The sequence below is a fragment of the Symphalangus syndactylus genome, chromosome 14, assembly GCF_028878055.3.
Source record: "Symphalangus syndactylus isolate Jambi chromosome 14, NHGRI_mSymSyn1-v2.1_pri, whole genome shotgun sequence".
NCBI classification, from domain to species: domain Eukaryota; kingdom Metazoa; phylum Chordata; class Mammalia; order Primates; family Hylobatidae; genus Symphalangus; species Symphalangus syndactylus.
Window position 1 is genome coordinate 65,627,291 of NC_072436.2, and position 142,119 is coordinate 65,769,409.

The 142,119-nt window shown below is 53.1% G+C and overlaps 1 protein-coding gene and 1 non-coding gene across 4 annotated transcripts; one reads left to right on the forward strand and one right to left on the reverse strand.

Moving 5' to 3' along the window:
* Positions 1–8,176: 8,176 nt before the first annotated feature.
* PEMT (phosphatidylethanolamine N-methyltransferase) lies at positions 8,177–94,020 on the reverse strand. Of its 3 annotated transcripts, XM_055241096.1 has the most exons (8): positions 93,448–93,627; positions 79,314–79,421; positions 24,922–25,037; positions 15,075–15,220; positions 12,066–12,177; positions 9,775–9,805; positions 8,835–8,909; positions 8,177–8,462 (listed from the first exon to the last, which is right to left on the reverse strand). In XM_055241096.1, the coding sequence occupies exons 1-8, from the start codon at positions 93,541–93,543 to the stop codon at positions 8,448–8,450; spliced, it is 699 nt and encodes a 232-aa protein (XP_055097071.1). In that variant the 5' UTR covers positions 93,544–93,627; the 3' UTR covers positions 8,177–8,447. The 3 variants fall into 3 exon arrangements, with proteins under 3 accessions (XP_055097071.1, XP_063473880.1, XP_055097070.1); XM_063617810.1 differs by lacking the exons at positions 9,775–9,805; positions 93,448–93,627 and adding an exon at positions 93,885–94,020; XM_055241095.2 differs by lacking the exon at positions 9,775–9,805 and having other exon boundaries at positions 93,448–93,631.
* Positions 81,009–81,117, forward strand: LOC129463400 (U6 spliceosomal RNA). Its single transcript, XR_008651169.1, has one exon. It is a non-coding gene; the product is annotated as a U6 spliceosomal RNA (small nuclear RNA).
* Positions 94,021–142,119: the final 48,099 nt, after the last annotated feature.

Consider the following 142,119-nt stretch of genomic DNA (forward strand, 5'->3'; position numbering starts at 1 on the left):
GACGTTCTCATTGTCTAGCTGAGAGAGCTGGAGCTCAAAGCCACAGCGAGCCCAGGAAGGCCCTGGGAGCACAGCACAGCCTCTTGCCTTCTCCTGGGCCTCAGTTTTCTCTTCTGGAAGATAGTGATTCTGGTTCTGTGATTAAGGATGAAAACATGCAAATGCTTTAGGAGGGCAGGGCCTGGTAATAGCAATAGCAACAATAACAGTAGTATTGACCCATGGGGCCTGGTGGGGGTACTGTCAAGAGCACACCAGGTTGATCAGTAACCAGGAGTGGGGTGATGTTGCTGAACATTGGCAACAAGCTATCTGGAGCCAGCTCCTCAGCCCTGAGCTCTTGAGGAAGTCACTGCTCCTCAAGGGAAGCTGTGTGCTCAGTGTTTTGCTTTGGCCACGTCTGACTTAGGAGAAACCTAGGAAGCCATTAGCTGGCACCACCGGCCCAGCTGTCAGGTGGTGGTGGTCTGTGGGCAGTGCTGTGGGTGCCATACCACCCACCCCGTGCCTACCCACCTCCCTCCTACACTGGCACTTGCTGTAGGGGCTGCTGCAGGACACCCCTAACTTGTTTCTCAGCCCAGCTTGGCCCCCATCCTCAGAGTCCCTGCATCTCTCCCAAGCCTCACTCTTACTGTCAGATATTTCAAATGCACGCATCACACAGTGAGCATCCAAGGGTTCATCAGTGGCCCTGGCCTGGCTCTGATTCCTGGTGTCACTTATGCAGCAGTTATCTGACAGGCCAGCTGGGGCTGGAGCCCCGCCATTCTTGGTTCCTGCCCCCATCTGAGGTATGTCTGCCAGAGTCTGGGAGAAGGGGAGAAGGAACTGAGCCCCAGCCCTGGATATAGGGCTGCAGTGGTGCAGGGTGTTCACTGCAGAAAGCAGCCAGTTGAGGGTACATGGGGGGGCTCAGTTAAGGTATAGACCTGAACCACCTTCAGACTGAGCACCGCCTTCCTGTGCCTCCCACAGCGGCACTGCATGGGCAGCCGGGCTCTAACTTGGGATGACTGATGGCCAGGGCTATAGTGAAGGTGGACCCCACGCAGCCATTGCCTCCTGGGGCTCTAGTCCCAAGAGGGTCCATTTGAGATGAGCAGAGGGCCCGAGGGTCAAGGATCACAGCCCAGCTCTCCCCTGGTCAGTGTCCAGGCTGGCCCTTTAAATCAGGAACATGACACCGGCAGGCACCGATCTAGCCTGTGTCCTCAGCCACAGTGATTCCTAGTACCATCTGTGAATGGCCGTCTGCCCTACGGGTGCTGGGTTGTGAAGACCCAGGCCCACCTGCCATTCCCATTCTGAATGCCCCAGAGCGCCTCCTGTTAAGGAGGTGGCCTCTGGGACTTTACTCTCTCAAGCAGCAAGCCAACTTCCTTGTTTCCACCCTCATGTTTTCTTTTAAAGAGGCATCTCTTTCCTTTTATTACAAAAGTAATAAATGCTCATGGTTTTTTAAAAATCCAAACTATTTCAGAAAGGACCAGAATGAAAGAAGCACTAGGATCAGGGCCTCTGTCGGCCACACCCAGGACAGCCTAGCCACCAATTCTGTGGGGTGGCATCTCCTGATGTCCCCACATGGCCAGACTCCCAACTGCATGAAGGAAGTCTTACCCCGATGCAGCCTCTGCCACCCAGCTGTTTGTTCATGCAGGTGCCCTTTTTCCTTCTTCTGGGGTTTGCCTGTGTGACTTTATACCAGGCCCTGCCCTAGGCTGGCTAATCAGAGTGGCCGGGGAGGACCGGGGGCTGGAAGACAAGCAGGAACAACTCACAACTCACAGAACCATCCGCCCCCTGGATCCCGGAGTCCCACAGAGAGGGAGCATGTGTACCGGGCTTCCCAGTACTCCCGCCGCCTGGGCCCTGTCAGCCATTGAGGCATTTGATGTCCAGGTTGATCACAGTCCCATGCTGTATGCAATAAATAATTCTGTTTTCTGTGTGTTTGGGGCATGAGACAACAAACAGCATGTATGAGGCTATAAGCCTGTCTGTAAATAGTATTCACCTGCAGTGCAGCAATTTTCCTGCTTAGAGGGGAGGGGAACTGTTTAAAATATTTGACTAAATGTCGGGGGTGATCTGGGGGTGGGCAGGTGGACCCACCCGCTCCCCACCAGCCCCAGGCAGGAAATGCCAGCCACACAGCCTCATCTGAGGGCAAAGAGCAATTAGAAGGTTCTTGAGAGCTGGGCCGGAGGAGAATGCTGGGCACCCCATCAGAGCTTTGCCTGTTGTGTCCTGAGACAGAGTCCACACAAGGGCCAGAAGTGGCCACTTCAGGTGACAGGAACCCAGAGCACCCTCGGGCCTGGGCACTGCCGTGCTGGCCTGTAAGGCCAGAGCCCATCTCTACCAGCGCCTTGCACAGAGGAGGCCCTGAGGCGCACTTCTGTCCTGTGTGACCCTGGTATGCCACCTCCTGAAGAGGAGGAAAGGGGCAAATAGAGCTGGCTTTGCGTTCCCTCTGACAGGCTCCCCTTATCAAGCTGAGATTTTAACTGGTAGATTCCTCATCAGTGATGAGCTCTATACCCGGCAGAGCAGACCCTTACAGCAGAAGCCAGCTCAGCCCAAGGCTCCCGGCTCTGCCCCAGGAACCAAGGATCAGGATGCATGGAGCTTTGCTGCCCGGCTCAGGCCATCCATCAGCAGTACGTCCTCAAAGGTTGTGTGTGCAGAGGTGCTGGCAGAGGGAGTGAGCACCTGTGCAAGCAGGAGCAGGACTGAAGCACTGGATATGGTCAGACCGGATGCCTCTCATGCCCCTCAAGACCTGAGACAGATTCTGGATTCTAGAAAGCAAAGAGAAAGCCATGAGGAGCTCCATGGGTGATGAGGGAGGCACTGCCTGAGCACCTGCTTTATACACAAGGCAGTCATGACTATGATGACCATTTTACACATGAGGGGCCGCGGGGTCAGTGTGTGCAGTGTCCATCTGGCCCAGCCCCACGCCATGCCTTTCCTTCCCAGCTGTGGGCTCAAGTATTGTGAGTGGAATTTGAAGAAGTGAAACCCTCTCTCTGCCCCTCAACCCCAGCACAGCACATTCCCACAGCCTGGCCCTTGCCAGCCTTCAGGGGCCCCTCAGAGGCCGAAAGAAGTTGGAACGTCAGGCCGGGCATGGTGGCTCACGCCTGAAATCCCAGCACTTTGGGAGGCCAAGGCAGGCCGATCACATGAGGTCAAGAGTTCCAGACCAGCCTGACCAACCTGATGAAACCCTCTCTCTACTAAAAATACAAAAATTAGCCAGGCATGGTGGCATGCACCAGCACTTCTGGCTACTCTGGAGGCTGAGGCAGGAGAATCACTTGAACCCAGGAGGCGGAGGTTGTAGTGAGCCAAGATCACACCACTGCACTCCAGCCTGGGTGATAGAGCAAGACTCCGTCTCAAAAAATAAATTTAAAAAAAATTTTAAAAATAAGGCGGAACGTCAGGCACATGGCCAGGTGGCAGGGAGGCATGTCCACGCTTTCTGACAACCCTCGGATCACCCCACAAGAGTGACTCTGCCTCCAGGGGTGGCTGACCCCGCTGGCCCTGGTGGCGTGGGGTTTGGAACAACATGAGAGTCCAGGCCCAGCTTCCTGCGAACACACTGGAGCCTGGCTGGATAATACTGCTTTTCTAAGTTAGAAATGGTCACATGCAGTATTGGCAACTTTATATGGTCCAACTTGATTAGACTTGGCTATAGTAGGGTGCACAGATGGAAAGTTTACAGCTTGAAGGTTCCCCTATGTGCACACCTGTGACAGCACCACATCTAAGCACAGGGCACCTTCAGTTTTGAAAGGCTCCCTCGTGCCCTCACCTGGCTAAGCCCCTGCCGACTACACTGGCTTCTACCACCGTAGATCTGTTTTGCCTTTTGTGTCTGGTTTCAATGCATCATAGGTCCATGATATCCTTCCACAGGTACCGGCCACTCATTCCTTTCCTTGCTGCAGGGGAGACCATTGCGTGACTAAGCCACGATGTGTGTGTCCACTGTCCTGCTGGCGAATGCTGCAGGTTTCAGGAGACAGGATGCAGTGGGGATGGGTGTTGCTTGGTGCTCCCAGGCACTTGTGTCTGTGGGGAGACCCAGGATGGAACTGCTGCATCATAAGTGGCCCCCCACCTATGGAAATGCACCATTTCTCCCCAAGGAAACAGTCCAGCCAATCCCAAATGGCAGGACTGCATGAGAGGTGGCCATGCAGGGGGTCCAGAATACACTGACAATTAAAAAAAAAATGATCGGGGCTGGGCGCGGTGGCTCACGCCTGTAATCCCAGCACTTTGGGAGGCCAAGGCGGTCAGATCACCTGAGGTCAGGAGTTCGAGAGCAGCCTGGCCAACATGATGAAATCCCATCTCTACTAAAAATACAAAAAATTAGCCGGGCGTGATGGCAGACACCTGTAATCCCAGCTACTCAGGAGCCTGAGGCAAGAGAATCACTTGAAGCTGGGAGGTGGGGGTTGCAGTGAGCCAAGATTACGCCACTGCACTCCAGCCTGGGCAACAAGAGCAAAACTCCATCTCAAATATAAATAAATAAAAATAAAAATAAAAAATTGTCATCAAGGTGGGCATGTAAGAAGATGCAGGTGCTGTGAAAAACAGGCTAGAAGTTCCTCAGTGGGTCCAACGTGTGAGTGACCATATGACCTAACAATTCCACACCTAGGTATTTGCCCAAAAGCAATGAAAACGTGTCTACACAAAAACTGTCCACAAGTGTTTATGGCAGCATTCTTCACAATAGCCCGAAGGTGGGAGCAACCCAAGTGTCCATTGCCTGATGGATAAACACAGTGTCTCCATCCACACAGTGGAACACTGTTCAGCCGTAAAAATGAAGAGTGCTGAGGCATGGCACTATGCAGCTGAACCTCAAAAACACAGTGCCGAGTGAGAGAAGCCGGACAGCAATGGACAAATACCGTGATTTCATTTATAGGAAGTGTCTGGGAGAGGCAAATCCATAGAGACAGAGAGCGGCTCGGTGGCGATTAATGCTGGAGAGGAGTCGGGGGTGACAGCTCAGGGGTACAGGGGTCTCTCTGGGGAGTGACAAAAATGTTTTAATGATTGTGGTGATGCTTGCACAACTCTGGATAAACAAAAACTCACAGAATTGTGTATATGGCTTGTGAATTGTATGTATGGTTTGTGAATTATATCTCAGTAAAGATGTTAAAATTATAATAGAAATGAAACCATAAAATTGGCCAAGTGGCAGGACTGTGCGCTCCAGGTTGAGAAGCGTGGATCTCGCCCCCTGATGAAGAGGTACTGGTTCCAGCCCAGCTCTCCCGGCACCTGGCAGCCACCTGCCTGTTGCAGAGGGACTCAGGATCTCTCCAGCTCCCCTGGACCCGCCCACCATGGGAGCTACACCCTTTTGTTCCCACATTCATCCCCAAATCCTGGACATTCTCCCCCTTACGCATCTCTCACGTTCCCTCTTCCCACCTCATGGCCCTGTCCAGGGCCCAGCACCATCACCACTGCCCAGAACAACTCTGTAGGGGCCTCCCCACTCTGGGGGCCTCCTCACAGTAGGAGACCCTGTTTCCACCCTGCAGCCAGGGGGAACCTGTCACTTTCCTGCCATACTCCATTTGTTTCTTGGAACCTGAGCCCCTCACCAGGCCTGCCTGTTGCAAGGGACACTCGGGGGTCCTGGACCCTCTCCTGGGTCGGCCCACTGCAGCCGTGGCATATGCTGTTCCCTCGGGTGGGAAGGCTCCTCACCCACCCCACTGCCTCACCTCCTGACACCTGCCCACACCCAGATCTGACTTCAAAACTCACCTCACCAGCGAGAATGATTCCGCAGAGCCTGAGGACACAGATCGATCATGGCAGCGATGAGATGAAAACATCCCGCCCTGTCCCCATCCTTCAGTGGCTTGTCCCAAAGGGTGGCGTGCCCCTGAGGGCAGGGCATGAAAACCATGCTATAGCTGAGTGAGTCCCCTGCCCGTGTCATAGAAGGACTAACTCAATATTGTTGGATGGATGGATGGACGGATGGACGGATAGATGGATGGATGAATGTAAGGGGAGGGGTGTCCAGGTGGAGGGAATGGCGAGGGTAGACGCAGGAATAAGCGGAGGTGATCTGAGACCTGAAGACATCACAGAAGCCCAGATGGAGGGAAGGAGGCCGCGGTGGGACAGGCTCTGGGGAGAGAATAAGTCCTGGGCCCCAGGGTTAATGGGCCAAGACTTCCTTCTGAGGACAACAGGGGGTTGAGGGGGTGTCCTGACCCCATTTGCATTTGGCAGGGGTTGGTGGTGTGAGCGTGAAGCGCAGGGGTAAGTGGCGAGTGGGCAGGAGGTGCCAGCCCTGAGGGGAGGGGCCCACCAGGCTGAGCCAGGCCGGTTGCCAGGGAACCAGGCTTCCTCCGGCTGCACACACAGCTGGATGCTGAGTAAGTGGTACCTAAAAATAAAGCCCCCCAGCGGGGGCTGGGACTGATGGGGAGTGGAGGTGGGGAGCAGGGAACTGCCCAGGAACATGAGCAGTGCTCAGGCTGAGCCTTTCTGGCACCTCCCACCCATGGCCCGGATCCCAGGCCGAGCATCCTGGCTGGGGAGACAGGGAAGGAGGCCCAGAGAGAGAAGGAGCCAGCACAGCTGAGGGATGGAGGGGCTCTGTGGCCCGGACCCTGAGGGCCACCCGCCTGGGCTGCGGGGCCTGGTCAACTGGGCACCTGGGATAGTGAAGACACAGGTGAGGGTCAGCCTTGCCCAGCAGCCCTGGCACCATCATCCATCTACTTCCATATGCAGAGTGGGAAGTTGGGGAACCTACTCAAGGCCAGGGGTGAGGGGGCTGGGGCTGGGGCAAGAGGAGTTCAGGGCTGGCAGCTTTGCCTCCACCGTGTGCCCTGGGGGCCAAGGAAGTGGGACAAGAGGCCGTGTGATGAAAGGGTCAGGTTCACTCCTCGGAAGCCCTGTGGCTTCTGACAGCTCTGGCCTGGGGACTCCTGTGCTGGGGGGTGAGTCTCCTTGCACCCGCCTCCAGCCCTCTGAGGAGAGGGCCAGGCTTGCCAGGAAGGCTCAGGAATGTGGCCCGGGAGCCCATCTTGGTGGTGTGGGCATGAAGATCCTGGATTGAGGGCGCTTTGTAAATGTCCATTCAGGCCATGGCTTTGCAGCCCTGAGTGAAAGTAACGGGATGTCAAGGGAAAGCTGGCCCTCGGCCACTGTCCCTGAGCTTGACTGAGGACCCCTGGAGCTGGAGGAGGGCAGTGATCTGCCTGAGGTCACAGGTGGAAGAGGAGAGGGGCTGGAACAGGTGGAGGCCTCTTCCCACAGAACCTGATCCCCACATGGCCTCCGGGAGCCCTTGACTGGCCTTTGGGGCTCACAGAGAGACCCTGAGGGATAATGTTGACCAAAGCTGAAGGCCTGAGGGCCTCTGGCACCCCCAGGAGAATCACCCCAAAGCCCACCAAGCATAGAAGTCCTCGACCTGCCCCAGTCAGGCGCCTGGCGTCCTGGGGGCTGAGGGGTGACCCTGCCACCAGCAGCAGAACTGGGATGAAAACAGGAAGTGGCGGAATGGGCACCAGGAGGAGAGGGGAAGTGTGTTCCCTCTGTCCACCTCGGGAGTCCCAGTGGCAATGCCTGAGCCTACACTCCTGGTCACTGTGCCCTGCCTCCCCCAGATGAGGCTTACCCTTGCAGGGCCCACCCTCACCCCCATACAGACACATAGGATGCCCAGCACGTGTCCAGCTGCTGGTCAGCACAAGGCCATTCATTTAGGAACGACAGTGTCATCTGCCCAGCTAGACTGGGGTGGCCAAGGACAACATGCCCACACCTCTCCACCCTCATGCTGACGGACACAGGGCTGGATCCTCCAAGGGAAGTGGCAGCAGAGGGGCTGTCTTGGGTGTGCTGGGGTGGGGGTGGGAGCAGGTGACACAAGACACCAAGTCTCCTGGGGAGGAAACCATGGCCACGGCCAGGTGAGCCCCTGATGCCTCCTAAGTACCTTATTGGGAAGCCTGGAGAAAGGTGCCCACCCCTCAACTCTGAGATTTCAAGACAGAAAGGCTGGAGCCAGCCTGGCCTGGGAGCTATTGGACCTGATGTTCGTGCCCCAGGCCTGCTCTTTCGCGCAGACAGACAGAAGCTGGAGCAGATGTTGGCGTCAGGGTGCCTTTATTGGTGAATGGGAATGTGTGGGTTGGAGCTCAATGGCCATATGTTGGCACGACCAGGGTCCCCAAGGCAGCAGGTTCCAAGGCACTGGAGCAGCCCACGCTAGGGGCGAGCCCTGAGCAGCAGGCACCATTCTTGCCCTGCACAGAGCCTGGCACTTGGGGCAGGCCAGAAGGCTGGCCAGGCCTTCAGCAAAGCTGTTGCAGCTCAGTCAGCTCCTCTTGCGGGGCCCGGAGGCTTTCTGCCGGTAGATCTCAGCGGTGAAGGGCCTGCCGGGCAGCGGGGAGAGGCTTCAGTCAGCAGGTCCTGGGGGTGACCCACTGCCCGCACCAGAGCTCTGCCTCCATCAGCTTGAGGGTGTCCAGATGGGACCGGGATCCCCTTCATCCCCCCAGAGCCGCTGGGGCAACACTGACTTGGAGCCTTCAGAGAGCAGGAGGGAGGGGAGAGGGGCCGGCTGCCTGCTGGGTCCCGCAGGCCGCACTGTAAGCTACCATGGCCGCTCTGACCTGGGAGCCCTGGAGTGGGCCTGGCTGACTACAGCCTGTCCTGAGCCTGCCCTGACCACAAGGAAAGGTTCTAGAGGGAGAGACAGGGCCAGTCGGGCAGCCACGCCCCCACCCACCGCAGCCCCTACTCACTCTTCGTATAGGAGGGCCACCATGTAGGTGAGGGCCACCAGCACCGTCAGGAGCAGGCCCGTGGGGCTGGCGTGCCTGCAAGGACAGAGGCATGTCAGGCCTGGCTGGAGCCAGGTCTCTCAGGGCCACTGCCCACCTGCCCAGGCTGGCCCTTCCTGCCATGACCCAGGCCCTCCAGCCGACACTGGGCCACTTGGGCCAACCAAGCCCAGGCAGCACTGCCCCTTCCTGAGTCTGGCTTTTGTGCCAGGACCAGGGTCCCCATGTTCTCGGTCCTGATCCATTTATCATCATTGCCTGTCTGGCCTGGCTGGGTTCCCTCAGGGCGGGGCCTGCTCACTCTTTCCGGGTCTCCAGCCGCCAGCCCAGAGCTGGGGATGCAGCCCCAGGCAGAAGAGTCCCAGTGGCTAGGGCTGTTCATTCCCACACAGGAGGAGGTTCTGGGGCAAAGTGCTCCCCTGTCCCCCAGAAACCATGCTCTGAGGAACAAAGGCTGTTTTCTAGAAATGGGTCCAGGGTCCCCCAAAGCCACTTTGGTCCACCCTGAGTCCCCAGCCCCCGGCCACAGGTGCAGCCCCATGGCCACGCCCTGGGAGGATCTGGCTGTGGGGAAGGGGGCTTAGGAGCTGCCGCCCCACCCAGACCTCAATACCTAGCGCAGCTTGGGCTCTCCCAGGTGGTGGGACAGCAGCCCCACGCCCAGGAGCCCCCTGGTCACCCCGGCCCAGAGGACGGGAGGCCCTAGGCAGAGCATGCAGCAGGCCCAAGGCTGGATGGAGCATCGCCAGGGGCTCTCTGCTGGTGACCAGCTCCTGACCCCGCCACACCAGTGAGCAGCGGCAGCTCGTTAGTGACGGCACCAAAGAGCCCGGGCGCAGCTGCTTTGGGTTTCCAGAAATAGCTGCCGTCAAGCTGTCCCCCAATCTATTTCTATAGTTACCTCTGATCCCACAGCTCCCGCAGGCGCTGGGCTGCTGCCGGGGAGGAGGGAGGGAGGGAGGAAGAGAGGGAGGGGAGGGAGGAAAGGAGCTGCCTGGTGGGCACAGAGGGCGCATGGGCAGGCCTGGGCCAGGGGCTATGCCCTCCTTGGCTGCCCCTGTGCCAAGCTGCCCCCTCCCCAGCCAAACCATCACAAGAACCCCAGGCAGGGCTGGATCAAGGTGAGGGCTGGAGAACACCTGTGGCCCCTGCCGGGACCCTCTGCCCTGCCCACTGCCTTCCACCCCTGGACCTCACACTGGTCTGCCTGTCTGGGAGCTGCAGGGGCCAGGGCAGACGTAAGGACAGCAAAAATCCAAGCCCAGGCTCCAACCCCAGGCCTGGCAACCAGCAGCAACCCCATTGTGGGCACCGAGGGGGACAGGAACCCCCACTTGCACAACATGAAGCAGGAGGCCCACCTGTCCCTCACAGCCAGGCCACCACCTCTGCCATCTGTCCCCTGGCATCGGGCTCACTGCCACACGGCCTGCCAGGGTCCTACATGCCGGGGAGCTCAGACACCTGGAAGGCCCATCTCTGGGGCCCTGGCAGGTGACAGACAGATGGGCCATGGGAGGCCTGTGGGGGTCCCCGCTGTGTCAGCGTCTGGCCAGGTAATGGCTCATCTCTAATGAGCTCCTGGACTATTGAATATTGAAGGCCATCTCTCAGCACACTGCGTGGCTGATGTCCTCTGGAGGTGGCTTATGCGTCCCCCAGAGCCCTGGCCTGGCGGCCCCGAGCCCAAGGGTGACTCTCACTCCAGGGCACAAGGCACTGCGGGGACACTAAGCCACTGGGGAGGCACCGAAGGTGGGGGGGCTAGGGAGGGATTCCTGCAGGAGGGGACACCTCACACTGGGTTTGGAAGGACTGACAAGGGGCACAAGTGGGAGGGTTCTAGGTGAGGGAACAGTGTGTAAGTGCATACATGCACGTGTTTGTGCACACAGAGGAGAGAGGGGGCCAGGTGTGTTGGGAACCCTAAGCCTGCAGGGATGACCTGGTTGGGGGGGATTGTTTGAGTTTGGGCTCATTCTGTGGCCCCAGTGGGGGTGCTCCATGGCCGGTGAGCCTGGGAGCACACAGTCTGGGCCTCAGGAACGCACTGCCCAAGTCCGGGCAGAGGGACCAGGCTAGAAGGCAGGTAGGACGTGTCCCTGGGGGCTGCCTGGCCTGGACGTGGGGTGGGGGTAGGGTGGATCCCAGCCAGATCCACAGCCCCCCTTCTAGCTTCTGCTGTCTCCAACCCCAGCTGCTACGGTCCCAGCTGCTGAAGGTGGGGAGCCAGGAGGCAACATCTTGCGCTTGACATTCACCGTTTACGATTCACTCCTTTGGGATCCTCAGGTCTTGGGGAGAACCTGTAAATTCTAGGCCAGTGGTTTTCAAGTGGTAAACAAAAGCAGTGGAACACTGTCTGCCAAAAATCCTTCTATGGAAGAAAATGGCTAAACTAGAACTGCCGGGGTGGGGGCTGGGTGTGAAGCCGAGGGCAGCTCCCACTGTGCCATCCTTGACTGCAGGTCCTCTGACCCCCCTGGGGGAGCACATCTCCACACCTTGTCAGTACCTGTACCTGGCTGAGGCTGATAGCAGTTCTAGGCTTCCCTTATGGCACGGGGCCCCCTCTGTGGGAAGGGGTATCTGCCACATGGGCAGAGGCTTTGGGGGGCACAGGGAGTTCTGTCAGCTGCGGGTGAGCTGGGCCCTAACGGCTCTGGCCGCCCCCTCCTGCGGGGAAGATGGCTCAGGTGGTCCCAGCCCTGATGTCCCAGCACAGGGGTCCGCAAACTACGGCCTACGGGCCAAGAACGCCTGTTACATTTTTAAACAGTTAAAAGCAAAAGGATCAAAAGAATGTTTCATGACACATGAAAAGGATCTGAAATTTAGGCTTCAGTGTCTGTAAGTGGAGCTGTGCTGGCACCCAGCATGTGCATCCGTTTTCCTGCGTCTGCAGCTGTTTTGTGTGGCAGGACCAGGACTGAGCAGCTGTGACCTGCCTGCAGCCTTTGAGCCTCCACACTCCAGCCCTCTTGGAGAAGCTGGCCACCCTGTTCTGGGATGTTGCTTCTGTTACCATAGATAAGACGCTTCTGAGAAAGGGAGAACCAGGGCGCCTAGGCCCCCACAAATGACATGTTCTTCCTCTCTCTCCAGGGGCCCTGGCCCCCACGTCCTGAGCTGCACCAGCTCCTCTCCGGGAGGTGGCCAGCAGGGCAGAGGGGCGGCAAGTCTGGTACTCACATGATGGCCCAGCCCAGGTAGTTGGCTGTGCTTCCCCAGTACATGGGGTTGTCCAGGATGTTGAAGGGGAACATGGTCACTCTTGCCTCCTTGAGGATCCCAAAGTAATCACCTGTGGATGAAGCAAGACAGGGTCCCTCGGCTATTCATCAACCCTGGCCACACCATCACTGAGGGAGGCCCCAGAGCGGGCTGTGGCGAGACCTGCAGGTGACACAAGGCCCTGCCCTCCAGGAGGCCCCAGGGAGTTCAACAATGAGCAGAGTCAGAGGGACCCAACAGGCACACAGACAGCAGAGGGCGTGGGTCCCAAGGACTGAGGTGCTGAGCACCGCCCCTGTCCCACTGCTCCTCTTCTCATGCACTCTGACCCAGCCACGCTGGCCTTCCTCTTCTTGCTGGCTCTGCACACGCTGTTCCCTCCCCTGCGATGCCTTTCCCTGCTCTCTGTACAGAGAGCGCCTTAACTCCTCAGGCCCTTCACCCTCTGCTCATGGTGCCTCTTTATGCAGACCCTTCCTCTTCCTGTCCTACCTCCCGCTCTTCCTCGCTCTGGTGAGTTCTTCTCCCTCTAGGGGCCTCAGCTGATTGCTAAGGGCTGCTCTGCTCCATGCCCCAGACTGTGTGGCTCTGGCACCGGGGCCTGGCCACAGCACGCCTCTCGTCGCTCTGGGAGGTCAGCCCTAGTATTAGTTTTCTCACTCAGCTGCCCAGAGGAGCTAGACCCAGTGGAGAAAGGGTGACTATTGAACAGCCTGTTCCAGACAGGCCAGCCATGCACCCGTCAGCCGCACAGCCACAAGGCGTCCCCCGGCAGGGCTGCTCTGAGCCGTAGGGAGTGGCCGGGGTCACAGTCACAGTGTCTGTCCCAGGCCCACAGAGGACCGTCCCACTGGACACAGAGTAACCGCTCCATAAAGGGTGTGGCTTCGTTCCTCCCAGCCTTCTGTCCCCAGAAACCCTTCATTTGTCTCTCCTCCCAGAGCACAATGGAGCTTCACCCGAGGCGGAAAGTAGGGCAGCTGCCCAACAATGGGCAGCATGGGCAGGGGGGGTCCGGGAGCTTCATCACCATCTGGGGACACGGGGCAGGGCCCAGGACCACTGGAAAGTTCTTTCTTCCCAGGAAGCAGGAAGTAGGGCAGCGGGCTGTGCGTAGATGGCCCAGAAACCCAATTCGGGCTGAGTCACAGCAGGAAATGACCACCTTTTCTACATCCCACGCTGCTGGTCCTCGGCGTTTCTAAGCCATGTCTGCTGGCAGGGCCACTGGGAGGCTGTGGCCACTGGTGTTTGTGGGTTCCTTCCCTCCCTCTGAATGTCCAGGGCCCCCCAGCTTGTTCTTCCACTGCCAAGGGGCTCCACCCACCATCCCGGCTCTCCTTACACTGCCTGCAGCCCTCCCTGTCCAGATCCACCAGAGCCCTGGCCACTGGAGGGCCCCTGCCACTGGTCTCCCACAGGACCTGACTGCACAGCCTGGAGCCCCCCTTCCCGTGTGGCCCTCACCGCCCTCACATCCTGGAAGGGCCCCTCCACAGCTCCTCCTGAGCCCCACCTCTGATCCCGGCTCCATCAGTCCAACCTCTTCCTTGCTGGGACCCCCTCTATGGCTCCCACCTCTCTGGGGATGGAGCCTCAGCCCCTTGCATGGCCCTCGAGGCCTTGGCTCATCCTCCAGCCCTGTCCCAACCGACAGCACCTGTGTGGCCAGTCCGGCTGCACCCCGCCTCCAGCCACCCGCTACTCTGCCCTCAACCTCCCTCTCCTTGCACCAAGGCTTTTTCCTCTTTCCTACCTGCCCGCACCTGCCCCTACCTGGCAGATCCAGACATTCCTGGCTGCCGCCCCCGTTCCTGGACAAAACTCCCCACAGCGCCTGCCTGAGCAGGAAGCACTGAACTGCCTGTGGGTGCCCCCCACAGTCCCAGAGAGGCCTGGCCATGGGCGATCCAGAATGCTGCACCCACAGATGCCACTTCCTCCCTCAGGGGGACCCCCTACTGCTGAGCACAGTCTCCTTGAGAACTTGGAGTGCCCTGTGACAGCCCACAGTGCCCTGGGGGCTGGGCCCAAGAAGCTGCAGCCGGCATCTAAGGATGGGGATGGCAGGCAGGCCCGGGAGCTCCTCAGGACACCGTTGGTCCTGAGGAAGACATGGGCCTTCTCATCCATGACAGAGAGCGGGCAATGTGGCCAGCTGGACCAACTCCCTGCTCACTGGGAGGGGCTCCCCTTGGACAGGGGCTGCCTCCTTCTCTCCTTCCAGGTTCCTAAGGCCCCCTCTTGTCCCCGACCCCTGCTGCCATCTCCCCTCCCATCCCGACCCCTACTGCCTTTAGCATGACTGCTTTTCTTTCCCAGTTTCCAAGGAGCTGGAAGTTGCTGCCATCATGAGGGTCATTGGTGGGCGTCTAGCCAGGCCAGCACTGGGCTCACAGCCTGAAAGCACCTCAGCCACAGGCAGAGGGAAATGGAGAAGGGATAAGGTGCCTCCACCCCTCACCCCTCCCCAGACCTACACCAGCCCTGCTTGCAGTCAAACACAGCACAAACCACAATCCTGCCTGGCCTGAGAGCCACGCGTGCGGGGAGCTGCTAGGGAGGTGGCTGACTCACCACCACCTCAGGCTTCTGCGCAACAGGGCCTGAGAGTCTTCTGCAAGGGGGAGCTAGTGCTGGAGCTGGACTCAAGGAGTCCTGCACCCGGCCTGGGCCGCAGAACGGGTGTTGAGTGCATCTTCATTAGCTGGAGAGAAGCAGCAGGAGCTGTCTTCACTCCCCAGGAGGCAGCCACTCAGCATGCTGGGGTAAGAGGAGCTGTTGGAGCCCAGCCTCCCGTTCTAACCGTGGACAAGCCAGGCCTGGAGGAGGGAAGACGCCCCGATGGAGGGGGCCCCCAGCACTCCCACCAATGTCATGGATAGCAGGGAGGCAGCCACCTGGCCCTGCACCTCCCTGGGGCTCCAGTGGGCCTGCTCAGGGTCACCCCAGCCCTCAGGGTCTTACCTAGGAAAGTTCCAGTGAACCCCAGTGCAAAGAAGCTGGAGAGCACGAGCATGACGCCCAGTCCCAGGAGTGCGAGGCCCAGGCTGTAGGCCGAGGGGGTGTCCAGGCTCTCCATCCTGGGCTGGCTCAGCATGGCCTGCGTGAAGCTGTGGGCAGGGGATGGAGACGGAGGACGTCATGGCCAGGGAGGATGTCACGGCCCGGGAGGAGGCCGACTTCATCTTCTCGCCCTCTCCCCAGGGACCCTTAGAGAGTAGCCAGCCCAGGGCTGCCAGGCCAGGCAGGCAGCAGGTGGGGTCCGGTCCACCTGGGAGGTGGGTGACAGTAACAGGGAGGGGCCCAGGCCTGCCAGATTTTTAAATTTTTCCAAGAGAAGCCAGAAATCCTGACTCGTATGTGAAATATCCTAATTTTTAGAAATAGACAATTCATGAAAACCACTTTAGACCCTGCATGTGAGCAGGCTGGATTCAGCCCGAAGGCTACCAGCTTGCAAACTCTCATCCTGTCCAACGAGCAACTCATACTATGGAGGAAAGTGAGGCTCAGGAAAGACGCAGGTGCCAGGTTGCAGGGCAGGCCCAGGTGTCCCATTCCCCAACAGACTCAGTGCCCCAAGGCCTGGGGCGTACTCTGTGCTAGGGATTGCACTTCCATAGCCCCTGCGGGTCTGGCCACATCCTGGGTGGCGTGACTTGTATTTAAAGGCACTTTGGGAGCCCTTAATGTCCTCCTCCACACCTGAATTCCCCCACTAGGCTCCCTTTGGGGCCAAACCACTGAAAGCCTTGTTAAAAGGTAGTGGGGACCGGGCATGGTGGCTCACGCCTGTAATCCCAAGAGTTTGGGAGGCTGAGGCGGGCGGGTCACCTGAGGTCAGGAGTTCGAGACCAGCCTGGCCAACATGGTGAAACCCTGTCTCTACTCAAAATACAAAAATTAGCTGGGTGTGGTGGTGGGCACCTGGAATCCCAGCTACTTGAGAGGCTGGGGCACAAGAATCGCTTGAACCCAGGAGGCGGAGTTTGCACACCACTGCACTCCAGCCTGGGCAATAGAGCAAGACTTAGTATCAAAAGAAAAAAGAAAAAAAAAAAAGGCAGTGGCGTGACCAAAAGGGGGTGACTATGATAGCAGTGGGTCTAGAGGCTCAGGTTCTCCAGTTGGCTCCGGAGGACTGAGGGTCTGGTGGAGGGAGGGCACAGGGGCTAGGCATGTGCTGATGATGTACCCGGGCCTCATCACAGGGGAGCGGGCGCTGGTGGGAAGGGGGCCCTGGGTGCTAGATGAGAGGCACACTCACAGGAAAGGCTGTGTGTGGGAGCATGGACATGTGTGACCAAATGTGCACTTCCCATGCTTGCAATAATAACAACACAGAAGAGACGTGGAGATCTGCTGCCTCACGCAGGGCAGCGCCTTTCACACCCAGTCTGCAGACGGCATCTCCCAGCAGGGCCAGCTCACCATCCACCCCACCACCCATCCTTCCTCCACCCATCTATCCTTTATGCACCCACACATCCATCCATCTGTCCAGCTATCCATCCTTCCATCCATCAGTGTATCCTCTATCTGCCCACACAACCATCCATCTGTCCAGCTATCCATCCTTCCATCCATCAGTGTATCCTCTATCTGCCCACACATCCATCCATCCATCCACCATGAAGTATCTTCATTTGCCAGGCTCTTTCAAGCAGATTGAAGCCCCCACCTTCATCCACTCATTCCATTCATTGGTGAATTCAGATTGTTGTGAAGCTCCTTATGCTGAGCTAAGGACATACAGACATGTCTTTATGCCTCCCTGGAACTCCTTCCTCCAGCTTGACTGGGAGCTCTTGGGGAACAGAAGCTACTCCTCCTTCCCTGCGTATCCCCCCAGCACTTGGCCCAGGCCACAGAACGGATGTTTAGTGCATATTCATCGACTGGAGAGAAGCAGCAGCCGCTCCTTCCTTCTCCTGCCATCCCCAAGAGCAGAGAAGGAGCCAGGGAGAAAGGGAGAAGGGCCTGTGGACAAAGCCACCAGGACCCGGTGGCAGAGGCGGGCACACCAACCTGTCAAACAGCGGCATTCAGGTGTCAGGGTAAACCCACTGCTGGTCATGCTGCCCACACCCCCAGCTCTCCACCCACCAGTGCCCTGCCCCGATACTGCTGCTGCCCGGGCTCAGGGTCACCCCGCAGCTCCAGGCCAAGCCTCTGGGATTGGCTCAGGGTCACGGGCTGCCATGGAATCAGGTGGCCACATGCACACCCAGTTGATGCCACGATCCAGGCACACCTTCTCCCCTGCCTGGCACCCTCCACTCTCCTGCCTGCAGATGGTGGAGTGGGAGGGAAAGGAAGGGTGCTGGCCCTGCTCAGGAGCATGGCTCCCCTGCAAGCATCTGGCTCCTTGGCTGCCACTGCACTGGGGACCAGAAAACAGACAGGGGTTGGGAGGGGCAAACAGGGGAGAGCATTCCAGAAAGAGGAAATAGCAGGGAGGTGTGCCTTAGAGTCTGGGGCAGGGCGTGGAGCAGGGAAGGTGCAGGCCTCGGCCCGGCAGGGTTTGGAATGCACTCTGCCTGCTGTGGAAAATGCAGAACCAGGGAGACCCATCCAGGTGCTGCAATAGGGGGTGGGAGCAGAGGCCAGGCCTGAGGATGCCGGAGGGTCACTCTGGAGGGAGACTCTATTGCTCTTACCCCCTCCTGCGGAGACCTGAGCCAGGGCCTGGGTCCACACCCCATGCTCAGGGTTCCTCTGCCAGAATTCATCTGCATCACACAAGCAGGCAGCAGATGAAAGGGAACTTCCTCCCTCTGGTGTGGCCCAAAAGCCCAGCTCGTTCAGGGCCCAGCTTCCCTGGGGGCATGGCTCAGTAGGAAAATCAGATCTGTTTGGAAGCAGATTCCTGATGAAGGGCAGATCTGGGGCCAGGGAGTGGGTGGGAGAGGCCCCAGATTTGCCCCAGACCTGACCCTCAGTCCCCCAGCTGCTCCTCCGCCTACGGCCCCAGTCCTGGGGACTTTCCTTTCCTTTCTCTGAGATGACAGCCTGGGCTGGCTCCTGGCACAATGCTCTGTGGGTCATTTGCTCAGAGTCAGCAGAGGAACTGGGCTGAGCTCCTCCCTGGCATTCTCACCAAGTGGCCCCGTACCCAGTCAAATACAGTCTGATTCTAGATTCCAGGTTTACTGGAATCTCATGGCCCGAATTAGGCAATCCACAGTGTTCTAGCTCCTCCATTAAGCCAGGAAAGCACAGTCCGTCCATTCCACAGGGAAAATTAGTGGATGGATGAGTAGCTCTGTAACCACAAGCTCCCTAACAGAATGAGGTAATACAAGACGCAATTTCCCTTAGAAGTATTCCGCACTAGGGGTGGGGAACGGAGACTCATTCATTTGCCTTGGGTTCTATTTTTAAGACCTGGATTGAACCTTCAGTCATTAATGTGATTTGAGGCTGTTTGCACTCTGCTCCCATAAAATCCCGGAAACCCTGGGGTGGAGGTGGGGAGGGGGCATCGCTGCCCTCAGTGTCCCTGCCCTGTCCCCAGCCGGCAGTCCTGGGCCACATACCAGGCCACAGGCACACGGCCCCACCTGGGACAGGCCTGTCCTGTTTCTATCTGCAGCCGACCAGAAACACTTCCCTGACTTTGATCATTCTGGGGTGTCTCCGCAACGTCATCCACATCCACGTGTGGCCTGAGTGCCATGTACTCCACATCCTTCACCCCAGGCTTGGAGTGACTCGCTCTTTCCACTCCATCTCAGCTACACGACGCTAGCCATGAAATCAGTCATCTGATGGGGTCATTTCTTTTCCAAGACATATTAAAATAAGCATATAACTACTAAAACAAAGAAATGTTCATCTATGCAACCCCCGAAACCATCAAGGGGCTTGAATTTCGGGCTTTGACGCTGCACTAATTCTGAGCATTTTAATAACATGTCACCTTTCCAAAGTGTTTCCAAAACCCATCAATAGCTGAGAGAGAGTCCGTCTTGTTTTACAAACAGGGAAGCAGATGGTAGAAAGCAGGAGGGGCAGGATGGCTCTCCTGCCTCCTCACGACCTGTAAACAGTGGGACAGGCTCAAGCCTCATGGGCAGGCCAAGGACAACAGGCAGCAGTATCCCAGCACCCCTAGCACCTGGTAATCCCAGGCTGATACCCACTCTCCTTCCAAACTTCCTGGCGGTGTGTGCTTTGGGGATGGGGAGGGTGCCTCTTCCCTCCTTCCCAGCCACAGCCCCTCAGGTGCTAGACTGGCCTGGTCTACCAGGGCCTGGGCCCCACTCTTGCTGAACTGCAGCCCCTCTCCCTCTTTTCTTCCCAGCAGCTGGGGGCCCTCGTGCCCAGGAAAGCCTACGCCAGGTTCCCTGTCCTAAGTGCCCCCCCACCCCTTACTCTCCAGCTGCCCGCATGGACCCTGCCCAATGGCTACCCCAGGCACCTGCCCCGAGGGAATCACTCTGGTGAAGGGATTTCACAAATAGAATTCAGGTCCTAATCAGCTGGCCTTGAGTTAATCAAAAGGGAGGTGACCCTGGGTAGGCCTTTCCAAAAGGGTCTAGAAGCCAGAGAGACCGAAAGCCAAAGCCACAGAGCTGCCTGCTGTGCTGTGGGGAGGCCACTAGGAGCTGGGCCTCAAGGACCTGCGTCCTGCCAGCAACCCGAAAGCGTGGAGGACCACGCCTCGGGTGAGCTCACACCCAGCAGGCACCTTGATTCCAGCCTGGGGAGTCCCTGAGCAAAGACTCCACCCCCCCATCCAGCCTCCTGGACACAGAAACTGTCACATAGTAAGTTTGTGTGGTTTAAGCCGCTAAGTGTGTGGGAATTTGTTACACAGCAGAAGGAAACTAATACACTTGGCTTCCCAGTCCACAGACTCTTTAAAAATTCTGGCCTATTCTGCCAAGACGGCAGGAGTCGCTTCTTTCTGCCATGGAACTCTGCACACGCCCAGCCCTCCATCGCTCCATCGGAAGCAAACTGTCCCATCGGCTCCATGCCCTCCCTCCTTCATGCAGCTGCTCGACCCCCGGCCTGTCCTGACCACATCCTGGAGCAGGTCCGGCCAGGCACTGGGATGCAGCAGTGACCAGGACGTGTAGTCACCGGGACAGAGGGCCACCTGTGCCAGCCTCCTCCAGGGCCACAGTCCCAAGGGCCTGGCCTCAGAATCATCAGGGAGTTTTTGAAAACAGACTTCCCTGGGGGAGAGGGGCTCTGGGGTGAGTCTGGTGTCCCACAGGGTTGTACCTGCCCCATGGCCTCTAGTATACAGAGCGCTGAGGTGTGTCCCCACCTGCCCTGCCCCTGCTGTCCAGCCTGTGAGTGGGGGCCGCCCTCTCTGGGGACTCACAGGCCCCACCCAGCCATCTGAAGAGCCGGCTCACTCCTCCAGGTCTTGGTCATAATGCTTCTTCAGCCAGGGCTCTGCCTGCAACCTACCCACCCAGACCACCTTCCAGAGACCACCCTGCCCCTCCAGGTGCCTCCTAGCCCAGCCTGGGAGCACCTCCAGGTCGAGGAAGATTCCTGATCGACAGCCACACTCCGAGGCCAGGATGCAGCTTCTCAGCCTGGCTGTGCCCGCCACACCAGAGCACACAGGAGCCTCTCCCCTCAGAAGACCCAGAGGGAGCCCTGGGAGACTCCAGGCAGTTCCGATGTGCACTGGAATACAGTTCCATCCCATGACTGGTGAACGACACCAGGAGCTCGCTGATGCCCTAACAAGCTCGGCTGTCTCCTCCCACAGCCAGGCGGGAGGAAGGGCTGCAGCCCAGTCTCGTGAAGCCCATTCGAGCCCTGCCTGGCCATCCACACCTCGCCCGCCCCCGTGGGCTTTCTCGAGACCAGCCTTGTGGCTCATCAGAGGGTAGCAGTCCAGCCAAGGCCGGCCAAGTTCAGCTGTGCAGGGGGCAGCTCAGGCAAGGGACTTCAACAAGTGCCCCTAAGCCCATCAGCCTTCCTCCCCATTCACACTCCACAGCCAGAGCAAACAGGTCTGTGCTAATGGCCCCCTCGGGACTGGATGGAGCACATCTGCTTCCAGATAGCAGTGGCTCATCCTGCCCTGGGCCTCCCCTGACCTCTGGATGCACTGCTGGTGCAGACCTGCTAACACAGTGGCCTACTCTACCCTGGGACCTGCTGGCAGGTCAGCTGCTGGTGGCCTCTCGGACATCCCGTCCATGACCCAGGCTTGGCTCAAGCACGTGCCTGTGTTCTCTGCCCACCACCCGACTCATGCTGGGCACAGAGGCTTTCGAGCACAGCCTGGACCCCACAAAGCTTGTCATCTCCCATGAAGAAAGGATGCCACACCCCAAAGGCCCAGAACAGGCACACTCATGGGGACACAAAGCAGACGAGTGCTGCCAGGGGCTGGGGGGTGGGAGGTGACTGCTCCAGGCATATAGGGTGAAGAAAAAGCTCAGAAACTAGTCAGGAGGAAGGGCTGCACAACATCAGGAAGCTGCTAAATGTCACTGAATTGTAAAGCTTAAAATGGTTCATAACACTTTATGTTATGTCTATTTTACTGCACAAAAAAAGAATACCCACCTCTAGACAGCCATTGAGGTGATGCGTGCATGGGAAAGGGTGTGGGGGTGTGGGGGGTGCAGGAGCTGGTCCTGAGGGTCCTGTCAGAGCCTGGCCCAAGAGCCGGGTCCAGCTCCAGCACCTGCCACCTGCGTGCCTCACACTGGCAGGTGTGGGCGGGAAGGATGGGTCAGCAGTGCGTGCACCAGGGGCATGGCAGGACAGGGTGCAGGCAGGGGCCTGGAGGGGAAGAACAGTGGGGGAGAGAGTGAGGACCAGGGCACGCCTCTGCCTTTCAATGCAAAAGGTGAGAGGAGAAAAAGCAGCCCAGGACATCCTTTCTCTCTTCCCCAAAATCCAGGGGTGGCCAGTCCAACCAAAAGTCATGGCCCTGCTGGCTGGGCAGATGCCAGGTGAGGCCAACACTGATATGAGAGGAGGGAAAGCTGGGAGCCACCATCTGTAAGAAGCTGACTTCCTCCAGCTACCCCAGGAGGACTCCCAGGGCCCAGGATCCAAGAACAAACCAGACAGTGCTTTGCTGCTGTCTACGCCTGGAGCTGGGCTGTGGGTGGGCCTGTTCCCCTGGTCTCCTAGGTACACACAGCACTAGGCTGGGGCCTGGAGGAGGAAGGATGACCCCTGCCAGGGCCCTCTACTCTCTGCCTTGAAAAGGGGTGGATGACGGGGGCGGACCTCCAGGGTCAGGTAGATCACAGGCTGTGCTGCTGGACCAGCAGGGAGGTGATGGGGAGCGCTCAAGGAAGCCTCCAGGGTTTCTAGTGCAAGATGAGATTGGGCAGGAAATCAGAACTCAGCAGAGACTCAGAGCAGCTCCCAGGGGCAGGGCCGGCAGGAGGGGCTTGATCAAGGCAGCTGCCTTGTGGCACTGGCTGGTGTTTCTGGGCACTCACCTGGCCTGGCCTAGCTGCCCCTGGAGCTGTGTGTGCTGTGGGCTGCAGCCCACTCCTCCTGCTTTGTGCCGGCCCTGATGGTGGTCCCAGCATGCTCTAGGGAGCAGGGGTGGTGGAACAGCTCAGCGTGCCAGCCCTGGGCTGAGTCTCAACCCTCTGCAGCCCTCCACCTGTCTTCAGCCTCGCTGCTCCTGTGGGGGACTCCGAGCTCCAAGCGTCCAGTCAGCCAGCACCAGCCCCCTCCCTCCTGGCCACTGGGGAGTGTGCATGCCTGGGGGCTGGAGGGCACAGACCCCTGACTGTCCTGCCAATGCAGCCAGGGCCCCATCCCGGGTAAGGAGGGACACTCTGCTGGTGGCCCAAGAGGCAGCATGGGTAGGAAAGAGGCCCATCTCCCGTCCCCTGATGCTCCCATAACCCAGCCTGGGTGGTGTGGGTGCCTGCCAGGTTCGTCTGGCCTAAATGGATGGAATCTTTTCTCCCTAAGCCACTGCCGAGCTGGAAGCTGCCTGTTCTCCAATGCTGGTCAGCGCTCCCTGAGCTGTAAAACCTCGGGCAACCATTCCTTCTTGCCAAGCCTCACTTCCTCCATCTGCACAGTCGGACTCTTCTCTACCCAGAGGCTACAAATGTGAAAATGCTCCCTGGGGCCGGAGACCCTAGGAGCTTGTGAGCACATAGGCTGTGCAGACCCATAGGCCCCAAGGCAGTGACATGGGCCAAACCCCTTGTCCTCTGAGGGGTGAAAAGCCCTCTCTGGGGAAGACTCTTCACATCATTCAACCCAGGGCAGGCACCAGGGGACCCACCCCTCTGAGGACCAAGACCCTGGGATAGCCACTCAGGCCTAGAGACAACAGGCAGCCCTGGCCCAAAGTGCCAAGAAGCAAAGGCCAGGAGCCAGGGGTCCAGTGCGGAAGGCTGACTTCAGTAGGACCCTGACCACGCTGCTCACCCACATTCTTGTGGCCAAGCCCATGACAATGACAGGAAGGCAGCAAGGGTGCCTGGCCACGGAGGGGGAAGGCCTAGGCCACCCTCAGTGAGTGTGCAAGGGGCCTGACCACCAGCCAGGCCTGCCCCAGCTCTGCACGTGCTGGCATGGAACATTCACAGGCCCCTTCCTGTGTGCACCCAGTGCCTGCAGGCCAGGCTGGTCTGAGGGAGATGGGGCCATGGGTAATGGGGAGAGCCAGGCTACACGTACCCCATCCAAAGGGGCAGCTGTGCCTCAGCCCCAGTGTGCGCTCCATGTGGGGTGTGGCCAGGCACACACAGAGCCTCTGGTCTGTCTCAGCAAGTCAAAAATGGGGATTCTCTGGTGCAGCTAGTTTCTCATTTTTTGAAGCACCACGTGGTCCATGTTTAGTCCATGAGCTGCCGTGTGCAATGATTCTCAGGGTATTGTGGGTGGTGAGACCAGGGGCCCAGAGATGGGGCAGCTGCCCTGCACAGCCTGCATCCCCAGGTCGCCTGCAGCCATCACATTCCACGCAGGTGGGCCTTGTCTAGCCTGATGCCTGGGCAGAGAAATTCGCTCCCAAGTGCAGTGGGCTGTGCCTCATCATCTAGTTCCAGTTCTTCTTCTCTGACGTTTTCATTTGACAGCAGGAAGGTGCCTGTCCCAAGTCCAGAGATGGGCAAAGAAACTTTCTTTTAAAAAAAAAAAAAAAATGTGAGACGGAGTCTCACTCTGTCGCCCAGACCGGAGTGCACTGGTGCAATCTCAGCTCACTGCAACCTCCGCCTCCTGGGTTCAAGCAATTCTCCTGCCTCAGCCTCCCGAGTAGCTAGGACTGCAGGCACACACCACCACGCCCAGCTAATTTTTGTATTTTTAGTAGAGACGGAGTTTCACCATGTTGGCCAGGCTGGTCTCGAACTCCTGACCTCAGGTGATCCACCCGCCTCAGCCTCCCAAAGTGCTAGGATTACAGGTGTGAACCACCGCACCCAGCCTCAAAGAAGCTTTCTGATGCTGATTCAAGCCTAACCTGGAGAGATGGTCAGGCCTGACCCCTGAGGGCTCCCGAGCCAGTATCCACCTTCTGACTGGATGCTTCCTGGAGGAGACTCCTAAAACAGCCTTGTCTACATGGCAGAGGCTGGGATGTGACCTTGGGACCACCCAGGCATTGTCCCTTGTCCCCCATTCACATATCCCCATTCCTGAGGTCACTGGGGCTCCTCTGCTGGCCAGAGTCTAAACGGCTGGGAGGGGTAGGGTGGCTTGCTGTGGCAGGTGGCTCTGAGAGCTAACCCCTGCGTGCTCAGACGCAAGACTCCCGCATGGGGTGGGACAAGGTACCACCAGCAGCGGCCCTCCCGCTAGCCCAGGGGTTGTGGCTCCCCAGTGAGAGAGCTGTGCTTACCAGTGCGAGCGCAGGAAGTTCAGGAGCAGGATGGTGACACTCAGGGTGTAGCAGGCCAGGTAGGGGGATCCGAAAGCCCTGCTCAGCTTGCGGGTCTTGTGTTCCCATCGTGCAACCTAAACCGTGGGCAGAGAACAAGAGCGAGATGTTTCCTGGGGAGACTCCAGGGTGGGGGTGGGGGGCGCATGCCTCTCTCTGCTTCCCAGGCTCCAAAGCCCCCATTTCCAAAGAAGAACTACACAGGAGCAACAACCACGTGCACCCCAGTTGCACATTATCTGCCCTAGAGCAAGTTCCACAGGGATTTTCACACTTGCTCAGTTCATCTGGACGGACAACAAGGTCCTTCTGGAAACAACCCTTCAACCAGACACAGCCATGAACCCACCAAGAGGCAGAAAGAGACATCTGGCCGAGAAGATCTGTCCCTGGTGAGACACATGGGGTCTGAGCTCAGGCCCTACCTGGGAGCTGCTGAGTGCGTCCCACAGACTCTAAAAGGGCCCCAGCAGAACTGCCAGAGGAGCCCAGGGCTGCAGGAGCACACAGCCTTCAGGGCACAGGCCCAAATTCCCGCTGGGGGCCTCACAAAGTGTCCATCACAGGCACAAAGCAAACCAAAGAAAACCCCTCACCCTCCTCCCTCTGCCCAAGTGCTCTTCTCAAGGCACAGACTTTCAAACAGTGACTTTTAGCCTCAGAATCCTTTTACTTTGTTGTTGTTTTTTTTCAAACTAATCACATCTGGAATCTCAACATCTGGCCACCAACGGTGGAGAGAAGGGAGCTCTTCCTGCCTGTCTGCTGTTTCCACAGTACTGAGCTGGTTATCGCCGGGCCTGGCCCAGCACACTGAGGAAGGAACGGAGAGAAGGAGAGGGGGCAAGGAGGATGCAAAAAAGACAAGCATGCAGCCTGGGGTCAGGGGCTGGGCTCTAGGTCTGTGAGCAAGTTGCCTGTGGGCCCAGAGCAAGAAGAGCCTCAGAGGCCTGCTCCCAGCCACCTACCTCCACCCCAGCCCCAGCAATGACTGCTGCCTGCTCCACTTCCCAAGTGGACCTGCCTTTCCCAGCAGTTGCGGCAGGAGAGTGATTAGCGATGATTTCCTCAAGGCCACTGACTCCCAGGAGGTGGCTCCCTAGTGAGTCCTCTGGCCCCTGTCCTCAGAGCTCCTTGGCAGTGGCAGGCTAGCAGGCAGCAGATGGGGGTGCGGGGCACGCCAAAGTTTACAGGAAGGAGAGGTGAAGGAGGTAGCTCCCGGGCCTTCCCCTCAACCAGCTGTTGGCACTGCAGCCAATTCTCCCAGAAGGTAAGCAAGCCCTAGTCCAGGTCCCAGCAGGTGGCCGCTGCTGACTCTGTGGGAAGCTCAAAAGGCGGAAGGAATGTGCGCTGCAGGGGTGAGGAGGGGGCTGCGGTGACCTTGCTGGGAATGTGTGGGGTGGGGGTGGGGGAAGAAGAGAAGCAGCCTGCAGAGAGCACTGCGGGGGCCCAGGACCACAGCCTGCTTTGTTTTGTTTTGTTCCAATTTTGAGATAAAATTCAAAGTAGTTTTTAGCTGTGCAACCATCACCACGGTCTAAGTCCAGAACATTTAATCACCCCAAGTAGAAACCCCGTCCTCCCCCTCCCCCCTCTGCCAGCCCGTGGCAACCACTCATCGCTTTCTGTCGCTATGGATGCGCCTATTCTGGACGTTTCATATAAACTGAATCACACGCTACACGGTCTTTTGTGTCTGGTGCTTTGACTTTATGTAACGTTCTCAAGGTTTGTCCGTGCCACAGTGCATAAATGCACTTCATTCCCTCTTACGGCTGAATACAACTCCAGTATATAAAGATTTTGTCCACCGGTTCAGCAGCTGATGGACACTTGGGTTACGTTAGCAGCACTGTCCACGGTGACCAAGGCCAAAGCCAAGCAACATTCGGGCACTTGCTAGGAACAATCGTGCCCAAGTGTTTTGTGGATGTATTTTCACTGCTCTCAGGTATACACCTAGGAGTGGAATTGCTGGGTCACATGGTAAATCTATTCATTGAAAAGCTGTGAAACTGTTTGCTACAGTGGCTGCCCCATTTTCCAGCCCCACCAGCAATGCATGAAAATTCTAGTTTCTCCACATCCTCCCCAACACCAGTTATTTTCCGTTTTCAAAAATTATAGCCTTCAGGGGTGGGGGACACTGGGCGTGGTGGCTTACACCTCTAATCCCAGCACTTCCGGAGGCTGAGGTAGGAGGATTGCTTGAGCTCAAGAGCTCAAGACCAGCCTGGGAGACATAGTGAGAACCTGTCTCTCCAAAAAAAAAAAAAAAATTAAATTAAATTAGCCGGAAGATTGCCTGAGCCTAGAAGGTCGAGGCTGCAGTGAGCCAAGATGGCACACCACTGTACCCCAGCCTGAAGACAGAGCAAGACCCTGTCTCAAAAACAAAGAAAAGAAAAAAAAAAAAAATTTCGTAGCCATCTGAGTGGGTGTCAGGTGGCTTTTGTCTGCATTTCCCTAATGATAAAGAAATACCTTTCCAGTTGGGTGTGGTGGCTTACGCCTGTAATCCCAGCACTTTGGGAGGCCGAGGCAGGTGGATCATGAGGTCAAGAGATCCAGACCATCCTGGCTAACACGGTGAAACCCTGTCTTTATTAAAAATACAAAAATTAACCAGGTGTGGTGGTGCGCATCTGTAGTTCAGCTACTCAGGAGGCTGAGGCAGAAGAATTGCTTGAACCTGGGAGGCGGAGGTTGCAGTGAGCTGAGATTGCGCCACTGTACTCCAGCCTGGCAACAGAGCAAGACTCCATCTCAAAAAACAAAAACAAAAACAACAAAAACCTTTCCTTCAAGGGCTTTCTCTGCCATCCTCAGCCTCCCATGCAGCCCCCCTCCCCCAACAGACCCAGGCCACACCTGTCCCTTAGCCTCGGAAAGGGCCAATGCTAAATGGTCTTGCAGAATAATCTAATGACAACAGAAAAGCATGGAGCAAGACTAACTCATGCGGGAAAGAAAAAGAGGAAACCACGCCTTGCCTCCCAGCGAACTGGTATTCGATGGGGCTGTTATTCCCAGGCAATCGATAAACCAGCAGCCAGCAGGACTCCCAGAACTTCCTTCCCTGCCTGGCAGCACCACTGTGTCCTCACTGGGAGCCCAGCTGCTCATTTCATCCAACAATAAGCGGGTGCCGGACGCAGTCGCCTCCAGGGCCGTGCATGTGAGCCCTTAGTGGGCAGCGGCATGGCCCAGCGCTCTGCTGTCACTGCTCCTGGTTTTTGCCTGTCTTCTAGATTTCCAGAATCCTAGAGTGGGGATTCATTTGCCCAACCCTCCGTGCCCCTGGCTCAAATTTCCTCTCCCCGGGGCTGCCAGGACCCTCCAGGTAAATGTAAGCTTCAGATAAACAACAAACTGGCCAGGCGCAGTGGCTTATGTCTGTAATCCCAGCACTTTGGGAGGTCGAGGCGGGAGGATCATGAAGTCAGGAGGTTGAGACCAGCCAGGCCAACATGGTGAAACCTCATCTCTATTAAAAATTCAAAAAATTAGCTGGGTGCAGTGGTGTGCACCTGTAGTCCCAGCTACTCAGGAGGCTGAGGCAGGGGAACCGCTTGAACCCAGGAGGCAGAGCTTGCAGTGAGCCGAGATCATGCCACTGCACTGCAGCCCGGGTGACAGAGCGAAACTTCGTACCAAACAACAAACAAACAAACCATGTTTTGGTGCAAGCTGTCCCATGGGACTGCTTTTAATCCTAAAACAGTCTGTGCTGTTGACCTGGAACCCTAATGCAACTGGGCCCTGGGTGTGTGTTTGCTCCATTCAGTAGCCCAGCCTCTCCCACACCCTGGCAAGGAGTCCCCCGCTGAGCTCTGGAACACACAGGTCTCCTTCCCAAATGCCGGCTCCTTTTCTTTTTTTGCAAATCTCACCCACAGCCTCTACCCTAAGGCAGAAGAGACAGGCCCAAGGCAAGTGGAGTGGGAGGAAAACAGGGATGGGGTCAAGACCCAGGGATACCATCCTGGCCTTGACGTTCGCTAAAAGCCGACGGCACTTCATAGGCAAACCACTCAGCTGCCCGCTACCTCAACTGAGTCAGCTGCAAAGTACAAAAAACAGGATGGACAGTACCCCCTACCCTGATCCCTGAGCCAGCGTGGTAGGAGGGGTAGAGCAGGTGAGGGATGAAAGGCTCCCAGCCCTGGCATGAGGCCCAGGACATGTGAGAGCGCCCGTCTCTCCCCCTATCCATGGCTCAGAGCAGGGACTGTGTCTGTTTTCCTTCTGGGTCCCACTCAGATGGGAACCGCCTCTGCCCATGCACATGCCTATGGTGCCCGTCTGGCCTGAGGTGGCAGCTCCGGCCTCTGTCTCCATGCCAGGACCCATGCTTCTTCCCTGCCCTTTCCAGGGCACTATTCTTGGTGTCCTTGGACTCAGAGGTTGTAACTGGCAGCCCAAGATGTGTTCTGGTCAAACTCATAGCATGTTTAAAATATTTGGATCAACAATTAAACACTCAGCGTTTTTCACATAAAAGCCAAGGCTTCCCAAATCTTGGCAATGAGCACAGCCTTCCACCCCACAAGGCCTCCGCCAGCCCAGCTATGCAGTAAGGGCCCAAGAAGCATGACCCCCTTCTGGGGACAAGACCCTTTCCTAGAGACTTCCTATTGGTCTCTCAAATTTCCTACGCGTCCTTGAAGTGCAGCCGCAGAAAGTCTAGTTTTTTATTTTTGTTTTTGTTTTTAGACGGAGTTTCGCTCTTGTTGCCCAGCCTGGAGTGCAATGGCGCGATCTCGGCTCACCACAACCTCTGCCTCCCGGGTTCAGGCGATTCTCCTGCCTCAGCCTCCCGAGTAGCTGGGATTACACGCATGCGCCACCATGTCCGGCTAATTTTGTATTTTTAGTAGAGATGGGGTTTCTCCATGTTGGTTAGGCTGGTCTCGAACTCCCAACCTCAGGTGATCCGTCTGCCTCGGCCTCTCAAAGTGCTGGGATTACAGGAGTGAGCCACCGTGCCCGGTGAGGGTAGAGTTTTTTAATCCCTCTTTGAAGTGAGACATGGCTCCTTCACACTCACTGAAGGACTGATGGGCGAGTGTCCACCCCAGTGCCCAGGAGGGCAGCTCGTGGCTCCCAGCGCCGGGTTCTGGGCTCAAACACCGGCTCCTCTACTTGCAGCTTGGGCAGGTTATTTCCCTTCTCTCTGCCTGTTTCCTGATCTGTAAAATGGAGCTAATAATTCTCTCGACTGCGTCACAGAGTTGCTGTGCGGATTAAGTGAATTCCTGCCCATGAAATGCCTGGAGCAATGTCTACACCAGGCGCGTGGGCGCATGGCGATGCTGCTGTTTGTTTTGTTTTGGAGTGGGCAAAAGGGTGAGAGTCAAGAGGCTAAGTCCACGCTATTGGCCTGACGGGCCTGGGCAAAGCTGATGAAGAAAGTCTGTTGTGAAGCAGTGTCCCCAGGGAGAGGACAGGCAGACAGACCTGTGCCACACTGGGCTTGCCAGCTGCCAGGCCTCTCCCTCTGCGGCCAGCCCTTGACGGACTCTCAGAAGCTCCTCCTCTCCCATCTTGTCCTTCCCTGGCTAAATCTGCCTAATACTCAGCTGCAGTGGTAGGTCCCATCTGGATTCCACAGCCAGGACCCCCCACCACCTGGCCCAGGGCTCCCAGCCTGGGCACCTGGGGGTCTAGAATGCCCCAAGCAAAGGGCTAGTGCTTCACATTGGTAATGAATGCTGGGGAGGAGCGGGTGTTTCCATGAGCTTTGCCAAGGGCCCACAGAACCACTAAAGGAGCCCGTCCCTTTCGTTCAGATGATGTGGGCCATGTGCCAGCACAGAGGGGCTCATGAGCTCTAAGCTTCCTTCTGCCTTCCTGCTTTTACCTCCCGAACCGCCCCCACCTCACTTATACAGCTGGATCCCCCCCTCTGCCTGCCTGACTGGCCCCCTTTCCAGCCCCAGGAGCTGCAGCCAGTGCCTTCTCACTCCTGAACTCCTGCCTCGCGGGCCCAGCAAGATGTGGCTGTGGCCTAACAGTTCACACTGCGTCTGCCTCTGCCTGCACTATGCTGAATCCCGCGCGGGGCTACCACCCGAGGAGGCGCTCAACAAGCACGGGTCTGTGTGGAATGATGGATGCATCAGCGCTCTGAGGCCTTCTCTTCTCTCCTCTTTCCCTCGCCCTGCAGGGAGCCAGGAAGGGAGGGGAACACTAGCTGGGCTCCATGAAGAGAGGAGGGGCCCTAAGGCCCCCAGGGTACCTGTAGGTGACATACAAATGTCTGAGTGAGAGGTCCCCAGGGCAGCAGGGAGCCTGCCCATGACTCCTGTCTCTCCCTCATCCCACCCTGGCCCCCCAGAACCACAGGCTCCTATGAGAGGTCAGGGACCTCAGAGGCGGCGGAGCCCAGCCCTCCATTGGCCTTCCGAACAGCAACTCGGGGCTCCACTGGCATCAGGAGGCGGGATCCGGGATCCCTCAGTCCCACTGGAGTTGACAAGGACGGCTGAGGCTGCCAAGCCCACCAGGCATCCCCTAGGCCAGCCCTGATGGCCCAGGCCCAGTGGCATGAGGACAGCCCATCGAGGCGTTTCCTCCCCAGCCCCAGATCAAGGTCACTGTGATACCGTCACATAAGCCTCATGTGCACGCCAAGTGCTGTCCACACCGCGCATCCCAGCAGGGCCTGGACCCCTCTCCCTTCTCACCAGGGCTCATGGTGGATGGGGTGTGTGCGGGGAAGCTCAGCAGAGCCCAGCACAGGACCCAGTCACTGCCAGCTAGGCAGGCCCTGGGCCAGCGAGCAAGTGCGTGTATAAACAGGCGGCTCTCCCAGGTCACACCGCGTCAGCCACCTCTGCTCTGCACATGCTAGGCCCAGCCAGCCCGGTGACCTGGATCACACCTGCCCTTCCCAACACCCAGCTCCACCTGCCCTGCCAGGTGTGCACAGCCCTGGCTCCTTTCAGATCTATGCCACTCTGGCCAGTGCCGCTGAACCTGGGCCGGGGCCTCTCCAGGACATAAGACCAGTGGCAGCTCAGGGCAGCATCCAAAGCGTCCCACAGCACATGGCTCAACTGCCCTTCCACGTGACACAGCCTGCCCGAGGGCTCCAACAGTTATTGTCTCCAATAGGTCAACAGACCTGCCCACACCACCAGCTAGTCCAGTGAATCAATCCCTGTCCAAGGTACACCCAAGCTCTCACCCTGTGGTGGGCACACTTTTCACTGCAGTGCCAGAGAGCAGGTCCCAGCACCAGCTGCCCGCTTGCAGACAACCCGCACCCGAGGCCCCAGCAAAGCGGCGTGACCCAGCTTCACACCCGAGGGGCCATGGCACAGCGGGGGACGCTTGCTTCCCCCAGCCTCAGTGCTCATGCTCAACCTCTTCACTCCGCTTTGCTCCCCGGCTCCAGGATATATTCATTAAGTAAAAAAGCAAGTGCAGAGGAAGGTGCACCCAAACTGTTGTATAAGAAAATGAAGAGGGGCTGGGGGGAGATACACACACAGCACTTGCTTACATTTTCAAAAAGAAACAGGGGAAGGACAAACCCAAAACTGATCAAAATTGTTACCTACAGGTGAGGGAGGAGACATGCCAGACATTTACAAATGTCCTTTGTTGACTATGGAACCATGTAAATGTTTTGCATAATTAAGAGTAAGAACAGGGCGGGCACAGTGGCTCACACCTGTAATCCCAGCACTTTGGGAGGCCGGGGCGGGCGGATCACCTGAGGTCAGGAGTTCAAGACTAGCTTGACCAACATGGTGAAACCCCGTCTCTACAAAAATACAAAAATTAGCCGGGCATGATGGCAGGTGCCTGTAATTCCAGCTACTTGGGAAGCTGAGGTGGGAGAATCCCTTGAACCCGGGAGGCAGAGGTTGCAGTGAGCTGAGATGGCACCATTGCACTCCAGCCTAGGTGACAGAGAGACTCTGTCTCCAAAAAAAAAAAAAAAAAAAGAGAGAGAGAACAAAGGAACTATAGAAATCCAAAAACTCAATCAATGAACCTGTTAAAAACACAGATATGAAGTTTCAAGTGATTTTGAAATATAGTATCTTGACTAATCCTCCCTCCTGCCGCACAGCCTGAGGACAAAAGAACCAGAAAGATTCTAGACTGCATCGAGTAAATCTATTGTTGGTGATAAAATATTTAATAATACAGATATTATTATTATTTTGACTATATACACATTAATTATGTTACTGTATTTAGGATCCAAGCTTCCTATAAGAGAAAAGTGGTACAAAAATGAAATTAGAAGGTTGAACAAAAACTTTTGAAATGGAAATATTGGTATGAATTCATTATTTATTTCTATTTCTAAAAAATTCATTTTTCCATTACAAAAAATTGGCCGGGCGTAGTGGCAGGTGCCTATAATCCCAGCTACTCAGGAGGCTGAGGCAGGAGAATTGCTTGAACCCAGGAGGCGGAGGTTGCAGTGAGCCGAGATGGTGCCACTGCATTCCAGCCTGAGCGACAGAGTGAGACTTCGTCTCAAAAAAAAAAAAAAAAATCATTTTTCCTAGAGAGGTCTAGAACAGTGAGCACCCTAGCATTCAAACTGTGGTCTCCAAATATCATTTTCCACTAAAAATAACCAGAGCTCCTTGGTTAAAAGGCCGATTCCAGTCTACTCTGGGAACAGAAGATGTTGAACCTGAGACTGAAAGATATGAAAGACGAGGTGGAAATGCCAGAAGAACACTAAGAAACACTTGAAGGGTCCCCAGCTGGCTAAAGGCGGACATGCTGAGGTTGCTAGGACACTAACGCATTATTCTGAAATGTTTTTTTTTTTCTTTTTTATGAGACAGGGTCTCAGTCTGTCTCAGCAGGATTGTGTTTATTCACAGACAACAATAATCATCTATGTCAAAAATCAGATGGAAACCACAAATAGATGGATATGAAAATACAAAAAACTTAGAATGCTCAAGACAACTCTGAAATAAAAGGACAAAGTGGAACTAACACAACCAGATTTTGAGATGTCTGACAAAGTGCTAAGGCAATTCAGTAGAGAAAGGACAATCTTTCCACAGATGCCACTGGAACAATTGGCTATCATATGCAAAAAAAAAAAAAAAAGTGAACTTCAATCCATAACTCAGAAAAAATATAAAAATGCATTCAAGATGGACTATAAATAGAAATATAAACCTAAATCTACATATAAATATATCAGTCTAAATATATAAAGCCTTCTAAAACTTTTAGAAGAAAATAGACTAGAGAGAATCTTTATGATCTTAGATTATATGATGATTTCTTAGGCACAATATGAAAAGCATGATTCATAAAAGAAAACGTGATAACTTGAAATTCATCAAACTTTTAAACCTTCTTCTCTTCAAAAGACATTCTTGATAGAATGAAAGGATCAGCCACAGACTGGCAGAAAATATTGGCAAAGCACGTACTTCTTGAAGGACTTATATCAAAAATATATACAGAACTCTTAGAACTTGATAATAAGAAAACAAAAAACTCAATTTTTTTCAACGGGCAGAAAAACCCAGAGCTAACATCATACTTAATGGTGAAAGACTGGATGCCTTCCCCCTAAACTCAGCAACAAGACAATGAAAGGACGTTCACTCTTACCACTGCAATTCAACTTTGTACTAGAGGTTTAAGCCAGGACAATTGGGCAAGAAAATGAAATAAAGGCATTCAGATTGAAAAGAAATATGTAAAACTAACTCTATCCACAGATGACATAATCTCATACATTAAAAATCCTAAGGAATCCACTAAAAAAATTCAAGCTAATAAATGAGTTTAGCAAGGATACAAGATATGATTGTATTTCTACACACTTGCAATAAAAAGTCTGAAAGTAGGAATCAAGAAAACAATTCCATTTACTATAGCATTTAAATGAGTAAAATACTTAAGAATAAATATAACAAAAGTACAAAACTTACTCTCTGAAAATGAAACATTGTTCAAAGAAACAAAAGATCTAAATAAATGGACAGACATCCCATGTTCATGGATTACACACTGGTTAAGATGGCAATACTCTCCAAACTGATCTAGAGATTCAATGCAATCACAATCAGAATCTCAGCTGACTTCTTTGTAAAACTGACAAGCTGATTCTAACATCCATATGCATATTTAAGGGTCATAAAATATCCAAAACAATCTTTTTAAAAAAAAAAAAAAAAAAGGGCCAGGCTCAGTGGCTCATGCCTATAATCCCAGCACTTTGGGAGGCCAAGGGGGGCATATCACCTGAGATCAGGAGTTCAAGACCAGCCTGGCCAGCATGGCAAAACCCATCTCTACGGAAAATACAAAAATTAGCCAGGAGTGGTGGTGGGCACATGTAATCCCAGCTACTTGTAAGGCTGAGGCAGGAGAATCGCTTGAACTCGGGAGGCAGAGGTTACAGTGAGCCGAGATCGTGCTATTGCGCTCCAGCCTGGGTGACAGAGTGAGGCTCCGTCTCAAAAAAAACACAAAAAAACAAAAAACCAAAGTTGGAGGACTCACACTTCCTGATTTCAAACTTGCCACAATGCAACAGTAATCAAAACAGTGTGGCACTGACATAGGGATAGACATAGACCAATGGAATAGCATAGAGAGCCCAGAAATAAACTTCCACATACATGGCAAGTGATTTCCAACAAGGCTGCCAAAACAAATGAATGTGGAAAGAATAGTCTTTTCAACAAATAGCACAAGGACAACAGGATATTCACATGCAAAAGAATGAAGGTGGACTCTCAGCCTCACATCATATACAAAAACTAACTCAAAATGGATCAAAGACCTAAATGTAAGAGCTAAAACTATAAAACTCTTAGAAGAAAACATAGGTATAAATCTTCATGACCTTGGATTTAGCAATGGTTTCTCAGATGCGACACCAAAAGCACAAGCAATGAAAGAAAAATAAACTGGCTTTATCAAATATTTAGACTTTTGTACTTCAAAGGATTCTATCATGAAAATACAAAGACAACCCACAGAATGGGTGAACATATTTGTAAATTATTTATCTGATAAAGGATTGTATAGAATATATAAAGAATTCTTACAAAATGGCTAAAAGTAAAGAGGGTTGGAGAGAAGCAGAGCAATTAGAATGCTCACTCCTTGCTAGTCAGAATGCAGAATGGCACAATCACTTCTGAAGGCAATTTGGCAGTGTCTCTCTTTTTTTTTTTTTTTTTTTTTTTGAGACAGAGTCTTGCTCTGTTGCCCAGGCTGGAGTGCAGTGGCGTGATCTTGGCTCACTGCAACCTCCGCCTCCCAGGTTCTAGCAATTCTCCTGCCTCAGCCTCCCAAGTAGCTGGGATTACAGGCGCATGCCACCGTACCTGGCTAATTTTTGTATTTTTAGTAGAGATAGGAGTTTCAACATGTTGGCTAGGCTGGCCTTGAACTCCTGACCTCAGGTGATCCACTCACCTCAGCCTCCCAAAGGATTACAGACATAAGCCACTGCATCCAGCCCAGTTTGGCAGTCTCTTGAAGCGTTACACACACACCTACCACCACATGACCCAGCCATTCCACTCCTAGTATTTACTTAAGAAAGATGAAAGCAGCTATCCAGGCAGACTTGAACATGGATGTTTACAGTAGCTTTACTTGTAATAGTCAAAACCTGGAGACAATCCAAATGTCCATCAACCAGTGAATGAGTAAACAAACTACGGTGAATGGATACAATGGAATACTACTCAGCACTAAAAAGGAACTACCAGTCCATGTAAGAGCATCCATTACCCACAAAATAACTATGCTGAGTGAAAGAAGCCAGACAAACATAGGGTATACTGTATGATTCCATTTTCATAAAATTCCTGAAAATGCAAACTACAGAAAACAGATCAGCAGCAGCCTGGGTTAGAAAGGGCAAGAGGGGCTGGGGGGATCTCAAAAGTGGGAATGGATATGTTCACAGTCTTACCTGAGTACATGCCTCCTGGCTGTAGAAACACGTCAAAACTCAAATTGTAGGCGGGGCACAGTGGCTATCGCCGGTAATCCCAGCACTCTGGGACTTTGGGAGGCCAAGGCAGGAGGATTGCTTGAACCCAGGAGTTTGAGACAAGACTGGGCCAGATGGTGAGACCCCCATCTCTACAAAAATAAAAACATTAGCCAGTGCAGTGGCACATGCCTGTAGTCCCAGCTACTCTGGAGGCTGAGGTGGGAGGATCACTTGAGCCCAGGAGTTCGACACTGCAGTACGAATGCACTCCAGCCTGGGTGACAGAGCAAGACCCCATCTCTAAAAGAGACAACTCAAATTGTATGTTTCATATAGGTGCACTTTGCTGTAAGTTGGTTATTCCTCTATAAGGCTATTTTATTTTATTTTATTTTATTTTTTGAGATGGAGTCTCGCTCTGTCACCCAGGCTGGAGTGTGTGGCACAGTCTCAGCTCACTGCAACCTCTGCCTCCCAGAATCAAGCAATTCTCTCGCCTCAGCCTCCTGAGTAGCTGCGATTACAGGTGTGCGCCACTATGCCTAGCCAATTTTCGTATTTTTAGTAGAGACGGGGTTTCACCATGTTGGCAGGGCTGGTCTCAAACTCCTGACCTCAGATGATTCACTAGCCGTGGCCTCTCAAAGTGCTGGGATTACAGGCTGAACCACCACGTCTGGCCTGTAAGGCTATTTTAAAATGAAATTATTAATTTTGCTGAATGTTTAATGTATTATATTATTAAAAGTCCTTACTTATGGCCAGGCGTAGTGTCTCACACCTGTAATTCCAGCACTTTGGCAGGCCGAGGCGGGTGGATCATGAGGTTGGGAGATTGAGACCATCCTGGCCAACATGGTGAAACCCCGTCTCTACTAAAAATACAAAAATTGGCCGAGCGTGGTGGCATGTGCCTGTAGTCTTAGCTACTCAGGAGGCTGAGGCAGGAGAATCGCTTGAACCCAGGAGACGAGGTTGCAGTGAGCTGAGATCGTGCCACTGCACTCCAGCCTGGGCGACAGACAGAGACTCCGTCTCAAGAAAAAAAAAAAGTCCTTACTTGTTAGAGATACATTTTGCATTTCATATGTATGTGAGATATTTACTGATGAAATTTGATGTCTGGATTTGCTTTAAAACACTCTAGTGAAAGGAAGCAGACAGGAGTGAAGGGGAAGAGGCAGAGAAGGGGCAGAAGACAGATGGAACAAGAATGACATATTGTGAGAGAATTCTTGAAGCTGGGCATTGGGTATCGTGGTGCAGGGGTCATTAAACGGTTCTAGTTTAGTGTATGTTGCATATTTTTGAAAATAAAAAGTTAGAAGGCAAATCCAGGCTTCACTGTTTCCCAGCTGTGTGAGCTCAGGCAAGTCCCCAACTTCCCTAGGGGTGAGAGTCCCCATCGGTGAGCAGGGGATGCTCCTGCCCTCCCTTGGGTTCTGTGAGGGCCTTGGTCCAGTGTCTGGCAATGGCTCCCTTATTCTGCCACTGTCTCCCCAAGGGCCTACAATCTCCTTAACTGTGGCATGCAGGCCCTGTGCCACTGCACTGACTGTGGCATGCAGGCTCTGATGACACCCACGGCACAGTGACGTCAGCCGACACTGGCACAGGGCTTGTTGCACGCCAGGTGCTGGGGTGAGTGCAGCCATGTATCCTATTCAATCTGCATGCCAGCCCCACAGGGGACGTCCTATAGTGTGCCTCCCTTACAGGACTTGCCAAGGACACACAGTGAGTAAATGGATTGTAACTCAGGTCTGGCTTCAGTTATGACCCCTGCCACATGCTGTTCCTGAACATTCTGGGGCCTCCCAACTCTGATGAGGGGATCTGTGCCAATCTGACTTCACAGGACCATCTCCCCTCACTCAGACCCCAGCCTCTGTCCTTGGCTTCACCCAACAAGCTCAGGCCAAGTTCAAAGGCCTCCTCTGTCTGCCTCCGAGTCCAAAGCACAACTAGGCAGCCCCCAACTTTCCTCCTGGACAAGGGAGCCCCAGGGTCCCTTGTCACCTCTGTCAAGAACTCAGCAGCCCCGCAAGGAACAGACCAGCAAAGGTGACCTCATGGGAGCATCCATGCCCTGGCTGGCTCCTGTGGGTTTGAGCAGAGGGAAATGGTACAGAGCTGTCCCTTCCTCACCCAGTGAGAAAGTCAATGGTGTTCCTCTCATGAGGGCCTGCTACACCTGCCCGTCCACCAGGTGTGACTCATGCTCCGTGCTCCCTGCATCCGCTGAAATGGTCCATCGGCCCCGTGGGACCTGGTATGGCCGGGAGCAGAACGAGGCTGGCCTGGCAGTGTCAGCCCCTACTCAGGGCAGCTCTGGTTCATGGTGCTGTTGGGCCTGGCCCAGTCTGAGTGGAAGGCAAGAGGCCCACAGCCCGAAACCCTTCACCAGTGCCAGCACCCAGCCTGGGAAGTCAGGGAGCGCGGGGTCTCCCTCAGCAGGTAAGACGGCCTCAGCTGCCCTTACAGGCCGGGGGGCATGGGAAGGACAGGGTGTCTGCCACGTGCTCCGCTGACGGGTCCCAGTGGAGATTTCAAGCTGGACGATGAGAATACATTTTGCTCCTTTTCCATGTCTGTCTGAGGGTCTCTGAGCCCTGCTTACACAGATGGCTCTGTCCTGAATGTGGGGCTGCTGCTGCCCTGGAAAGAAGAAGGGAGCCGGCATGCTCAGAGTCCAGCTTGGAGGTGGGAGCCCAGAGCTCCTCGAATCCTGCCCTGCTCCTGTGAGGAGGCCCCACCTGCTCCTGGGCCTGGCCCCCTTTGCCTTCCCCTTGCCCTGCTACTAAGAACCCCCCACCGGCCAGAGGGCAGATGCTGTCCCTGCAGGTCCCCAACCCCTGCCCTCCATGGGTGACTGTGGTCCAGCAACAGCAGAGGCCAGCTCCAGCCCAACACACCTGGCTCCCCCAAGCCCAGCTCAGCCCAGCCCAGGACCCTGAGCCATCCCCGTGCCCAGCAGCCTGCAGGGGCCTTCCCTATGCTGGCCCAGGCCTCAGGTGGGATCCCCTGTGTGTGCCACTCAGCTGCCGATTAGTCATGCTCTGCCACGTGGCCACCTCTTCCATCCCTGATACTTGTCTTCTGGGAGAAACCAGGAGGAGAGATAAGATAGAGAGGAAGAAAGAAAAGGAAAGGCCCAGACCACTCTTTGCTCCTGGAAGCTCTGGCCCCGAGACTGGGAGAGGCAGACCAGCCAGCAGTATGACCTGTGCCTGGATTTCCCGGGGAGGGAGATTTGAGACATGGACAGTGCCTGCTGCAGGGCCCAGCACGGCGTAGAAGGCAGGTGTCTTTCCTTCCCACCACTCAGCCTTCCAGGAGGCTCGGAGAATGTTTGTTGACTTGGAAGACAGTCACACAGTTGTGACTTGGGTGGGACCTCGTCCTCACGTCCAACCTGCCACCTCCAGGGAAGATCAGGGCAGAAAGCACCAGAGAGTGGTCAGCTGGCAAATGCCCTCCTCAGGAAGGGACAGCTGCTGCCGGGACCCATGGCACGCCCGTCCTTGCTGTCTGAGGTGGTCTCTCCGACACTGCAACAGGGGGCCAGTCAGGGGCCTGGGTCCCAGCCCTCCCAGCCCTCAGTGACCCACAGGCCCCACGATGGTAGAGGGAGGGTGCTAAAGACCTGGGTACCTGAGCCCAACTGGACAGGGAGGCAGGGAGGTCACTCCATCAATACACTCTGAGCGGCTTCTCCAAAGACGATGGCCAGCAGCGGCACAGAGAGCCCCAGGCCAGGACGGAGGCAGTATTATGTCATTGCTGTCACGGCTCTCACTTAAATAAAATATATATTTAAAAATGTACCTCAGGCTGGGCAACAAAGTGAGACCCTATCTCTACAAACAATTGAAAAATTCTCTGGGCATGGTGGCACATGCCTGTAGTCCCAGCTACTTGAGAGGCTGAGGCAGGAGGATCGCTTGAGCCCAGGAATTTGAGGCTGCAGTGAGCTTCGATTACACCACTGCATTCCAGCCTGGGTGGCAGAACAAGACTCTGTCTCCAAAAAAAGAAAAAGAAATTAATAAATACACTACAGGGGAAGAGGCAGTTGTTTCATCAGAAGATTCGCCGAGTCATTTAAATAGGGAGGCTTTCTACTGCATTTATGATGTCTGATTTATGCACAGCTTTTTAAAGTGTCTTTTCTTTTTACATAAAACAAACCCACCTGTACAAAGCAACTGAAAAAGTAGCTTAGGAGTGACTCCAACTATTAACCAAATATAGCACAAAGCGTGATCCGCCTTCTTGGGTCAATATTTACCTGGACTCCAGCCTGCCTCAGAAAGGAAATTTGAAAATATTTGGTGAGTGGCAGGATGGTTGTCTGGCTACACAGGCCGATAAGCAGCTGGGGCTCAGGTTTCCAAGCTGGCCTTTTACAGGCGAGAGACATTATCACCATCATCAATGCCCACGTGCTAGTAGTAACACCCACTGTCAGCCAGCTTTTTGTTTTGTTTTTGTTTTTTAAAGATTAGTATATTTTAGAAGAGGGGACTTTAAAAATCATTTTTAGGTCAGATTTATGAAGATAACATATAGAGTAAAATGTACCCTTTTTAATGTACAGGTCTATGAGTCTTGTTGTTGTTGTCTGATTTTAGTAAAGATGGGGTCTCGCTATGTTGTCCAGGCTGGTCTCCAACTCTTGGACTTAAGCAATCCTCCCGCCTTGGCCTCCCAAAATGCTAACGTTACAGCTGTAAGCCACTGTGCCCCAACCAGGTCTATGAGTCTTGACAAATGCATACCACCACCACATCAGGACACAGCACTTCCGGCCGGCTCCAGGCTCCAACCCAGAGCCGGGCCCTTCCCTGTCCCACCCCAGACACTCCTGTCTTGTGTTCCATCCCGTTTCCCTCCTCAAGTGTCACAGAAATGGAATTGTGCAGGCTGTGGCATCCTGCACTTGGTATGATGCCTCTGCGACGCGCCCAGGGTGTCACGTGTATCCCCAGCTTTTTCCTTTTTGTGGCTGCGCAGGATTCTTTGGTGTGGACGTGCCACAGTCCGTGTGTCCCTGCCCCAACTGAGGGACTGCTCTTGGGATTTTGCTACTGTGTAACTGTGTATTTTCATTTCTCTGAGGGCCAATGTGCTGTCAGCTAATCATGATCACGGGGCCTGAATCAGCTCACAAGGTCACTGTGCAGGGGAGCCATTGCCCTCATTCAGGGGCACAGAGCCCCAGGCACAGCCCTGCAGCTGAGAAGTGTCCAGGCATCTGGCCTGTGGGACTCCACCCCTGTATCACCACCCTCTGTCTGCCACAGCCCCTGTGTGCCCCACCCATGCACTGGCGCCTGAATCTCTCAGGAGCGTGGGCAGGAGGGGTCCTGAGAGGCTGGTGCAGGAAAGACTGACCAGGCAGGCAGCAGGGAGCTCACAGCCTCCAGGCAGGAGGCTCGGGAGCAGGAGGGCCCACCCCAGGAGTGCAGGGACAGGGGAGGACAAGGAACAAAGGCTGGGGGCATGGAAGGACAGAGACACCTCTGGAAAAGACAGAATCTAAGTTGAGCCTGGAAGCAACGCCCCAAGGGAAGGGGCCAAAATGGGCAGCAGCCAGCCCTGGCCGTGGGTGGAGATGGGGCAGGGGCGCAGGATGGAGGGTGGTGCCTGGAGGGCTCATGGAGGAAGGAAGAAGAGCCGCAGAGGGGCCTTCCAATCCTAGCTCCAACCCTCCCTCCCCCGTCAGAAGACCCCCAACATGGAGCAATGGCCAGGGCAAGGAGGGGGCTGTCCCAGGTGGACTCTGTGCTCTATCCCAGTGCCTCCTCTGCGCCTGCTCTGCCCAGAGCACACAGGTGAAAGCACCGACTTCAGGCTGAGCACAGCACACGTGAGGGAGGGTGGCCAGCCAGCACGGGTTCTGGCATGATGTCCCAGGGGGTCAGGGGAACTGAGCCCCAGGAAGACTCCCTAGGCAGGTGGCAGCAGCCACTGTGCAAGGAGAGGAGCCAGTGAGTCAGGAGCACCAGCTGACCTCCACCAGCCAGACCCCCAGAACCCACGTCTACTTGAGGACACTGTCAGAAGGAGCCCAACATCCAGGCAGCTGCAGGATGAGAGGCCGCAGGCAGGCTCCGACCCTCCCCATGCTGCCCCTCTCCAACAGGGTGCCCGCAGCGCAGCCTACTCCTCCAGGCAGGCTCAGGGTTCAGAGGGCCACGCAGCATGCAGCCTCCTTCTCACCCTCTCCTGCAGTGACCCCCTCGCTCCCCCACCTTGGACAGCACCTGGCACACTGCCCACTCATCACTGGCGAGTGAATGGGCTCCCGAGTGCTCCCGTGAGCACCTCAAGGCATACAACAGGCACTCAATAAATGTTCGCTGATTATAAATCTGCAGTGGGCAGGGAGTGTCTCCACTGCCTGGTATTTGTCTATTCTCTTCTCGCTTTCTGTGGGCACTGACAGCAGTGACTACCAGTTTCCGTGCCAGCCCCGTGCTGAGTCCAGGCACCCTGGCTGCTGAGTGCTCAGCTGAGACGGGGACAGAGCCACCGCTGGGATTCTGGGGTCACAGATGCATCTGCATGTTTATTCCAACCGACAGGATTGTTGCTGACGTTAGCAGAATCGTGCTCCGCCTGCTGCTATATAGAGCACCCGTATGAGGTAGGCGCCAGGCCCAAGATTGGGCATTACAGAAGCACAGAAGCACCCCTATCCTCCCAGACCCCTGCAAGCAAGATGTCTCCCTCACGTACGGACAGGTGCGGTGGCGCCTCAAAGTTTCCCGAGTCAGCCGAACCACCTGATCCCGAGCCCCAGCTCTTTCAGCTCCTCCAGCTCCACACATTCCTAAAACCCAGGCCACCCACCAAACAGGAAGCGGGGAGCATAGTGGACCGTAGCCCACAGCATCTGTCCCCACTTAGCTCCCAGGAGAGAAGGCTGGCAGGCAGCCCCAAGACCACCAGCCGCAGCAGCGGCGGGGCGTGGGCAGGCTCGGACATGGCGGGCCTCGTCCCAAGGCGCGGGTTCCCTGGGCCCAGCTCCAGCAAGCCAGAGCCCACACACTGAGCTTTAAACATCTGCCCAGACCTGGGACTGCTGCAGGACCTAAAGTAGCAGTGAGCACAGGTGTGTTGAGGCTTCTGGGGATAAATATTTTGATATCTGTGCTCCAGGAAAGGATTCTGAGCTTCAGAGATGAAGCAACCTGCCCAAGAAGGCTCCTCAGCGACCGGGGCCTGGCCAGGGCATCTGCAGCCAGCACAGCTGTGACCTGGGCTTCCAAGGCAGAAACGTTTCCTCATGAGCCCCTTGCCCAGAGAGAAACGGCTGCTACCCCTGGCCCCAAGGCTAAAATGACAGGCCACAGACACGTGAGCCCAACACCCAGGGCCCATCTGCCCGGCGCTGGCCCCTGAATATCAGTGCCTGAGCAAGAAGGGCATAGCCTACCTTCCTCTTTTTTCTTTCTTTCTTTTTTTTCTTTTTTTGAGATGGAGTCTTGCTCTGTTGCTCAGGCTGGAGTGCAGTGGCATGATCTCTGCTCAGTGCAACCTCCGCCTCCCAGGTTCAAGCGATTCTTCTGCCTCAGCCTCCCAAGTAGCTGGGATTACAGGTGCTCTCCACCACACCCAGCTAATTTTTGTATTTTTAGTAGAGACGGGGTTTCACCATGTTGGCCAGGCTGGTCTCGAACTCCTGACCTCAGGTGATCCACCCGCCTCAGCCTCCCAAAGAGCTGGGATTACAGGCGTGAGCCACTACGCCTGGCCCACCTTGTTCTTCTTTAAGGCAAGCACCGTGCCAAGCAACCTGGTTTGCCTGATTGAGCTCCTACTCAGTTCATCCAGAAACAGGGGCCTAGGTGGCCTCTGGGAACTGGCTTGGGATAGAGGGTGCTTGCTCAAGTCACCCCAGATGAGCCTTCTCCATGCCCTCAGCTCACCACGGTCTCCCAGGATTACCTCCCGCTACTTCCAACTACCCTCCTGGCTAACGCTTTCCTCTCAGGCCATGGGGAGAGCAGGCTGAACCATGCCAAGGACACAAACAGATTGAGGGCAGGGCCTTCGTGTTTTGGTGGGATTGTCTTTCATGGAGGAAAAACAGGGGAATGGCTTATGCCCTCCAGTAATGGCAGTGACCACAATCCTGGTGTTTCTAGAATCTCTCAGTTTCGGGGCTTTTCCACATGCACAAGTCCATGAGATCCTTGCCTGGGCTCTGTGAAGTAGCCGGGATTATACATGTGATCCCATCTCACAGATGAGCAAACCCAGGCTGAGGGCAGCCTGCAGGGACCAGGCCGCCCCCTCCTTTGCACTGTTCGGCCACTCTTGGGGGAGCAGGGCCCAAGGCTGCAGGGACCACCCCAGGGGATGGGCAGTGAAGCTGCCGTTCCTGCATACTGCCGGGTCTGGAGTACTCTGAGGCTGGAAGGGGCATGGGGACATCATTCTTCTCCTCTCCAGCTGCCTTCCCCCAGAGCATGGCCTCCTCACATCAGTTACTTAAATCAGTTACTTAAACCCAGTGTGGTTCCCAGATCAGCAGCACCACCGGGGAAGCACGTCACAATGCAGACTCTCAGGCCCTGGCCCGGGCCACTCGGCCACATTCTGCATCTGCTCCCGATCCCCAGGACTGCGGAGAAGCCACGTCGTGTCCTACAGAGTCCTGAGGGCCTCGCATTGCATGTGACCACTGACCGTCCACTGCCAGGGCATTCTTCCCAAGTGCGACCATGGGGACTCTGCTGAGCACTCCACACTGTCCTTTCCCTTGTCCGCCTTCCTCAGGCACGTGGCAGTGAATCCTGCAGAAGTCTCAACAGGCTCAGTACCAGGACCCAGCCCTTCACCACATTCAGTGGCCCTTCCAAGCGTGTGGCCCCAGGCCAGGAGCTCCTGCGGCACTGGGAAGGTGGCTGCCCTTTGAAGGGGCCACGGAAGGCAGCACACACCACCTGGACCCCGGGCCCTCTGCCTGAAGCACAGCTGCAGTGACTTTCATGAAGGCATGAAATGTTCTCATGACAAAGGGCAAAATCCAGCTTGTGCCTTTTTTTTTTTTTTTTTTAAGATGGAGTTTTTCTCTTGTTGCCCCAGCTGGAGCGCAGTGGCACGATCTCAGCTCACTGCAAACTCCGCCTCCCAGGCTCAAGTGATTCTCCTGCCTCAGCCTGCTAAGTAGCTGGGATTATAGGCGTGCACCACCACATCCAGCTAATTTTTGTATTTTCAGTAGGGACAGGGTTTCACCATGTTGGCCAAGCTGGTCTTGAACTCCTGACCTCAGGTGACCTGCTTGCCTCAGCCTCCCAAAGTGTTGGGATTACAGGCGTGAGCCACCGCGCCCAGCCAGCTCATGCCTTTTTTGACCCAAAATAGAACCTCTGAGCTTGACCATGCATACAATTTGCTAGATGACTGTCAGTGACTTGCCTCCATGTGGGAGGAGAGAACTCCAAGGCTGAGGCCCCATTTCAAGGCATCTGAGAACATAGCCTTGCTAGACGTCTTAATGCCTCCTATAGGAATGGCAGCTTAGAGGGCAGACGTGGTCAGTGAGCGGGGCACTGGATGGGGGTCAGGAAAGTTGAGCACCTAGTGCCTGCAGAACACGTCCTGTGGATTATTACAGAATCCTTCTGACAATCCACAAGGAAAGAACTTTATTTTATATAAGGAAACAAGAACATGGAGGCACCCAGACAGTGAGTAGCTGGCCCAAAGCCACACAGCTGGGAAGCAGAAAGCCCAGCTTGTGTTTCTTTCTTTTTTTCTTTTTCTTTTTTTTTTTTTTTTGAGACGGAGTTTTGCTCTTGTCGCCCAGGCTGGAGTGCAATGGTGTGATCTCGGCTCACTGCAACCTCCACCTCCTGGGTTCAAGCGATTCTCCTGCCTCAGCCTCCCAAGTAGCTGGGATTACAGGTGCCCACCACCACACCCAGCTAATTTTTGTATTTTTAGAGACAGGGTTTCACCATGTTGGCCAGGCTGGTCTTGAACTCCTGACCTCAGGCATCCCAAAGTGTAGGGATTACAGGCGTGAGCCACCGCATCCGGCCTCCAACTTGTGTTTCTAACCATGAAGTCCCCCCACTGCCCCGATTCACTGCACAGACCACAGCCTTGGTGTCCTCAAGTGTGATGGGCAGGGGCTGGCACAGGTGCACATGAACATCTGAACCAGCTCTGGCTTCCTTTAGTCCTCCGAACAGAAAAGACATTTCAAAATGGAGGCAGAACAGGGCGGCTTTCTCCACTTCCCAGCCAGCAGACACGGGTCCAAGAGCATCTTCCCTGCTGAACCAGGACCATCATCCACGTGTGAAATAGGTGGCAGAAAGGCAGGCATTTTAGCCACTAAACTCCAGTTTGGAGAATGACCCCAGCTGCAGCATTCTTACCAAGGGACCTGGACATGTTATTTTGGAAGGAAGGAGAAAGGAGGCGAACAGGCCAGCCGTTCTCTCCAGAGGGAGTCCAAGGTAGGCCTGGGCCCGGGTTAACTCGGACAAGGCACTTCCTGTTCCAAAGGGCCACTCAGCCTCCCGTGCGGGCGGCCACCAAGGAACTGTCTGGCCTCACATCCCTCAGGGTCCTTGCCGGGCCACACCCTATTTAAAACCTGACCTCTCAGGGCAGTCTAGGAATCATGGCGTGTTGAGCGGGGCAGCCGGGACCTCAGTTGTCCTGTTCTAGAGCATTCTGAGGGACCTCACCTGCCCATGCTGGTCACCTGTGTAAGGACAAAGGACAAACACACCTTGAAGCCCCTCACCGTCCTGGTGTCCCAGCCCACCTCTCGCCCAGGTCTGTCCAGGGTGCGCCCGGAGGGCACATGCCCCGTGGTTCCCAGCATGTTCCATGCTCCTCACACTGTTCCTGCCACCTGGAGGAGCCCATGGCCCGCCTACATTACAGGTGCTGTCAGGCCATGCTGAAGATCCTCCTCTTGTGGCCGCCGTCCCCACAGGTCCCAGCCCCAGGGCCATTCCCATGGGCCCACTGGAGAAGCCACAGCCCATGCCACCAGGCTGGGCTCCTTGTCCTGCATGCTGAGTCTTGGCTTCAACTCCTACACCAGAGACGGCCTCCTCTGCTCTTTCTGTGGGGCTGGGTCCAGCCCATGACTCATTCATTCATTCCATTCCAGAACAAACCCTACTCTTGCCTGCTTCCAAACTTTTGCTCAAAATGTTCTCTTTTGTGATAATGAGTTGTGCTGAGGTAGGAAATGTCCTCCGTTTTAGAGACGCTATGATGGCGTGCAGGGGGACAGGTCACGGCGTTTGTGACATCAGCTACCAAGGCAGGATGTGCTGGGATCTAAGTGCTGATGCTTGGAGGTTCGTCCTCTCTACTTTTCTGTATGCTTAAAATTTGTCAATTTAAAAAAAGTACCCCTCTGCCTGAAAAACCAATTCCTTTCCTTGCCTGTCTCTTCCTGCTAAAATCTCTTTCCTTCTGGAAGGAGGCCACGATCGACCTCCTTCCATCTTCTGTCCCTGGGCCACCTCGCCTGGGCTCGCTCCCAGCACAGCATCTGCTGAGCCCTGAAGCCTCTTCTGTACCCATCTTATGTCCTCAAGCAGCCTATAAACTTGCCAGGTGGAGCCGAGCCTCCCCACACCTCCCTGGGGCTATGCACAGACGCTCTGGCTGGATCCAGTGGCCTGGGCTAGAAGGCGGTGTCACCTGAGGCCAATGAAGCCATCACTAACAGAAGAAGAAAGGAGATGATGGCACCTGTGGAGAAGGGCATGTGTGGTCCACAACGTGGCCCGATGCCTGCTGGACGCCACTGTCCCCGGGTTTGGCCGGGCTTTGCTCTCCCGTGTCTTGGTGGCTAGCCAGGCAGCCCTGAACCCACCAGGCAGAGTCAAATGGCCTGGGCCCCTCCCAGGAGCAGCAGGGCTTTCTCCACCACATTTTCAGAAGCAGGCTTCAAACTGGTGCCAGGCTGGTGGGGGGTGCAGTGGGCATGATCAGGTTTAAGTGACTCTCATTGTTTCTGACATTTGCTAGTAAGTCTGATAAGGCCCCGGGAAGAAAATTACAAGATAACGGGATGGCATCAGCTGGGCTAGGAAGAGTGGCCTGGCCACCTGCCACCCATCTGGCCCCCAGGCCTCTGCTCACAGGCGCCTGCCTTCGTCCAACCCTGGGGAGCCTCCCTGTCCACTCTGGGGCTGGCCTAGCCTATGGCCAAAGAGAGGCTGGGACAAGGTGGGGCATTGGTAGCCCAACGGGGCTTGCAATTTGGAAGCAGGCCACGAAATCCCAATTAGCTCCCGATCATTGCTGAGTTTAGATGACAACCAAGGCTGCCTCATTATCTTCACAGCTGCAGTCAAGGCGGAGTTGGTTCATTTGCTACGTGCTGACCCTCTCCATTTAAAGGACAGAAAAGAAAGAGGTGGCCGTGGCTGGACCTCTGCATGCACTGGTGACTGCAGGATGAAGCTGCCCATCTGCAGAAGAGCTCCAGGGGGCCTGCGCCCCCGAAGAGCTGGGCTGCCCACTGGTCTCCAGCTCCAAGCGTGCTCTCCAGCCACATGCTCCTCCTGGGGGGCACCCAATGTTCCCTATTAGCAGCTCCGCTGTTACTGCAGGATAATTAATTCAATTGGAAATAATCGAACAGACAAGGAGCTCCGAGGTGCTATTTCACACCTGCTGAGGCAGAGAGAAATATTTGCAAACCAGCCCAACCCCAACTGCAAGCAAATGCCAGCCATAGTCCTCCCAAAGTGCAGAGCTCCCAACCCCTCTCCACACACAGATCTGTAATTCAGGTAGCTATGGAGGGCTGCCAAGTGCCAGGCCCTGGGGCATTAGGGCAAGCAGGCCAGGCGTTCAGGGCCTCTGCCCAAGGGGGCCTCCTGTCTGTGCCGCATGGACTCTGTGTGATGATGCCAGAGATGCGCTCGCCAAAGAACAGGGTGCTGGGAGAAAGAATAACCTGGAGCGAGGGTAGTCAGGGAGGTGATCTTCACACTGTGGCATGCAGGATGAAAAGCAGACACCACAGAGAACACAGAAAGAAAGACCTTCCAGGCAGAGAAGCATTGTGTGCAGAAGTCCCAAGTTCAGCCTGGCTTGTCTCCTGCATGGCTCCCCCAGCCCTGCCTGTGTGTCTAGAAAGCCTCCCTCCTCTTCCTCCTCCTCCTCCTCCTCCTCGTCTTCCTCCTCCTCCTCCTCCTCCTCCTGTCTGGGGCACAGCCACAGGACCCTACCCTGTGCATCTCCTTCCTCACGCTCAAGGACAGAACCCCCAGGACCTCCAAGCGCCTGTGAACTGAAAGCAGGTTTATCTCGGACTTGGTATTTAAGGGTAAGGTGTCTGCATGACAGGAGCCAGAACACGCTAGCGAGGGACATGGAAAATCTAAATCACAACTGAATTCTGTGGGAAATGTGAAGATAGAGAAGCCAGAAGTAAGGAGCTAAAGAGCAAGAAGAAAATTGGAAAACACAGAGAACGTCATCAAATCAGAGCCAGCGCGCAGGCCACCCCAAAAAAATCTGATGGCAGCCACTCTGCTGCACACATAGCAGCAGGATGTTCTATCTGAACCTCCCCCCACCGCCTGGGATACCCATTAGGTTCCAGTCTCCCTCGAGGGGAGGGAATGACTTCCTTTGGTCCTCAAGAACACTTTGAGGTAGCTATCGTCATGGTGGCGGTCCACAGACGGGAGCTCCAAATCCGGCCAAGCTGCACACAGCCCTGCTGGAGTCCAGCCTGGCTCTAGGTGAGGCCAAAGCTTGAATGGGCTCGGCTGGGTAGGCTGGGCCAAGCCGTGCTGCCCCTGAGGGCTGACCATCCAGTGGGGAGGGACAGCATGTATACAACATGCCATTCTAGAATGGTCCCTGGGCTCCTAGGGGTCTTCAGGAGACCAGGGGTCTGGGGGAGGGAGAGGGATTCCAAAGCTCTAGGCTGCACTGGAGATCATGTCACCTGGGCCCTTGAGGGACCCAGAAGCTCCTTGAGGCATCAGAACATCAAGTCTGTGGCTAAATTCATACCAGAGTCTGTGAGGGCTTCACGGTGAGCACCGGTTTTTGTTTTGTTTTGTTTTTTTGTTTGTTTTTTTTTTTTTTTTGAGACGCAGTTTCGCTCTTGTTGCCCAGGCTGGAGTGCAATGGCGTGATCTCGGCTCACCACAACCTCTGCCTCCCAGGTTCAAGCAATTCTCCTGCCTCAGCCTCCCGAGTAGCTGGGATTACAGGCATGCACCACCACGCCTGGCTAATTTTGTATTTTTAGTAGAGACGGGGTTTCTCCATGTTGAGGCTGGTCTCCAACTCTTGGCCTCAGGTGATCCGCCCACCTCAGCCTCCCAAAGTGCTGGGATTACAGGCGTGAGCGGCCGCGCCCGGCCGAGTACAGGTATTGAAGGACAGGAGGTAGAGCCTGTCTGGGCAGTGTGTGGAGGGTGGCGAGTGTCCACACTATGTGGTGTGTGTCCGGAAGGCATGGTGACCAGGCCACATCTCCTCAGCAGGACCCTGACCAGGCTGAGACCAACCCTCTGCAGTGACAAGCAGCCATGAAATTTTTTTCTTTCTTTCTTTTTTTTTTTTGAGACAAGATCACCCAGATTGGAGTACAGTGACACAATCACAGCTCACTGCAGCCTTGACCTCCCTGGGCTCAGATGATCCTCCCACCTCAGACTCCCGAATAGCTGGGACTACAGGCATGTGCCACCACGCCCTTTTTAACAAAATTTTTATTTATTTATTTTTGAGACGTAGTCTCACTCTGTCGCCCAGGCTGGAGTGCAGTGGCACAATCTTGGCTCACTGCAACCTCCACCTCCCGGGTTCGAGTGATTCTTCTGCCTCAGCCTCCTGAGTAGCTGGGACTACAGGCGCATGCCACCACACCTGGCTAATTTTTGTATTTTTCGTAGAGATGGGGTTTCCCCATATTGGCCAGGCTGGTCTCAAACTCCTGACCTCGTGATCCACCCGCCTCAGCCTCCCAAAGTGCTGGGATTACAGGAGTGACTTTTATATTTTTTTGTAGAGATGGGGTCTTGCTATGTTGCCCAGGTTGCTCCCAAACTCCTGGGCTCAAGCAATCCACCTGCCTCACTCAGCCTCACAAAATGCTGGGATTATAGGCGTGGGCCACTGTGCCCAGCCAACCGTGGCATTTTTTACCTTTTATTTTAGAACACTTTTAGATTTTCAGGAAAGTTGCAAAGACAGCACAGGGCAGGCCCGCGTGTCTCCACTCAGCTCTCTGAGGCTAATACATGAAGCCACAGGCCACTTATGATAACCATAGCTATGACAACCTGTCCATCCTCTTGGGCAAAAGCAGTGCTTTTCAGGTGGATCTGGGGCTTCTGCAGCTTTTCAGCCCAGCAGATGGGAGGCACGTCCTCATGTGGGCCACGCTGTACCTGCACACACACTCAGTCCCTGTAAATCCGCAGCTTCCAGAGGCCATGCCAACAGGAGGTAGGCAGCGTGGGTGCAGGGAGGGAGCACACGCTGCTCAACAGCAAGGAGGAGCATGAAAGGCAGGGTGCTGACGGAAGTGGATCCTCCTTCACAGGGTGGTGAGACTGTCCCTGAAAACAGTTCCTCCCTGATAGCGGGGGGGATCAGCAGGGCTGGGCACAGGGACTCTCTCTCCTCGCCGGTACAGCCTGGATTCAAAATACCACGTTCTGTGCTCACTGTGCTCCCCACCACCCCCCTCCGGAACATGTCCCATGACCCTCTGAGGACAGGGACGTTCGTGGTTCTCTGTCACCCAAAGGGAGGGACAGGACAGAACAGCACAATCTCTGCCTGTTCCAGGGCTTGCTGCTGCTCAGTTTCTCTGGGGACGATCTTCACAGCTTTTCTGTGCCACCGATCAGGTCGAATTTCAAACAAGAGTCCATTTGAGCTTTGCAGATACACAGCTGGGACGGAATTTGGGGTCCCCTGTGGCACTTGGGGGTCAAGGGGTGTGTGCACAAGCCACACCTGAACGATCTGCTTTAGGACCCCCCTTTCCCCCACTCCCCACAGCTATTGAGGGTACGCCACAGCACCTCCTACCACCACACAGTTCAAAACCAAACAAGAACAGAAGTGGCGGGCTCAGGCTGCATTCGGATCCCATCATTTATTGTCGTGCATTTGTGTGATTGTTGTAGACTTCACGAATTTTTAGTTGACAATTACTTGTATTCATTCATTTCCCAGCCCGCTTATTCTAGTTCATGGTCACAGGTGGCTACAGCCTCTCCCAGGGCACAAAGCCTGGACAGGACGCCATTCCATCACAGGACACACTGGCACCCACACCTGCTCAGACTGCAACCACTTAGATGTGCCAGTTCACTGAATGTGTACATCTCGGAGATGTGAAAGAAAGCAGAGTACACAGAGAAAACCCACGGAGTCGTGAGAGCACACAAACTCCATGCAGAAAGTGGCCGCAGCAGGGAATCAACTTTTTATCATCAACGTTGTAACTAAAGGACATTATTCCAGACCCTGCTGCAGATCTTGCATGTACCTGCCCACGTGTGCAGATTGGTGGTATCAGGTGGTTTAATTTAGCACTGTGCATAGTAGGAAAAGTTGGAAATAAACCAAATGACCATCAGTGGGAGAACGGGTGCAAAGGTCAGCACCTGGGAAATGCTAATAAACGTTAATTACTGTTGTTATTATGGGACCATAATCCTCGACCGTTGATGAAGGAAATGATGTTGAACGCCATGCAGAAGGCTGCAGAGAACATCTCAGGAAGGGACCCAAGACACTGGAAAGGGGTTCAGGGGAAAGGGATTCAAGGGGGACATTGTCACTATCTGCCTTTTTGTGCTGTTGGAATTTTCATCACGCATCAGTGTTAACTGCTTAAAATTTTAAAATTTTGAACATAATAACTGCAGACTAAGCCTGTCCCAGAGGCAAGGGGCAGAGGGCCATACACGGTGGTGAGCTGGAGCTGATGGGTGCCTCTGAGGCCCAGCAGGGTGAAGAAGCTGGCGCGGGCTTGCAGGCCTCCACAGCAGCCCAGCCCAGGCCCCGATGAGAACACAAGCTGGCGTGGGAGTGGTCGGGCCTGTCTGGGGCTGAGATGCTTTCACTCTACGTAGGATTCCAACTGGCCTGTCATAGGACGCTCCAAACAGCAGATAAGCAGCAGCAAAACAGGAGGGACATGGGACAGGCACCAGGCACCATGAGCAGCAATGTGACACTGGAAGGAGGGGCCAGAAACACCAAACAAGGAGAGTCCTGAAAAAGTGTAGCACCCTTGGCCACCAGCGCAGGGCACGAGGGCTGTGTGTCCCAGCTCTAGTGAGCTGCTGGCCGGCGACCCTTCGTCACCATGACACGGTTGGATGGAGGAGGGCAGGGAACCTACCTGAGACTGAGACAGACAGTTAATTCTTAAAAAAGATGAAACAAAAAAACTTTAGGCATTTAAAGTTCCACCGAAGGCTGGGCACGGTGGCTCACGCCTGTAATCCTAGCACTTTGGGAGGCCGAGGAGGGCAGATCACCTAGGTCAGGGGGTCGAGACCAGCCTGGCCAACATGGCGAAACCTTGTCTCTACTAAAAATACAAAAATTAGGCACGGTGGTGCGTGCCTGTAATCCCAGCTACTTGGGAGGCTGAGGCAGGAGAATCGCTTGAACCCAGGAGGCAGAGGTGGCAGTGAGCCGAGATCTCACCACTGCACTCCAGCCTGGGCGACAGAGGGAGACTCTGTCTCAAAAAAAAAAAAAGTTTCACTGAATACTGGAGAATTCTCTGATGCAAAATGGGTTCCTCCTGGAGGGTCCTGGGTAAATGGGTATTTCATCTGCCATTTGGGATTCTCATGTCTAATAAGGGCCTTGCCCAAGACGGCCACCACCGTCCCTCCCATTCCCTGACCCTGTGCTGAGCCCTGTGAGGAGACGTCTCTGTGGGTGAGATGCTGCTCCTCACCTGAGATGCACCCAAGCCCCATCAGGGTGGTAGGGAGTCCACCCCCACTCCCGCTTGAGGGGTGTGGGTGGCACGGAGACCTGCAGGCTGCAGAAATGCAGCCATGGTGGCCCTGCATGGAGATGCCCCTCTCATGGAAATGTACTTGATCCATAATTAACAAGGGGGCGAGGCCATGGTGTTGTTTTCTTTTTTAATCACTCTGCTGTCATTTTGACATGGAGACCCAAGATCTAAAATTAGGCCACTGGATCCTGCACCTGACTTTCTGAGCTCCCCAGGGCAGGGGCGTGTCTCAGCGCTGACAGTGAAGAGGTGTCAAATCTGCGCTCAGGGAACAACCTTTTCTGAACACACTGCTCCCTGCATCCCTCATCCCTTGCCCACTTTCCCCCAGGCCAGGAGCCTTTGCTGGAGGGTGGCCCAGCCCCCCGTGGGTCCACTCTCCTCTGTGGAGTCCCAGCCCCTCACTGGCCTCCCAGAAACCCCAATCGCAACCTTTTCTTCATGGAAACCAGCATGCAGGTTTCCATTTAGGTGTGAAGGTGCCTGGCTGGCTGGGGGATTAAGAAGGCTTTGCTGTCCCCACACACAGTGTCCTCAGGGACCTGTATCCATGGCCAGGAAGAAGTTAATGTCACTGCCTCCCTCTATCCAGGCCCCAAAGTTTGGGGCAGGGACAAAGAACAAGGTGTCAGGGCCCCACCCCACCCTCCAGGAGGGGTGACCTGGCAGCTGGGTAGGGAGGGTGCCCCACATCGCCGTCCTGGCTCAGGGCAGTGTCCGCCCAGAACTTGGCTGCGGGGTGCAGGGTGCTTACACACCTCGGACTTTCCGCGTCCTCCCTGTAACTATCCCTGTCTTCTGCGGAGGCTGTGGGGAGCCGACAAGACATGGAAAGAGAGGAGGTGACCACACACACAGGCCCTTACCAGCGGCCACCCGGGTCTGCTGGTGGTGCCACTGTCCCAGAATGACCCCTCACATGAAATTGTGCTCTAGCCCCTCACTCTGGATCTCCCCAACTCTGTATTTTTTAAGCCCACAGCGGCTCCCAGGCCCATGATGGGCCCGTGTCCATCCAACGGCCAGCACTAAGCTGACCCAGCACCCCCTGCTCAGCTCAGCTCCCACGCGTGGCCTCCTCCCAGAAGAGCTATGTCCAGCACCTTCCGCAGGTTCTCCCTGGCAGCACCTGGCAGTCAGATGTGGCCAGACGGTCCCTTCCAGCTCTGACCCAATGTGGAAAGCGAGCCAAATCTAGAAACTTCTCTGGACAACTCTCCTCAGTTCCCTACTATCTCCTCTGCTTGTCCTGAAAGCTGCCGTGTCCCTGCCACGACAGGAGAGGAGCTGCACTTGGGGCTCCACACTTGGGGCTCCGCACTTGGGGGGGCCACTCGCCCTCCCGCTCCACTGCCCGGCAGTCACTGCCCTCCCGCCCAGAGCACACCCAGCCAGGGGTGGGGGGGGGGCTTCTCTGGGCTGGAGGGTCCGGAGGTTTCTGCGGAGGAGGCACTGGAACTGAGACCTGGCCCATGAGCAGGAACTGGCTGACTGGGGAGACCAGCAGAGGCCAGGCTCGGGGCCTGGTAGCCAGGATCCTGCAGCCAACAGCAACCCTTTCAGCACCTGCTCCGTTCTGTCCTCTGGTCTGTTTCTCTCACAGACATACCTTGTGCAGAGAAGGTGTTTGGTTTTCAGCACAAAGAAGACAGTGTTAGAGACCCGGCCCCCTCCCCTCAGCCACAAGGCAGTGGGAGGCTAGCCTCTGTCCCTTGGTAAACAAGGGTGCAGTTCCTGACAATCCATGAAGAGAAGATGCTGCCCCAGATGTTCACAGCCTCCCTCCCATGTCCTACTCTAGAGAGAGCTGTCGTGGCCCCAGAGGCATGAACATGGCCCTCCGTGCAGGGCCAGCAGTGCAGGAACGTGTTCCAGAAGGCAGAGTGTGCGGCCAACAGGGTGGGCAGCTTGCCTCCCCACTCTGGCTGCTTTTAAGCCAGCAAAGGTGAGCTGTGAGCTGCACAGGCTGAGCCAATGGAGCCACTTCCCCGCAAGGTTTCATCAGTGACAGCTAGAGTGAATTCAGCAGATTTTTTACATTTTTATTATTTTTATTTTTAATTTTTTGAGACAGAGTGTCTCGCTCTGTCTCTCAGGCTGGAGTGTAGTGGCATAATCTCGGCTCACTACAACCTCTGCCTCGCAGCTTCAAGCAGTTCTCCTGCCTCAGCCTCCCGAGTAGCTGGGATTACAGGTGCCCGCCACCACTCCTGGCTAATTTTTGTATTTTTAGTAGAGACAGGGTTTCACTATGTTGGTCAGGCTGATCTCAAACTCCTGACTTCAGGTGATCCACCCACCTTGGCCTCCCAAAGTGCTGGGATTACAGGCACGAGCCATCGCGCCCAGCCAGCAGATTTTTTTAAGGTCCCACAGCACAGAAGTGAAAGGGAGCACATATATATTCATTCCAGGCCATGCACAGCCTCCACTGCGGATGCAGATGGGCACCAGAGTCACCACACACACATGCATGAGCACTAATGGGCACAGCTCTAAACCCTGCACAGGGACCAACTCACTGGATTCTCACGACGACCCTACAAGCAGGTACTCCCACTATGCCCATTTAACAGAGGAGGAAACTGCAGCCCAGAGTGAGGACATGGCTTGTCCACGTCATCCAGCTGGGAAGCAGTGGAGCTCTGCAGAGCACTGTACCAACCCCCAAGAAGAAGCTGTACGCACCCCCAAGAAGAAGGGCAACACGGAGGGATGAGGCCGAATTAGGGAAGAGCCAGAGCTGGCTGGAGACAGCAGTGGGACACATTCTGCTATGGCCAGAGCACGGGGAAGTGGAGGAGAGGCTCACCAGCACCTGTCACGGCCCAGCACGGCCCACCTCCCGAGCCTTGGCTCCCACCTGTCACAGTGTGCTGCCCTGGACAAGTGCCCTCCACCTCAACAGTTTCTCCTGCAAGGTGAGGAGGAACTTTCCAGAACTGCCACCTCTAGGCCTGCATCACAGAAGAGGGTGAGGGTGCCATGTCCCTGCCTGGGCAGGGGCAGCATTCACACCTGAGTGAGTCTGAACATCCCCTTTCCTTTGGCTCCCTCAAGGACCTATGCTGGGGCTTGGGTTCCACTCAGAAGGTGGTCTGGGCTCCCCTGAAGGCCAATTTGGTCACATCGGCTCTGACCACGGCCCATCCACCCAGACCACTGAAGCCCATCACGATGATCCCAGAGCCCAGCCAGCCCCTGCACTGCCCTCCGATCACACAGAAGCAAATGCTCGCCCTCTGCGGTGGAAGCCACCTGTGTTTTTCTGCCTCCCGTCCTCTGAATATGGCATCTGGGTGGGGCAGGCGGAGTGGCTCCCATAGAAGGAGGGGGATGCGTGGGTCCCTGGGCTTCTCCTCCAGGTTTTCCTCTGCCTGGGAAGAGCCAGCAGGCTTGAATGCTCCACTCCTTTCACAGATGATGTGGCTTTAAGGAAACATGCTGTGAGGCCTTGAAGTGCTGTGCACTGTGCTGGGCACCAGGCCTCTGTGATGAGCAGAACATAGCCACTCCTGGGGAAGGGCACATGCAGCAGCCACACGTCACACTGAAGTGGCTGGATGGATGCCAGAGAGTCCAGAGGCAGGTAAGGGGGCGTCCCTCAGACCATGAGCTCCAGAAAACAGGGCCAGGTCCTGCTCAACTAGAAAAACTCAGGAACAGGTCTTCTGACTCTCAGAGCAGCCCTGCGAGGCAGCTGTCATTGGGAGTCTCATTGCCCAAGAGAGAAGGGCCTGGCCCAGGTGCCCAGCAAACTGGACGCTCAGCCAAGGCTGGAGCCTTCTGCAAGAGAGCCTTCCTTCCTGCTCTCTCTCTCTCTTTTTTTTTTGAGATGGAGTCTTGCTCTGTCGCCCAAGCCAGAGTGCAATGGCGTGATCTTGGCTCACTGCAACCCCCACTTCCTGGGTTCAAGCGGTTCCCCTGCCTCAGCCTCCCGAGTAGCTGGGATTACAGGTGCCCACCACCATACCTGGCTGTTTTTTGTATTTTTAGTAGAGATGGGGTTTCACCATGTTGGCCAGGCTGGTCTCAAACTCCTGCCCTCAGGTGATCCACCTGCCTTGGCCTCCCAAAGTGCCACAATTACAGGTGTGAGCCACTGCGCCTGGCCCTTCCTGCAAATTCCTGTTGCCTCTGAACACGCATGGGGCTGTCTGAAGCCTCCTCCCTCCTTCAGAGAGGCCACATGAGCCACTCCAAGCAACTGGGACTGAGAGGAAAGTTAAAATGCCCTTTGTCTGCTGGAAGATCCTTGGAGTGGGAGCTTTGCTATTAATGGGGGAATCAAATGCGTCTGCAGACGCCGTGGCTCCTGCAGTGCTGCGGCCCACTGCCTCTCAGTGGGAAAGCAAGGTTCTCATCTTCAGCCAAGCACAGGATGCCAAAAAGAGACAGAGAAGCCCTCAGTCTTGGCAGATCCACAGGGGCTCTAAGAGAGACATAATTTGCCTCTGATGTCTCAAATCTCCCTCACCTTGCTGAGCTGCTTCTAGGTTCCTGCCAGAGAATTCAGTCCCAGTTCGGGTGCTTGCCTGGCGTCCCTTAACCCCTGGCTTTTCCCCCAAGCCTCTGCACTCAGCAATGCCCCCAACCACCACCACCCACGCACTGGCTCCCTGCCTCTGGGCAGCCCGTTAGTCTTTCCTGCCTGGCTGATTCTCGCTGCCACCTCCCCAGCCTGACCCTCACGCAGGGACACACCAGAGCAGCAGACCTACATGGAGCCGACACCTCTGGCCACCCTGTACTGGGCTCCACTGGCCTTTGTTTCTTTGTCCCTTGCTTCATTATGAAAGGGACGTGATGTGCTGACAAAATTACACATGGTAAACAGATGGGAAACGCAAAATGGAAGATGCTGGTGCACACAGAAAGTCTTGGAGGAGGAGAGCCAGGAGCGTGGTTGAGAAGCCCCTGCTGCCTAGGAGGCTCCTGGCTCGCTCTGGGACCCAGGCGGTAACGAGGATGCCTGAGCAGGTCCCTGCAGCCTCCGGAGTCAACTTCCTGCTCACCTCCAAAAGCCCACAGCTCCCAGAACAGTACTTTCCATGGGGCAAATGCCCAGGACATGTTTGCTGAATGAATAAAGAACTGAGGCAAAGCTCAGCAGGACTGAAATGGGGTGGGCCCAAGCCAGCACCAAGGAGTGGAGGGGGACATCGCAGGGGCTGGTGACAATGACAGGCCACTCTCCCAGTTCTGTGTAGAGCCAGGCGTCCAGGACTGTCAGGTGTTCCCGAGGGAAAGTACTGGCTCCTGGAGCCCATGGCTGCCAAGCTGAGCTTCAAGCCAGCCTCGCCCTCGCCAGGGTTTACTAGAAGGAAATGGCATCTCTAAGCGAATGGCCATGGAGGGCCAGGGACTGGCTAGGGACAGAACCATGCTTGGCTGGCTGGGCTAAACACCAGAACCCCAAGAGCTTGGCACCTGCAGTGGCTTCCTCCTGCAGGACAGTCAGAGGAGCCAGCTGGAGGCACGGAAAGAAAGAGCAGTGGAGGCTGGGCATGGAAGCGCATGCTTACAGTCCCAGCACTTTGGGAGGGTGAGGCAGCAGAATGGCTGGAGCCCAGGAGTTTGAGACCAGCCTGGGCAACATGGCGAGACCCCCGTCTCCACACACACACACACACACACACACACACACACACACAGACACACACACAAATTAAAAAATTAGGGCTGGGTGTGGTGGCTCACGTCTGCAATCCCTGGGCTTTGGGAGGCTGAGGAAGGTGGAACACCTGAGGTCAAGAGTTCGAAACCAGCCTGGCCAACATGGTGAAACCCCATCTCTACTAAAAATACAAAAAATTAGCTGGGTGTGGTGGCACATGCCTGTAATCCCAGCTACTTGGGAGGCTGAGGCAGGAGAATTGCTTGAACCTGGGAGGCAGAGTTTGCAGTGAGCTGAGATCGCACCATTGCACTCCAACCTGGGCAACAAGAGTGAAACTCTATCTCAAAAAAAGAAAAAAAAAATTAGCCAGCCATGGTGACGCATGGCTGTATTCCCAGCTACTCGGTCTGAGATGGGAGGATCGCCTGAGCCCAGGAGGCACAGGTTGCAGTGAGCAGAGATGGCGCTACTGCACTCCTGCCTAGGCAGAGTGAGACCCAGTCTCAGGAAAAAAAAAAAAAAAAAGAAAGGGCAGCAGAGTGGACCGGAGCCTGGCTTGGCAAAGGATTTGTAGTGATTTCTGAGCCCTCCTAGGCCTCAGGTGCTCCGTGTACACTGTAACAAGGTCCCTTCCAGCCACCACCCCTCCCAGAGCCCGCCCCCACCACCTAGCAGGAAGCACCACTCCAAGGTCAGCCCACCCAACCAGGGTCCTAAGAGAAGCACGAAACCATTCTTAGCAAGTCTGATTAGAAAGGTTCCCATCAGCAAGTCCTTCACCATTTCCAAAATGCATCCCATCCCAACCCTGTTCTTCTCTCTGCATCCCTGCCATGGTTGCAGAAACCTTCATAAAATCCAAATCAGACCTCATCTCTGCTCACTTCACCCCATTGCAGCTTCTTACTCTCCCCATTTTTACAGACAAGGAAACTGAGTCCCAGAGGCCCGCTATGACCCGCCCGGGCTGCACAGCTAGCAAGTGTGCCGGCGAGGCTGGTCCCAGCCCCTTCTCCACGCCTGGCTCCAAGACATAGGACTTCAGAAAAGGGGACCCTATGGAGGGCTGGAGGCAGTGGGGTCTGAAGGAACACTACGTTAGGACTTTCCATGCAAGCCTTGCCAATGAGATCAACACCACTGTACCCATTTCACAGAAGAGGAAACTGAGGCTCACAGAGGCTAACTGATCTGCTCGAGGCAGGCAGAACAGGACTGGAAGCCAGGCAGCCTGTTTAAGGCAGGTGCCTGCCCCTCAGAGGCCTGTCGGGGAAGGGAGCCTGCTGTGAAGGGGGCCAGCCAGAGCCTGGGCACCTGTGGAGAGGGACAGGGGTCAGAGGCAATCCAGCACTGAGCTCCTTGAAACGGGCCTATGAGTCCTCAGAGGTGCCAAAGGCTGGTGGGGCCAGATGAAGGCCAGTTCTGGCTGGTAACGGATGTCCAAGTAGGGGTGGAGGAATTGTGGCCTCTGGATTGGGTGGGCATTTGTGGTTATCAGTGAGTCTCAGCCAGGATTCCCAGGAAACCGTAGGCACAGAGGGGAACCCAAGAACACGATGGCAACAGAAGTGTGGGGGCACAAAAGGCCCACCATGCAGCCCCACCCCCTCCCAGTTTCTGAGTGGGGAACCTATGGCTCAGAGCAGTGAAACGGCCACCCCAGGCCAATCAGTGGTGTGACTGGGGCTGGAGCCCCGCTGCACGGCTGTGAGTGGCCCAGTGCTCTTCCTGGCCTGAGTGGGCCCCACCTGAGTGCTGAGGAGTCAAAGGTGGACAAAGCCTCTGAGGCCCACCGGCTACTCTACCCCACCTGAGGCCTCCACCAGGCCTGCCAAGACCCAGCCTCTAAGACAGTCACAGCGAAGCCACGGCCTGACCTGGCCAGAAAGATCCCCACTGACCTGGCTGGGGCATGTCCTTTGCACAGCACCCCACGTGCTGTACACTGTGCACTCCTTGACCGTCACATGGTCAGGGCAGGCATCGGGTGAAGGCAGACAGGGAGGCCTCCAGTGTGCCAGGTGTGATGGAAAGGCTCTAGGCCCCACCCTCGGGGACACCAGAGGCAAGAACGTGCCTGGGTGCAGGAGAAATGTGCCCTGGGCCAGGCCGAGCTGCCTGCCTGGGAGGTAGGAGCAGACACCAAGGGGCCGCCCCATCCTCGCCACTCGCCAGCTGGGGCCAGGTCCTGGACCAGCTCTTGGCACACACGGTCTGATTTCATCACCAAATGCCACAGCAGAGGCTGTGGCAGAGGTTATGTGAAAAGGAGACGGAGGTACAGGGTAGGCAGTTACCCTATCCAAAGCCACATAGCTAAGGAGCAACAGGGGCTGCCTGGGGCCCGGAAACTGTGCTCTCTTCACCACACCGGCCCTGGGGAGGGGTTAGAGAACTGGGAATGGGGGCACGGGCCCCTGGGGATGGTGGAATTTGGAGCCACATCTGTGCAGACATCATCACCTTTTAACCAAACTGGCCCTTGAGGAAAAGCCCTGCCTACCCAAGGAGCAGCATGGTGACCAGGTGACAGATCCCAACCAAGCCACCCTTCCCGTCCACACCAGCTGCATGTCTACACAGGCTTCCTGCCGCCCTAGCCACAGGGGCAGGGTGTCCAGCCTCCCCTCGACACTCCTCCCCACCTCCACCTCACCCCACCCTCACCTACATGCGGCCTGAGCTCCCACTTGTCCTTCCCGCTCCCAAGTCTGCTTTTAACCAACCATCCCCCGGGCCCTGGGATCCCTGAACCCTGGGCCTGGCCTGACACACGTTTAGGAGTCGGCAATGTGTGCATCGTGACTGAAGATAGCAAGGACCCCGGCTGCACCTTCCTCTCCCCTCTCTCCTCCCTTCCTCCAGACCCCACACTCAAATCCTATTTGCCTCAGGTTCCATGGAGTCTCACATGATGGACAGGACCCACACACACCACAGTCATCAAACATTTACTGGGCACCGTGGGGCAGGGCCCGGAGGACAACAGCCACTCCCAGCTCACACTTATCAGGCTTCAACTGTGCCTGGCTCCCTGTGCTGCACACAGAGTGTGTCACATCCTCACACAACCCAGGAGGTGGAACCTACGGGTAACCCTCTTTCACAGTTAAGAACGCCAAGGCACAAAGCTTAGCACAGTGAATGGCCGGCCACAACCGGAACCCAGGCGGTGAGGCTGCAAGCTGGAAGCTCAGTCCCCCTGAGTCCCTGCCTGAGCCCACCCTGAAGAAGCCTGGAAAGGTATCAAGGACAAAACCCACAGAGCAGTTCCACAACCAATGCCCTGGGGTGGCCGCCCAAGGGGGAAGCAGACGGTAAGGCTGGAGGTGGGAAGAGGGAACAGAAGAGGGTCACTGATGCTAAGCCAGCTCCAGGCACCACCCCAGCCCTGATCCTCCCAGCCCTTGCAACAGTCAGCCAGGCAGCTGTGCGTGGGTCACAGACGAGAACACCAAGGCTTGGAGAAGCCAGGAACCTTGCCTAGGTCCATCTTGCTATCAAAGGCAGGACAGACCTGTGTGCTGAGAGGCCCAGAGAGATGAGGGGGACACAACCGCACCGGGCTCCCGACGACGGCAATGGGGACAGACTCCAGTGGGCTCAAGGACACGGGGGTACCACTTCCACGTGGCTACCTCACGCGGACGCCCCATGTGCGGCCTGACCCACAGGAAGTCCAGTCATAATATTGACACAGGCAGGGCACACAGCAGCCAGGAAGCTGGGCTGTTGCGAAGTTGGCGCAGGGCATGTGAGGGCACCCCAGGCTCCAGCGGGAGGAGCCTCAGGACCGGATCTGGGCTGGATCCACGAGAGGTGCTTGGAGGGCCTCTTCCTGCCAGCGAGGCCAGCGTTCCGGCCCATTGGAGTGGGCCGTGCTGCGGCTCCGGGCTGTTTTTCCACTTTCCTGCCATGATGCATCCATGTACCAGGCAGTGAGGGGCATAGGGGGCGTGAAGCACAGGGCGGGACCAGCTCTGCACACACGGCTGAGGCCTTGACAAGTCAAGTGACTTCTCGGGCCTTCAGCTGCTGCTTCTGTAACACCAGGGGCTGCCCCTTAAGGCAGATCAGGTCAGCTCAATCCATGTGTTGTGTCTTAGAAACTGAGCTCACTGCAGCGGCAGCCACGACAGTGGCAGGAGTGGTGATGATGACAATGAGGCTGACCACCGTGACAGTCACCATGGAGGCACAGTCAGCACTGAGCTCCTGCTGTGGAGGGCACTGTCCCTCACCACGGGCTGTCCCGCCCCTCAGGACAGCTGCAATCCCTTGATCCCACGCTCAAAGGCTGTTGGGGAACATGTGCCTTTGAGCAGACAAATGCCCCTGGCCGTGTGCGGTGGCTCACCTGTAATCCCAGCACTTTGGGAGGCCGAGACAGGCGAATCACTTGAGGTCAGGAGTTTGAGACCAGCCTGGCCAACATGGTGAAACCTTGTCTCTACTAAAAATGAAAAAATTAGCCGGGCATGGTGGCACACACCTGTAGTCCCAGCTACTTGGGAGGCTGAGGTGGGAGAATTTCTTGAACCTGGGAGGTGGAGGTTGCAGTGAGTGGAGATTGCACCACTGCACTCCAGCCTGGGTGACAGAGCAAGAGTCTGTCTCAAGGAGAAAAAAGAGAGAGAAATGCCCCCAGTTCCCACCAGACCCCTGCCCAGAGGAGGCCGTTTCCCATCCCCCTGCCCCATGTGGCTTCTCTGATGTCAGGTGTGTCCCACGTCCCCACCCACCTGACAAGGAACGCGGCCATCCTTTCCTCGCAGACGCTCCCTTTTCCATGCCTCTCAATTCAACAGGAAGGAGGCCTCAAGTGGCTGCTTGTGACTTTGACCCCTGCCTTGGACACTTAGACCCCTGCCTTGGACACTTACCTTGTGACTAGGACAGCCTGGCCGAGGCTCCAAGATCTGTCTCAGCAGCAGGGGAGAGTTGGAGGGTGGGCGCTAGGGGTGCAGGAGGCCTCAGCCTGAGGAGCTGGCAGACTCAGAGCCCCAGAGGCCCTCGAGAGGAGCACACTGGGGGTTCCCACCAGCTGCTCCTTAACAGCACCTCCACCTCCCAGGGAGGCTTCCTGACCTCAGGCACATGTGGCTTCTGGGCAGACACCTGGTCTACATGGGTGTTGTTATTGGTGCCCGCCGTCGGTGGGGCCAAACCTGGCCTCTGACCCCTCAGCCCTTCCAATAACCACATCTGCAGGGGCCCCCCTCAGACCCACCTCACAGGGAGGTGCCATCTCTCAGTTCCACGGAAATGCGAAGGGGAAAGCCCCAGTATTCTGCAGCAAGAAGCACAGGGTGATCCTTAGGAAGAAGGGGCAGTTTGGGCCTGAGATGGAGGAAGGCCAGAAAGGCGACTAAAAACTTCATGAGCAAAGATCATTAATAGCAATAGCAACGTCGCCCATCCACGCTGGCTTTATTGCTTTATTACAACCATGCTGCTGCCCTGGGGGGTGGCAGGCAAAGTGACAGGTGTGCTGGGGCCACTGTGTGCCTGGAGCCCGGCTGCCCACACCAAGCTCCTCAGCCAACCCTGAAGAAGGGACACTATGTTCATCTTAGAGGAAAGACCAAACGCCTTTCTAAGAACGCACGTGGCCAGGTCTGAGGCCACTAGGGCACCCAGCTCACCCAGGAGCGGGGCACTGTCTGCCTGCCTCCCCAGGAGGGCACTGGCTCCTGGAAGAGGGGAGTCTCTAGCACTCGGCCTGCATAGGGCTTGTGAGGCCCTCACAGGGCAGGGCTGTGGCCTCGGCAGCTTTAATTCTCTAGAGCCCCTGCCCAGCCCCTTTAGGCCTGGCTGTCCCCTATGTTCTTCCTCCTGAGTCTCGGGAAGGAGGCCTCTTGGCTAAGGTGGTTTTGAGAGCAATCCCACCAGCCCCAGGACGGAGGCATGGGTGGGTCAGGGGGAAGGAGAAGAGCCACGGACGCCACCGGGAGGATGCGGCATCGAACACCAGGTTCTTGGGCAGTGGTGGCGGCACTGGTCCTACAGTTGCTTCCCACCAATGGCTCTTACCCCTCCGGGACTCTTACCCGCCCACATTCTACTCCTGGCAGGGAGTGAGGGATGGAAATGGAGTATGGGGCTTGGGTGGGGGGTTCATGCTGCCTCCCCTCTGCCCCCAGTGGAATCTTCATCCCTGAATCCAGCTGTTTCCATGCCCTCTTCCCCATCTCCCTTGGATTAACAGAGGATCCAGAATGGAAAGGACCTTGGGAGATAATTTACCTCCTTTGATTTTAGCCCAGGAAACTACAAGCAGGAGAGGGGACCAGAACTTGCCAAGTTTACACAGCAGGGTGGTGCAGAACAGAATTACACATGACAAGGGCACAGAGGCCAGAGAAGGCAGAGGCACTTCAGCAACATCTGGCCAGCTCACAGCAACCCCCAAACCTCAGTCTCCTTGGAAACTCCAGCTAAGTCCCATGAGCAGCCCGCTCCACCTGGGAAGGTGGGTAACCCCAATCTCTCTTCCCTCTGCTCCCACAGCTGCCCAAGGGGGACAGTGCCTAGCAGCTGCCAACGCTGTCCTCACCAGAGGGGCTCACACCCATTGCCCATGCCAATTCAAGCGAGAGGCTGTGACGTCAGCTGGACAGGTGGGACTCAGCCTGGTAGGGGTGCCCTGGTCAGGGAGGACCTTGGGAGCAAGGCCTCCAGGCACACACACCCCTGCACTGCACACACCGAGTGGGGTCCCTGCCTTGGGTCATTTTCAGCATGGGATGGTCGGACAAATGTCTTCCCAGGAGGGTGAGCCCAGCGGCTGCCTGGAACCTCTTGCGCACCTGCATAGCCCTGCGCCTGCCTGCCAGTGCCTTGCGAAACAACAGCTGATTTTGAAAACTGTGGCTGGGGAATGTTTGCAGGCTCCACCTCCCACCCTCTGCCTCCATCCTCAGGACCCTCCTAATTGGCTACTTCCCATCAGGCGACCAGATTCTCCATCCCCCTTCCCCCAGAACCTTTGAGTTGGGCTGCTCTGCCCCCATTTCAGCTTCTCTTGAGATCTCTGCCCACTGCCCAGGGCACAGCTTGCCTGTAAGCAAAGGGTCCCCACAGCCAGCCACCAACACCTGCAGGAGACCACACCTCTGCGTCAGGCCAGTGTCCCCTTTGTTGAATAAAATGATGGAATCATCTCAAGGTCCAGCAGTAACACAAACAAGGGATACTCCCCTGGAACAGAAAGAAGCTCAGTGTTCTCAGCCCAGTATCTTCCGAACCCAGGAGGCCCAGTGGGCAGCCTAGTGCTTACCATCTCCCATCTGAGCCCACCTGAGTCTCACTGTGCCACGCCTGGCAGGGAATGGGGAGGGCTGGGAGTCGGGACAGGAACAGGGCTGCCTCTAGGGCAACTGGTGAACCCTGGCAGCAGCATCCGTGACACTGGAGAGCCCAATACCAGCTGCCACTGTGTGGCCCTGTGGCATTGGCCACGAATGAGCACATCCATCAGCTCCTGAGTCTCAAGCTGTCCCTCCCAGGCTGACTCCGCACTTCTGGAGAGAAAGGGGCCGCCAGCTACAGAAGTACTCTCCAAGATGTATCCCTAGGCCATGAGAATTTTCTGGGCAAGAGTTTCTGGGGGCAAGTGAAAGTGCTTGGCCTAAAGCTGGGAGCAGTGGCTGGAAGAGGCAGGCCTGGGTGTTTCCACTCATGCAAGAGCTCTTCTGGAGATGGAGCAGCCAGGCAGCTCCCACAGTTGCTTCTCCTTGGAGCCCAAACCCTTTTACACCCACTCCCTCCCTGAAGGCCTTGTTGCACCTCTGAGCAGTGGGGCAGAGGCTGCTCCTCCAGACCCAAGGGAAGGGTTTTGTTTTGGGTCACCGAGTAGGTTAGCAGTGAAATGACACAAAAACTCATGCCTTGGAAATTGTCCATGGAATTTCATTCAGCCTCCAAAGAAGACCCAGGAATGGGGTAAAGCAAATAACACAGCCCTGCTGGGCTGCATCTCAGTTCCTGACAGTGCAGGCCTGGGGCCTAGCAGGGAGTTTTACAGGGAGAGAAAGAAGGCATGAGAAAGTGGGGAACAGCCAAACGGGTCTTGCGTGATCCCAGTAGAGTTGGGGGTGAGTGTGCCTGGTTGCATGGCTTCCTGGGGCCGCCTCAGGGTTCCTCCTCCAGGAAAGAGGGCACCCTTCACCATCCATGCCTCACAGCACCAGGCCAGGCCCGGGACATCCACAGGTACCTCAGACCCCACCCCTAGTTTCCAAGAGCTCTCAGTCTAGGCAGGAGGCAAAACACACACTTTCAACCTCAGTTCCCGGGGCCAGGGCTTAGCACTGCCGCAGGGCTCGGGAAGGCACAGGGAGGAGGGCCCAGCCATGTCTGCACAGAGCCAGGGCTCAGGCAAGCCAGGCTGGAGGAGCCAAGGCAGCCAGGTGAAGGCGGGAAAGCTGGCGAGGGGGAGGAAGCAGAAAGTGCAAAGGCACTGAAGTATGGAGAAGAACGCATCCGCAGAACAGTGGTGGCTCAGGTGGCCCAAGCTCTGGGACATAACTTTCAGGAGATGCACCCAACTGGGTGCAGGGGGCAGGTCGCGAACGAACCTGACCAGCCATGCTTAGCCTGAAGGCCACCGGCTGGGTCCACAGAAAGGTGGAAGTAGGAGGCCCAACCTACCGGGAATGCCTAAGAAAAGGGAAAGTAACTAAGGCCACGTGGGTCCCCTGCCGCCTCTCCTCAGTGTGGGAGGGATCCCAAGAGATGTTTACACCAAACCCTACTGCCCAGGGCCGCACGCTGCCTTTCAGTTAGGGTTATTCTGCTCACACTAGTGGTGTCCAATAGCCTTCATCATGCTGTAAATGCCAGAACCAAAAATAAATCATCCAGGGAAGACACACTTGGGTCCCCCCCAGCCATCTCTGGAGTATGAAGAACCTGCAGGGAGGGATGGGCCAGCTCAGCGGAAGAGATCGGCTCAGTGGAGATCCTGCCTGCCAGGCTCCAGGTGGGAGTGTGCTCCCTCTCCCCTCCCTTTTGTTCCTGTCCATGTCACGCCCAGCCATCCTGGCACAGACTGTGAGCTAACCCAATTCGAGACACCTTGTTGTACACTTTGTCACCACATTGCTCGGGCACCACAATTCTAAAGTTAGCCCTAGCCTGATGGCAGAGGCTCCCCACCAGGCCAGTGCCAGCAGCACACAGAGCAATGCTGCTGCCCAGCTCAGCTGCCATTCAGAGGCAGGCAGTGCCCCAGGGGCAGCAGGGCTGTTGCCAGCTAAAAGCCCACGTCCACTGCCTGGCTCTGAAAGATCCCACACTCATGTGCCGTGGAATGGCTTGCACTTGAGACCCAACATTAAGGGGCCAGGGGAGTGAGCGTGGGCACTGGGGACAAGGAACTGACTGTCCCCAGCCATGGAGCTGAAGCTAGACCTGCCATTCATTCTGCAGGACTCCAGCTGTGAGCACAGCCCAGACAGGAGTGGGGGAGAGCTGGGAGGGCCACGGTATCTTAGGTGACACTGGTCTGAAGAGACAAGAGCCCTGTGCTCCTAGAGCCAAGGTCTCAGCCAGGCCTGATGAGCCAGCTGGCTCTGCTCAAAGAAAAACCCTTCTTGTGCCACAGGCTCCGCCAGTAAGCCCAGCTCAGCTCAGCCTTCCCGCAAGTGCAAGAGGCCCTGGCAGAGGACGACGCTTTCTAGTCCAGAAACACTGGCTTGGAGCCCACTGGATATGCGGCCATGCCCTGGGAGCCAGATTTCTGAGCCAGATGGAAGCAAGGGTCTCAGACAGTTTGGCTCATGCCCCCATCCTAACTTCTGACACACACACACTCACACACATGCACACACTCACACACATACACACACACACACACACACACACACACATGCTACCATCCTTGAGCAGACAGTCCAGATTGCAGGTATGCACTTGGGGTCCTCCCTCACAAGCCCCAGGCCCACCTGTAGTCCACCTTCTGTCCACACTCATATCCCTTTCCTTGGCCTCCTTGACTCCTGCCCACCCTGCCCCTAAGACTCCTCCAAAAAGCCCACATGGGCCAACTGCTGCCCTGCCTATGGCCCACCGTCACCTCCTCCAGCCCCCACAACCCTGTCTCCCCACGCATTACCTGGTTATGCTCTCTCCTGTAACTCCTTGGTTAATAAGTTGTGAGCTTTCTTATTAACCAAATGCTGATTCTTCTATGTCACATCTAATGTCCAATCTGACCTTGTTAACCCAGCGCCAGCCCAGGAGGGCAGGGTCCTGTCCCGGCACAGAGCCGCCCCAGAGCCAGGACTTGGTAAAGCGAGGGGATTGCAGCATTTCAGAGCTGGATGGGGCCTCAGCTGAGCGTTCTCACTTTACAGATGGGAGAGGGGATGTGAATGACAAGGGCACAAGGCCTGGGCTGATCCCATAGCACCTACAAGGTCGGCTTTCCCGGCACCTGGAGGGATCCCTTGGGGCACTCAGAAACAAGCCATGGACCGCTGGCTGGGGATCTGAAAATGGAAACTGAGGCAGCAGCAGCAAACTCACACTAAGGGTGGTAGGCAGGTGAGGGAGCTGCAGGTGAGGAGGTGACTGAGATGAGGCAGGAGCACCCACACCTTTTCTTCCTCCTCCTCCTCTTCCTCCTCCCAGGAGCCAGAAGAAGCACACCTCACCTTGCCCACAGCGCCACCTACCGTCTGGCCACCCTGGGGTGCAGCTGCCGCCAGTACCAGCCAGCAGGTCAAACACCCAGGCCCTGGAAACCCCAGGTGCAGCCAGCGGCCCAGCGCAGCAAGCAGACTCTCACCTCCCAGAAAGGAAAAGCTGCCTCTTCCCAAACTAACTCTCCAGACTAGACTGGCCAACTGTCCTGTTCTGCCCAGGACTGACTTGGGTTCCAGGGAAAGAGACTCTCAGGCTAAAAGCAGGAAAGTCCCCAGCCAGAGGGACCGGTCAGCATCCTGATACAGACATAAGGCCTGCTGCCCCTCTATAGGTATCCTCTGCAGGGCCGAGGGCTGGGGCTTTGGTCTGGTTGACAGTGAGTGTCAGAACGCCTGTCTGCAGCTGACCCGTCAAATGCCTTTCCTCCCTGGAGCACATATGCGGCCACGGCCCAATCGAGCGAGCAGTCTTGGGCAGGGTGCACTGTGGGAGAGAGGGGCCTCGGAGGGGAGGAGCTGCACACTGACCTTGAGGATGGACCTGGGTGTCCCCAAGCAAAGACCTGCACATGAGAGCCAGGCACCCAGGGAGAACAGAAAGCAGGGTGGCCACACAGGGCTTGGAAGGGGACAAACAAAGGCACCAGGAAGCACCCTCCCAAGGCTGGAGGAAACCGGCGTGACCCCGTGTGCATCTGCCGTCCTGGCAGGATTCCTTACAGCTCCTCTTCAGGTTTACGGGGTCCCAGTGAGGAAGGGAAGTCAGACACAGGCAACTCTGCCTAGAAATCTTTCTAGGTTGGAAGTAGGGTTCCAACTTGCTATGTCTCCAGCAGCTTTGACGTTAGTTACATGCAACTAGTCTTCAATGAAGTTAAAATACCAAAGTATGTGCACACTTTGCTCTTGTAAATAACAGTGCTCAAGGCAGCTGCTGTGCCTCCCGTGCTGGCTCCCTCAGGACAACACAGGGCATGGCAGGGCAGGGCAGGGCAGGGCAAGCAGGGGGCTCCGGGAGCTGGAGTGGCACGGGCTGCCTATCTTATCTTCACTGAGATACCAGGAATCGCTGAGCCTGCTACAAATGACTGCTGCTCTTTACCTCCGTGCAGTGCTTTATTTCACAAAGTCGGGGCGTGCAAAAAACCTGGCACAATGGAGCCTCACCTTGTCCACCAGGTGCCACTGCAGAAAACCAGTCAATGGGCAATCCACACTCATGAAGCCAATAAACACTGCCTGGACATCCATTTCTGCCAGGCACGGTGCTGGGCACAGGCACTGAGCTACAACAGGTGCCCTGCCCTCCTTGACACAGAAGATCAGGCAGCAGCTGCCACCCGGAGCACTGCACATGCCAGGATTGGGGACGCAGGAGCAGAGCAGGCTCCGCTTCAACTCTTAGGATGCTCCTGGGAAGCAAGAGGACAGCGAGAGACAAACAGTGACAGCAGGTATGGCAGGCTGTGCTGAGGGGTGGGTACTCAGAACGCCCAGGCAGCCATGCTCCTCAAGAGACATCAGGCAATGTCTGGAAACTGCTCAGATGGCCTGGGCTTGGGGTACTACTGACATCTAGTGGGCAGAGGCCGGGGACATTGCTGGACACCTGTAGTGCCAGGGATGGCCCCAAAAGTCAGCAACCCTGAGTCAGAGAGGGCAGGGTGGGGAGACACCAGGGAGGGGACACCTGACAAGGACCACTCCAAGCTGTAGTAACAAAGGTCTGTGGGTAGCCTTGCACAAGAGAGGCCAGATCACCCAGAAAGGCCCAAGACCTGGGATGACTGAGGATACAGGTGGGAGGACGCCTGCCAGAAGGGCCTCCCGGGACAGGGGAAAAGTTCCACTTCCTGGAAGACCTGGGGACCTCTGAGCACGGCCCTCAAGGATGGCTAGAGAGGAGCAGTGGGGAGACTGGCTGCAAGCAGCTGCTGCTGGTGATCTGGCGGGGGTGATGGCATGAAGCCAGATGGAGTCCGCGAGGGTACAGATCCGGGGGCAGGTGAGAAGAAGGAGTCCATGCTGGTCCTTGGACCACTGCCCTGGCATCTAGAGCGATAGAGAAAGAACAGAACATTGGGGAGGTCTTGGCAGGGGCTCCCTTTGGAGACTGGAGACTCCCAGTTAGGGCCACAGTGCCTGGACCCAAGGTCCTGAAGCCCTGAGGAGTCCAGGCCACAGACTGGGACACAGACGACAGAGGGAAAAGCCTGTCAGTCCCTCTGCAACACCTCGATCTTTGTTTCCCGAGCCCTTATCACAGTGTTCATTACAAACATATCTGTGCTCTGGAAGGACAGAGGTCACTCACTCTCTGAGGATGCACACAGTGCCTGGTGCATGGCAGGTTCTCGGTGACTATTCGCTGAACAAATGAACGTCAGGTGGAGGAAGCAGAATTCACAAGAACAGCAGGAAGAGAGCCAGAAAAGCATCGTGGTGCACAGGAAGGCAAGTCTCCAGGAAGAATGAGGGTCTGCAGTGTGAATTCCCCCAAAGACCCAGAAAGAGAAGGCCGGGAAAGCCTCCCATGGTCTGAACTAGGAAGAGCAGGAGGAGGCCTTGGGAAGAAATGTTCCAACAGAGTGGAGGAGATGCCAGCTGGCCAGGTGGAGGGAGGGGTGGGAGCAGGCGGCTCACCTAGGAAGCCTGGGAGGGAAGAGGGAAGGGACGGGGTGGGTGCTGATGAGCAGAAGTGGGCAGCACCCCAGCCCAATGCTGGGAAAACACTCCCTAGAGCCACAGCCCAGAAAGGCACACAGTGGGCCTGCGGCCAAGGCCCCTCTCCAGTGCCCCCAGCTCCCCAGGAGTCCAGACTCACACACAGTCTGTTTTGTTTTGGGCTTTTTTTTTTTTTTTTCCTGAGACAGGGTCTCACTCTGCCACCCAAACTGGAGTTCAGTGGCTTGAGCACAACTCATGGCAGCCTCGACCCCCAGAGCTCAAGTGACCCATCCACCTCAGCCTTCCCAGTAGCGGGTGCTCACCACCACAGCTGGCTAAATTTTGTATTTTTACAGAGATGACATTTCACCATGTTGCCCGGGCTGGTTTCGAACTCCTGGGCTCAAGCGATCCGCCTGCCTTGGCTTCCCAAAGTGCTTGGGATTACAGGCGTTAGCCACCATGCCTGGCCTTCTCACACTGTCTGGAGTCCAAGGACATCCGTGTCTGACACAGGCAAAACCAAGCTCTTCCTCCACAAGCCTCTCCTCCCACGGTTGCCCCAGGGCAGCTAACGGCCTTGCCTCCCACAGGTCACTCAGGCCCAACCATGGGCTGGCCAAGCTGCCTCTCTCGGCTCTCCCTGACCACTGCTCCCACCTCCGCCAATCCCACTGTGGTCAAGCTGCCATCTGGGGCCTGCTGGCCTCTCAGCTTCACCTTTGCCTCTTCTCCTCTGTCCTTGGTGCGGTGACCTTGAAACTCTGACTCGGCATGCCACCTCTGCAATGGCTCCCAGCTCAGAGTCCATGGAATGTCTCCCCATGGCCCGCAAGGCCTGCACCACCGTCCCCAGCCACCTTTCTGTCCTGCTCCTCCATTCTCCCTCTGCCTGGCTCCAGCGGCAGCTGTCCCTTAAAACCTCCGAGGACACTCAGAGTGCCCTAGGACTTCTGCACTTGTGTTTTCCTGACAGAATGTTATTTCCCAGACACCTGAGCGCCCTCCTGCATGAGAATCAGGTTTCTGGTGAAAGGACACCCATCAGAGAGGCCTTCCCTGACCACCACCCCCATCTGTCCCTCCACTTGCCTGCTGTGTCACCAGCAGTGCTATACATTCATTCACCACTGAAGCTGCTGCGTGAGGGCCAGGGGTGGGATGGTGCCCAGCACACAGTAGATGCTCAATAAACATTTGAAGAATGTATGAATGAACCTCTTCAAGCTTCAGTCTCCAAAGGGGATATTAATAGCATTTGCTGTGAAGATTCATTGAAATACTGCATGAAATGCACTGGGCACAACACCTGAGAATGAGTCCCGCCACCACCAGCCAGCCCTCCGCAGCAACTGCAGATAAAAATATTCAAGAGCCGGGCGCGGTGGCTCACGCCTGTAATCCCAGCACTTTGGGAGGCCAACGTGGGCAGATCACCTGAGGTCAGGAGTTCGAGACCAGCCTTGCCAACATGGTGAAACCCCGTCTCTACTAAAAATACAAAAATTAGTCAGGCACAGTGGTGCGTGCCTGTAATCCCAGCTACTCAGGAGGTGAGGCAGGAGAATCACTTGAACCTGGGAGGTGGAGGTTGCAGTGAGCTGAGATCTGCCACTGCACTCCAGCCTGGGCAACAGAGCAAGACTCTGTCTCAAAAAAAAAAAAAAAAAAAGAAAAAAAAAGGCCGGGCGCGGTGGCTCATGCCTGTAATCCCAGCACTTTGGGAGGCCGAGGCAGGTGGATCACAAGGTCAGGATATCGAGACCAGCCTGGCCAAGATGGTGAAACCCCATCTCTACTAAAACTACAAAAAAATTAGCTGGGCTTGGTGGCAGGCCCCCGTAATCCCAGCTACTTGGGAGGCTTAGGCAGGGGAATCGCTTGAACCCGAGAGGCAGAGGTTGCAGTAAGCCAAGATCACGCTACTACACTCCAGCCTGGGCGACAGAGCGAGATGCTGTCTCAAAAAAAAAAAAAACAAAAAAAAAAAGAAGAAGAAAGAGAGAAAAATTCAGGAAAAAAATAAAAACAAAAAGTAATAACCCAAAAAATAATACAGTGTAACTACCCAGCATGTACACTGTCTTGGGTATGATAAGTAATCTAGAGATGATGTAAAGTATCTGGGAGAGTGGGCATACGTTATACTCGAATACAACATTGTTTCCCATCAGGGACCTGAGCATCTGCCGATTTTGGTATCCACAGCGAACTGGAACCAATCCCCTGCGGACACCCAGGGACAACTGCATTGATAACTATTAAGTTATTTAAGTGCTTCCCAGGTTGTGGCCTGTTGGCCTGTCTTTGTTTTTGTTTTTTAAGACAGGGTCTTGCTCTGTTGCCCAGGCTGGAGTGCAGTAGTGTGACCACAGCTCACTGCAGCCTCGACCTCCTGGGTTCAAGTGATTCTCCTACCTCAGCCAACCCAGTAGCTGGGACTACAGGTGCACACCACCACACACGGCTAATTTTTGTATTTTTTGTAGTGGCAGGGTTTTGCCATGTTCCCCAGGATGGTCTCCAACTCCTTGGCTCAACTGATCCGCCCACTGGGTTCTGGCATCACGGAGCTGGGCCTCGTCATCCCACTCCAGATGCCGTCCGGATACGCTCCCCGGCAGCAGCCCACGGAACTGCAACATGTTTCTTAACTTTTCTCCTTTTGAAACCACTTTGAAGAGCTCGCTCCCTCTCCCACTAATAACCACAAACTGTTCCAGTGAAAAACTTTCTCAAAATGAGACTGATCAAAAGCTTATGACCAAAAAAAAAACCGTATGCCAAACACATAGACACATGCTGTCTTTCAAATCTTACTGCATCTTTTTTTTCTTTTTCTTTTCTTTTTTTTTGAGACAGAGTCTCACTCTGTTACCCAGGCTGGAATGCAGTGGTGCAATCTCGGCTCACTGCAACCTCCACCTCCTGGGTTCAAGCGATTCTCCTGCCTCAGCCTCCCGAGTAGCTGGGACTACACGCATGCACCACCACATCCGGCTAAATTTTTGTACTTTTAGTAGAGACGAGGTTTCACTATGTTGGCCAGGCTGGTCTCGAACTCCTGACCTCAGGTGATCCACCCACCTCAGCCTCCCAAAGTGCTGGGATTACAGGCATGAGCCACTGCGCCCGGCCAAATCTTACTGCATCTTAACCACTCTGCCATTCATGAGCCGCTGAGAACCTTCACAATGAACTGCACAAAAACACACTGTTGGCTAGGCCAGTGGGAAGTGACCTGAGGGGGCTTATGCAAAAAAAAAGCATCCTCAGCACCCGCTATACATTCAGCCAGCCAAGCTCCCAGTGCTGGGAGACCCACATGTACCTCAATGACTGCTGGTCAACATCAGGCCTGCAGGAAGCCAGAGGGCAGGGACCTCCTGCAGCTGTGAGAGCCCAGCGTCTCCCGCAGAGAAGGACTGTGGACAGGAAAGGGCATGGCACACCCAACACCCCAAGGGTTAGGCCCACAGTGTCTTCCAGCAGGGGTCTTTGGCTTTTTAAATACCCTGGCCTCGCTTCCTGTGGCTGCTGTAACAAATAACCACCAACTTAGGGGCTGAAAACAACAGCAATCCCCCATCAGTTACCACTGGGCCAAAACCAAGGTGCCGACTGGGCTGTGCTTCCACCAGAGGCTCTGCAGGAGACTCCGTTTTTTGCTTCTTCCAGCTTCTGGTAGGCCTGGCCTTCCTTGGCTAGTGGCTTGGTCACTCCAGCCTCTGCCTCCATGGTGACAAGAGACACTCCTGTGTTTCAATGTCCCTGTGCCACTCCATTGTTAAAAAGACACACACAATGGCACTTAGGGCCCACCTGGGTAACTCAGGGCCATCTCCCCAGCTTAAGCTCCTTGACTTCATCACGTCTGCAAAGACCCTTGTGTGTGTGCCATATAAGAGACCTTCACTGGATGTGGACGTCTTTGCAGGACCATTTTTCAGCCTCCAAACACCCTCCTCACCCTTCACCACCTCATATCTCTGGCATGCTGGGTGTGTGCAAAGGTGAAAGGAGAGGGGAAGCACGCAGGCCAGGCAGTGGGAGGGAACGCCAGGACGGCCAGGCACTGCAGCTGCAGCCCTGGCTACAGGGGCCCATGTCAGGAGGTTGGGGCCAGCTGGGGACGGTGTGGCTGAGAGTACAGGTGCTCCCCACCCCAGCCAAGGCTTCTCAGGAGAAAGGGATGTCCAGGAGGCCTGTGTTTGGCTACACCAAGCTCACCAGTCTCAGTCCCACCTCTGGACCTCCCCTCGAAGCCCCTCCCCTGTGGGCTGCCAGAGCATCCATCCTTGGAGTGTGTCCAGCATGTTCAGGACAGCAGGGACAGGGCATTCTTTGGAATGCACTGTCTTTGACATGAGCAGGCTGGCCCCCACCCACTTCTCTCACCAGATGGAGAAAAATCTCAAGTCATAAACTAAATGAAAAACATTTCCTGTTCTGCCCTGGGATCAAGGGCTCACCTTAAATGAAAACGGTCTGGAACAATGTGCTGCTGACGCTGATCTTGGCCTTACTCTGCAGATTAGCCTCGGGGGTGATCACAGGACGCTCATGGCTCCGCATCAGCAAGCCCAACCCCCGCTGAGCCCTGGGACCACCCACTACCCCAGCAGGATCCCTGGGAAGCAGCGCAGAAGCACCCCCCAGAGACAGCCTTGGGCCAGGAACCCCAGAGCTTCATCCCAGTCTGGGAGGCGTGGGGGGCATCTCAGAAAGGCTGCAGAAGAAACTGACAGCCCTCCCCTCCACACTTTCCTCAAAGGGCCCAGAGCCCACTTCCCACGCAGTCCACCCACCCCTCGGTGCCGGTGCTCGGGCACCCAAACATCCCCTGGCACCCATCACAAACTGGTGCCATGGTGGCGGCTTGCTTTCAGCTCATGACGGCTTGCTCCTGCCACCCAGCTCACCTGGGTCCGGAATGTGCAGGCCGTTTTGCAGGAAGCCTCATGTGGGAAAAATACCCATGTTTTTGGAACACACGAGGGGTGGGAGATTCACAAGCAAGTGGCTTTACTGTGTGACATGGCAGAGAGGGAAGAGAGCCCCTACTTCCTGGGCAACCCACTTCATGCATGAGAAGGCCACCAGATTGCCAGGCACGAGTGACCAATGGCAGCCCCACCGTGGGGCAGCGTTCTCCTGCAGGCTCTTGTGAGGCTAGGAGGGCCAACCCTGCAGTCCTGGACCATCCTGACGCCAGCCTGGGCAGCCCAATGGCTGCTGGACCCCCAAGGCGAGAGAGCAGGAAGCACCTAGTACTCCACACCAGCCAGCGACAGACACGGGAGGGAAGAGCAGAGCTGTCTGTCTGTCAGTCTGGCCAGCCAGCAGCAACCACCGCGATCCCCTGCATGTGGGACTCACCCAGCAGTGGGATACTCCCGTCTGGACAGTGTCAGGCACATCACTTACCACATTCCAGTAGAGTGGATTGAAGGCGATGGTGACGACGGCAGCCACAAAGCTGGGATCCAGGGGGTCCACATAGCCCAGCAACCAGGTCATAACGCAGAAGTCTGCCTGCAGGGACAGAGCCAGCATCAGCACCATCCAGACACAGCAGGGCCTGTGAGCCCCCAGGAGTCGGAGACAAAGTTACCCTCTGGGAACACGCCGGGAGGCCTGGGAACATCCAAGTCCAGCAAAGATTACTACAGTGTAGTCTCATAGAAGGGAAGATAAAAAGCTGAAACCTAATGAGCTGTGTCATGTCCTGGGAGGGCGGCCGCAGAAATGTGCCTGGATGCCAGATGAGGAAATCAGCACCTCTGAGGAGGGGTGCCTGGCACCCTGAAGGGAGGTGACACCAACCCTGATGTGACCGAGACCCTCCGGGATGAGGGTTCTCAGAGGCCCCAGAGGAAACCCAAGCAGCTGAGATAAATGTGAAGAGATGCTCAGCCTACCAGGAATCAGGTAAAAGCAAATTAAAACAATAGTGGTGTGCCTCTCCTCACCCACACTCGACAGGGGACAATCTCGAGTGCACACGAGGCTGTGAGTGGGGCAGGGTAAACTGAAAAAGTGTGCACCCACGTCCCGGCCACGCCACCAGCATACAGGGGGCACGTGGACACTGCCCCTGCCCCGCCATCAGCTTGCATGAAAACATCAGGAACAATGACAAACAACTTAGGTGTCCAGCAACCAAAGAAATGAAGAAAAAAAAAAAAAACCCATGGCCCATTCCTACAGCAGCTAAAAGCACTAGGTCGGCCGGGCACGGTGGCTCACGCCTGTAATCCCAGCACTTTGGGAGGCCAAGGCGGGCGGATCACGAGGTCAGGAGATCAAGACCATCCTGGCTAACACAGTGAAACCCCATCTCTACTAAAAATACAAAAAATTAGCCGGGCGTGGTGGCGGGCGCCTGTAGTTCCAGCTACTCAGGAGGCTGAGGCAGGAGAATGGCATGAACCCGGGAGGCGGAGCTTGCAGTGAGCAGAGATCGCACCACTGCACTCCAGCCTGGGCGACAGAGCGAGACTCTGTCTCAAAAAAAAAAAAAAAAAGCACTAGGTTTACACACAGCACTGTGAAACATTCTCAAACACACGGCCGAGTAGAAGAGCAGGCTGCATAATTCAGCACCTAGACAGAAATTTCTAGAAAACAACACAAAATATAGTATCAAATATTCAGATTTTACATTGTTTTTTTTTTTGAGACAGAGTCTCCCTCTGTCGCCCAGGCTGGAGTCCAGTGGTACGTTCATAGCTCACTGAAACCTTGAACTTCTGGGCTCACTTTGGGAGGCCAAGGTGGGAGAATCACTTGAGGCCAGGAGTTTGAGACCAGTCTAGGCAACACAGTGAGACCCTGTCTCTACAAAAATGTAAAAACTAGCTGGGCATAGTTCCAGTTATTTGGGAGGCCAAGGCAAGAGGATCGCTTGAGCCCAGGTGTTCGAGGCTGCAGTGAGCTGTGATCGTGCCACTTGCATTCCAGCCTGGGCAACCCTGTCTCAAAAAATAAACAATTAATTAATTTAAAAATAAATTAAAATAAAAAACTGCTTCTAAAATGCACTGAAAAATATTATGGTGTCTCTCCACATGCAACTCAAAATTTTTTAAAAATACTAAATTATAAAACAAGTGTAAAGTTGTGCTCGCTTCGGCAGCACATATACTAAAATTGGAACGATACAGAGAAGATTAGCATGGCCCCTGTGCAAGGATGACACACACAAATTCATGAAGCGTTCCACATTTTTGGACAGAAGGAGGGGAACATCACACCGGGGCCTGTCAGGGGGCGGGGGGCTAGGGGAGGGATAGCATTAGGAGAAATATCTAAGGTAGATGTGATGGTTGATGGGTGCAGCAAACCACCATGGCACATGTATACCTATGTAACAAACCTCCACATTCTGCACATGTACCCCAGAACTTAAAGTATAATAAAAATCTTTTTAAAAAATTAAAAACAAAAAATAAAAAAATAAGTGTAAAGTCCATCAGAGCTGTGATCTTTCCCATAATGGTGTGTTTTGTTCTGTTGCATTTGGAAATACAGTAAATTCCTTCAAAGAGCGCTTTGATCTCCCACATTTTGGGGAAGGGGTGGGGAGGAGATGGTGCTTCTGCCCAGGGTCAGCCAGCCCTGGGGGGCAAGCGCAGCCTCCACTCCAATCCTTGCTTCCCCAAACGACAGTCTCCTGACGTAACTCTGCCTGCTACCAGGCCACTTGCAGGATGTGACCATGGGATGTCCCTCAGACGTCTATCAGTATAAAGCCATCTTCTGCTATGGCCTGGCATCCTTCCCACGTGTGGCCTCCCTGCCTGATCAGCCTGCATCCCTGAGGTGCAAACAATCATCTCACTACAGGGCCAAGGGCAGGGCTAAGCAGATATTAAATGCTCTAGGCCGGGCGTGGTGCCTCATGCCTATAATCCCAGCACTTTGGGAGGCCGAGGTGGGCAGATCACCTGAGGTCAGGAGTTTGAGACCAGCCTGGCCAACACAGTGAAACCCCATCTCTACTAAAAATACAAAAATTAGCCGGGCGTGGTGGTGCATGCCTATAATCCCAGCTACTCAGGAGGCTGAGGCAGGAGAATCACTTGAACCCGGGAGGTGGGGGTTGCAGTGAGCCAAGATGCGCCAGTGCACTCCACTGGGTGACAGAGCAACACTTCGTCTCAAAACAAACAAACAAACAAAATGCTCCAATGCAGGCCCCTCCTGAGGGATGAATGAGCTGACATAGGACGAAAGGTGCACTGCTACTGGAATCTGTAGACAGAACAGCTGAGTGAAAGAGTGGCCACGGCAGCAGGCGTGGGCATCAGTAAACAAATGACTAAGAAAAGCCACTCCGCAAATGGCGGGAAGAAGGAACCCAGGGAAGCACCACTTGCCTAGCTGCGGCCACAGCCTCTGGGCACTGCGCAGTGCCTGCCCAGCGCCTGCAGCCAACAAGGCCTGGCGCTCCAGCAGGTGCCTCCCAATGCCTGGGGCTATGAGCCTAGGCCCACACTCCCCAGAGCAGGCACTGGCCGCTCATAAAGGACAACTGGGCCAGGCTCAGAGCAGGCTGCCCTGCCCTGAAGGGAGGGGAAGGGAGGGGAGGGAAGGCCTGTGATGCAGCCCCAAAGCTTCTAGAACCTGGGGCTTAACCTGAGGCCTGGCCTTATCTTCAGTTTCATGATAACATCTATTAAGCACCTCCAGTCCAGGCATGGTGGCCTATAATCCTAGCACTTTGGGAGGCCAGGCAGGCAGATCACAAGGTCAGGAGTTTGAGACCAGCCTGGCCAATGTGGTGAAACCCCGTCTCTACTAAAAATACAAAAATTAGCCAGGCGTGGTGGTGCACACCTGTAGTCCCAGCTACCCGGGAGGCTGAGGCAGAAGAATGGCTTGAACCTGGGAGGCAGATGTTGCAGTGAGCCAAGATCGTGCCACTGCACTCCAGCCTGGGTGACAGAACAAGACTCCATCTCAAGAAAAAAAAAAACCACATCCGATTCCAAGGCCCTGTCCCTTGACAGCCTGGTGGGGGGAGGGTGGAAAGCTGGCTCAGGGAAGAGTCCTGGCTTTGGTCATGCCTGGCACTTACAAAGCACACCAAGCGTGAATTATCTCCCTGCATGTGCACAGCAGACCCTATGAGTGGGCCAGCGGCCAGTTTTCACCCATCCCTCCCACTCCCCATTCCCCATTCAGCCCCCAGCCAAAACCTGGCCTCACCCTACCCCTCCCTTGCCTCATTCCCATTACTAATCCTCCCGTGGCCCATCTGTTATTCCGCCTCTTACACAACCACCTAATCCACTCCCTCCCCCAACCCTGGCTTTGCCGATTGCTCCCCAGGGCACAGCAAAGGACCTCAGTGGCCTCCTACCTTTGGACTTCCCCCAGAGCCCTCCCCATGGACCCTTACCTACAGACCAGCATGCTGTTAGCCAAGCCAAAGAGAAGAAAGGGCAGAGTGTGAGTCACAGAGCAGAGCCCCACTCAGCTAGGAGAAAAGAGAAAGCAGGAAAGGCCTAGGGACACTGAGCCTGGGGCCAGGAAGGGACACAGGGCATTTTCCAGGGCCAGGAAAAACACTTCCCATATCACTGGCGTCTCTTCAACTCTACAACTAAGAGAGGTGCATCTTCCTGAGTGTAAATGATCTCTCTACTACTTCCCCACTGGGCCCTGGGGGAACTGCTGCCTCCCATAAGGAATTCAACTCAATGTTAGTCACCAAATGCTGAGCTCCACTAAGGAGGCCCTCACTCTAGGGGGTCTAAGAAAACACAGGACCTGGCAGTGAGCGCAGACCTATCTCTGGCCATACTCTCAACCATCCTAAAAGTAAAGCCCTGTTGTTAGCCTACTTTGCAGATAAAAGAGCAAAGCCTCCAGACCCCAGGCAGTGAGGAGCAGAGCCAGCCTGAGCAAGGCCAGCCCTACCGGACAGAAAGCCCCATAAAAAGGGGACAAGGATAAAAGTGAGTGCTTCCGGGTCTTGAAACCCAAGGAAACTGGGAAAGTGAGCAAGAAATATGCTTTTTTCACCTTTTGTGGGAGCCAAGATGAAGAAGGGAAACTGAGGCACTGAAAGATTAAGCAACTAACACTGGGGGAACCCAGCAGCAGCTGACATCCACCTGAGTCTCCCAATTAGGGCTGAACTGATCAAAGCTGGAACATATCCACCCCCTCCCCGCTCTCCCTCCTGTGCCCAGGTCCCAGTGGCCTCAGGTCAGCCTGTCTCAGGAGGGTGGTGGTGTCCGTCCGGTCACTTCAGTCACCTTGAGGAGGATTTGTGTTGCCCGGAGAAGCACCTGCTTTGCTGGAAAGAATGACTAATGGTTCAGAGTGGAATTCTAGGCAGAAGAGGGAAGCCCCTCCTAGCTCCCCGATCCCCACTCAGAGACATGATAGTCCGTTTCTGATAGCTGTCATTTCCAAAACCCCCCTCAGGAGGGTGGACCTCCCTTCTGAAACTGGATTGGCAAAAAAGAACCAAAAATCCAGGTCAGACGTGAGCAGAGTAGGAGAGTCCTGGGTCCCACATCCAGGCTCTGCCTCCGGGTGTCAGAGTCTCCCTTGATGGCCTCCCCTGCACACCTGTGACCAAAGGGCGGTCTCCCATCCACTCCCAGCCCCAACCTCCTTCATACAGCAGAGATCCCGGCTTTCTGCTACCCAGTAATTCTAATGGAACCCCCGCTCCAAGGCTCCAGGTTGCAGAGGCCTTAGAATCTGACTAAAGGAAAGGAGCTACCCACCACGGCCAGGAGGTCCGCTGAGCTGCAGGAATAGCTCGAGTCCCACGGGTCACTGACGAATAGCCTCAGCTGTTAACACCCCAAAGCGTGGGTAAGGAAGAGGCTTTATGGTAATTTACTCCATTGAGGGGTGCAGGGTTCTCGGGAGCAGCGCTCTGTGGTCAGGGAATGATCTGCAGCGGGTCAACATGTCACATTGTGACACATGGACAAACAGCAGGCCTGGACAGGCAAAGTCACATTGATTCCAGGCCACACACCACACACAACGAAGGGCAGAGGAATGGGTGGGGGCTGCTGGAGAGGGGACAGGGTCCTCCTGGGATCCATCACCCCTGCAGAATCTGCCTGCAGTGGTGCAGCCCCCACTGCCCCCAGAGCTGCCCTCATGCCCTGGCACCATACGCTGACTCGGGTAACGTTTATTTGGGGCAACTTTGGGTTAGAGCCCTGTGCCTGGCACAAAGACATAAGGATGAGTGTGCCAGAGTCTTTTTCCTCTAAGAAGTTTATCCTCTGGGCCGGGCGCGATGGCTCACCCCCGGAATCCCAGCACTTTGGGAGGCCGAAGCGGGCAGATCACCTGATGGTCCGGAGTTCAAGACCAGCCTGGACAACATGGTGACACTCTGTCTCTACTAAAAATACAGAAATAGCCAGACGTGGTGGCAGGCACCTGTAATCCCAGCTACTGGGGAGGCTGAAGCAGGAGAATCACTTGAACCCAGGAAGCAGAGGTTGCAGTGAGCCGAGATCACGCCACTGCACTCCAGCCTGGGCAACAAGAGCGAAACTTCATCTCAAAAAAAAATAAAATAAAAGTATTTTTTAAAAAGTTTATTCTCTGGTAGAAGAGGAGAAGCCATTTCACATTAAGCCAGCCCCCTAACCCTGTTTTTCCACATAGGAGGCCACCTGGCTCAGAGGACTCTGGCCTTTGGCAGCCACTGTCTGAGCTGGGAGCTTCACCACCCACTGTGAGGGGCCATGGCAAGCCTCCCATGACCAATCTAAGCCCAGGTTTCCCTTGAGTGGAATGGGGGTGATGACACAGGCCACCTGAAGTTACCTTCTGCACAGAAGCGAGATCGGATATAAAAGTACAGGGTGCACTCAGGGCCGAGGCTGGCGGCCCCTCTACTCTGTCTGCTTAATGTCAACTAATACAGGTCCCTCTCTCACCATTCACTCTCTGGAGGGACCCTCCTGGGAAGACCCCAATGCTGGAATCTGAGGTCAGGCAAGCCCTGGGCAGCAAAAACCATCTCATGGCAGGAGGGGTGGAAGTTAGAATGTCACAATGCAACTGTGGTCTCTAGATCGCACAGTAAAATGAAATGGCAGGCAGCTGCTCCAGTTCCCCAGATCCGTAACTCCTTTCAGGAGGGTGAAATGTCATTCATTTTTCAATTAACAAGTGTGACCTGTGCGAAACTCAAAAGGCACTGACAGCTCACGTGCTCCAGCAGGGGTGGGCGTGGGGCCCGCAGGTAAGACCGTGCTTCTCAAGGCCCTGCTCGCCTCCACGCTGGGCTGCCTCTTCTCACTCCTCTGCTGGTTGTGAGCCTCACCCCATTTTCTTTTTTCTTTCCTTTTTTTTTTTTTTTTTTTGAGACGGAGTCTCACTCTGTCACCCAGGCTGGAGTGCAGTGGCGCCATCTCAGGTCACTTGCAAGCTCCGCCTCTCGGGTTCACGCCATTCTCTTGCCTCAGCCTCCTGAGTAGCTGGAACTATAGGCGCCCGCCACCATGCCCGGCTATTTTTTTGTATTTTTAGTAGAGACGGGGTTTCACCGTGTTAGCCAGGATGGTCTCGATCTCCTGACCTCATGATCCGCCTGCCTCGGCCTCCCAAAGTGCCGAGGGATTACAGGGGTGAGCCACCGCACCCGGCCCAAACCTGGCTAATTTTTATTTTGTAGACATGGAGTCTCACCACATTGCCCAGTTTGGCCTGGAACTCCTGGGCTCAAGTGATTCTCCCACCTCGGCCTCCTCCCAAAGTACTGAAACTACAAGTGTGAGCCACGAAGCCCAGCCATCCTCCTTTTCTTTACCTTTACCTTCCAGGGCCCAGGACAGTACCTGCTAGGTGCTACTGTGTCTCTGTGTAAATTACACATTGTAGTTTGAAGACAATAGTAACAATAAGCCAGCCAACCTTCGCTTGGAAGTTAACCAGCTGCCAAGCTCTGGCAAGGGACTTGCAGGAGGCAGAACAGAGTGCTGACGAGACAAGGACGCCCGTGCCATGGCGGGCAGCCATCTCCCCTTGCTGAGCGCCACTTCCTAGCCTGTGAGGTGGGAATGGTAGAGGTGCCACGGGACGCCAGGAGGATTAAATGAGAAAGTGCAAGGAAAGCACTCAGCGCAGCGTCTGGCGGGGGGCATGGCTAGACAGACGCTGGCTGTGACAACTGTGTCATCGAGTCCTGGTGACAACCCTGAGAGGCATGCCCACTCTTCAGATTAAGAACTGAGATGAGCGGCCAGGCACGGTGGCTCACGCCTGTAATCCCAGCATTTTGGGAGGCCAAGGCAGGTGGATCACCTGAGGTCAGGAGTTCAAGACTAGCCTAGCCGACATGGTGAAACCCTGTCTCCACTAAACATACAAAAATTAGCCGGGCATGGTGGCAGGCGCCTGTGATCCCAGCTACTCTGGAGGCTGAGGCAGGAGAATCGCATGAACCCGGGAGGCGGAGGTTGCAGTGAGCTGAGGTCACACCACTGCACTCCAGCCTGGGCGACAGAGCGAGAATCCATCTCAAAAACAAACAACAACAACAAAAAGAAGTGAGGTGAGGTATGAAGCAAAAGTTGACAGAACTAAAGGGTGGAAAAGACAAATCCACAGTTCTTGTTAGGGCCCTCCATGGTCCTCTCAGTGACTGAGAGAATCAAAGCAGTGGACGAGAAGGCTGCTGGAGCCGGCAAGGTCACCAAGTCTGCCCAGAAAGCTCAGAAGGCTAAATGAATATTATCCCTAATACCTGCCACCCCGCTCTTAATCAGTGGTGGAAGAACGGTCTCAGAACTGTTTGTTTCAACTGGCCATTTAGGTTTAGTAGTAAAAGACTGGTTAATGACAACAATGCATCGTAAAACCTTCAGAAGGAAAGGAAAATGTTTTGTGGACCACTCTGGTTTTCTTTTTTGACTGTGGCAGTTTTAAGTTATTAGTTTTTAAGATCAGTACTTTTGAATGGAAACAACTTGACCAAAAATTTGTTGGGCTGGGCGCGGTGGCTCACGCCTGTAATCCCAGCACTTTGGGAGGCCAAGGTGGGTGGATCACGAGGTCAGGAGATTGAGACCATCCTGGCTAACACGGTGAAACCCTGTCTCTACTAAAAAATAAAAAAAATTCGCCGGGCGTGGTGGCAGGCGCCTGTAGTCCCAGCTACTCGGGAGGCTGAAGCAGGAGAACGGCGTGAACCTGGGAGGCAGAGCTTGCAGTGACCCAAGATGGCGCCACTGCACTCCAGCCTGGGCGACAGAGCGAGACTCCATCTCAAAAAAAAAAAAAAAATTGTCACAGAATTTTGAGACCCATTACAAAAAATCTAATGAGAAAGAAAAGAAAGAAAACAAACGCAGGTAGAAAATCGGTGAGGACGCAGCTGACCTGAGCAGCGCCATCCAGTGGCTTGACCTGACCACAGCACACAGCAGCCTTGGGAACAGCCTGCAGTCTCTTTGGTGTCACCAAAACAGATCATACTTGGGGCCATCAAACAAATCTTAAATTTAAACGAATAGAAAGCATACACAGTATGCTCCCAAACCACCACAGAATTAAACTCGAAATCAGTCACAGAAAGCGATCGTGGAAAGAATGCACATGAGGGCCAAATGGGAAGTCTTGAGAAATCTAGAAACATTTTGAACTGAATGAAAATGAGAATAGAACACATGAAACCCTGTGGGATGCGGCTAAGGCAGGGCTTCTATTAGTAAGGAAGAAAAGTCCCAGGTCAGGAATATAAGCTTTGCCCTTAAGAAATTAGAGAAAGAGTGGCTGGGCGCAGTGGCTCATGCCTGTAATCCCAGCACTTTGGGAGGCTGAAGCAGGCAGATTACTTGAGGTCAGGAGTTCAAGACCAGCCCGGCCAACATGGTGAAACCCCGTCTCTACTAAATATACAAAAATTAACCAGGCGTGGTGGAGGGCGCCTGTAATCCTAGCTACTTGGGAGGCTGAGGCAGGAGAATTGCTTGAACCCAGGAGACAGAGGTTGCAGTGAGCCGAGATTGCACCACTGCATTCCGGCCTGGGCAACAGAGGAAGACTCTGCCTCAAAAAAAGAAAGAAAGAAATTAGAGAAAGAGGAATAAGTTAAAACCAAAGGAGGCAGGACAAAAAAAAATAAAGATAAGCAAAAATCAATCAAATTGAAAACAGCAAAACAATAGAGAAAAAAAAATCACACCCAAAGCTGGTTCTTTGGGGAAAATTTTTTTTCCCAATAAAATTGAGAAACCTCCAGCCAGCCTGACCAAGAAAAAAAGAGAAAAGACACAAAATATCAATATCAGAAATAAAAGAGGGGACTTCTCTACTGACCTCACAAACATTAAAGTAATAATAAGGGAATACTATGAATAACACAAATTAAGTAACTTAGATGAAATGAACCGATCCTTGCAAGACACAACTGCCAAAATTCATTCAAGCAATAATCCTTTATCTTTCAAAGGATTTGAATTTATGGCTTAAAAACCTAAAAAAAGAAAGCCTTGAGCCCAGATGGTTTCCTGGATGAATTCTGCCTAACATTTAAGGAAAAAATAATTCTAATTCCACACAATCTCTTCCAGAATATGGAAGAGGGAGGCAACACTTCCCAACTCACTGTATTACCCTAATACTAAAACCAGGCCGGGTGCGGTGGCTCACCACCTGTAATCCCAGCATTTTGGGAGGGCAAGGTGGGTGGATCACTTAAGGTCAGAAGTTTGAGACCAGCCTGGCCAACAACCCTGTCGCTACTAAAAATACAAACAAAACAAAAAGCAAAACAAAACAAAACAAAAACCGGGTGTGGTGGTAGGTGCACCTGTAATCCCAGCTACTCAGGAGGCTGAGGTGGGGCAATTGCTTGAACTCGGGAGGCCGAGGTTGCAATGAGCTGATATCATGCCACTGCATTCCTGAGTACACGCCTGAGTGACAGAGCAAGACTCTGTCTTAAAATAAATAAATTAATTAAATCAAATAAAACAAGATAAAGAAAGAAAATCCCCCCCAAAATTAGAGCAAATCAAATCCAGCAATATATACAAAGGATAATATGCCAGGACCAGCCAGGGATCACCCCAGGAATCGAGAGCTGGTTCAACATTCAAAACATCAATGTAATTCATATTTACAGCTTAATAAGGAAAAACAGTGTCATCTCAACAGAGGCAGGGGAAACAAGCTCCAAGAGTTTCTGTCATTGTTTTGATGAGCAGCCACGGAAAGCCTCAACCCTGCTCTGTCTTGGCTGATGCCCAAATTACTGAAGACAAAATGTATGACCTTGAAAACACCACAGAGTAACTCATCTAATATAACGGCCTAATGTTTATTTCAACTAAAGTAATACAATCAAAAGATTTTTGGAAACGATTTTGGATAGAAGCAAACATTTTTCCCTGAAAGGCAGTCAAGATACCCCGCATCGGCCATCGGAGCTTTGCCTCCAGGGCCTTACTTGGGTGCCCATATTACAGACAGGGACCTGTGTCCCCTGCTCCAGGTCTCTCAGCCTTCTAAATACAAGGGCTTTGCCTTCTTGAAGACCACCCTCAGGTGGGCTGCACTCGACACTTCATGAAGCTTCTCTACACCCCTCATCTCATTCTGGTCTTCACCATAACCCCCTCACTGTCCCCATTCTTCTTGACACCAACACCAAGCTGGAGACATCATCACTCACCCGCTCTGGTGAGCAGGTGATTTGCTATGGAAAAGGGACCTGAGACCTGGGCATGTGCCCTTGCTCTGAGGACCTCAGTGTGCTCTGCCAGCCTGGGTGCCCGCACCCCTAGGCCCTACTGGAGCCACCTTCTGAATCCTGGAGGCACCCCTGCCTGTGAACAGCAAGATGCAGACCCTGCTCTCGTCCACCTGCCACCCCACTGCCTTCAGGCAGCTGCCCAGCTGAGGAGCAAGCCTCCAGAATCCCCTGACAGGGAGGGCAACAAGGAGCAAAAGGGCCTCAGTCAATGAGGCTGCAGTGGGCACAATCCTCACCCTAACTCCTCAGCCCAACAGCTGATTTTTTGGGTTGTTTTTGTTTTGAGACAGAGTTTCGCTCTTGTTGCCCAGGCTGGAATGCAATGGCGTGATATCGGCTCACTGCAACCTCCACCTACCGGGTTCAAGTGATTCTCCTGCCTCAGCCTCCCGAGTAGCTGGGATTACAGGCATGCACCACCATGCCTGGCTAATATTTGTATTTTTAGTAGAGACAGGATTTCTCCATGTTGGTCAGGCTGGTCTCAAACTCCCGACCTCAGGTGATCCACCCGCCTCGGCCTCCCAAAGTGCTGGGATTAAAGGCGTGAGCCACCGTGCCCAGCCCCAACGGCTGATTTTTTTTTTTTAATTAAAAACAAAAGCAAGATTCTGTACCTGCTGAAGCAGGCCCATAAAAGAGCTGGTGGAGGGCATGGTACCCAGAGCAGCACTGTTTGGTATGACATGGCAGCCACTGGTCACAGGCAGTGCCACAAGCTTGGAATGCCACAGGACAAAATATGTCTGATATATATTTTGATAACAATAAAATATATTGTTAAAATTATTTTTTCTATTTCTTTGCTATTTTCCATTTCTTCTTACTAATTTAACATGGCTACTAGAAAGGTTTAAATTATGCATGTGGCACACAATGTTTCTACTGGACAGCACAGCAGCACAGGGCTAGAACCTGAGATCCTGCAGCTCAGACGCCCATGGGGTGAACAAAAACCTTGCAACTCTCCCAGGCCAGGGACTGACATATTTTAAAACCGGAGATTTCGATTGAGGAGGTAATGTTGTATGTTGTATGTTTCTTTCTTTCTTTCTTTAAGAAAAATCCCTTGGCAACAGGAAGCTTAACTGCACCAACAAGGACAGCAGAAGAAAAACAGAATGTTAGTCAGCGAGGGTCACCCTGACCCGAACCCCAGCCCCAGCTCTCTCCAACTGCACAGCCCTGGGGAGAAAGGAGAAAGAGCAGAAAAGCCCACCCCTCACACACCCAGTTAGTCTCCCCTGCCCACTGGCAGGCCCTGGAGCAGGCCCCTAGCTGGGACTGCAAAGGGACACTGCCCCTTGCATTCTACCCTCCTTCTACACGGCTACCCCACCCACCTTTCTACACGGTGGCTTCTGAGGGCAGCCCCTGGGGATGATCATGACCTCCCATCTTGATCTGAGGATTATCAGATACAGGTTCACCTGGTGAAAATGCAGGAGCTATAGGGGTAGGACCCATCACTCATCTGACTGCATGTTGTAATTCAATGAACAGTTTACTAAAGTAATAGTCTTCTTCCTGTCCTCTGCTGAGCACCCATCTGGCCAACAGTCCTGCGCTCCCTCAGGGCCAGCGGCCCATCTCCTCCTGTGCCTCCTGGAGGGCTTCGCACCTGCCTCCCTCCACTGGGGAATCTTGCCCCACTGACTGACCTTTCGGCTCTCAGATCCCAGGTCCCTCCCTTGCAGATAGGGCAACAGGCTCTCTTGGGATTTCAATCCCACCTTCCCATCAGCTACTCTTCAAAACACTAACTGGTGTTAGCTCCTTCAGAGAACTCTCTGGCTTTCTAGGCCTACAGTCTCCCTCCCTAGAATGAAAGCTCAGTGACAGGAGTGCCCTTAACCTTCTGAGTGACACGAGGCCCTCAGCAGGCCCTGAATCAATACTGGCTGGATCAGTGAGTGAATAAATGCACATGTGAGTAAGGAATGAAGGGAGCGAAGGAACTGGATTAGAAGCTGTTTGGGGCAGAGATGTGCCTTACAGGCTTCATGAAGAGTGGGTGATGAAAAAGGTAAATGGAGCATCTAAGAGGAAGCTTTGATAGAAGGGAGAATGCAAGGGAGGTTGGCAATTGGAATCCATTGGAATTGGGAGCCTGGGGAGATGCCAGGACAGGCACTCTTCGGCCTAGGACTCTGTAGAGGGCAGCCTCAGCAGGCAAGCCAGGCCCCCAGCTTCTGGGGCTGGTCGCACCCATTATGGCCCCGAAACAGTTGGGTGGTGGTCTGCAGCCTGCTCAGGGCCGGCTGGGAGAGAGGCAGGGTCCCCACCACTCTCCTGCCTCTGGGCAAAAGCTGGCCTCCTGACCCTGGGGGATGGACGGGAGCAGGGGCCACACAACACACTCCCAAACATATAATAGGCCTCCTTCACCCTCGCCCACGCTCAGTCACACACAGCCTCGGTCATATACACTCACACTCACTCTCCCGCACACTCTCAGAGCATCACATAATTTCAGTAAGACACACACAATCCCAAAGACTAACACGCACAACCTCTGAGACTCACACAATCTCAGGGCCACACACAGGCACACAATCAGACGAGCTCAGGAACGCCCCCGTCTCTGACACACGCAATCTGAGGTTTACACGAGCGCGCACACGCACGCACACACACAGACACCAGCCGGCGCTCCCGCACGCGGCGCCCCGCCCCTGCCGCGCCACGCCCCCATTGCCTGGGAACTGGCGGCCCCGCCCCGCAGCATTTGAGGCGCCGCACGCCTTCACGCCCCTCGGGCCTTGCAGATCCCTTTCCGTTTCCGCGGCGGTGCGGTGCGGTCAGTACCTGTCTAAAATCAATATTGCCGAGGCCTCCGCAGCAGTCAGGCCCCGCCACCGAACTGCTCGTTGCCTCGGCTCCCGGGTTCCCAGATCTCTTCATCCGGGGGCCGCCTCAGGAGGGACCACGCGGGCCCCCCCTGCAGCCACGCGCCCCCGGAAGCGGCCCTATAGCGCCGGGTAAGTGCAGCCAGCCGGGGCGCTTTCCCGGTGACCCCCAACATATCCCGGCCTTCTGGGAAATGTAGTTCCCCGTCACCGCGAAGCGCCTCTTTATCTGGGTGCTCGCGACAGCGTCTAGAGGAGCTGAGAACTACAAGTCTCAGTGTCTTTCGCGGCAGAGCCTGCCGGTTCCGCTGCAGCTACGTGGCAGTATCCCCTTGGATCCGGCCTCCCGCCCAGTGCCTTTGGTCGCCGGCTGCCGCACCCGAGCCTCCAACTGACCTGGTGTCCCTGCCCTTGCCTGGCGGCGGTGGGGCTAGAGGCCGGGAGCCGCGGGTCGTAGCTATAAGCAGCTTCCCGCGCAGCCCCCGGCGGACTTGGACTTGGTCCGGGTCACACACGCCCAGGGCCACCCGCCCTCTTCTGAAATTCGCTTTACTCTGGGGGCGGTGCGGGACGAGCACTGCCTGGAGCTTCCAGCCCCCGCGGCGCGCAGGCTCTTTAGCTCGGCCAAAGACCCCTCCTCCACTCATTTTTTTCCCTCATTCATTCTCTCATTTACTCTCGAGTATTTTTCTGAACCAGTCTGTGCGCTGAGGGTACGGTAGGGAACAACACAGAGTCCCCCGCCCTCGCTGCCTCCTGACTGAGATAAAAGACAAAATGTGAATAAAGGGTTATAATACGGATGAGTACTGTGGTGGAAAAAACGGGGTGGGTCAAATGGTAGGGAGGGATGCTGTCTTAGAATGTGCAGGGGAGGTGCCAGACGTGCCAAGTGTGAGGGCAGGGCAAACAAGGGAAGACGAATGGTATGTACAAAGGCCTGGAGACAGGACAGGCACCTAAGGAACAGAGAAAAGACCGGTGAGCTGTGGAGTAGTGATGGAGGGGGTCAAATGGAAGAGAAGAGTTTAGATGATCGGGTCCCAAAAGAACCCCTTTTGTAGGCCGGGTGTGGTGGCTCACGCCTGTAATACCAGCACTTTGGGGAGGCCGAGGTGGGCGGATCACCAGAGGTCGAGAGTTCGAGACCAGCGTGACCAACACGGTGAAACCCCGTCTCTACTAAACATACAAAAAATAGCCGGGCGTGGTGCGCGCACCTGTAATACCAGCTACTCAGGAGGCTGAGGCAGGAGAATCGCTTGAACCCAGTAGGCGGAGGTTGCAGTGAGTGGAGATGGTGCCATTGCATGCCAGCCTGGGCGAAAGAGCGAGACTCCCTCTCAAAAAAGAAAAAACCCTTTTGTAGCCAGGTGTTATGTAATATGGGGAAATAGATTGAGAGTTTCCAAGATTTGCTCAGTCATCCAGACTGCTTGGGTCCCAGGCAGGACTTCTGCAGTCAGCTGCTTCCTGCTCCCGATGGCCCGTTTCTCTCCACCTTGGCCCACAGCACCTACCAGTATTGAGCATTTACTGAGCAGCCACTGTGTGCTGCTTTAGAGGTAGTCCCAATCTTCACAACATCGCTAGGATGGGGCAGGCCAACTGAGGAGACAGGAAAGACACTGGCTTTGGAGCATGCACTAGCTCTGTGACTGAGCCCACCTTCATTTTCCTCAAAAGTAAAAAGGAAATACATGTTGGTAAAACTCATCACCCAGAAACTGGCCTGTGGGAAGTGCTCAGTAGGCATTGGCCCTCGGCAGGGCTGGGGACACAGGCTCAGGGCTGGTTCTCTGACTCACCACTGTTACTAATGAGTGTCGGGAGCCTTTCCCTGCTCAGTGTCCAGGCAGAGCTGCTAGAGGCAGAGCCATTTCTGAAGGAGCCCCCACGCAGCGGGAGGGCTTCTAGCAAGCCTTTCCCCTCCGCCTACCACACATCCACTTCACTGATGTTCCAGTCTTCTGACCTAACTGGTCACTCCTGTTGTTTTGTTAAGCCCAGAAAACAAATTTTTGTGTGTTTGCTTTATCTGAGAACAAAGTAAGGCAACCGTAAGAGGTCACACCAAAACTGATGCAATCCGATCCTCTATTCCAGCCTACCCAACCCGGGCCACCCTTCCTCTGTGAGAAGCAAACACCCCACCCAGGAGACAGACCTGCAGCTTGAAACAAGTCAGATAAAAACCTCCTGCCTGGCTCACGCCTATAATCCCAGCACTTTGGGAGCCCGAGGCAGGCGGATCATGAGGTCAGGAGTTCCAGACCAGCCTGACCAACACAGTGAAACCCCGTCTCCACTAAAAATACAAAAATTAGCCAGGCATGGTGGTGCGCACTTGTAATCCCAGCTACTCAGGAGGCTGAGTCAGGAGAATTGCTTGAACTCAGGAGGTGGAGACTGCAGTGAGCCGAGATCACGCCACTGTACTCCAGCCTGAGCCAGGTTGGGCATGGTGGCTCACGCCTGGAATCCCAGCACTTTGGGAGGCCAAGGTGGGCAGATCACGAGGTCAGGAGTTCGAGACCAGCCTGGCCAGCATGGTGAAACCCCGTCTTTACTAAAAATACAAAAATTAGCCAGGCATGGTGGTGCACACCTGTGATCCTAGCTACTAAGGAGGCTGAGGCAGGAGAATCACTTGAACCTGGGAGGTGGAGATTGCAGTGAGCCGACATTGCACCACTGCACTCCAGCCTGGGTGACAGAGTGAGATTCCATCTAAAAAAAAAAAAAAAAAAAAAACCCTGCCAAAGATACTTTGGGGCACAAGTACTTGCCTGAGCCCTTCGAAAGCTCCCAAGTCTGAGAGCTTGTAGAGAAATTATCCAGGCCAACCTCCCTCACTGAAACATTCCTTTTGTGGCATCTTGGGCACATGGAAAAGTTGGTTCTGCTTACGTGCCCCCAGTGATGAGAGGTTCCCCACCTCTTGAGGTCGCCCACTCCACTGATGGACAGGGGTCCATTAACGCAAAGTCATGATACCCATTAACCCAAAGTCACCCTTCCTGAAGCTTTAACAAACAAAAGTTCCTTTCTACCTTCAGGGTTATCTCTCGTTGCCCCTTGATTGAGCTCTTCAGATACAGGAAACCATTTATCACGGAACAGCTCCCAGGGCAAACCTCCTGATGGCCTCTCTTTTCTCTAACCCCACCTCCCTGGCTCCTGAATTCTGAATCAGGCTGCAGAAACTCCCAGCAATCATTAAAATGGGGTTTTAGTGTTAAAATTAACATGTGTTTATTGGGTGCCTTTGGGTAAAACCTAAACCTTTCCCTACTCTGAATCTATTTTCTGTTCATAAAACATAATAATATTTCTATCATAGAATATCTCTTGAGTATAATATCTCTTGAGTGAGGCTGTTGTGAGGATTAGAGGTAATAACTCATACAAAAGTGCCTGGCATACAGTGGGTTCTAAGAAAATGTCCAGGCCGGGCGCAGTGGTTCATGCCTGTAATCTCAGCACTTTGGGAGGCCAAGGCAGGCGGATTGCTTGAGCCCAGGAATTCGAGACAAGCCTGGGCAACATGGAAAAACCCCATCTCTACAAAAAAAAAAAAATACCAAAAAATTTAGCCGGGTGTGGTGGCACGTGCCTGTAGTCCCAGCTACTCAGGAAACTAAGGCGGCAGGATCACTTGAGCCCAGGAGAGAGAGACTTCAGGGAGCTGTGATTGCGCCACTGTACTCCAGCCTAAGTGACAAGAGTGAGACCGTCTCCAAAAAAAAAGAAAGAAAAAACTGTTTCCCTCTTTTCTATATAATTGAGATTTGGTGGTTAAGGTCACACTCATGGACATGCTGCTGGGATTTAGGACACCACTGGGGGCCAGGAGAGCTGGCTAACAGCTCAGGGACCTGCCAGAGTTCCTGGGAGGAGATGGGTGGGCAGGGGCCAGGATGGGTGGCCAGAACTGCTCCCCAGACAGCATGTACTGCAGGTTATCAGAAACCTATTGTCACTGGGAGTGCTTTAAAACTAGGAAGGTGGTGAGGGGCTGTGGCCACAATGCCCTAAACCCCCTTCATAGACTCAGGCCTGATTGCCCTCATCCTACCCCTGGTGGCTCCAGGAACCAGAGGGCAGCCAGGGTGGGAGCTGGGGCAGGGGAGAGGTCATCTGGAGATGTGTGCCCTGATCACAAATTCCCTCCCCACTCCCATCTGCCCTGAGCTTTGGAAGAAGCCCCTTCCCCAAGGACCTACTACTTGCTGGGAAGAGGGCACGGGAGTGAAGTCACCTGAACGCAGTTGTCCACAGCCTAGGCCAGCCTGGGAAACACCAGCAAGGATGTTGGTGCTGGCAGGGCCTCACTGCCCCTCAGTGTCCACAGAGCACAAACCCCTGCCTTCCTGCTGGCCTCCAGAGGTCCTAAACACCCCCGGTACCCACCCACCACAAGGCATTTGCATGTGCTATGCCCTCCGCCTGGGTTGCTCTTCCCCGCATTTCCTCCCAGTACCCTCCTCACCTCCTCTGGGTTCTGCTCAAATTCCACCTCTCCACCCTGTTGAACATGCTGACCTCCCTACGCTCACCACGGGCCTCACCCAACTTTATTTCTCTCCATGGGCCATATCATTTAACAAATGTATTTAGTGCACTTACTTATTTTGTATAGTGTCATTCCCTCTCCATCTCCTATCCCCTATAAGGGGAACTTCACCAGGGCAGAGATTTTTTTGTTTGTTTGAGAGGGAGTCTTGTTTTTTTGAGAGGGAGTCTTGCTCTGTCGCCCAGGCTAGAGTGCGGTGACGCAATCTCGGCTCACTGCAACCTCTGCCTCCCGGGTTCCAGCAATCGTCCTGCCTCAGCCTCTGGAGTAGCTGGGACTACAGGTGTGCACCACCACACCCAGCTAATTTTTCTATTTTTTAGTAGAGACAGGGTTTCACTATATTGGCCAGGCTGGTCTCGAACTCCTGACCTCAGGTGGTCCACCTGCCTCAGCCTCCCAAAGTGCTGGGATTACAGGTGTGAGCCACCACCCCTTTTTTTTTTTTTTAAGAGACCCCTGGGTTTAAACTCCTGGGCCCAAGCGATCCTCCTGACTCAGTCTCCAGAATAGCTGAGACTACAAGTGCATGCCACCATGCCCGTTAAGGGCAGAGATGTCTTTTTTTTTTTGAGATGGAATCTCACTCTGTCACCCAGGCTGGAACGCAGTGGCACGATCTCAGCTCACTGCAACCTCCCCCCAACCCTAGGTTCAAGTGATTCTCCTGCCTCAGCCTCCTGAGTAGCTGGGATTACAGGTGCACACCACCACGCCCTGCTATTTTTTTTGTACTTTTAGTAGAGATGAGGTTTCGCCATGTTGGCCAGGCTGGTCTCGAACTCCTGACCTCAGGTGATCCACCTACCTTGGCCTCCCAAAGTGCTGGGATTACAGGCATGAGCCACCACGCCTGGTCCTGAGGGCAGGGATTTCTATCTGTTTGTACGCAGCCCTCTCCTGGGCACCTAGCTCTGGCACAAAGCAGACACTGAATATACAATGAGTGAATGAATACTGTAGCTTTGCCACTCTGAGTTGGGTGATCTTGGGAAAGCCACTTTTCTGGGCTTTCTAAATAAGAGACCAAACCCACCTATTAAGATTGAAGTTCGGCCGGTTGCGGTGGGTCACGCCTGTAATCCCAGCACTTTGGGAGGCCAAGGCGGGTGGATCACCTAAGGTCAGGAGTTTGAGACCAGCCTGGCCAACATGGTGAAACTCCGTCTCTACTAAAAATACAAAATTAGCCAGATTTGATGGCAGGCACCTGTAATCCCAGCTACTAAGGGAGGCTGAGGCGGGAGAATCACTTGAACCCGGGAGGCAAAGGTTGCAGTGAGCCGAGACGGTGCCATTGCACTGCACTCCAGCCTGAGCAATAAAAGTGAAACTCCATCTCAAAAAAAAAAAAAAAAAAAAAAGATTAAAGTTCCTGGCTGGGCATGGTGGCTCACGCCTATAATCCCAACATTTTGGGAGGCCAAGATGGGTGGATTGCTTGAGCTCAGGAGTTCAAGACCAGCCTGGGAAACATGGTGAAGTCCTGTCTCTACGAAAAAAAAAAAAAAAAAATTAGCCAGGAGTGGTGGCGTGTACCTGTAGTCCCAGCTACTCAAGAGGCTGAGGTGGGAGGATCACTTGAGCCCGGGAAGTTGAGGCAGCAGTGAGCCATGATGGCTCACTACACTCCAGCCTGAGCAGCAGAGTGAGACCCTGTCTCGAAAAACAAAACAAAACAAACAAAAAAACAAAAAAAAAACCTAACCATGGGAACAATAGCTAATCTGTCTGAGCTGTTGCTGGCTGCAGGCCCTAAGCCCAGCACTTGAACACATTTTCTTTAAGCCTCACAACAGCCCTGTGAGGTAGGGAATGTTATTCTGACTTTCCAGATGAGGTAATTGACTCATGTGGAAGGGACTGGCCCACAGTCATACAGCTGAGTAAGTGTTGGAGTTGAAACCTGTGGTCTGATGAAGGCAAAACATTCTTCCTTACCATGGCCCTGAGGTCCTGGATGGTCCGGGCCCAGCCCACCTTCCCAGCCCTTCTTGCCCTCTGTACTCCAGCTACACTGGTCTCTTTGAGGTTCCTTCCAGCCACAGGGCCTTTGCACCTCCTGTTCACTCTGCCAGGCACACTCTTCCCTTCTCTTCTTGGAGATCAAGAACGGTCCCCTCATCGTCTGCCCTGCCCACCTCCACATCTCCTGCCAGCAGCCAGTACGCACCTGGCACCCAGATGGCACTGGGTGAATATTTGCTGAATGAGGGAGGTCAGAATTGAATTTAAGTCCCATGAAAATATCTTTCAAAAATGGAGGTGGCCGAGTGCGGTGGCTCGCCCGTAATCCCAGCACTTTGGGAGGCCGAGGTGGGCGAATCACAAGGTCAGGAGATGGAGACCATCCTGGCCAACGTGGTGAAACCCCTTCTCTACTAAAAATACAAAAAAGTTAGCTGGGCGTGGTGGCACACACGTGTAGTCCCAGCTACTTGGGAGGCTGAGGCAGGAGAATCGCTTGAGCCTGGGAGGCGGAGGTTGCAGCCGAGATTGCGCCACTGCACTCCAGCCTGGTGACAGATCAAGACTCCGCCTCAAAAAAAAAAAAAGGAGGCAAAAAGGTTGGGCATGGTGGCTTATGCCTGTAATCCTAGCACTTTGGGAGGCTGAGGCAGGTGGATAACCTGAGGTCAGGAGTCCGAGACTAGCCTGGCCAACATGGAGAAACCCCATCTCTACTAAAAATACAAAAATCAGTGGAGTGTGATGGTGCATGCCTGTAATCCCAGCTACTTGGGAGGCTGAGGCAGGAGAATCACTTGAACCCAGGAGGCAGAGATCGCAGTGGGCCAAGATCACGCCACTACACTACAGCCTGGGTAACAGAGCAAGACTGTCTCAAAAAAAAAAAAAAAAAAAAAAAGCGGAGGCAAAGTAAAGCTATTTTCAGACAAAGGCTGAGAGAATTGATCACCAGCAGGCCCAACCTGAAAAGAAATACCATGAGCGGGTTCTGCAGGCAGCAGGAAAATGATCCCAGTTGGAAGCCCAGGAACATAGGAAGGAATGAAAAAGACACATACGTGTAGGTAAATCTAAATAACTATTAGGTGCTTGTAAAAATAAAATAATCTTGTGGAGTTTAAAATATTTCCCTTGATAACTGAGAGAAAAGGCAGGAAAAAAATTGGTAAGACTATAGATTTGAACATGATTGACATTCATAGATATCTCCTCCTAGCAAATGTAGAATGTACCTTCTTCCCCAGTTCACACTTAACATTGGCCAAAACAGACCCTATGCTGGGGCATAAAGCCAAACTCAACAGATTTCAAATGATTGAAATCGTGGTTTATGCTCTTAAACATAGTGGGATTAAACTGGAAAACAAGAAAATAACTTAAAAAAAAATCTTCCAATATTTGCAAACTAGACAATACTTTTTTTTGAGACAGGGTGTCTGTCGCCCAGGCTGGGGTGCAGTGGCACAATCATGGATCACTGCAGCCTTGACCTCCCGGGTTCAATTGATCCTCCCACCTCAGCCTCCCAAGTAGCTGGGACTACAGGCACTTGCCACAATGCCTGGCTAAATTTTTTTTGTATTTTTTTGTAGAGATGGAGTTTTACCATGTTATCCAGGCTGGTCTTGAACTCCTGGACACAAGCAATCCATACTCCTCAGCCTCCCACAGTGTTGGGATTATAAGTGTGAGCCACCACGACGGGCCAGACAATACATTTTTTTCAACCCCAGAAACAAGGTTCAGCCTGGGTCAAGTGTCGTCCATGGACCAGCAATGGGGGCTGAGGGCTTGGGGTGCTATCACTGGCTCAGGGTGGGTCAGGTGACCAACTCTACTCAAGCAACAGTGGCCAGGGGAGGGGCAGGTGACCAGACTGTATGAGAAGATAGCATTTCCAATTTAATCTCACAGATAGAGGGCTGGGGTCAGGAGGAGGCATGAAGCATTGAGTGCCAACTTAGTGCTACTGGGACAGACAGAGCGCTGTGTGAATAAACAATAACAAGCAGTCCCTGCCGCGGCGGCTCAGAAGCGGCTAGGGCATAAGCGGGCCATTACCACAGAGTGGAAAACTGCTCCACAGGGATGTGCACAGGAAGCGGGGAAAGAGCAGCATTCAAGACTTGAAGGCAGGCCGGGCGCGGTGGCTCATGCCCGTAATCCCTGCACTTTGGGAAGCTGAGGTCGGCCGATCACCTGAGGTCAGAAGATCGAGACCAACATGGCCAACATGGTGAAACCCTAGCTCAACTAAAAATACAAAAATTAGCCCGGCGTGGTGGCCCCCACCAGCTACTCGAGAGACTAAGGCAGGAGAATCGCTTGAACCCGGGAGGCGGAGGTTGCAGTCAGCCGAGATCATACCACTGCACTCCAGGCTGGGTGACAGAGTGAGACTCCGTCTCAAAAACAAAACAAAACAAAACAAAACAACAACAAAAAAGACCTGAGGCCGGGTGCAGTGGCTCACGCCTGTCATCCCAGCACTTTGAGAGGCCGAGGCGGGCAGATCACTGAAGTCGGGAGTTCGAGACCAGCCTGACTAACATGGAGAAACCCTGTCTCTACTAAAAATACAAAATTAGCCAGGCGTGATGGCGCACGCCTGGGAGGCTGAGGCAGGAGTATTGCTTGAACCCAGGAGGCAGAGGTTGCGGTGAGCAGAGATCGCGCCATTGCACTCCAGCCTGGGCAACAAGAGTGAAATTCTGTCTAAAAAAAAAAAGACTTGAAGGCAGCCCTGATTAGAGCTAATCAGGGCCTCACCAAAAACCCTTTCCCTCCAGTGGCACATGGATCTGCTTAACGTTGGAGTCTTGTTTAGGATTATTCCCTCAGGGTTGACCCTGGAAGCACAGAAGACACAGCCAAGCTGCTTTCTAAAGCTCAGTGCCTGCAGAATAGTACAGTTCCCATTTCCCTGCATACTCACCAGCACAGAGTATTATTAGTCCAAAAATGTTTGTTACTTCAAAGTTGAAAAATTAGTTGAAAAATGTTATTTGCCTTTCCCACATTATTAGTGATGTTTTCACATGTGCTTTTCATTTAAATTAGAATAGTGTTTTATTTGCACTACTTACCAACACAACTTCTCTTTGTGCCTTTTTTTCAAAAACACCCATGGATCTTAAGGGCTGGGCTCGGTGGCTCACGCCTGTAATCCCAGCACTTTGGGAGGCCGAGGCGGGCAGATCACAAGGTCAGGAGATCGAGACCATCCTGGCTAACACGGTGAAATCCCGTCTCTACTAAAAAATACAAAAACTTAGCCGGGTGTGATGGCAGGCGCGTGTAGTCCCAGCTACTCGGGAGGCTGAGGCAGGAGAATGGTGTGAACCCAGGAGGCAGAGCTTGCAGTGAGCTGAGATCACGCCACTGCACTCCTGCCTGGGTGACAGAGTGAGACTCCATCTCAAAAAACAAACAAACAAGCAACAACAAAAAAACACCCATGGATCTTAGTCTTTGCATTCTCTTGAATTTATTAATTTAAATGAATTGGACTGTTGTAATGTTTAAGTGATACTTAAAAGTTTTTACCTTGCCGGGTGCCATGGCTCAGGGCTGTAATCCCAACACTTTGGGAGGCTGAGGCAGGTGGATCACCTGAGGTCAGGAGCTTGAGACCAGCCTGGCCAACATGGTGAAACCCTGTCTGTACTAAAAATACAAAAATTAGGGCTGGGCATGGTGGCTCACGCCTGTAATCCCAGCACTTTGGGAGGCCAAGGCAGGCGGATCATGAGGTCGAGATTGAGACCATCCTGGCCAACACGGTGAAACCCCGTCTCTACTAAAAATACAAAAATTAGCTAGGCGTGGTGGTGCATGCCTGTAATCCCAGCTACTTGGGAGGCTGAGGCAGGAGAATCGCTTGAACCAGGGAGTTGGAGGTTGCAGTGAGCCGAGATCCTGCCACGGCACTCCAGCCTGGCAACAGAGTGAGACTTTGTCTCAAAAATAATAAATAAATAAATAAAATTAAAAAAATAAAAATACAAAAATTAGCCAAGTATGGTAGTGGGTGCCTGTAATCCCAGCTACTTTGGATGCTGAGGCAGGAGAATTGCTTGAACCTGGGAGGCAGAGGTTGCAGTGAGCTGAGATCACACCACTGCACTCCAGCTTGGGGCACAGAGCAAGACTCCATCTCAGGGGGGATAAAAAAAGTTTTTACCTTGAAAATTTTCCAACCCAACAAAAAATTGCAAGAATTATACATTAAACATCCTATATGCATCACCTAGCTTTGTTTTCAACATTTTCTGGCCTTTGCTTTATCGGTGTCTATACAGTGATTTTTTTTTTAATGAACTATTTGAGGATAAGTTGCAGACTCTTCACCCCTAAATCTCCAAAGAACAAAGACATTCTCCTATGAAACCACAGTACTGTGATCAAAATCAGGAAGTTTACCATTGATACAATGGTGTTAGCTAATGTACAGTCCATATTCAAATTTCTCTGATTGATCTGATAATATCCTTTACCGTGCATTTTCTCCTCAGATCCAGGATCATGTGCTGTCTTTAGCAGGCTGTGATCTGGAACACTACTTGGTCTGTCTTTGTTCTTCAGGAGAGACATTGACATTTTTGGAGAGCACGAGCAGGGTATTTTGTAGACGGCTCCTCAGGTGGGTTTGTCTAAGGCCACCTCCTGACTCACTGCAGGTTCTGCAAGAATGTCAGCTGCGTGCTGCTCTGTCCCTGGTGCCTGTGGTGCCATGTCATGGGGAGCTGTGATTGCTGGTGAACAGCAGGCGTCTCCTCTGCAAAGGCATGTGAGGTTTTGCTATTTTCTTTGCTCTGAATGACCACTGCTGATGTGATGTCCTTATTGATTTGTCAGACTCGTGAGGCGTTTAAAGCCCCTCTCAGGAGGGCAGCTCAGATGCAGCTGGGTCTCAGCGAGCGTCCGAGACTGACGGAGGGGCAAGCTGTCATCCCAGCCCTGGCTGCTTGGTCAATGCGTCCTTGTTAATGCTGACATCCTTGCCTCCCTCCTGACGCCAGGCAGGAGAGAGGCTCTGTGTGCTCTGAGATTGAATGGTAAAATCACCTATAAATGAGTCAACAGCCCAGCTGCAACAGACTCCCTGAATTCGTGTCAGACCCAAGGGGATAACCCAAAAGGAGCCTCTAGGGGAGGGCTGGGGAGCTCAGAGCTGCTGCAGATATGCTCCCAGCTACACCTCTCCAGTCCCTGCCTCTTCATCTGTAACAAGAAGTACCTGGCTTAGATGCTGTTCAAGTGTCTTGATGAGGGCAGGTGGCATCTGAATGGGACAGTTCTTTGTGTGCGAGTGGTCTCGCAAAGTGCAGGATGTTAAGCATCCTTGACCCTCACCCCCAACCCAAAACACCCCACAACCATTTCCACAAGACTCCAAGGAGGATGTTGTGGACCCCAGCTGAGAACAGCTAGGTGATAACTACTAATCTCCGCTACTGTGTATGGAAGACATCTTGTGTGCTGGCCTTGTGCCAAACATTACCCCATTTCTACTTTGTAAAAATCCATATTACAGATGAGAAAAGTGGGGCCCAGAAAGGTTCAGCAGTAGCCAGGTAGGGTTGGAGCCAGGACACTGGTCCCAGTCAGCCCAACTCTGTGGCCCATCCCATTCACCTGTGCACTCATGGAGGTGATGCCACATATGGGTTGTGACCCCAGGTTCCTGAGTTAAGCCTGAGTGAGAGGTTAATAATGTCCCCCCTTCCCCTGTCACCACGGGTGGAGCATGTTGCCCTATGCCACTGACATTAGGTAGGACCATGTGGCTTGCCTCGGCTCACGGAATGAGAATGGACAGGACATGAATGTGCTTGTGCAATTTGCTTTGGCTTCTTGTGCTCCAGTGACATACCATGAGATGCATATACCCTGGGTGACTGCTGCCCCTTTAGCCTGGGGCCCAAAACAAGCACATGTTGGGGACACCCAAGCCCTGCCTGGGCTCACTGGACTGTGGACTGAACCAGCTGCCCAACCCAGCCCAGCTGGATTAGATCAGTCAATCCACACTCAACCTGCAGACTCATGTGCATGAGCTTACATATTTATTGCCATAAGCCACTGCATTTGTGAGTTTGTTATGCAGCATTACTGCAGCAATAGCTGACTGATACAACCATCCTGGCTCCCAGGACCAGCTTGACCATTTACTAACTACCAGAGCTTGGGCAGGTGGTTTTGCCTCAGTAGATCTTTGTTTCCCCATCTGTATAATGGTACAGTAATAGTACTGACCTGCCTGTTATGAGGATTGAAGGTTATCATGCTTTTAGTATAGTACCTGGTATATAGAAAGTATTTAGTAAATGTTAGTTGTTCGTCGCTACCATCAGCACCACTATTACTATTATTGTTAACTGTGCCCCTTGGCATCCAATAGGGAGCCCTCACCTCTACCCTCAAGGATTCTGACAGTCTGGAGTTAATGAATGGGAGGGGACTCAGCCCTTCACGGAGGTGGCCCCAGAGCACCTTGCCCTGGTCCCAGAGGTGCTCCCTGCCCCTGACTCACACTCGCCAGGGCCCACTCACCCTCAACCTCAACAAGCATCTAGAATCGACTGCTTGGCACCAGATGGCCAAGTGCCTCATAGGGAGGCCCGGATGGGTCAAAGCGACCCAAAGTCCACAGGAAACCCAAAGCCAGCCTTGCCTCTCCTGACAGGTTCACCCTCCTTCAGCCCAGGATTTATTACATAACCAACACTTTCAGCAACAAGCCGGAGCCTGGCAACAGGGCCCACCCCCTAGTGTGAGAGTGTCAGCATGTTTGCGTCTGTGTGTCTTTCAGTGTCTGTGTGTATGTCTGTCTGTCTGCTTTATTGTGTATGTTGCTGTATGGATCTGTGTGTCTACTGCAGCGTGTATGTTTGTTTCAGCATGAGTGTGTTTCAGCATCTGTGTGAGTATGTGTGTCTGTTTTTCAGTGTGTATGTAAATGGGTGTGGCTGTGTTTTAGTGTGAGGACAGTTGTGTTTCGCCATGTTGGACAGGCTGGTCACGAACTCCTGACCTCAGGTGATCCACCCACCTCGGCCTCCCAAAGTGCTGGGATTATAGGTGTGAGCCACTGCGCCCGGCCCTTCATTCCCTTTTAAGATCCACTAACATTCCACTGTAGGTACACACCACATTTTGTTTATCCGTTCATCAGCTGATGGACATGTGGGTTGTTTCCACTTTCGTGCTATTGTGAATAATGCTGCTGTGAACATTTCATGTACAAGCTTTTCATAGACATGTGTTTTCATTTCTCTTGGGCATTCTCTAGGAGTGACATTTCTGAGTCACATGGTTACTCTGTGCTTAACCTTCTGAGGAACTTTCAGACTGTTTCCAAAGTGGCTACACCACTTAACATTCCCACCAGCAATGCATGAGGGTTCCAATTACTCCACATCCTGCCCTTGTTTTTGTTTGTTTGGTTTTGGCTTTGGCTCTTTGATTATAGCAATCCTCAAAGATGGGAAGTCTTATGGTGGTTTGATTTGCATTTCCCTTATGGCTAATGATGTTGAGAGTTTTTCCCTGTGCTATTGGCCATCTGTATATCTTCTTTGGAGAAACGTCTGCTCAGATGCTTTGCCATTTTTAATTGGGTCATTTGCCTTTTTATTACTGAATTCCAAGATAAAGCGGGACTACACATCAGGAGGGGTTTAAAATGGAATGCTGGAAATCACAGCTTCTCAAGGTTGTCTCCTGTCTCTGGGGGAGACCCAGTCTTTGCGTCCCAGAGGCAACCCCACTGCGAGTCCTTCCAGCCTTTCATCCCATAGTCCCACTCCACTCCGTCTCTAGGGAAAACGTCATTCCATCTCCCTAGGAAGTTGCATCCAGGCAACCCCAAGGCCTTCCCTTTATGGAATCAAGGGCTCTTTAAAGTGTTTTTCTAGGAAAGATCTGCTCTCGCTCCAAACATCTGTGCTGCTGCTGTTGCCTTGTATGTATGCGGGAATAGCTAAAGCCAGTTCCTTAGAAATGGAACTACGTGCTTTTTCTTCCAGTCACTACACATAAATGACTTCTACTTTTCCACTTCCTAGTCAGACTTCTCCTTCAGACTCTGAACTCTATCCACCCGCTGGACTCCTCCGAGGAGGTCTTACAGGCACCTCACCCCATCTCCTCCTACTCCTTCCCCTCCACTCCCTATTTCTTGACCCCAGCCTTCCCCCACCCTAGGTCCCAGTCACCCTAACCAGACATCTAGGTGCCACTCAGACCCCTCCCTCTTGCTCCCTGTCATGACTAATCAGTCATCGACTCCCATAATTGTTCCTCTGAAATAGCACTGCTCAGGCTTCATCAGCTGGCACCTGGACAATCGAGACAGCTGGCTTTCCCAAGCTTCCATCCTTTCCAAAGCACCCTCCACCCAGGAGCAGGTGACTCCCTTGCTCAAAACCTTGCAATGACTCCCTACTGCCCAGACCAAAATCCCATCTTCCCAGGCTGGTGTGTGAAACCCTTCCATGAATCAGTTCTTTCCTTTATTGATTCGCTCATTCATTCAATTTTCTGAGCATCTACTATGTGTGAGAGACTGGCAAGCATCTACTGAGCATCTACCACGTGTGAGACAAGCCAAGCAGGTGACCAGTGGCACAGTAGGGGCCTGTGGGGACAACGGAAACAGAGAGGAGGGGACCAAATCCAGGAGAAGGTGGTCACCCAGTACCCACCCCAACTCCAGCCATTTAAATTATCTCCAGTTCCCAGAATGCACCATGCTCTTTCATATCTGGGGAACTTTGCAAACACACTGAAAACTCTTCCCCTGTCACCCTTTTTGCAAACTCTTTTGAGCCTTCACAACCTGGTTGAACTGTCTTGTCCTCCACAATGCCTCCCCCCAGTGCCGAGTTGATTCTGTCAGTCCTGCCTTTGAGCCCCCACACCCTAGCAGAGACCTCATTACGATGTTGATCTCATCCAGTTACTGTTTTTTTGGTTTTGTTTGTTTGTTTGTTTGAGATAGAGTCTTGCTCTGTCACTCAGGCTGGAGTGCAATGGCGCGATCCTGGCTCACTGCAACCTCTGTCTCCTGGGTTCAAGTGATTCACCTGCCTCAGCCTCCCAAATAGCTGGGATTACAGGCATGCACCACCACACCTGGCTAATTTTTGTATTTTTAGTAGAGATGGGGTTTCACCATGTTGGCCAGGCTGGTCTCAAACTCCTGACCTCAAGTGATCCATCTGCCTCGGCCTCCCAAAGTGCTAGGATTACAGGTGTGAGCCACCACACCCAGCTCATTCAGTTATTGTTTTAACTATAATGATCTTTATGGAAAATGAAATGCCATGTTGGTTTTACTTTCTGCTGGTACAGACACATCAGGGAACCACAAGTGCCTCTCCCCCAACTCCCTGCACCTCCCACCTCCACCAAGGAGAAAGCAATTTTTCCCATCTAAACCTCTGGCATGTGCTAACTCTGGTTCTCAAGCAGGGCTGATTTTTTTTTTCTTTTGAGATGGAGTCTCACCCTGTCTCCCAGGCTGGAGTGCAGTAGCGCAATTTCGGTTCACTGCAACCTCCACCTCCTGGGTTTAAGCAATTCTCCTGCTTTAGCCTCCCAAGTAGCTGGGATTACAGGTGTGCACCACCACGCCCAGCTAATTTTTTGTATCTTTAGTAGAGATGGGGTTTCACCATGTTGACCAGGCTGGTCTCAAACTCATGACCCCCTGATCTGCCCACCTCAGCCTCCCAAAGTGCTGGGATTACAGGTGTGAGCCACTGCATGGGGCTGATTTTGGCACACAAACACACCCTAGCGACATTGGTCAAAGTCTGGACACACTTTTGATTGTCACAGCTGGGTGGGGGTGGGGGTGCTATGGACATCTAGTGGGTAGAGGCCAAGGAAGCTGCTAAAAGTCTACAATGTGCAGGGGCCGGGCGCGGTGGCTCACGCCTGTAATCCCAGCACTTTGGGAGGCCGAGGCGGGCAGATCATGAGGTCAGGAGATCAAGACCATCCTGGCTAACACGGTGAAACTCCGTCTCTACTAAACATACAAAAAATTAGCTGGGCGAGGTGGCGGGTGCCTGTAGTCCCAGCTAGATGAGAGGCTGAGGCAGGAGAATGGCGTGAACGCCGGGGGCAGAGCCTGCAGTGAGCCGAGATCGCACCACTGTACTCCAGCCTGGGTGACAGAGCAAGACTCCATCTCAAAAAAAAAAAAAAAGTCTACAATGTGCAGGACAGCCCTCACAACCAACAATTATCCAACCCAAAATAGAACAGTGCCAAGGTTGAGAAACTGTCCAAATTATAGGTGGAAATACAGTTGTGTGTGTGTGTTTCGGCATTAGAGGGCATTCCCAGGCCTAGGTGGGCTCTGGAGATGGCCCATGCTCAAGTTTTTATGCCGGGAAGGTGCAGGTGCATGGAGGACATTGGCCAGCTGGGCTGTGAGGAGGAGCTGTAGGCAGGGGCTTGCAGAGATGAAGAAGGGAGCCCTTGGTCTGGCTGAATCCCTGGATGGATCATGGGGCCTGTGAGCTCCTCAAGGGGAGGAGACCTGCCCTCCCTTGAAGCCAAGCTGGGAGATGGTGGTGCCTTCCAGGAGGGTAAGTGGGCACCTCGCTGCCTTCCACCTCTGAAGGGTCAAGTGGTGCCCAGGATATCCATGTTTTGGCTTCTTCCTGGGCACATGCGGAGACTCCATTTCCCAGGGCCCCTTGCAGGTAGGTGTGGCCACATAACAGGTTCCAGCCAATGGAGTGTGATAGGAAGTAATGTCACCACTCCAGGCCTCGCCATGGAATTATCGCACCACCCGGGCTCTCTCCTTCCCAGTGGTATCCTAGCTGAGCCAGAGGACGCTGAAGGCCTACAGGGCAGCAGAGCCACAGACGGAAGGAGCCTGGGTGCTTGAGTGACTATGCAGCCTCCCCGGCCTGCCATCCCGTCTGGTTGGACGGTGACATGAAATAGACATGAAATAGATCTTCATCGTGCAGAGCCCTGGGCCTTCGAGCTTTACTTGTTACAGCAACTAATTTTATTTAACTAATACTGGTGGGTCAGTAGGAATGTCCAAGGTGAAAGACAAAATTCCCCTTCAGTTTTTCAGGGCTGTTTAAGTCCTAAGATCCAGGGCTGATCCTGAATTATTCCTCCCTCCTTGCCCATCCCATTCTCCATTAGACTCTTGTAGTTTTTGCCAACCTTGGCAAGTGGGGCCTTGAGTAGGACTTAATTTGATCCTTAAAAATAAAAGGATTTCTTCTACCCTGAGAATTGTGTGATAGTTTGTACCAGTTACAAAATTTGTGTTCTTTTTCTTGATGGACTCTGAGCCCCTTGAGGGGAGGGCCTGGGCCTGATTTGCGGATGTCATAAAGGCCCAGCAGTGGGCTGGGTAGGCAGCAATCTTGAGGAACTGTTTGTGGAAATCTTTGAGCATGTGATGTCCCTGATTGGCCAGATCATTCTGCCTTTATGGTTTTTGGTTTGGTTTTTTTTTTGAGACCTGGGTCTCACTCTGTTGCCCAGGCTGGAATACAGTGGTGCAGTCACAGCTCACTGTAGCCTCCACCTCCTAGGCTCAAGCACTTCTCCCAACTCATCTGGGACTACAGGCATGCACCACCATGCCCAGCTAATATTCTTATTTTTTTTATAGAGATGGGGGTCTCGCTATGACGCCCAGGCTGGTCTTGAACTCCTGAGCTCAAGTGATCTGACCTCCCAAAGTGGTGGAATTAGAGGCATGAGCCACCTCGCCCTGTCTTCCTTTGTTTGTGTTGATTACGAATACATTCACTTGCGAAAAAAAAAAAAAAAAAAACCCCAGAAAATCAGATCAACTGAGACTTAAACAAACAGGTGTTTTGTTGTGTGTGTGTTTTTTTGTTTTTTTGTTTTTCATGGAACACAAGCTAGAAGCAGGCAGTTGCTAGCATGAGGGAACTTGATTTTGCCATCCCTATGTTGACCTTTTTCTTCTCATGCTTCGGCCTCATAGGCACAAGATGGCTGCCATAGCTCTAATCATCACACTGGGGTTTGAGGCAAGCCAAGGTGAGAGAAATGTCTAGGGCCATGCTAACTGTATCTGTCTCTTCATCAGGGCAGCAAAAGCTTTTCCAGAAATCCCCCCATCAGACTTCCACTTTAAGAGTGGCCTGAATTGGGTCAAATGGCTAGTACAAGAGGCTGGGAAGTTAAAACAGTCATGATTGGCTTAGAACACTGATTCACAAATGAATCTTTATTTTTTTTTTAAGCACAAAGGGAATAGGTATTAGGAAAGCAATCAATAGTGTTATCTGCCTTGATTTCCAGTCCTGTATCTGGGGCTTCTGCCAAAAGTCCTTTCTCCTAGGGCCAAGAGGGCCCAGGCCTGTCTTCTCAAGGCTACCACACCTGGTTTTCCCCATACCTGAGAGTATGTGAGGATAAAACAGCAGAGGATCCAAGAGTCTGTTGCCCACCCTCCCACCTTGCCTGCTGCCCTGTCCTGGTGCTTCTCAGGAAGCCTTCAGGGTACTCACCACACCCTGTCCCCATGCCCTTTCCCAGTAGACACCATCCCAGCCACTCTGATGAAGCTGGACTCTGTCCCCGGGAGATGGAAAGTGAGCCACTCTCCCAGCAGAGGCACAGGGTCAGTGTGTTCTGCAGAACAAACACAGTATTCCTAGTCACTCTCATCTGAGAAGCTGCCACATCTCCCTAAACCCCTGGCCTTCCCACATGATCTGAAAATAACCACTGATACTCACATATAGAATCCAGAATTCCAAGGAAATGGAATTAAAAATAGCCAGAGGAAGAAGGACGTGCCCCAGGCAGATGACGTTTAGCCAAACATGGGAACAAAGGATAAGCCTGGGGCCTGGGAACGGGGTAATAGTAGCCAACATGTGCCAAGTGCCTACTGTGTGGCAGGTACTGAATGGAGTGCCTGGCAGGCATTGTATTACGAGTCCCTCGAGTCAGCCAGAGGAGGTAAGTACTGTTACCACTCTCATTCTGCAGAGAGTGAAACAGGCTCAGAGGGGTAGTGCCTAGAGTAGCATCCAGAACGTGAGCTCTGGTCAGATAGGGTTTGTTTCTCAGTTTAGTCATTCCCTAGGTGTAATGTGTTTAGGCCTCGGTTTCCTCATCTATAAAATGGGTAAGATAGTAGTAGCTACTTCATAGGCTCACTGGGAAAACTCAATATGAGTCATATATGTAAAGTACTTAAAACCAGATCTGGCACGAAATAAGCCCTGGATGTATGTGTGCAAATATGATACCCATTTTACAGATGAGGGAATGAAAAATTGCAGATAACTATGCATTTGCCCAAGGTCACAAAACCAGTAAAAGTTAGAGCTGGCCGGGCGCGGTGGCTCACTCCTGTAATCTCAGCACCTTGGGAGGCCAAGGCAGGTGGATCACCTGAGGTCAGAAGTTTGAGACCAGCCTGGCCAACATGGTGAAACCCCATCTCTACTAATAATACAAAAATTAGCCAGGCTTGGTGGCACATGCCTATAATCCCAGCTACTCAGGAGGCTGAGGCGGGAGAATTGCTTGAACCCAAGAGGCTGAGGTTGCAGTGAGCTGAGATCGCACTCCAGTCTGGGCGACAAGAGTGAAACTCCGTCTCAAAAAAAAAAAAAAAAGGTAGAGCTGGGACTCAAAGCCAGGTCCCTCTACTACTCTAAACCACCCACCAGTCAGCCTGACTCCAAGCGGCACAGGCCACTGGGTTAATGGGCAGGAGAACAGGTTCTATACACACCAGGCAGTCCAGTGGGTCCCCTTGAGGACCACAGGCAAAGCCAATGAGGGCTGTTTCCCTTGCCCCGAGTGCCCTGTCTCTCACCTTGACCTGTCAACATACCACCCATCTTGAGGGCTGGGAGAGAAGCCCCCATCTCTGACTTCTTGGTGGTAGAGTCCTGGCTGCAGAGCCCTCCTGTGGCCCCGTTCATCAGTCTTGGGAACTCCTAACATTGGGGAGAACAAGCACAGCCTTTGAGAACCTGCACACCACCCCCACCCTGTAGAGGTCCAGAAACGTCTCACAGGCAAGCAGCCTAGGTCTGCCTGTAACAAACCAGGAGCAGGCAGAGATGGAGACCGTGCTGAATTAAGGCATCCAGCTACTAACATCACAGACAGAAAAGCCTCCCAATGGACAAACACAGTATTGCCTCTGAGCTATTCACATCAAAACTAATGGAACCTGAATCTGAGTAAGAACTAGACCCAATCAGCAAATTGCAGAAAATACAGGAGACAGAGGAGCATATGAAACACCACCACAGAGGTGCAACCAGCACAAATCCAGACTGCCAGAGACCCTCCAGGGAGAACAGCTGGCTTCCTCAACAAGTAAATGGCAATGCATCAATGAGAAAGGAACCAGGAGCCTATAGACTAAATGAGAAATATCAATATCAATCAATTACAGTGCTGAGCCTTATCTGGATCCCAATTCCACTATATGTATTGCATATTATATACATGTCTATATATTATGTACACACACACACGCCATTTGGAACAATGTGATTCTCCAGTGAGCTATTTGATGATCTTAAAGAACTATAGTTACTTTACTTATTTACTTGAGACAGGGCCTGGCTCTGTCAGCCAGACTGGAGTGCAATTTGGGCTCACTGCAACCTCTGCCTCCCAGGTGCAAGGGATCCTCCCACTTCAGCCTCCCAAGTGCTGGGACCACAGGTGTACGCCACCATGCCTGGCGAATTTTTGCGTTTTTTGTAAAGACAGGGTTTCATCATGTGCCCAGGCTGGTCTCAAACTCCTGGGCTCAAGCAACCCACCTGCCTCGGACTCCCAGAGTGTTGGGATTACAGGCATGATCCACTGTGCCCAGCTTATAGTTACTTTAAAAAAAAATTCAAAAAAAAAAGGTCAAGCATGGTGGTTCACACCTGTAATCTAATCCCAGCACTTTGGGAGGTTGAAGCAGGAGGATCACTTGAGCTCAGGAATTTGGGGTTGCAGTGAGCCACAGTTGTGCCACTACACTCCAGCCTGGGTGACAGAGTGAGACCCTGTCTCTGAAAAGAAAAAAGGCCGGGCGTGGTGGCTCATGCCTGTAATCCTAGCACTTTTGGAGGCCGAGGCAGGCGGCCCACCTGAGGTCAGGTGATTGAGAACAGCCTGGCCAACATGGTGAAACCCCATCTCTACTAAAAATACAAAAACTTAACTGGGCATGGTGGCAGGCACCTGTAATCCCAGCTACTTAGGAGGCCGAGGGTGGAGAATCACTTGAACCTGGGAGGCGGAGGTTGCAGTGAGCCGAGATCACGCCACTGCACTCCAGCCTGGGCAACGACAGTGGAACTCCATCTCAAAAAAAAAAAAAGAAAGAAAAGAAAAATATTATTTATTTATTTATTTATTTGTATTTCAATACCTTGATTACATGGATGGATTGTATAGTGGTAGAGTCTGGGATTTTAGTGCACCTGTCACCGCATTAGTGTACACTGTACCCAATACATAGTTTTTTTTTATCCCCCACCTTCCTCCCCATTCCACCTTCTGAGTCTCCAAAGGGCATTATACCATTCCGCATGCCTTTGGACACCTATACCTTAGCTCCCACTCATAAGCAAGAACGTATGTTATTTGGTTTTCCATTCCTGAGTTACATCACTTAGAATAATGGCCTCCAGCTCCATCCAAGTTGCTGTAAAAGACATTATTTCATTCTTTTTTATGGCTGAGTAGTATTCCATGGTGTATATATACCACATTTTCTTTTTCCATTTATTGGTCAATGAGCACTTAGGTTGGCTTCATATCTTTGCAATTGTGAATTGTGCTGAGATAAACATACCTGTGCAGTCTTTTTTTTTTTTTTTAATTTTTTTGGAGATAGGGTCTCGCTCTGTCACCTAGGCTAGAATGTAATGGTGTGATTTTGGCTCACTGCAACCTCCTCCTCCCAGGTTAAAGTAATTCTCCTGCCTCAGCCTCCGGAGTAGCTGGGACTACAGGCACATGCCACCACGCTGGCTAAATTTTGTATATTTAGTAGAGATGGGTTTCACCATGTTGTCCAAGCTGGTCTCGAACTCTTGACCTCAAATGATGTGCCCACCTCAGTCTCCCAAAGTGTTGGGATTACAAACATGAGCCACCATGCCCAGCCCCAGGTATCTTTTTGATGTAATGACTGCTTTTCCTTTGGGCAGGTACCCAGTAGTGGGGTTGCTGGATTGAATAGTAGATCTACTTTTAGTTCTTTTTTTTTTTTGAGACGGAGTTTCACTCTTGTTGCCCAGGCTGGAGTGCCATGGCATGATCTCGGCTCACTGAAACCTCCGCTTCCCACGTTCAAGTAATTCTCCTACCTCAGCCTCCCAAGTAGCTGGGATTACAGGCATGTGCCACCACGCCCGGCTAATTTTTTGTATTTTTAGCAGAGATGGGGTTTCTCCATGGTGATCAGGCTGGTCTCAAACTCAAGACCTCAGGTGATCTGCCCGCCTCGGCCTCCCAAAGTGCTGGGATTACAGGCGTGAGCCACCGCGCCTGGCCTTACTTTTAGTTCTTTAAGGACTCTCCATACTCATTTCCATAGAGGTTATATTAATTTGCATTCCCACCAGCAGTGAATTAGCATTCCCTTTTCCCCACATCCACGCCAGCATCTATTGTTTTTGACTTCTTAATAATGACCATTCTGGCTGACGTAAGGTGGTCTCTCGTTGTGGTTTTAATTTGCATTTCCCAGATGATGAGTGATGTTGAGCATTTTTTCATGCGTTTCTTGGCCATTAAGACTTTTTTTTTTTTACAGCAGTTGTAGGTTCACAGCAAAAATGAGAGGAAAATACAGAGAGTTCCCATACACCTCCTCCCCTGCAAACACACATGTACATCCTCCCCCATTATCAGCAAACTCCACCAGATGGTACAGTTGTTATAATTGATGAAGCTACATTGACACATCGTTATCTCCCAGAGTCTACAGTTTTACATTAGGGTTCACTCTTGGTGTTGTACATTCTGTAGGTTTGGACAAATGTATAATAACATGCATCCACCACTGTAACATCATACAGAGTAGTTTCATGGCACTGAGAGTCCCCTGTGCTCTGCCTGTTCATCCCTCCCTCTCCCCTAACCCCTGGCTATCATCAATCCTCTTACAGTCTACATAGTTTTACCTTTTCAGTATGCCATATAGTGGGACTCATACAGTATGTAGCCTTTTCAGACTGGCTTCTTTCATTTAGTAATGTGCGTTTAAGGTTCCTCTATATCTTGTTATGGCTTGATAGCTCATTTCTTTTTTTTTTTTTTTTTTTTTTTGAGACAGAGTCTCGCTCTGTCGCTCAGCAGGCTGGAGTGCAGTGGTTCACCGCAACCTCTGCCTCCCGGGTTCAAGTGATTCTCCTGCCTCAGCCTCCCGAGTAGCTGGGATTACAGGCATGAGCCACCATGCCCGGGTAATTTTGCGTTTTTAGTAGAGACGGGTTTTCTCCATGTTGGTCAGGCTGGTCTCGAACTCCTGACCTCAGGTGATCCGTCCACCTCGGCCTCCCAAAGTGCTGAAAGTGCTGGGATTATAGGCGTGATACAGGTGTCAGCCACCGTCTTTTTTTTTTTTTTTTTTTTTTTTTTTTTTTTTTTGAGATGGAGTTTCACTCTTGTTGCCCAGGCTGGAATGCAATGGCATGATCTTGGCTCACCGCAACCTCTGCCTCCTGGGTTCAAGCGATTCTCCTGCCTCAGCCTCCTGAGCAGCTGGGATTACAGGCATGCGCCATCACACCCAACTTATTTTGTATTTTTAGTAGAGACAGGATTTCTCTATGTTGGTCAGGCTGGTCTCGAACTCCTGACCTCAGGTGGTTCACCTGCCTCAGCCTCCCAAAGTCCTGGGATTACAGGCATAAGCCACTGTGCCCAGCCCAGCTCATTTCTTTTTAGCATTGAATAATACTGCATTGCCTGGATGTACGACAGTTTATTTATCCATTCCCCTACTGAAGGACATCCTGGTTGCTTCCAACTTTTGGCAATTATGAATAAAGCTGCTATAAATATATGTGTGCAGGTTTTCTTGTGGACAAAAGTATTTAACTCATTTGGGTAAATACCAAGGGACACAATTGCTGGATTGTATGTAAGACTATGTTTACTTTTGTAAGAAACTGTCAAATTGTCTTCTGAAGTGGCTGTATCATCTTGCATTCTCAATAGCAATGAATGAGAATTCATTGAAAAATTCATTAAAAAAAAAATACGACTGGCTGGGTGTGGTGGCTCATGCCTGTAATCCTACCACTTTGGAAAGGAGGATCGCTTGAGCTCAGGAGTTTGAGACCAGCCTGGGCAACATAGTGAGACCCCTATGTCTATTCATTTTAGAAAGAAAAAGAAGAAGAAATACAACTGATATGCTAAGAAAGGAGAGAAAATGGAATAATAGAAATTCTCAGTTAAAGGCCAGGTGCAGTGGCTCACACCTGTAATCCCAGCACTTTGGGAGGCCAAGGTGGGCAGATCACAAGGTCAGAAGTTTGAGACCAGCCTGACCAACATGGTGAAACCCCGTCTCTACTAAAAATACAAAAATTAGCCAGGCATGGTGGCATGCACCTGTAATCTCAGCTATTCAAGAGGCTGAGACAGGAAAATCGCTTGAACCCAGGAGGCTGAGGTTGCAGTGAGCCGAGATCACACCACTGCATTCCAGTCTGGGTGATGGAGTGACACTCCATCTCAAAAAAATGCTCAGTTAAAAACACAAAAGGCAGAAAAAGTGGGGGACAAAAATAAGAACAAAGCACACGGACAAGAAATAGAAAGCAATAACGAAGATGCTAAATATTAATCCAAGTATATTAGTAATCACTTTGGGGTTTCTTTTGTTTTTGCTTTTTGTTTTTGAGACGGGGTCTTGCTCTGTTGCTCAGGCTGGAGTGCAGAGGCATGATCACGGCTCACTGCAACCTCTGCCTCCCAGGTTCAAGCGATTCCCCTGCCTCAGCGTCCTGAGTAACTGGGATTACAGGCGCACTCCACCACGTCTGGCTAACTTTTGTATTTTTAATAGAGATGGGGTTTCACCATGTTGGCCAGGCTGGTCTCGAACTCCTGACCACAAGTGAACCACCCACCTTGACTTCCTGAAGTGTTGGGATTACAGGCGTCAGCCACCCCGCCCAGTTCAATAATCACTTTGAACATTAGTGGTCTAAATCCATCAATTAAAAGACAGAGGTCTTCAGAGTGATTAAAAAACCAACACCCAGCCAGGTGTGATGGCTCACGCCTGTAATCTCAGCACTTTGGGAGGCTGGGATGGGAGGATCACTTGAGGACAGGAGTTCAAGACCAGCCTGATCAACATGGAGAAGCCCTGTCTCTACTAAAAATACAAAATTAGCCAGGCGTAGTGGCACATGCCTGTAATCCCAGCTACTTGGGAGGCTGAGGCAAGAGAATCGCTTGAACCTGGGAAGCAGAGGTTGCGGTGAGCCAAGATCGCACCATTGCACTCCAGCTTGGGCAACAAGAGCAAAACTCCGTCTCAAAAAAAAAAAAAAAAAAAAAAAAATTAGAAAAAGAAAAAGAAAAGAAAAAAAAGGACCCAATTATACAAAAAAAAAAAACCACTAAAAAAAACCCACTTTAAATAGAAAGACACATATAGATTAAAGTTAAAAGGATAAATAAATGTAGGCCATGCTAATACTTATCAAAAAAAGCACACGTAGCTATATTAATTTCAAACATTAATTTAGCAGATTCCAGAGCAAGAAAAGTTTTCAGGGATAAAGATGAGCATTACATAATTATTAAGGCATCAGTGCTCCAACAAGACATAACAATCCTTAACATGTATGAGCTTAACAACAGAACATCAAAATATGTGAAGCAAAAACTAACAGACTGCAAGGAAAAATAAATGAATCCACCAATAGTATTAGAGACTTCAACACGCCTCTATCAGAAATGAACAGATCCCACAGAAAAGCAGTAAGGATATTGTTAAACTCAACAGTACCATCAATCAACTGGATATAATGGACACATATAAGCTACTTTATCCAACAACAGCAGGTTACCCATTCTTCTCAAGTTTGCATGAGACATTCACCAAGACAAACCACATTCTGGGCCATAAAACATACCTTACCAAATTTAAAAGAATAGAAATCGGCCGGGCACAGTGGCTCACACCTGTAATCCCAGCACTTTGGGAGACAGAGGCGGGTGGATCACGAGGTCAGGAGATGGAGACCATCCTGGCTAACATGGTGAAACCCCGTCTCTACTAAAAATACAAAAAATTAGCCAGGCGTGGTGGCGGGCGCCTGTAGTCCCAGCTACTTGAGAGGCTGAGGCAGGAGAATGGCGGGTGAACCCAGGAGGCGGAGCTTGCAGTGAGCCGAGATCGCGCCACTGCACTCCAGCCTGGGCGACAGAGAGAGACTCCGTCTCTAGAAAAAAAAAAAAAAAAAAGAATAGAAATCATACAATATCTGCTCTCAGACCACAATGTAATTAAACTAGAAACCAATAGCAGAAAGATAACTGGAAAATCCCCAAATATATGGAGATCAGATGACACACTTCTAAATAACACAAGGATCAAAGAAGAAATCTCAAGATAAATTTTAAAATATTTGGCCAGGCACGGTGACTCATGCCTGTAATCCCAACACTTTGGGAGGCTGAGGCGGGTGGATTACCTGAGGTCAGGAGTTCAAGACCAGCCTGACCAATATGATGAAACCCTATCTCTACTAAAAATACAAAAATTAGCCGGGCGTGGTGGCAGGCTACTGGGGAGGCTGAGACAGAAGAATCACTTGAACACGGGAGGCGGAGTTTGCAGTGAACCGAGATTGCGCCATTGCACTCCAGCCTGAGCAAAGAGAGCAAAACTCCATCTCAAAATAAATAAATAAATAAATAAAAATATTTTTAACTAAATCAAAATAAAGGCCGGGCATGGGTGGCTCACACTGGTAATCCCAGCACTTTGGGAGGCTGAGGTGGGCAGATCGCTTAAACTCAGGAGTTCAAGAGCAGCCTGGCCAACATGGCAAAAACCCTGTCACTACTAAAACCTACAAAAATTAACCAGGCATGATGGTGTGTGCTTATAGTCCCAGCTACTCAGGAGACTGAGGTGTGAGATCACCTGCTCCCAGGAGGTTGAGGCTGCAGTAAGTCATGATCACGCCACTGCACTCCAACCTGGGCGATAGAGCAAGACTCTGTCTCAAAAAAAAAAAGAAAGGAAACACAACTTATCAAAAATTGTAGATGCAGCAAAAGCCATGCTTATAGGGAAATGTATAGCATCAAATGCATGTGTTCGAAAAGAAGAAATTGGCTGGGTATGGTGGCTCACACCTGTAATCCCAGCGCTTTAGGAGGCCAAGGCGGGCAGATCACTTGAGGCCAGGAGTTCGAGACCAGCCTGACCAACATGGTGATACCCCCGTCTCTGCTTAAAATACAAAAATTAGCCAAGCATGGTGGCACTCGCCTGTAATCCCAGCTACTCAGGAGGCTGAGGCATGAGAATCATTTGAACCCGTGAGGTAGAGGTTCCATTGAGCTGAGACTGCACCACTGCACTCCAGCCTGGGCAATAGAGCTAGACCCTGTCCGAAAGGAAAGGAAAGGAGAGGAGAGGGGAGAGGGGAGAGGGGAGAGGGGAAGAAAAGAAGAAAGATCTAAAATCAATCATCTAAGCTTCCACTTCAGGAAACTACAAAATTAAATCCAAAGTAACCAAAGAAAAAAATCAAATCAAAATCAAAAAAATTAAAATAAATTTTAAAATATTTGGCCGGGCACAGTGGCTCACGCCTGTAATCCTAGCACTTTAGGAGGCCCAGGCGGGTGGATTACCTGAGATCAGGAGTTTGAGACAAGCCTGGCCAACATGGTGAAACCCCATCTCTACTAAAAATACAAAGTTGCCGGGCATGGTGGTGTGCGCATGTAATCCCAGCTACTTGGGAGGCTGAGGCATGAGAATCGCTTGAACCCGGGAGGTGGAGGTTGCAGTTAGCCGAGATCTTGCCACTGCACTCCAGGCTGGGCGACAGAGTGAGACTCCATTTCAAAAAAAAAAAAAAAAAAGGGAAGAAGGAGGAAGAAGAAAGAGGAAAAGGAAGAAGAGGAAGGAAGAAGAGGAAGGAAGGAGAAGAAGAAGGAGGAGGAGGAGGAGGAAGAGGAGGAGGAGGAAGAGGAGGAGGAGGAAGAGGAGGAGGAGGAAGAGGAGGAGGGGAAGGGGAAGAGGAAGAACAAGAAGGAGGAGGAGGAGGAGGAGGAAGAAGAAGAGGAGGCGGCAGCCGTGAGGCAGAAATCAAGACTGCTGGATGGAACTGCTTTGGACAGGAGAAAGGATCCGGAGGGCCCTGGTTCTGGGGAGCCACCATGCTCAGGTGTCAATCCTCGGTAGATCTATGGGGGAACTGGGGGTGGCCAGGCATTCTGAGCCAGCCAGAAAGCTGCATGGGTTGCAGCAGCCTGGGTGGGTTCAAGTCGGTCAGCAGGGAAAGGCCCCCTGGGTTCCAGGCACCCGGGACTCAGCTGCAGAGATGGTGAACCAAGCCCCTGCCTCTCCTAGACTCACCTTCCAACCCAAAAAAGGTGATTGGCAAATAAAGTTAATAAATAAACACAATCATTTCAAGTAGAGTCAGATGCTCTGAATTACAATAAGCAGACGGATGGGAAGCAGGGCAGGAGGGAGGTGTGGACGGGGAGGAGACTTGGGGAGGGAGAGGCAGCCCCAGAGGATCTGTGGGAAGGGACAGCCAGTGCAAAGCTGCAGAGGAGGGATGGGGCAGGGTGGGGGAGTATTCAAAGGACAAAGGACAAGTGGAGGGAGATGAGGACCAAGCCCAGCTGGATGGTGCTGGGGTCAGTGGGCCGTGCCCAGGAGGGTGGGTTTATTGTAAGGGTCTTTGAGGAGCCAGTGAGGGTTTTCATCAGACATGGTGTGATTTAATTTTGATTGTTTTTATTGGGGTAAAATACACATAACATGAAATTTACCATTGTAACCACTTAAAAGTGCACCATTCAGTGGCACTGAGTACCTTCACAATGTCGTGCAACTGCCACCTCTATCTAGCTCCAGAACCACCCCCAAAGGAAACCCCAGACACATTAAGCAGTCACTGGCCACTTCCCCTCCCCCTGCGTTGCATCTGTGAATTTGTCTGTTTCTGACATTTCTTTGTTGTTTCTTTCTTTTTTTTTTTTTTCTGAGACAGAGTCTTGCTCTGTCAACCAGGCTGGAGTGCAGTGGCGTGATCTCAGCTCACTGCAACCTCTGCCTCCTGGGTTCAAGCGATTCTCATGCCTCAGCCTCCCAAGTAGCTGGGATTACAGGTGCCCGTTACCACATCTGGCTAACTGGTATTTTTAGTAGAGACCGCGTTTCACCATGTTGGCCAGGTTGGTCTCGAACTCCTGGCCTTAAGTGATCCACCTGCCTCGGCCCCCCAAAGTGTTGGGATTACAAGCGTGAGCCACCATGCCTGGCTGCTTTTTTTTTTTTTTTTTTTTTTGAGACAGGGTTTTGCTCTGTCACCCAGGCTGGTGTGCAGTGCCACAATCAAGGCTGACTGCAGCCTCAACATCCTGGGCTCAAGAGATGCCTTCTGGTGGAGCTGGGACCACAGGTGCAGGTCACCATGCCCAGCTAATTTTTTTTGTATTTTTGATAGAGTAGGGCTTTGCCATGTTGCCCAGGCTAGTCTCGAGCTCCTGTGCCCAAGCAATCCGCCTGCCTCAGCTTCCCAAAGTGCTGGGATTACAGGCATGAGCCACTGTGCCTGGCCTGGACATTTCATGCAAATGAAATCATCCAATCTGTGGCCTTTTGTGTCTGGCTTATTTTGATTTAATTTATTTCTTATTTATTTATTTATTTATTTATTTGTTTGAGACAGAGTCTTACTCTGTCACCCAGGCTGGAGTGCAATGGCACTATCTTGGCTCACTGCAACCTCCGCCTCCTGGGTTCAAGTGATTCTCCTGCCTCAGCCTCCCGAGTAGCAGGGATTACAGGTGTGTGCCACGACACCCAGCTAATTTTTATATTTTTAGTAGAGACGGGGTTTCACCATATTGGCCAAGCTGGTCTCAAACTCCTGACCTCAGGTGATTCACCCTCATCAGCTTCCCAAAGTGCTGGTATTACAGGCATGAGCCACAGCGCCCAGTCTTTTTTTTTTTTTTTTTTTTGAGACACAGTCTCACTCTGTCACCCAGGCTGGAGTGCAGTGGTGAGATCTCGCTCACTGCAACCTCCTCCTCTCACGTTCAAGTGATCCTCCTGCCTCAACCTCTGGAGTAGCTGGGATTATAGACACGTGACAACACACCCGACTAATTTTTGTATTTTTAGTAGAGACGGGGTTTCACCATGTTGACCAGGCTGGTCTCAAACTCCTGACCTCAGCCCATCTGCCTGCCTGGGCCTCCCAAAGTGTTGGGATTACAGGCATGAGCTACTGTGCTTGGCCTGATTTAATTTCTTAAAGCCTCTCATAGAGAAAGGCCCGTAGTTGGGCATGGTTAAGGCACCATTAGGTGGGACGTGCTGGGGGGCTAGGCCGTAGGAGCGGGATGGTGAGAAAAGGCGATCTGAAGGGATCATGGAGGCATCGCCCGTGGGATTCGCAGTGACTGGGCCAGGGGAGGATGAGGGATTGCAAGGAGTGGAGAGGACTCGGGTTTCAGGCCTGAGCAAGTGGGACAATGGGGGTGCCAATGTGAGGTGGTGGACACTGTGAGGGGGGCAGCGCCATGGCAGGGGATCAGTCAAAAGTCCACTCAAGAATTTAGAGTATGGGGGAGGGGCTGCTGCACAAACTTTTAGCACAAGCCAAGCCTGCACCCACTGGAATGTGAGCATCAGAGTGGGTGGTGGGGCAAGTGACAGGCACAGTGCTCATCAAGGAGGGTGGGCCATGGGCCACACACCTCCAGGTTCTTTTGGTGGGAACAACAGGTCAATTTCTTCTGCTCAGTAGGATGTATATCAGCAAGAAGATGAGCATACCAGCTCACTCAAAACTTTAAGGAACCAGGCCGGATGCGGTGGCTCATGCCACCTGTGATCCAAGCACTTTGGGAGGCTGAGGTGGGGGGGATCACCTGAAGTCAGGAGTTCGAGACCAGCCTGGCCAACATGATGAAACCCCCGTCTCTACTAAAAATACAAAAATTAGCCGGGTGTGGTGGCATGCACCTGTAGTCCCAGCTACTTCGGAAGCTGAATGAATCACTTGAACCTGGAGGCAGAGTTTGCAGTGAGCCGGGATCATGCCACTGCACTCCAGCCTGGGTGGCAGAGCAAGACTCCATCTCCAAAAAAAAAAAAAAAAAAAAAAAAGACAAAACAAAAAACTTTAAGGAACCCATTCATCTGCCTAATTAGTGGAAATGTTTCTGGGGCCACAGGGCCACAATGCACAGTTGCACAGGTTGGGCACTGCACAACCCAAAAGGAGTACATTTATACAGACTTGGACATGACTGGCATCTTCCCTGAAGTCAGGCAGTATACAATCTGTGCAGTGGTTCCTGGTGCCTGGCAGTCAGGGTCATCATGAAATTGCTGTGTTTCTAAGTAAAGGAGCTCCCTTAAGAAGAGATAGGGAAGTTTGTGAGAAATATGTCAGCTTTCGTGGCCTCTGAAGGTCAAGTGAACTCTGGCGTTTAAACACAGCGGTCAGAGTCACTGCACATCCTGTGTTTTCTTTATGAGAAGAAAAGCTTGGCCAGGGAAATGTCAGCTCCAAGGTACACCCAGCTGGTTCACCACAAGACAGTCACCCATGTCGTGCTGTCTTCACATGTTCCAGGCAGTGGGAAGTCTCTCCAGGATTAAGGCCACCACCCTCCCCTTACTGCCGCCTCCCCTGTCGTGCACATGGGGAAGGCCTGGCTCCTCTTAGGCCAGGCAGACCACCCTACTTTATTTGGCCTTGGGGCCAGTGGACAGGCCTTCCAGGGCTGCCACTGTGGTCCTCAGGGGCAGTGCACTACACACCAGGCATCTGCAATGGGCATGACTCCCTCTGGGATTGTGCAAACAGGACCTCTCTCCAGCAGCTCCATGGAGCAGGTCTCGAGAGCCCCAGACCTGGGTTTGAACCTCAGCGGTGCCACTGGCTGGCTGACTGTGGGACGCTGGGCAAGTCACTTTACCTCCCTCAGCCTCTGTTTTTCCTCTGCTAAGCGAGAACTAGAAGGCTGATCTCAGGGCTGCTGGAAGGGACAGAGGGGCATATATAGAGTCTCTGGCCCATCCTTAGGGAGATGAGGGGAGAAACGTAAACCCACTCACATATTCTCTCTCTCTCACACACACACACACACACACACACACACACACACTCCTAACCAGGTTTCTTTTTTTTTTTTCTTTTTTTTTTTTGAGGTGGAGTTTCCACTCGTTGCCCAGGCTGGAGTGCAATGGTGCAATGATCTCGGCTCACTGCAACCTCCACTTCCCGGGTTCAAGTGATTCTCCTGCCTCAGCCTCCCGAGTAGCTGGGATTTCAGGCACTCGCCACCACATCCGGCTAATTTTTTGTATTTTTAGTAGAGATGGGGTTTCATCATGTTGGCCAGGCTGATCTCGAACTCTTGACCTCAGCTTATCCACCTGCCTCAGCCTCCCAAAGTGCTGGGATTACAGGTGTGAGCCACTGCACCGGCCCTAATCAGGTTTCAAATCCTTCTCTAAATACCCATCCTAGGCCACTATGTCTCACTGATTCTTTTATGCCTTTTTTTTTTAAGAACAATATCTAAAATGCAAAAAAAAAAAAAAGATATAATAAAAAACAGTCATATTTTCATCACCCAGAGAAGTCCAGCTACCAAGCAGGTGGCCTTTGATGGTGGGAGGCAGTGCCCCCGCACCCTGACTCCCTCTTCACTCTGGTTTACCCCATGGGGCTTTTCTGGCACAGATGAGGAATCAAGGGTTTGAAGGCTGCAGGAGGCAGAGGAGCCATCCTCCCGGTTCTCTCAGACAGGACAGGAAGCCTGGAGCACCCAGCTTCACAGGCCCCAGCACTTCCGCAGGCCTCACACCACCTCTCTCGTCTGCCTTTGCCAAGCCACCCACTGCGATGATTTGAAGGCCACTCTGGCAGGGCAGAGAGGCCCTGCGGGTGATCTTGCACTCTGCCAGCATTTCCACCGCCAGAGCCTCAGATCTTTTGTTCTCCCAAATCAATGGCAGCAACGCTGTGGGCTGCCTCAAGTTTCGCGTCTCATCATGGGATCGGGCGGGGGCTGGGAGTCCTATTGGACAGGGATGCCCCATTCAGGGGATTGCCGGTCAGGGCTGGGGGATGGGTGAACCCTCAAGAGTGACACGTCTACTGGGTATTTAGACATGGGAAACAGCTTCCCATTTGGCTGCAAAGAGGCTCCGGGAGCTGGGAAGTTCCCCTGCGGCTGCCTGTGCTCCCGGGAGGAAAGGCCCCACCCACGCCAGATCGTGGTCCCCTCGCAGGTGTAATGCATTCACCTGGGTGAGCTGGGCAGCCTTGGAGTTGAAAGGACCCCAGGAATCCAGTCCAGACCCCCTGTGGTGCAAATGGGGAAACTGAGGTCCAGACAGGCAGAGGACCTCACCCAGCCGGTGGCTGCTAGGTAACGCATGTCTTTGGTTTTGTCCCTTTAACTCTGTGAGTCTGGGTCTCAGTCTCCTCATCTGTCAGTTATAAATGATAACCCCACTACAGTCCCAGGGCATTGCGGGAGAAGCTGGCAGTAGCATGACAATTGCTGTTCTCTGAAAAGTCCCCACTGTTCTCGCCCTCCCAGCCTTGGCCTTTGCTGGGCCCTGGGGTCCCTTCCTCAGGCTCCTCCATGCTGAGCCCGCCCCCCGCACATCCTGGCTTGGGTCCCTGCAGTAAGCCCTGTTCTCACCCCCTCGTCCAGGAACAGGGGCTGGGATCCTCTCACCGGAGTCAGCTTCTCTCATGCTGAAAGCTCTGACTCTTGCACCATGCCAAGGCCAGAGCCCTCACTCAATGCATTGAATAACTGAGCACACATGGGCACACCTGGAATACTAACCGCTTCCACCGTCCCCTAAATGCTCATCCTGACCCAGAAAGTCTCACTGACTCTTTTTTTTTTTTTTTTGAGACAAGGCCTCGTTCTGTCTCCTAAGCTGGAGTGCAGTGGTGTAATCATGGCTCATTGTAGCCTCCAACTCACAGGCTCAAGAGATACTCCTGCCTTAGCCTCCCAAGTAGCTAGGGCTACAGATGTGACCACACCTAGCTAATTATTATTATTATTATTGTTAATTTTTGAGACGGAATCTTGCTCTGTTGCCCAGGCTGGAGTGCAATGGCATGATGTCTTGGCTCACCACAACCTCCACTTCCCGGGTTCAAGTGATTCTCCTGCCTCAGCCTCCCGAGTAGCTGGGATTACAGGCACCCGCCACCATGTCTGGCTAATTTTTTGTATTTTTAGTAGAGATGGGGTTTCGCCATGTTGGCCAGGCTGGTCTCGAACTCCTGACCTCAGGTGATCTGCCTGCTGCAGCCTCCCAAAATGCTGGGATTACAGGCATGAGCCACCACACCTGGCCTCACGTGGCTAATTTTTTGTTTGTTTTGAGATGGAGTCTCACTCTGTTGCCCAGTCTGGAATGCAGTGGCACAATCTCAGCTCACTGCAACCTCCGCCTCCCAGGTTCAAGTGATTCTTCTGCCTCAGCCTCCCAAGTAGCTGGGACTACAGACATGCGCCACCATGCCCAGCTAATTTTTTTACTTTTAGTAGAGACAGGGTTTCACCATATTGGCCAGGCTGGTCTCGAACTCCTGACCTCGTGATCCACCCACCTCAGCCTCCCAAAGTGCTGGGATTACAGGTGTGACCCATCACACCTGGCCTCGCCAGGCTAATTTTTTAAAAATCTTTTGTAGATATGGAGTCTCACTATGATGCCCAGGCTGGTCTTGAACTCTTAGCCTCAAGTGATCCTCCCATCTCGGCCTCCCAAAATGCTGGGATTACAAATGTGAGCCACTGTGCCTGGCTTGTTCTTCCTTTAAAAGAAAAAAATCTGGCCGGGTGCGGTGGCTCACACCTGTAATTCTAGCACTTTGGGAGGCAGAGGCAGGTGGATCATGAGGTCAGGAGTTCAAGACCAGCCTGGCCATTATGGTGAAACCTCGTCTCTACTAAAAAAAAAATACAAAAATTAGCTAGGCGTGGTAGCATGCGCCTGTAGTCCCAGCTACTCAGGAGGCTGAGGCAGGAGAATCGCTTGACCTCAGGAGGCAGAGATTGCAATGAGCCAAGATCGTGCCATTGCCCTCCAGCCTGGGTGACAGAGCAAGACTCCGTTTCAAAAAAAAAAAAAGAAAAAGACAGAAAAATCTAAAGTGCAGAAAGATGGAAAGAATATAAACAGCCATATTTCCCTCACCCCAAAGTAAAACTGTCCACACCTCGTCATTACTGCTTCTTTCGCTTTCTCCTTTGCCTGGGGCAGGTGGCGGCATGGTGCACGGCGGGAGGTGGGCAGTGATGCCTGTTTTCTCCATGTTCCCCACTCACGATGGCGTTGTCGTCCATGCCAGGTGGTACCAGACCGCTGGAAGGAAAGCCCCAGTGGAAGTTTTGGTTTGCATGTCTCTGGTTATCCTCTCACACACTCACCAGCCAGCTCAGGTCCCCCTGTACCCTGCTCACTCATATATTTTGCCATTTTTCTGTTGTGTTTCCTGCTTGTTCCTTGTTGGTCTGCAGGAGTTCTTTGAATGTGCTAGATATGAATTCCTTGTTGGTTGTTTGCTTTGTGACATTGACATAAAATACGATTAACTTTTTTTTTTTTTTTTGGAGACAGGATCTTGCTCTGTCACTCAGGCTGGAGTGCAGTGGTCGAACTCCTGGGCTCAAGGAATCCTCCAGCCTCAGCCTCCTGAGCAGCTGGGTCTACAGGCGTTGCACCACCATGCCCAGCTAATTTTTTGATTTTTTTGTAGAGACAGGGTCTTGCTATGATGTCTAGGCTGGTCTGGAACTCCTGGGCTCAAGCGATCTACCTGCCTCAGCCTCCCAAAGTGCTGGGATTACAGGTGTCAGCCACGGTGCCCAGCCAGATTAACCATTTTAAAGTGTATACTTTGGTGGCATTTAGTATATTCACGATGTTATGCAATCATTACCTCTACCTACTTCCAAACCATCTTCATCATCCCAAAAAGAAACCCCATCCTTGTTAAGCAATCTTTTCACTTTGCATTCCCCTCTTCCCCAATTCCTTGGCAACCAGCAACTGGCTTTCTGTCTCTATAGACTTACCTATTCCACATATTTCACATAAATGGAGTCATACAATATAGTGACCTTTTGTGCTTGGCTTTTTTTTTTTTTTTTCTTTTTGAGACGGAGTTTCCCTCTTGTTACCCAGGCTGGAGTGCAGTGGTGCGATCTTGGCTCACTGCAACCTCCGCCTCCCGGGTTCAAGCAATTCTCCTGCCTCGGCCTCCAGAGTAGCTGGGATTACAGGCATGCACAACCACACCCTGCTAAATTTTTGTATTTTTAGCAGAGACAAAGGTTCACTATGTTGGCCTGGCTGGTCTTGAACTCCTGACCTCAGGTGATCCACCCCCCTCGGCCTCCCAAAGTGCTGGGATTACAGGCGTGAGCCACGGCGCCTGACAGCCTGTTTTTTTTTTTTTTTTTTTTAACTTAACATGTTTTTTGTAGCATGTGCCAGTACTTTATACCTTTATATGGCTGAATGATATTCCATTATATGGCTATACCATGCTTTATTTAGCCATTCATCTGTTGATAGGTATTTGGGCTCCGCCATCTTTTGGCGATTGTGAATAGTGCTGCTATACCATTTGTGGTTGAGTATTCGTTTGAGTACTTGTTTTCTTTTTTTTTTTTCTTTTTTTTAGACGGAGTCTTATTCTGTCGCCCAGGCTGGAGTGCAGTGGCACAATCTCGGCTCACTGCAACCTTCGCTTCCCTGGTTCCAGCGATTCTCCTACCTCAGCCTCTCAAGTAGCTGGGGCCACAGGCGTGAGCCACCATGCCCAGATAATTTTTGTTATTTTTAGTAGAGACGGGGTTTTGCCATGTTGCCCAGGCTGGTCTCAAACTCCTGGGCTCAAGCAATCTGCCCACCTGGGCCTCCCAAAGTGCTGGGATTACAGGCATGAGCTACCATGCCCAGCCAAAACCACTTCTCCACATTCTCATCCACACTCCTCATTTTCCGTTTTACTTTTATTGTAGCCGTTCTAGTGGGCACAAAGTGGTATATTAGTGTGGCTTTGACTTACATTTCCCTCTTTTTTTTTTTGGAGACAGTCTCACTGTCACCCAGGCTGGAGTGTAGTTGGTCAATCTCAGCTCACTGCAACCTCCACCTCCCGGGTTCAAGCAGTTCTCCTGCCTCAGCCTCCCAAGTAGCTGGGATTACACGCACACACCACCATGCGTGGAAACTTTTTGTATTTTTAGTGGAATCGGGGTTTCACCATGTTGGCCAGGCTTGTCTCAAACTCCTGATCCCAGGTGATCCGCCCGCCTGGGCCTCCTAAACTTCTGGGATTACAGGTGTGAGCCACCAACCCCGGCCTTACATTTCCTTCATGACTAATGGTGGTGAGCATCTTTTCACGTACTTGTTAGTCACTTGTATATATTATTGAAGAAATGTATATTCAAGCCCTTTGACCCTTTTTGAATTGGGTTGTTTATCGTTTTGTTGAGTTGTAAGAGTTCTTTATATATTCTGGATATCTGACCCTTATAAGACATAATTTACAGACATGTTCTCCCATTCCGTGGGTTGCCTTTTTACTGCTGATACAGGTTGAGTATCCACCTTTGCAATTATGTGGGGCGGGGTCCACTTTCTGTTCCACCGTGTAAGCCATCACCAGCCTTTAGAGAAGCCATCCTTCCTCCTAGACTGTGAGCCCACCTAGATGCCCATCACCATGTAAATGAGAATGTGATGGGTGCCCTTTTTGGGGTTCCCTAGGCCAGTGAGAAGCAGTGAATTCCGGGTGCTCACAGCTCCAGGGATAGATCATGATACTCAGAGTCATGAGAAACAGCACGAGCTGCAAAATAACACTGGCCCACAGCCACATGTGTGCTTGTGTAAGGCTCGACACACAGCTGAAGACCAAATATCAGCCTCATTAAGAGGCAGCCTTGGGCCAGGTACAGTGGCTCACACCTGTTATTTCAGCACTTTAGGAGGCCAAGGCAAGTGGATCACCAGATCACGAGTTCAAGACCAGCATGGCCGATACGGTGAGACCCCACCTCTACTAAAACTACACAAATTAGGGCAGGGGGCGGTGGCTGACACCTGTAATCCCCGCACTTTAAGCTAAGGCAGGCAGATCACCTGAGGTCGGGAGTTCCAGACTAGCCTGATCAACATGGAGAAACCTCATCTCTACTAAAAATACAAAAAATTAGCCCGGTGTGGGGGCGAGCATCTGTAGTCCCAGCTACTCAGGAGGCTCACGCATGAGAATGGCGTGAACCCAGGAGGCAGAGCTTGCAGCGAGCCGAAATCGTGCCACTGCACTCCACCCTGGAGGACAGAGCAAGACTCTGGCTCAAAAAAAAAAAAAAAAAAAAAAAAATTTTTTTTGCCAGGTGTGGTGGTGCATGCCTGTAATCTCAGCGACTGGGGAGGCTGAACTAAGAGAATCGCTTGAATCCGGGAGGCAGAGGTTGCAGTGATCTGAGATTTCACTACTACACTCCAGCCTGGGCAACAGAGCAAGACGCCATCTCAGAACAAAAACGAGGCAACCTCGACAGGAGAGAAGAGGGCTGGAGGAAGTACATACGGGAGGACACATTACAATTAAATAAAATCAGAAGTCTCTGACATGGACCTGTTGTGTCTGGAATTGGTTCCTTCCGGTGGGTTCCTGGTCTCGCTGACTTCAAGGATGGAGCCACGTTCTTGGTCTCGCTGACTTCAAGAATAAAGCCGCGGACACTCGCGGTGAGTGTCACAGTTGTTAAAGGTGGTGTGTCCACAGTGTTCCTTCAGATGTTCACATGTGTCCAGAATTGCTGCCTTCTGGTGGGTTCGTGGTCTTGCTGACTTCAGGAGTGAAGCCGCAGACCTTCGCTGTGTTACAGCTTAAAGGTGGCACATCCAGTGTTGTTCGTTCCTCCCTGGGGGTTCGTGGTCTCACCACCTTCAGGAGTGAAGCTGCAGACCTTCGCAGTTAAGTGTTACAGCTCTTCAAGGTGGCATGTCTGGAGTTCTTCATTCCTCCCAGTGGGGTCGTGATCTCGCTGGCTTCAGGAATGAAGCTACAGACTTTCGCCGTTGGAGTGTTACAGCTCTTAAAGATAACACGTCCGGAGTTGTTCCTTCCTCCTAGTAGGTTCATGGTCTCGCTGGCTTCAGGAACGAAGCCACAGACGTTCGCCGTTGAGTGTTACATCTCAAAAAGTAGTGCAAACCTAAACACTGAGCAGCAGCAAAATTTATCACAAAAAGCAAAAGAACAACGCTTGCTACGCCACCGAAGAGAACCAAACATTGTTGCTACTGCAAGCGCGGGTGGCCTGCTTTTATTCGGTTATTTGGCCCCACCCACATCCTGCTGATTGGTCCATTTTACAGAGCGCTGATTGGTCCATTTTACAGAGTGCTGATTGGTCCATTTTACAGAGTGCTGATTGGTCCATTTTACAGAGTGCTAATTAGTGCATTTTTACAGAGTGCTGATTGGTGCATTTTTACAGAGTGCTGATTGGTGTGTTTCCAAACCTTTGGCTAGACACAGAGCACTGACTGGTACATTTACAATCCTTTAGACAGAAAAGTTCTCCAAGTCCCCACCCGATTAGCTAGACACAGAGCACTCCTTGGTGTGTTTTTACAGAGTGTTGATTGGTGTGTTTACAAACCTTTAGCTAGGCACAGAGCACTGATTGGTGCATTTACAATCCTTTAGCTAGACAGAAAATTTCTCGAAGTCACCACCCGACCCAGAAGCCCACCCCTCACTGTGATAACAACATGCCAGGACTTAGCCCCTGCACCAACACCTGAGGAAGAAGTGAAAGGACAGCTCTTTTGGCACGAGGTGCTCCAGCCAGGCCCCTTCGAGTTTCCTGTGGCCCGTCATCACTTTGACCTGCCTGGGTCCCTGAAGGGCCCTAACAGAGGAGGAAGGGCTCTTCTGGCAGGGGAAGAGGCCTGTTTCTCCCCTACCCGAGTAGTCATGGGGCCAAGCTTCAAAGTGCCTGAAACGAGCACAGCAGGGGATGTCTTTACAGCCGAGGAGGAAGCCACAGGAATTACTATTTCGCTGATGGGGTAGCCATGCCCACGTGCCCCAGCAGGCCAGCCTGGACTTGTACCTTCTGCTTGCCTGGGATCTTCCCTTGCAGACCGCCCCCGGCAGTCAGTTCCACACCAGGAGCCCTCAGCCAAACAAACACCGTCCCCTCTGTCCGTGCTGACCCAATGCCCAGGCACAGTCCCGGCCCCAAGATGGGCCCAGTGATGAAGTGGCTGCCCCGTCACTTCCTCAGCAGTCCCCAGTAGGTCCCCAGTAGAGGCCAGACCTCCCTGCGAGGGGCACGTCCCCCTCAGATCTCAGCCCAGGTGCCCTGAGTGGCCCTGCGTGTTTTTAGACATCTTCTATTCTGCGCCCTGGCTCTGTCCCCCCATCTGTGTGTATAACCCTCTCTATTACGCCCAACTCCTGCTCCCTCTTCCTCCATCTTCCCTTCCTTCCATTCACTGACCCCACACATACTGTCTGAATGCCTACTGTGTGTTGGCCACCAGGCACTCCCCAGGGGATGAGGCCAGCAGGGTCCACATGTGGGCCAAGACACAGTAAAAACCACTCAGAGAGCAACGAGCCCTTCTGGGTTTTGTTTGTTTGTTTGTTTGTTTGTTTGAGATGGAGTTTCACTCCTACTGCCCAGGCTAGAGTGTAGTGGGGCAATCTCGGCTCACTACAACCTCCACCTCCTGGGTTCAAGCGATTCTCCTGCCTCAGCCTCCTAAGTAGCTGGGATTACAGGCATGGACCACCATGCCCAGCTAATTTTTTGTATTTAGTAGAGAAGGGGTTTCACCATGTTGGTCAGGCTGGTATCAAACCCCTGACCTCAGGTGATCCACCTGCCTCAGCCTCCCACAGTGCTGAAATTACAGGAGTGAGCCACTGCGCCTAGCTGAGCCCTTGTGCTTTAAGCTGCAATGTGGGACAAAAAGAGACCAGGCAGCAACTGTAGGGAGGGTGGCCTTGGAAGGCCTTTCTAAGGAGGTGACAGTCACACTGAGATCTGCAGGCAAGGACACCCGCTTTGCAAAGATGTCGGGGAAGAGAATTCCAGGCAGGGGAACAGCAGATGCAACGGCCTGGAGGCAGAGGCTGAGATCCTCCCGAGGACCAGCCCTTGGCCTCGGAGGTGGTTGGCCCTCAGTGACCAGAGGGAGAACAGTCTTTGCTGGTGTCACACAGCAAGTAAGAGGCAGGAATCTAGGAGAGAAACCAGACCCTGCCAATACTACGTCTCATGTTCCTGCCCTGGCCACTGAACACTTGCTGAAGGCCACCCTCATTCACCGGTGACAGTGTAGGATCACGCTGGGGAGGCCACCAGCAAGCATTAGCATCTGCCCAGAGCTGGGGATGGTCCCAATCAGATGCTCAGCTCCAGCTGGGAAAACAGAAGCAGCACCACATCCCCACTGTCTTTGCCATGCTGTTCGGGACGTTGGCCAGTATTGGATCACCAGCTGAGACACACACACTTTTTTTTTTTTTTTTTTTTTTGAGACGGCATCTCACTCTGTTGTCCAGGCTGGAGTGCAGTGGCACGATCTTGGCTCACTGCAACCTCTGCTTCCCAGGCTCAAGTGATCCATCCACCTCAGCCTCCGGAGTAGCTGGGACTACAGGCAGGCGCCACCGTGCCCGGCTAATTTTTTTATATTTTTTTGTAGAAACAGAGTTTCACCAGGTTGCCCAGGCTGTTTTCAAACTCCTGACCTCAAGTGATCCTCCCACCTTGGCCTCCCAAAGTGCTGCAACTACAGGCATGAGCCACCACACCTGGCCAGGCACATGCTGAGAGAGAGAGAGCCATCTGCCAGCAGCTCATGCATTCACTTACCAGTGATGTCATTTGCCTATGAGCACCCACCATGTGTCAGGCATGGGAGTGGGGCCTGCCCGGCCATTCCTTCACCTCCTCCAGGCTTCTGTATCTGTGCCCCTGTCCCTGAAATAGCATTTCCACCTGCCTTGGATGCTCTCTGAAAAATGCCCCACAAAAGATGTTCATATCCTAATCCTGGAACTCATGAAGGTTTCTGCTATGGTTTGAATGTGTTCCCCAAATTTCGTGTGTTAAAACTTAATCGTGGGAGGCCGAGACAGGCGGATCACAAGGTCAGGAGATCAAGACCATCCTGGCTAACACAGTGAAACTCCATCTCTACTAAAAATACAAAAAATTAGCTGGGCGTGGTGGCAGGCGCCTGTAGTCCCAGCTACTCGGGAGGCTGAGGCTGAGGCAGGAGAATGGCATGAGCCCGGGAGGTGGAGCTTGCAGTGAGCTGAGATTGTGCCACTGCACTCCAGCCTGGGCGACAGAGTGAGACTGTGTCTCAAAAAAAAAAAAAAAAAAAAAAAAAACTTAATCCCAGCTGGGTGTGGTGGCTCATGCCTATAATCCCAGCACTTTGAGAGGCTGAGGTGGGAGAATGGCTTGAGGTCAGGAATTCAAGACCAGCCTGGGCAACATAGTAAGACCCCATGTCTAGCCCCCCTAAAAAATGATTAAAAAAAAATCCCCAAATTCATATGTTGATTGGAGGTGGCGCCTTTGGGAGGTAATTAGGATTAGATGAGGGCATCAGGGTGGGGCCCCATGATGGGACTTGTGGCTTTATAAGAAGAGGAAGAGAGACCTGAGCTGGCACACTCTTGCCCTCTTGCCATGTGACACACTGTGCCGTTTCCTGATGATGTAGGAAGGCCCTCACCAGATGCTGGCACCATGCTCTTGGACTCCCCAGCCTACAGAACCATGAGCTAAATAAACTTCTATTGCTTATAAATTACCAGTCTGTGATATTCTGTTATAACAACAGAGAATACACTAGACAGAAAATTGGTACTGAGAAGCGTTGCTAGTAACAAGTACCCAAAAACACAGAAGCAGCTTTGAGATGAGTAGCATTACCCAATGGGCTGGAAGAATTTGGAGAAGCAGGCTAGAAAAAGCCTGCTGTAAAAAGAGCATTAAGGGCAATTCTGGTGAGGTCTCCAAAAACAAGAAGACTTGCGGAAGTCTGGAACTTCTGCGAGATTACTTAAGTGGTCATGACCAGAATGCAGATAGAAATATGGAGAATAAAGGCCACTCTGATGAAGTCTCAGATGGAATGGAGGAACAAGATATTGGAAACTGGAGTAAAGTCCATCCTTGTTATAAACTGGCCAAGAACTTGGCTGGATTTTGTCTGTGCTAGGGACTCTATGGAATGCAGAATTTAACAGCAATACATTAGGATATCTGGCAAAAGAACTATCTAAGCTGCAAAGTGTTCCGGCTGCTGCACAGCTACTTACATTAAGCTGCAAGAGGGAAAATGACTTAAAGATGAAATTTATAATCAAAAGGGAAGCAAAGCAGAAAGTCTTGGAAAATTCTCAGCCTGGCCACATAAAGAGAGAAAAGGCATGTTCAGGAGAGGGAACCAAAAGGGTGGCCCAGCAACTGTTTGCTAAGGAAATTAGTACGGGGAGAAAGATCGGCAAGAGAATAGAAGAAAGGCTGCGTGCGGTGCTTCATGCCTGTAATCCCAGCACTTTGGGAGGCTGATGCGGGCGGATCACAAGGTCAGGAGTTCAAGACCAGCCTGGCCAACATGGTGAAACCCCGTCTCTACTAAAAATACAAAAATTAGCCAGACATGGTGTTATGCGCCTGTAATCCTAGCTACTCAGGAGGCTGAGGCAGGAGAATTGCTTGAACCTGGGAGGTGGAAGTTGCAGTGAGCTGAGATCACGCCACTGCACTTGGGCCTGGTTGACAAGAGTGAGACTCTGTCTCAAAATAAATAAATAAATAAATAAATGAGAGAATGGAAGAAAGACCCCGAAACATTTCAAAGATCTTCCAAGCTGGCCCTCCTATCACAGACCCAGAGGCCTAGGAAGGAAGAATGGTTCTGGGGACAGGCCAGGCACCCTTCATGGATTTGCTATCCAGGGCCCCCTAGGGTGTCCGCGCTCTCATGTAGTGTTCCTCCACTGTCCCAGCTGTGGCGCAAGCAGCCCCAGGTGTGGCTCGACCCACTGCTCTGGAAGATATAAGCCCATAGCCTTGGTGGCATCCGATGGTGCTAATTCTATAGGCTCACAGAAAGCAACAGCTGTGAGTATGGCAGCCTCTGCCTAGTTCAAAGGCTGTATCAGCCTCGTAGCCCAAGCAGGACTTGTTGCAGGGGTGGAGACACCACAGAAAGCCTCTCATGAAGGCAATGCCTGGTGAAGCTGAGGCAGTGAGACCACCACCGAGACCCCAGAACTGTACAGCTACCAGCGTGCAACGCCAGCCAGGGAGAGCTCAAGTGTGGGCTGGGCCCAGCAAAGCCATGGGAGCCAGGCTGCCCCAGGCCTTTGGGGCCCACCCCCCACCCCAGTATGTCCAGGAGGTGGAACACAGAGTGAAGGATTATTCTGGAGTCTTAAGGTGCAATGTTTAGGCCAGGCATGGTGGCTCACTCCTGAAATCCCAGCACTTGGGGAGGCCAAGGCTGGCAGATCACGAGGTCAAGAGATGGAGACCATCCTGGCCAACATGGTGAAACCCCCGTCTCTACTAAACATACAAAAATTAGCTGGGCGTGGTGGTGTGCGCCTGTAGTCCCAGCTACTCAGGAGGCTGAGGCAGGAGAATCACTTGAACCCGGGAGGCAGAGGTTGCAGTGAGCCGAGATCATGTCACTGCACTCTAGCCTGGTGACAGACAACAACAACAAAAAAGATACAATGTCTACCCTGTTGTGTTTGGGCTTCTTTGGGACCGTCTGCCCCTTTCATCATGCCTACTTCTGCTTTTTGGAATGGGAATGTCTATCCAATGCCTGTGCCACCATTGTGTTTTGGGAGGAAATAACTTGTTTGATCTCACAGGGTCACAGCTGGAAGGAATTCATAGCAGGATGAATCGTGCCTTGAGTCTCACCCATATCTCATTCGGATGAGACTCTGGACTTTGGACTTTTGAGTTGATGCTGGAATAGGTTAAGACTTTGGGGCTTTGGGGATGGAATGAATACATTTTGCATGTGAGGACATGAATTTTGGGGCCCAGGGCAGACTACTGTGTTTTGAATGTGCCTCCTAAATTTCATGTGTGGGAGACTTAATCCCCAAATTCATATGTTGATTGGAGATGGTGCCTTTGGGAGGTAGTTGGGATTAGATGAGGTCACTGGGGCAGGGCCCCCAGGATGGGACTGATGACTTTATAAGAAGAGGAAGAGGCTGGGTGAGGTGGCTCATGCCTGTAATCCCAGCACTTTGGGAGACTGAGTGGGTGGATAGCTTGAGCCCGGGATTTTAAGACCAGCCTGGGCAACGTAGTGAAACCTCATCTCTATAAAAAATACAAAAACTAGCTGGGTGTGGTGATTTCATCCACACGTACTGTAGTCCCAGCTACTCGGGAGGCATGAGGTGAGAGGATTGCCTGAGCCTGGGGAGGTGAAGGCTACAGTGAGCCGTGATCACATTGCCGCCCTCCAGCCTGAGCAATGGGGTGAGTCCTGTTTCCAACAAATTGTTTAAAAAAGGAGAGGACAAAAGACCTGAGCTGACAGCTTCTGCTCTCTCCCATGTGAAGCCCTGTGCCATGGAATGATGCCATGAGAAGTCCCACACCAGATGCTAGTGCCATGCGCTTGGACTCCCTAGCCTCCAGAACCATAAGCATATAAACCTATATTGTTTATAAATGACCCAGTTTGTTTTATAGAAACAAAAAACTGAGACAGTTTTCTTACATGGCAAAAAGGTGGGTGGGTCTATCAGGTGTGACTGAGAATTCTGAGATGAGGAGATTGTCCTGGGGTATCGGGGTGGGGGTGGGCCCTGAATGCCATCACTAGTGTCTTTATAAGAATGGGGAAGCAGGCCATGCGTGGTGGCTCACGCCTGTAATCCCAACACTTTGGGAGGGTGAGGTGGGAGGATCACCTGAGGTCAGGAGTTTGAGACCAGCCTGGCCAACATGATGAAACCCTGTCTCTACTAAAAATGCAAAAAATTAGCCTGGCACGGTGGCTCACGCCTGTAATCCCAGCACTTTGGGAGGCCAAGGCAGGTGGATCACAAGGTCAGGAGCTTGAGACCAGCCTGGCCAATATGGGGAAACCCCATCTCTACTAAAAATACAAAAATTAGCCAGGCGTGGTGGTACACATCTGTAGTCCTAGCTACTCGGGAGGCTGAGGCAGTAGAATTGCTTGAACTCAGGAGGCAGAGGTTGCAGTGAGCTGAGATGATGCCACTGCACTCCAGCCTGGGCAACAGAGAGAGACTTCATCTCAAAAAAAAAAAAAAAAAAAATTAGCCAGGTGTGGTGGCGTGTGCCTGTGGTCCCAGCCACTGGGGAGGCTGAGGCAGGAGAATCGCTTGAACACAGGAGGCAGAGGTTGCAGCGAGCTGAGATTGTGCCACTGCACTTCAGCCTGGGTGACAAGAGTGGAACTCCATCTCAAAAAAAAAAAAAAAAGAATGAGGAGGCAGAGAGATGACCACACACAGAAGAGAAGACAGGGTGCAGATGGAGTGGACAGACCTCCAAAGATGCTGGCCTGGAAGATGGCAGTGATGTGGCCACAAGCCAAGGAAGGCCAGCAGCTGCCAGAAACTGGGGGAGGTGAGGAACGAGTCTGCCCTAGAGCCCCGCGGAGGGAGCGCGGCCCTGCGGACACCTTGATTTCTGCACAGTGACACTGATTTCAGGCTTCTGTCCTCCAGAACTGTGAGAGAGCAAATTTCTGTCACTTGTGGCAATTCATTACAGCAGGAAACAAACACACTCGCTAACCCTTTACTCCAATTTACCAGCGCCCCCCTCTGCTCCTGCTTATGGAGTCTATGTCATGCCCAGCTGGAATGCCAGCTGAGGGCAGGGTTTTAAGAGCCTTGTTTTTCACTGCACCCTAGGGCTCACAGTGCCAAACACAGATTGAATGCACAACGAATGAATGAATGGAGGAACCAGTATTTTTTCATTTTTCAAAAGTAAACATAACTTTTACGTGAATGCGGGCTTAGGCATATGCTTAGAAAAAGTCCCAAGGGGGCCGGCGTGATGGCTCATGCCTGTAATCCCAGCACTTTGGGAGGCCAAGGTGGGCGGATCACGAGGTCAGGAGATCGAGACCATCCTGGCTAACACAGTGAAACCCCATCTCTACTAAAAATACAAAAAGTTAGCCAGGTGTGGTGGCAGGTGCCTGTAGTCCCAGTTACTCGGGAGGCTGAGGCAAGAGAATGGCGTGAACTTGCAGTTCGGGAGGCGGAGCTTGCAGTGAGCCGAGATTGCACCACGGCACTCCAGCCTGGGCGACGGAGCGAGACTCCGTCTCAAAAAAAAAAAAAAGAGTCCCAAGGGAATCTACACAAATTTCTACCAGCACTTAGCACCAGGAACGAAACTACAGAAAGCTTCACATTCCACAGTGAACACTTTTGAGGGATTCAAGAACCTCTATTAATTGTTGCCAGGAAACCAAATAAGAAAAGCAAACCATAAGACTGGGTGAGGTGGCTCATCCCTGCAATCCCAGCACTTTGGAAGGCTGAGGCAGACAGATCACTTGAGCTCAGGAGTTCGAGACCAGCCTGACCAACATGGCGAAAACCCAAAACCCCAAAACCCCATCTCTACTGAAAATACAAAAAATTAGCCAGGTGTGGAGGTGCACGGCTGAGGCATGAGGATCACCTGAACCCAGGAGGCAGA

What these genes read in the sequence shown, in the direction of transcription:
- PEMT (XM_055241095.2), bottom strand. Translation starts at nt 93,543, where the DNA reads ATGAAGAGATCTGGGAACCCGGGAGCCGAGGCAACGAGCAGTTCGGTG. An exon ending in ATCCACTCTACTGGAATGTG is followed by an intron (nt 25,038 to 79,313) that starts GTAAGTGATGTG and finishes CCCACGGTTTAG; the next exon opens with GTTGCACGATGGGAACACAA. An exon ending in AACTTCCTGCGCTCGCACTG is followed by an intron (nt 15,221 to 24,921) that starts GTAAGCACAGCT and finishes CCCTGCCCACAG; the next exon opens with CTTCACGCAGGCCATGCTGA.